Source organism: Protomyctophum parallelum (assembly GCF_964188405.1).
Source record: "Protomyctophum parallelum genome assembly, chromosome: 11".
In the NCBI taxonomy this organism is placed as follows: Eukaryota; Metazoa; Chordata; class Actinopteri; order Myctophiformes; family Myctophidae; genus Protomyctophum; species Protomyctophum parallelum.
In genome coordinates, this window is record NC_139707.1 from 17057769 (window position 1) to 17201947 (window position 144179).

Genomic DNA, 144179 nt, shown 5'->3' on the forward strand with positions numbered 1-144179 from the left:
TAGTCCCTTGTCTGAAGAAGAGTGCGAACTGACTGTGAAAAGTGGACTGTTGTAGTAATCAAATGGAAGGTGTGGGCAGGGTTGGCTCAGGTAGAACCTGGAAATCGGACAGGTGTAGTGACTAATGCAGCAGTTCACACAGGCAGCATGCAACGATACGGTCTACCATTCATAGAAGCCAGTGACATGAAGATACAATGATGCATGCCACTTTTGTAGCTGCTGCAAAAGCTACAAATTGAAGCTGAGCTATCAGCTATGGGTCCAACTTCCAGATGCAAAGCTACAACTGCAGCTGCAATGACACACGAACATCACTTTACAGATTGATGCACGCTTGATGACGTCACAGCCATGTGAGCAACAGATTTTACAAAGCGACAACGCGACAAAGTGCTGCAATCTTTGCATCTACCATACAAAAAATACAGTCTACCATTCATTTTCAATGGAAGCAGTGCCAAATCAACCCCTCTGAGGGCCCTGTCGCTATACACCAAATCAAAAGGCCCCCTACACGCATGCTTCGCGTGCGCATAACACAATCAAGAAAGACACTTTTTGTGTTTGCACGCCCAGTGAATGAACGTGTGTGTGTTCAGCGCACCGCCAGCACTATACTGCTGCTCCCATAGCATTGGGCTGCTTCCCGACTGGATCTGCTATTTTTGAGTCTCCTCCCACCGAGTGGTTAAGAAACCTTTGGACGACCAAAAACACTTGCTGGAGTTCCTTTGTAGAGTTACATTGAAATCGGTGACCTATGAATACGGTTTTGACGGAAGCAACAGCGGTACCATAAGCTCCACTAAATTCCAGTATAATCCGGGCCTGAATGGAAGCCAGCAACGCATGAAGCTTAAAGCAAATCCGACGTTTATAGCTGCTACAAAAGATACAAATTAGCTACAAATAAGTTGAATTGGCTTCAACCTCAGATACAAAGATACAAAGCGACAAATATGCTGTGAATCTTTGCATCTTTCCGCAGCCCGTGTGACCGCAGCATTAGGCTCATTAGGTCCACTGGCAGAGCCTTTTCTGACGGTTATGGACAACCGTGTATATCCAACCGACTCAAGGCCTGACACTGCACTCCGTGTGGTGGTGTGGAACGCGTGTGTCGAATTTGAAGTCGGTGGGGCGAATGGTTCTCGAGTTACGTGGATTACAGACGTACATACATATGCAAGCATCAAATTTGACCTTCAAAGGCTTCCATACAGAGAACACATTCATTTCTTTCACACAATGCTATGTATTCCAGTGCGTAAGAAGCCGAAGGCATATAGGGTCATGTGTGGTACTAATATGACCTCCATTACCCCCAATGTCCTTGTCTGTCTGCTGCTCTCTCTAATGGCACGGCTTGGTGCCACACATTACATATAGGCCTACCCATATACATATCTTTCTATGGTGCCACCTGGTGGTGGTTGGATTCCTGAAAATGTCTTCCTAATTATGTGATTTAGTTCGGAATTCACTAAGTACATTTACCTTAAGTACTGTACTTGAGTACAATTTTTAAGTAGGCCTATTTGTACTTTACTTGAGTATTTCCAATTCCCAATACTTTGACTTCTACTCCACTACCTCTCAGATTCAAATATTGTAATTTGTAATTTTACTCCACAAAATGTATTTGAAAACGTTAGTTACTATATATATTGAAAATGTATTTCCTTTAGAGGATAGCCCCTTGAGATGTATCATCTTGTTTTAGAGGGGGTCCTCGTGCACAACACAATGAATACAATACATAGACAAAACAATACATTAAACATGTCAACACAGAACAATACACTTACAACATCAACAAAACAAAGATGCTCTCCAAACCACTCAAACACTACATCAAGACCAGAAGCAACTGCACTGAAACACCTAAATACTAATAGTGATAATAATGAAAATAATAAAAATATAGTACTTACTAGTTACTTTGTAGATTTTGATTATTATTACAAAACATATAGGCTACATGAACCACTTCAGCCCTATAATTATGGCGCTTTGAAAATAGCAGATCTACAAGCTCAAATTGAATCTGCTCTTTTCAAAATATTTTTTTAATACATTTGAAAACTTTTTGACATTCTGCCTAATGAGTAGAGTATTTTGACTTTAAAGGACCACTTCACCACTTTTCAACTTATCTTCATATAATTGGTCCTCACTAATAAAATACCACGAATGGAAGCCAGCAACAAACTTAAAGCAAATCCGACGTTTGTAGCTGCTACAAAAGATACAAATGAGCTACAAATAAGTTGAACTGGCTTCAACCTCACATACAAAGACACAAAGTGACAAATGTGCTGTGAATCTTTGCATCTGCCCGCAGCCCGTGTGAACGCATGCATTAGGCTCATTAGGTCCACTGGCAGAGCCTTTTCTGGCAGTTCTGGACAACCGTGTATATCCGACCGACTCAAGGCCTGACACTGCACTCCGTGTGGTGGTGTGGAACGCGTGTGTCGAATTTGAAGTCGGTGGGGCGAATGGTTCTCGAGTTACGTGGATTACAGACATACGCATGACCGCATGTACACACATACAGTATATTAGAAGAAAGTTAAGAAACAGATTTGACCTTAAAAGGCTTCCATACAGAGTGTGACACATTCATTTCTTTCACACAATGCTATGTATTCCAGTGCGTGAGAAGCCGAAGGCATATAGGGTCATGTGTGGTAAACTTGTAGCGCTGCCACAGGAATTAACAGCTAACTAATATGACCTCCATTACCCCCACTGTCCTGTCCTTGCCTGCCTCTCTGGTGCCACACATTACATATAGGCCATACATATACATATCTATGGTGCCACCTGGTGGTGGTTGGATTCCTGAAAACGTCTTCCTAATTATGTGATTTAGAGTAGACAGCATGAGCATGTTATTTGCATTCATTGTTCATGCAGGTTCATATCATCAGTGGAGTAAAGTAACTAAGTATATTTACCTTAAGTACTGTACTTGAGTACAATTTTTAAGTATTTGTACTTTACTTGAGTATTTCCAATTCCAAATACTTTGACTTCTACTCCACTCCAGATTCAAATATTGTAATTTGTCATTTTACTCCACTAAATGTATTTGAAAACGTAGATTTTGATTATTATTACAAAACATATACGCTACATTAACCACTTCAGCCCTATAATTATGGCCCTTTGAAAATAGTAGATCTACAAGCTTTCACAATGTGTCGCGACGTGACACATTGTGAGCTTGCTCTTTTCAAAAGAACTACTTTAAAGGATCACTTCACCACTTTTCAACTTACATAATTGGTCCTCCTCACTAATGTTCATGATAAAATACCACCATTTTCTATACTCAGTCTGTGTCTCAGGCCTGTGGGCAGTTCAGAAACCTGTCCACCAATGGCATCATCGTTAAGGGCCTTGCAAACGGGGAGCGATAAAACGCGCTTATAGTTCATTTTCAATGAGACCTGCGTTTTTGCTCGGAGAAGTCGCGGTGCGACAATGCAAGCGTATTTACGTGAGCGCGGTCCCCTGAAGTTGTTGCGCTTGCATTGTTGCGCCCCTCTTCAACAGACCTGGAGGAGACCTGTGTTGATCCAGGCAACAACGCCTGCGTTCCTCGCTTCACGTTTGCAAGGCCCTATTTTTTTTAAACAAGATTTCTTGGAAAAAATATTAAGATTTTTATTATCGTGAGAACGATGGCTTCCATTATCGCATTGCAACTTTTCAGGAGTAGTAATCCTGCAGTTTCTATTAGCTTTGACTCCACATCAATGATGTCACTGGTGGACGGGTTTCTGAACTACCCACACAGCCTACTATGAGAGTAGAAAAAAATGAACATTAGTGAGGACCAATTACATGAACGTATATTGAAAAGTGGTGAAGTGGTCCTTTAAGAACTTTTACTTGTAACTGAGAAGCCTATTTCTACATTGCAATATTGATACTTTTATATAGTAAAACATGTGAGTACTTTTTCCACCACTGTGTATCATCTGGTTTCAATATAGCCTACAGATTGTTATTTAGAGGCAATTGATTCATGGTAGCCTATCCTAGTTTCTTGAGCCACTACGGTCTCTGTTTATTAAACTAACTTAAACTTCCCATAACATGGGGCAGGCAAAATAAGGAAACAGTAAACACGCTGACATGACATGACGACAAGGAACTGAACAAACTGGGGTATATAAATAGACAAAGACTAACTAGACACAGGTGAACTCAAAATACAATCAATCACAGGATAGGCTAACAGAACTAAGAGGACACAGGTGAAAACACTGACACGTCACAAGGTAGGTGAGACAAGGTAGGGAACAGTAACTAGGCAGACAGGAAACACTAGGGACCATACTACAACATAAGATACACAAAACCAACAGAGTAACAGAAAACCAGAACAGGAAGACAAGGCAAAATACTGAACATACAGAAAATAGCAGAATAAGTCTGAAGAACTGCAGTATTAGTAAACTTCCTTTCTTGACTTAAGCAAACACAGAACATAAATCAACTGCAAAGGCAGAGGAGCAAGGCGTGACAGTATGTGACTATTGGCCTTGTATTATAAGTCGCTCTGGATAAGAGTGTCTGCTAAATACCTAAATTGTAATGAAATTGTATTCTTCACAATAAAATGGTGTGGTGGTAAATTGGTAATTCCATCTTTCAGTATTCTGTCAAAAAGCCTGCCTAAAGCCTAATTAAGCTTAATTGATATAATGAAATTCAGTTAATGATAAAATTTAGGCATTGGTTTAATGACTGCAATTAACTTCAGTTAAAGATCAAATGTAGGCATGGAGTTGGTGTGGTTAAAGTTATAGGCTAAGGATCTGGGGTGGGTGTTCCTGATGCGTCTTCTAGGGTGGCCATGTAGTGACAGCAGCACAACCCCAAAGGGGTGTGGAGACATCTGTCAAATCAAGAACATAAAAAACAAACAGACCATAAAATAATTTTGAAACACTACTTTCCAACCACAATTCTGAAGTTCCCTGACAATGGATCCCACATGTGCAGAAATATTTGAAATTGCACACTGAACTGTAACTTTAAACTCTCTACCCAAACTGAGAGTTGGGGTGACTGTGTTTTGAGGCAAATTTGTTGGTATTCCGCAGCGCATACCTGCCTATTTCTCTGTACCTGGAGGGGATGGGTGTGAATGGTATCTGTAACCACAGAGTCAAATTACAGACCTGCTCAACAGGCCTCCCCATTCACTGCACTTGTGCTGGCTGAGAACCAACCAGTGGGCTATCTTGCCTCATGTTCCTCAAGGTGCATTTCAGATGAGTGTGACACTAGTGGTCACAGTCCAGTTGATAGATAACCTATGCAGCCTGATGCGCCATCCTGTGAGAGGGTTATCTAATAGTCCAATAAACAGGCTGTAACCTTAAAATCATGGATTCACAAGATCTGGCATTTATTGATTGCCCACAATTATCCCAAATTGAATGGTCATGTGATATACATATGAACAGCAAAGACATATATGAAAGCAAATACGACCTGTTACATCACAAATTCAGATTCGATCATATCAGTCCGCAGATCGGTGGGGCCCCGCGAAGCGCAGGCCAGAGGGTTAGTCTGTCCTGGAGAATTCTGACGTGTCACTCTTTTCTCAGACGCTATATAGGAATCGCTCTGTCACTCCGTGACCTTGCTTGGGCACAGCCCGGCTGGCGGCTGCACACACTTAAAAGTAATGGTAACTGCTTAAAGGGTCTACTTTCCCCCATCAAGCCAGACACCCACACCACAGAACATGTAATTTTGACTCTATTGTAAACTATGTCTGCAGGGAACGAAGATAATCAACGAGGCAATGGACACCAAACTGGACCTGTATTTTTCTCAAACTCTTTGATGAGTGGTAAGTATAACAGCTGTTATGGTGTCGTTTAGGCTATGGATGTAATATAAATGACTATACTGTACACTGACATTTCAGCGTGCTATTGTAAATTACTATTGCCTAAAGCTTCTGTGGTAGGCCTAGTTTCTATTTAATTGTCCATTGTATTGTATTTTGTATGTCCATGCCAAGATTCTGAATCCGATTGGTCTCCAATCCACAATGCTGCCTTTAATGGACATGTCATCGCTTTACAGAATCTCATTGCTCAGGTAAAAATCTATATATATTTGGATTATGGAAGAGGAAAAAAAATATGAATTCATTTAAATGATTCTAGGTGTGCTGTGGAATCTTCACAGGGATCTTGTGTGAATCTGGCTACTCTGGACCGGGTCACTCCACTCCATGGAGCATGCATACAAGGCAATGCAGTGTGCACTAAACTTCTGCTGGAAAATGGGGCCAATGTCAGTAAGCCTTTATAGTGTACTCTACTGTGTGGTTAGACACCAGATATTAAATAAACAATGCTTTAGTTTTAAGGCAGACATGATTTATTGTTTGATGTATTGGTGCATATTAGTTGGCGAATAACTGCACATACAGCACAGACAAGTCAACCGACATGCACAAGCACTCATTAACACATTAACAAATCTGCCAACACCAATACTCCTTTTGTTAAACCAACCACGACTGTAGCAATTTGCTGAAGAGTGCGCGTGTCAGGGTAAAGCATTAATTAATTTCTCTGCAGTAATTATTTTCTCTGACTATTACATTAGAATTGGGTTACTAAATTGCTTTGAATTTGAATTGTATAATTGTATGGAGAATATATCTTGAAGTGTCAACAGAACGCCGACCAATCCATTCCACACACCAGGTGAACTCTCCGACAGTGGACGGAACGACCCCTCTGTCAGAGGCTTGCACTCACGGCCATGTGACCAGTGTATCTCTGCTCCTGCAGCACGGAGCTGTCCACCTGGGGACCAGTCAGTCTGAGTCCCCCATCCACAGAGCTGCAGCTAAAGGTGACAGGTCACATTCTTCAGCCTACACCCTATAATCAACGCTGAACGGTCTAGTCTTGTTGTAAGGAACTGTTCAGAAGGGAAAAAAAGATCACACTCGTGTGAAGTGCCCACTGTGGCTGCCACATGACGTCATGGGGTGCATTCATTACATTGCAGATTCACTGCCAATATACATTACGTGACATGAATGCAGTGTGCTATTGTATAAAACGATAATTTAGTGCCAAACATTAAAAGGCTATAGACTTGGCTGCCATTTGATTCTTGTTAAAATTGCTCTAAAATGAATAAACATTAAAAGTCCATAGACTTGGCTGCCATATGACGTCATTTCAAAAGCCAGGCATTGGAGTGGCTAGCACCGCCCCAAAAACACACATTAATGTTATAGATTAAAATGTGTTTCTGTGGATTTTACAATGAAAGGAAAGCATGTTCTTCCCTTCTGTTTTTTCTGGTTATCTCTCTATAGGTCACCCAGAGTGCATTGAGGCGCTTGTTCAGCATGATGCAGATGTGCATCAGCATTTCGACCCATCAGGCTCCCCTCTCCATATTGCATGCTCCAATCAGCATCTGCACACTGCAAAGACACTACTTCAACTAGGTATATGTTATCCTTCACGCACGCATTCTCTCTCTCTCTCTCTCTCTTCTTGTCTTGTGTTTTGAATTCATCTGACTAGACCTATAGCTAGCATCTATACGAATTATGAACACAATTGCCCTGTGTTCAGGAGAGGGAAGCCAGGTGGAGAAGGTGACATTTGTTACTGAATGTAGACTCCTAGGAGCTGGGGCGTCACCTGACGGTGGGGAGTTTGTCACTGGCATCTTTTTTTTACTTAAGACAACTAGTCAACAATATTTACTCACAATTTAAATAACAAAAGCAAATGTAAAACATGTGCACTCAATGTGTCACTTCAGCCTCCGTAAGTGCCATTTCTATTGGATCAATTGTTTTCCACTTTTCTAGTCAAAAGTCAAATTCCATCCATGTGCGTATTGACAGTTCTTGTGTATTTTTTTAGTAGGCTAATTGGTGACAATTCTCCCAGTAATGTTAATTAGCTGAGAGAACAGCTGACAGAAAAAGCTGCACATTGGTCTTCTCTGAATACATTTAAAGATGGAGTGCCACCATTTTTTTTCACCCTAAAACATGATCATCAGGTATTATTACAATATAAGGGGGAAGAACTTTTTCCAAAAAGTGTACAGTATTTGTTAAAATCATGCTTTTATGTGGACACGCCCACCAGTTCATTAAGTATGCCTGGTTTGCCTGGTGGGTGGTGATGGGTGGTGATCCACCTGAACTGAAGCCGCACCCACAGCTGTAGTTGTATGATAAAGGGGGAGGGGTTAGGGGAGGGGCTGATAGTGTGGTGTCACTATATTACCGTTTACTTCATTGGCCCGTTTGACTGTCAAGGGTTCAGCCTCCAGGAAGAAACCCTAAATACAAAGTCAATACACAATTGCACATAAAAAAAACTCCAGTCTGTCTAATTAAGTACTGTCACCTCATAGACATATGAAAAACTGGAAAAATTAATTTATTAGTTTCCTATTAAAGTTATGGTGGTTCCAACTTATCCCATCCTCTCGTTTTGGAAAATGAATATTCAGATTCTATATGTCATGCACTCTAGGGCAATACATGACAAAAAGGGAGTCCACACACACAAGGCACAGCTAGGTGGGCTGTGTGAGTGTTGTAAAAGGTGTGCAACTGCTTGGAAAGAGAGCTGGCTCGTGAGCATGGAAGGAGAGGCCCTTATATACTCTCCTCTCCCAAACCACACCCCACTCAGGTGTACACAGTTGGCCTGACGGTCTGCTCCACTCTGCCCTAATCACCCAGGCTGCCAGATAGCCTACTGAAAAAGTTATGAAAGCAGCGTGCAATTTACGTGAAATCTTTCACAGACTACTAGGCTGAGGAATATATCCCACCCTTTTTACATTGGCCTGTTATAGCGCTACCAACAGGTGGATTTTTACAAAACACATTTTTGGCACAAAATGCCTCAAATCATCCAATTGCAATCCAAAAGAAGAAATGTCACCCTTTTCACATTGGCCTATTATAGTGCCACCAGGAGGCCATAACCTGACCTGCCCGAGGGGCACTTTTTAGACATACAATACAACTTTTTGGTAATGAAAGTGCTACTGCATTGTATAAATGGCTCGACTCACTTCCCGCAGATGTACTTGGGAAGGTAGATGAGGATCTAATAATGTAGGTACACTTGGGGAAAGTTTTACAGGTGCTACTGCTGTGTTGTATGGCTAAACAAGCCAAAATGAACAATGCACTTTCTCACTGTATTATTAGGGCCTTGTGTGCTGTCTGTGTTCCTTTAAAAACCTTTTACATGGGTTTTGTCTGAGTTCTTTTAAAACCTTTTAAAACCTTTTATATGGGGTTTGTATTTTTATTTATTACTGTATTTTCTTATTTGATTGTGTAGGCCTATTGTGGAGCACCCCCATCCACAATGCATGTACTTGTACATCTGTGTGACAATAAACATCTTGAATCTTGAATCAATTAGAAATCACAATATACAGTATGTATGAATATATGTGAATGTGTATGAATGGAACCTTCCTTTCCCCATCCTCTCCCCATGCTGTTGCTGCACAACATAATCTGTATTTAATCAAGCATGCCCGGTTAAATTAGGGTAAGATCAAATAAAAAGTGCATATAACAAACTTAAAGGCAATAGCACACGAACAAATAAACTCACAGCCGTTAAAGCATTATTATGTACATTACCAGTTGAGACTTACAAGTCAGGTGGAACCAAATAAATAACTGGTTGGTTGGTTGGTTGGTTGGTTGGTTGGTTTATGACCAGATAAACTGTAGATAAAGAGTTGACCATCCGCTGAGCTTTGGTTGAGCTGCATACCGAACAAAAAGATCCCAGGCTTGGATGAGCTACCCAAAGAGTTTTACTGCACATTTTGGGAAGAGACAAAAGTGACCCTTCTTGACTATACAATTGCAGTCTGTAAGGCTGCAGGCCCTGATGACAGCAGGCTGTCCTCAGAGCATGCACGGACGGACCAGCTGGCAGTCCAAGGCAACAACAGTAGACCTGTTGCCCAATGCCCTCACCTCAATCCGACCATGTGCTAACTGCCTGGCTATGTGCACAGCTCCAAAGTCATCATCAAGGATGCTGACAACACATGTTGGGCCTGGTCATCAACAATGACATGGCAGCCTGAAGCAGCAACATATTTTGATTGTCCATAGGATATACACAAGTAAGACGCGCAAACGCGGGAAGCGAACGCAGCTCGTAAATTGCAATAACAACAATTAGAATAAATTACGTACTTTTCTTCTTCTTTTTAGTTAGTATTTCTTTTAAGTTTTCTACTGTGTGTGTGTGTGTGTGGTTGTGTGTGTGTGTGTGTGTGTGTGTGTGTGTGTGTGTGTGTGTGTGTGTGTGTGTGTGTGCTACAGCTGCGCCCTCTGGTGGCGGGCGGGTGGTGTCACAGCGGGACAGACAGACACACAGACATGATCTGCAGGGTCTCATAGTTAGTGCTCACTGCATTCGCAATCACTGCGTTCGCAAAAATATCATTAGACTCAGAGCAATAACCCATCTCCCCTGTAGAATTGTGTGCAGGATACAATTTGCATACAGATATGAGGGGACTTCATTTAATTGACTACATTTTAAAAGAAAAATCCTCTCTCACAGTGTGCCAGAGATCACCCTCCCCTGTGCCACCCTCCCCTACCCCAATAGAGCCTTCCCCCATTTGGCTAAAGCTGACACTCACTCAATACATAGAACGTATTGCCACCAGCCAACCTGTATAGTGCGGCAAATGAAAGGATTGATCGAACACATAGACATACCCTTTACAGATAGGTATGATCTTGGTATTAACCTGATTTTTGTGCTGATCTGTTTTTCCACAGGTGCCAGTGTGAATAACAATGAGGCCGGCGACTCCCCTCTGCACATTGCAGCCCGTCTGTCAAACCATGAGATGGTGTCCCTCCTGTTGGAACACGGGGCAGATCATTTCCTCAGGAACTCAAGACACCAACGGCCTGTGGATCTTGCCCCTCCCAACAGCCTGGCAGAGAGGCTGCTGCAGCACACAGGAGGTATTCCTTCTAAAACAACAGACTCCAGATGTTCCAACTCCATTTAAATTAGGCTGGGGTAAATAGACTCTTTTCACGGCAGACATTTTGACGGGTCGACGCAGCTGAAGGTAACGGTGGATGTGTTTCATCTAGGCGTTACTGTACTGTCAGCATGGACAGATCCTGTGCAGTTAACACAATTAATGCTTTTTTTGTTTACCTGTCACAATAGCTACTGTGAAAAAAGCACATTAACATTATTTAATCAGGAAAATATGCCTTTGACACGATGCTTATTTCTTTTGCTGACTGATCAGGAGTGTCCCGTCTTGTGCAATTGTGCCGGCTCTACATCAGAGAAAATGTAGGCAAACAAAGACTTGGTGGTATTCATGGCCTTGACATACCCATAGAGCTGAAACAATATCTTCTCTACCAGATTCAGGAGGTGAATTGATCCATTGAACTTTCTCAGGCGCTTTTACATTATAAAGCAAAGCTGTAAAAAGTATTTTTGATTATTTCAACTCTAGGTCAATAGGGGGCATACTTGCGTCATCTTGGTGGGAGAGGAAGTCATCATGCATTGTTGATGGTGATACTGAATACATTTGTAATTTCTGGTACACATCTGGAGAAAAGAAACACATTGATATGGATCTAAAGAGTACTACTGAGTAACTATTTCATAAATTAAAAATCAGTTTGGTCTGTGGCAAACCCTAGCCTATACTATATTATACAGTAAATCAGTAAGATATCTTATTTAAAAATGTATCAAATTAATGTGAAATAGATTGGAATATTTACAGCATATTCCAACAATATTTAATCTACCTGTCAAATAATCTTGCTTAGTTTGTTGTGTTTTTGGTAACCCTTGGTATGCACCCCATGTCTACAATGTGTTATAAACATACTTATTATGATCCATTATTATCTGCTTGTAACACTGTATAATTATAAACACTCAAACATGTACAGTACTCATAATGAAATACTTACACATAATTGCTGGTTACTGTTGGACCTTTTGGTAACACTTCTTAAGCATCCCATGCAAACTTTCTGTTGTAATGCATTGTAATCACTGTTAAAATGCATTATACTGTGATTATAAGTCACTAAGTGATCAATGTTGCTTCAAGAAAAATATTAAACTATGCTAGAACAAAACAAGCAATTATTTTAATGGATCATAAAAGATAAAATTATTAGTATTACTGCTAAGTACTAAACTTAACCTTTGCTCTTTTTTTCTTTCTTTTTTCAGAACAGTGAGATTTACAGCATAACAGTCAGGAATCAGGATACCCATATTAAATGATCCTCCTCAGCAGAACACACCAAGCTGGAAATGTTGTTAAAGTAAAATACTTTGACCATTCAATTTAAAATGACCCCCAGCCCCCTCCCCGTAATATTGCTTTATAAGGTTTCTTATGTGTTATGATGACACACACGTCATGCCTGTTAAGGTTGTTCCAGGTTAGATTCCAGGCCAGGACAGCAATGGGTGTCCCTGAGGGACACACAGGACTCTTTCTTAACCCCTAATTGCTCCCCGAGGCACTGCCCCCGTAGCGCCCACTGCTTCTGGTTCTTAGGATGGGTTTAATGCTCATTTCACTGGTATGCAAATATACAGCGACAAATGCCACAAAGGAGTGTGGACATTCTGGACAATATTATTAGTATGTATGAGTGCTTATAACTATAATTATACAGTGTTATATACAGATTATAATTAATTATAAATATATGTGTAGTTATATGTTATAGACAAGGACATTTTACTATAATGCCCTTTGGAAACATTTAACATGTTTTAGGTTTTTTTTATCCACAGCATTGCAAGGATGAGTATGCACAAACATTGTACATTTATGAAAAGGTTTCAAAGGTGATTGAAATGTACAGATAGTTAGCCAATATAATAAAGCATAAAATATATGTACACAGTACATACCAGATCAACGATTACTTACTTACTAAGAAAGACTGTATGACATTAGAAAATAATATCATTGCAGGCCTCAGACACAAGACATGAAGTAATACAATGTAAAATTTATTAAAATATGATGCCCTAAAAAATTCTTCGAACAGTTCCAACAAGACAGTGATGATGATGCTGGTGCTACTCTTGGCATCTCCCATGAGTCAAGATAATTAACATAGGCCCAGGCCGTAGCGTAACGGTCTGGGCACCGGACTGGTAATCCAGTCGCAGTGTGCCGCGGGTTCGACTCCCGGACCCGACACGGCCTTTACTGCATGTCATCCCCCCATCTCTCTCCCGTTTCCTGTCAGCCTACTGTCTGTCCCTTCAAAATCAATAAAAGGCGTAAGCCGCAAAAAAAATATCTTTAAAAGATAATTAACATACTAATACGCCACTTTGACTGCCTGGGCAATTGAACATTTTCAACATTATACTTAATGGCCCTAAACACTCATACAGGTGTTTTCAGTTAATCTAGCTAGCTGAACACCTTGCTGCAGGCCTTTGTGGGCCACTGGGCCTGAGATAACTACTGGGTCATTAGCTTGAAAATCATTTCAAAAGGGCGAAGTTGTTTTAGTAAAACAATATACATAAAACTTAAACTGAGGGGCCAGAATGTGCAACTGATGCGGTGCCAGCCGCATATATCTCTCTGCCAGTTCGGTGTGTCCTAGAGAGGGTTGTGGGTAGCTTGTGGAGGGAAATAGAATTCCTGCAACATGCTTTTTAGGTGTGCTCTGCTCTATAGAGGCTCTTCATTCCTGGCAATAAATATGAATTATAGCCAGTTGATGTTATATAATAAAACAAAATGTTTATCACATGCAACTCAAGATGCAAGATAATGTGTAACGATGTCATTATGTGTGAGTAGTAGGCTAGTAGCTAGTGTTTTGAAGAAAATGGCAAATTAATCTATGTAGGGGGAAATGGAAATATTGTTGTTCCTCCTAGATTCGGCTCAAACTATGCTGTCACCTAAATGTGGAGCTCCCCAGGGCTTTTTGTGGTATGCTTTTATCAAATCTTTTTTGACTGTACTGCAGTGCTGCTAATCAAATGTTAATAAAGTATTCATTCAATCAATCAATCAATCAATCAATCAATCAATCAATCTATCTATCAATCAAAATGGGGAGTTCAAGAGTATGGTCAAGAATAGAAAAATCAGACCAGTCTGAACTGTGTGGTAGAGTGTGTGGTACTGTACTGTACTGTACTGTACTCTAGGCTGTGCAACAGTGACACTTGGTGGTCAACAAACGCTATTTCCGTGCTTGGACGGACACATGGACACGTACAAATAGGGACACACATTACTGTCTATAGGAGTGGTTAGCACCACTCAAAAACATATAGTGGTCGGGAGCACCAGAGATTTACAAAATTAGCTCTGTATTCACTCTTACACACATATGCACGCATGCACGCACGCACACACACACACACACACACACACACACACACACACACACACAGGTGGAAACACATAATCTCCATCACCAGCCTTTGGCCTGGCTGAGATAATTATAGGCCTATTGCAACCCTTGTTTTTAAAAGGTAATTAGAAGTCCTGATGAAAAAGCAACAGGAGGCAGTGTAACCCGGTATACTGTTGCTTTTTCATCTTCACTGAACAGTAAGATTCAACAGTTGTGAAACTCACCATGCGCTTCTTGTTACGTGCAATACTCATTAACTTTACATTGATCCACTGTCCTGATTTGCCAGTTGAAGTAAATCATTGTCCCCTCAAACACAACGTGAGTACCTGAGGCCAGCCACAATTGAGCTTAGTTTCGATTTACTGGCGTTTAATGTTAAATCAATATTGTGGAGGACTTCTTGACTTCTGAGGCTCTATGGAAAGACCTATCAGACCATTGTCATTAGTGACATCTGGAAAAGCAGGAGGAAAGTCAATCAGAGAGGATGACTGTCATTGAGTGAATAGTGGTGCAGCAGTGAGTAATTATTTTTTAACACATAGTATCTATCTATATATCCATCCATCCATGTGTTGTAATAGAGAGAAATATAAAGGGGGAGGGGGGGTAAGAGAGAGGGAAGGTAGGGGGATAGTGGGAGAGAGATTTCACCCACAATAACCCAGCAAATGCTGGATAAACTCAACTCATCTTTATTGTCCCATCACAGGTTTGCAGGTGTAAAAAAGTGGGTGAATTCTTTGTCATACAGTACAAGGTCCAATCATTCGCAGTTTATGAATACAAGGGGGAATCGTTATGGGGACATGGGCACATGCTGTATACCGTTTACCTACCTTGCATAGCCATTAACCACCTGTCAGACATAATTACAGCTGACGTAAGTTACTCTTGTTCCTAGAGACCAACATCGTAACAGACTTGAGACTGCTGTAGGATTACGTTACTAAATAGGTTATTAAACACATTAGTGTCATAACAATATTCTTGGACAACCTCTACTAAACCCGTTTAGTCTCACTTACTGGATCAATAACGGTCTTATCTTACAGTTATGCTTAGTGATTTCTAGTTAGTTTAGTAGGGAAAATGTGTCCATATTCAGGTTAGGGTGGATTGCCTGCAGGTTGTCTTGTCCCTGAAGGCAGGCAGCAGAAATCCTCGTTCAGACTTGTTTCTTAGCTACTTGGCGTTTCAGTATAAAGTGCGTTAGATCGTACAACTTCTATTTTCCAAAACACAGACAGCGCATTAACATCTAAATGATCCCCCCCACACCATTAAAGGCATTGGATTGAGCCTTTTAACCTTCCATGTCTGCTAAGAAAAGTGTCTATTGAAAAGTAACAGAAAATCTAATATTACACAGGAGAAAAGATACAAATATAGTACACACATACACACACAGTGGTGATGTCGTGAGGTACACAGACGCACTTAGGAGCCAACCCACCTGTGTCTAATGCCTAGGCTTTCACATTTATTCTCTAGAGACAGGCACTCACTCTGCCCCCCCATCCTGTACTTAATGCTTGGGCACTCACTGTCAGAACATTGCTCACTGCAGGTTAAAATACAACATGTAATGTAGGTTTTAAATCCAGTGCACATTTGTTTCTAAAACGACTGACTTGCACAGCCATTGAAGCAGAGAGGTTTCTCAAATGGCTTGGCAAGAAGATAGGAAATGGACAAATGTGCAAATAGCAAACCATCAGAATCCGGAGTTACCAAAAAAGAAATAGAACATGATCTCTGGGAGTATAGCTTGAGCAGAAGCCAGGCAAAGGCCAGTGGACATGAAATGCATGATTTTCTGTTTAATTCCTGGCGCTTAAATACTTCTAATTATCATTCATATGCCAGGAGGAGCAACCCACCTTCTGTGGACTAGCATTGCATGTTGTAGCCTGGCTGTGTGAGTGCATGTATCTAATAACCAATGTGTGATCTCCCCCTGTGCAGTGGCTCGTAGTGTGATTGCTCTGAGCTGGATCTTGTTACAGATATACAGTCTTCCCACCGAGCTGTGAGAGAAGGTTCTGCCTCATCCTCATACACACCAGTAATTGCCACGGTATTTATAGTATGTCAGTGTCAGGGTAATTAAAACAAATAGATGCAATACCAGAGACAGAGATCTCTCCAGGCTCTTGGGGATAAGTGTGCAGAGGTTTAGGGAGGTCACGCACTCTGCCATGTTCTCAATTAAATACCTCTGCGCTGATGAGGTTCTTATTAAAGAGATTCATTGGAAATGTGTATTTATGCAAAACATGGGGTAGAAGGAGTTACAGGCCTGTTTCTATTAAGTGGCTGAGATACCATTAAGTATCTGGAGCTTGTTCTTTATAATGTCAGAAATGTATTCTAATTCCTTTTCCATATCTGCCCAGCTTAAATGGTGTAAATATATGATACATCTGAAATATAGTAATGTTGGGATAAAACAAAACATAGAAATAACAAAAAAAAAGTTCCCATTTATTTTAGAAAATATATGTAGATTATGTAAAAGAAATATTGTACATAATGATCACAAAATGCTAACTACAATTTCTATATCCTTGGCCTTTTTGCAATAAATAGACTCTACAATTATACGGTATATTTCCATGATCAGCCATAAAAATACATTTACTGATTTCATCTCACAGGGTTAAGTCTCTGCAACTGTTAACTCTCACGTGCCTCAGAAGGGACGAGTAGAAATCTCTACAAGGCAACCGACAGACAGAGCCACACATTAGTATGTCCCTATTACACTGCTACCAGGGAACAGGGCTCCTCTCCATGACAACAGCCCTTGAGGACGGAGAGGAGGAAGGTGTGCTCTGATTTCATCAGAGGAGAGAGAGCGTTAGGACCATCCCTCAGATGGTCGACTATGGGCCCACTAGACATCTCTGCGTACTGACAGACGGATGCAGGAGGTGGAGGGCACCCAGGGCAGGTCATGAGGGCCGCTGTCCGGTGGTCAGGAAATAGACGCCCAGGAGGTTGAACGCCATCAGGACCATCACAAGGCCAACAAGAACTTTCTGGACCCACATACACATGTCCAACTTCCTCTCCATCCTGGCGTTACAGGCCATGAGTCGCATGAGCTGCAATGACAAGATGGGATCAGCTGTAATAAAATGTAATGTTTTGATCTTTTGAAAGATTTGGACCAGTGAAGCCAAATGTATGCTCCAATGCACTACGGTGTCGGACACCCAAAATAGCAGACAGGCAAGCTCATAACATGTCGCAACTGCAACGTGTTCTGAGCTTGTAGGTCGGCTATTTCCAACCGTCGTGTGACAAAGTATAAACCGGGCTCAGCCAGAACAAGACAGAACACTAAAGGTTAACAAACTAATTTATCAATTGCTTTATGACGTTCAAGTCTACAATAGGCAAACTCCCCAGGAAATCTATTTGATCAACTACTCGTTATACTTACAGAGGTATAAATGATGTCATCGTCCGTTGTCTGGGTTGAACGAAGGATGCATGTACAGAAAATAGTCACCAAATGAAGTATGCTCTGTTTAGTTACAATTTTTGATTGGCAAGAATAATGGTCACTGAAATGAGTAAAAAAGAACCATCCTAATAGCAAATATCTGTACAATGTCATTAAAATGTTGAAAATCACCCTTTGATGAAATTAACAGAGGTACTCGGAGGCTAGCCTGGAAACTGCCCTCGGCAGATTTGTTTTCAGTTGTGATTGGATTTCACTCCCTTGGAAGTAGTGAGGGACCAACCAGGGCCCAGTATGTAAATATGGGTCAGGTTTATCACCAGAGGCATTTCTTTTTAATTGGCCCCTTGGAAATGCAGGCTCCACACAGAGGTTCCAGACTAATATCTAATAGAAATGCAGGCTCCACACAGAGGTTCCAGACTAATATCTAATAGAAATGCAGGCTCCACACAGAGGTTCCAGACTAATATCTAATAGAAATGCAGGCTCCACACAGAGGTTCCAGATTAATATCTAATAGAAATGCAGGCTCCACACAGAGGTTCCAGACTAATATCTAATAGAAATGCAGGCTCCACACAGAGGTTCCAGACTAATATCTAATAGAAATGCAGGCTCCACACAGAGGTTCCAGACTAATATCTAATAGAAATGCAGGCTCCACACAGAGGTTCCAGACTAATATCTAATAGAAATGCAGGCTCCACACAGAGGTTCCAGACTAATATCTAATAGAAATGCAGGCTCCACACAGAGGTTCCAGACTAATATCTAATAGAAATGCAGGCTCCACACAGAGGTTCCAGACTAATATCTAATAGAAATGCAGGCTCCACACAGAGGTTCCAGACTAATATCTAATAGAAATGCAGGCTCCACACAGAGGTTCCAGACTAATATCTAATAGAAATGCAGGCTCCACACAGAGGTTCCAGACTAATATCTAATAGAAATGCAGGCTCCACACAGAGGTTCCAGACTAATATCTAATAGAAATGCAGGCTCCACACAGAGGTTCCAGACTAATATCTAATAGAAATGCAGGCTCCACACAGAGGTTCCAGACTAATATCTAATAGAAATGCAGGCTCCACACAGAGGTTCCAGACTAATATCTAATAGAAATGCAGGCTCCACACAGAGGTTCCAGACTAATATCTAATAGAAATGCAGGCTCCACACAGAGGTTCCAGACTAATATCTAATAGAAATGCAGGCTCCACACAGAGGTTCCAGACTAATATCTAATAGAAATGCAGGCTCCACACAGAGGTTCCAGACTAATATCTAATAGAAATGCAGGCTCCACACAGAGGTTCCAGACTAATATCTAATAGAAATGCAGGCTCCACACAGAGGTTCCAGACTAATATCTAATAGAAATGCAGGCTCCACACAGAGGTTCCAGACTAATATCTAATAGAAATGCAGGCTCCACACAGAGGTTCCAGACTAATATCTAATAGAAATGCAGGCTCCACACAGAGGTTCCAGACTAATATCTACGCTGTGATAGTAGTCTGGCCATGCATTATTGTCTCTCCGAGACAATAATGACAATTGGAGTGAAAAACATGGAACAATTTAAAGGATGGTTGGTAATCTACTGTACATCATTATTTGACAAAAATATATTTTAATTCAGAGCTAATAATATTATGATTTTAAATATAAAGCAAGAATATAATAAATGCACTCATCAATGTTTGAAATCTCAATTAACAAATACCAATGTAAAAACTAAGACCAACATGGATTGCGTTTGATGCTGCTGTTTGAAAGCCTGTAGTCCTATCAGAACTCACCATTGTATCCAGGTCCTGATTCCCATTGGTCGCTGCTTCCACATGGCTATCCCCTAGGCCTAGAAGGCTCAGATTTGGCTTAACGCTCTCCAGGACATGACAGCGTAATCTACAGGAAAGACAGTATCTTGTGAGCTGAGGAGGTCAGGCCGATTAGCAGCCATTAGGCCCGGTGCCACAACTCCAAGTGAGAAAATCTGTATTAAGAGACCTATGTCAAATGAAATGAACAAGCTGCTGTGAGGCAAGACCTCTTATGAAGTATTTAAACAGCAGTCTGGTACCTGTGTTCCATGATCTTGGTTTTTGGAACTTCTTTCCAGAATTGTGCAAGTTCTTGTGATGCGGCGGTGTCCATCTCAGCAGCCATGACCAGAAAGCGGTCCTGAAGAGAGGCTTGAAAACCTGCACAAGAACAAAAATGAACAAATAATTGCAGTGTGTCTACTCTACACTTACTCTCCTTTAATGAATTGCATTTTTATAGTTCTACTACTGTGTGTCTTTATATAGATCTTGAATAGGATTTTGATTATTCACTGTAAATCAACATCATGAGATGAAAATGAGAAAATTAAGCCATCACATACAATAATCTTGTGGAAAGAGAAAAAAAAACCCAAACATAGCTGACATAATTGGCAAAATTCTTAAACAAAGAAATCTTAGGTTCAATACTGTGTGGGGGGCCAGGGGAGAGAACATAGAAAAAGGACAACTTTATTAGGACGAAAAACAAATAATAGATAAGAATTAAAAGCAATAAAACAATACATGTAATATATATACAATAATAATCAAACAACATTAAAAGACCCCCCCTCTATAGTTGGGTACAGGCTTTAGTTCCGACATACTATTGGTCCGACTGTCATTAGAACGACAACCTACCTCAAACCCTAACCATAACCGCAAGCACGGAGCAGCGCATGTTCGCCAACCTTAATCCAATCGTTGTTTCCGCGCATGTCAGTCCTATGGTATGTCTGCCCCCCCTATAGTTTATGTCACGGTACTGGCTTCAACAGATTGATGAGGTCAGGTGTTTTACAGGAAACTATTAAGGCAGGTACGAGAGATTCTTTATTTAGACTGTGTTTAGGGTTTCTGAAGGTTTGTTACAGAATGATTATTTTATCACTCTTAAAATATGTATGTCAAGACAGGAAGCTCGCACTTTGTCAGCACTTTGGAAAATAAATAGACCAATTTGATTATTCTGACTTTCTATAGAAGCAGGAACATCCGCCGTGAGCTGAGTGCAAAGATAAGTGCCATACCTCCGTGCAAGGATACCACGATATCCACAGAAGCACCTGGTTCACAACAGCTGCTACTGGGCTTGACCCTGTACTTCTCAGGTGCTGTGGTTCGAACCTATAGAAACACAACAAGCAGCTTGAACAGAGACCACATATTACAACGACAATTTCTTAACACAATATTTGCCACACACACACAATCTCGGGATTCGTGCTCGCAACCGCCTTTGTCAAAATGATTAATCTCGAGTTTGATTAATGTCACTTAATCCAGAATTGTATTTACCGTCTGTTAGCCGTTTTTTGCATCCGTCACTAGCCTCCCATGGTAGCTCCCATGGTGTGACGTTATTGAATATCCAAAATCTCCACGTGCACGCACACGCATGCGATCTAAAGCATTTATAGGGATCAGATTGAGCTAATGGACGATGTTTATAGCTTAATAATACTTTAATCTGACCTAGCCAGTAGAAAACCATTGTTTACACTGAGAGAAGACTGTCACTCATCACACTACTACTTCCGGTTCAACCAAAGAGTTCACAGCTGTAGTTTATAGCTGGAATCTGGCACCACTGCCGAGTTTAGCCACCAGATGACGTCATGTAATCATGCAAATGTACGCAATTATCTACGCATTACACACACACACCGAGATACCTTGAAGGCCACTTGATTTTTGGTCACATTGTTCAGGATAATGAGGCATTTCTTCTCCGTCTCTTTAAAACCAAAGCTGAGCTCCTCTGCAGGGCTGGAAGGAGCGAGACAAAACACATAACAGTATTTTTGAATAAGAGCCACGTTATTCTGCTGTCTGAGTGGATGGCAGAGGCTCAGGTCTGGAGGAAAGAAAATACATGTTATGCCATTTGGCCCAAGTGTCTATTTGGGCATACTGGAAAGCCAATATAACTACTAAATTCAGACCAAACCTTCAATTTGCTTTACAACGTGCTTTGTTGTTCCTCTTGGTAGTATCTTGGCAATTTCTATCTGACTTGTAAGCTTCCTGTGCTTGGATGAAGGTCTGGCAATCTGTGTGGTATGGTTATCTGGGGACTGGTAGCAATTCCCATTACATATCAACTAAACCATCTGCTTTATGAAATCATGCCTCTAACTGCCACTGTGAATAGAGTGCTACTGCCTACCCAAGAACGGCAAGAAGTATACTATAACATCAAGACTTTCTGTTGCCAGTTTGTCAACATCAACTAAAATATGGACGAATTTTAATTAACATAAACTACAGGAATGACATACTGTAATGTTAATTAGGGCATGTTCCAAAAGGGATTGACAGAGTTGCATATGGTTGCCAACTACATTTCTTCGGTACTTTCTCCCAGTCTCTGATGTTGCTGCATTTCTTCCTGACACATATAGAGCTGTCAGGCCTCTGGGTGGTTGGACCACGTCTTAGCCCGTTTACAGGGGAATACAGGGAATTATAGCCCATTACTCCCAAGTTCATGCTGAAATCAGCTGTGATCACGCTTCAAAGCGGTGAAATCTGGAGCACAGGCAAATCCACAGCCTAAAAACTAGCCACAAGGCACTCTTTCATCAATTTACCACCCTACCTAAGCCAATCCCTCTCTCGCTCAAATAACCCCAGTCCCAAAACCTTCAAATCACTCAGGTTCAGACTACACATGTGTAACCTGACTACTTCACGCTAAGCAGACCACTTCTTATCGAATTAGGTTTCATTTTCACATATCCAAAATGGATTTATTTCTGTCAAGTATTTGCAAACTCTCTCCTTGGTGCAGACTGGGCCGCAGTCAGACCATGGGTTCAAGACAACAATGCGATTCATTTGGAAAATCATTTTGTATGAGCTTTAGGCAACATACAAATGTTCAAATATCTTAATTGCAAAAACAGCCGATCTTACAATATGTCACATTGCAAAATGATGGGAGCTTGTATTTTGGCTATTTTCACAAGGGAGCAGCATAATATGACCAAATATAAAATAGGGCTGATTAAGGACAAAGTCCCCTCTTCCTTTTCATGTCCTATCATTTCTTTTGCCAAGCAGAGTGGTTGTGGAGACTGGCATTCATTCCCTTGAGCTCAGAATGTCTCTCTGGGCTCCGGAAACCTTTAACAAACACATTCTGCACATCAAAGCCTCCGTTCCCCCTCCCCCACCTGCTGAACCCTCCTGGTCTCGCATCGGGGTTAAAACACAGCTCCCCCAAACGTAATTGCATTTAAGGCTAATATAAATCTGTTTATCACTCCAACTCATATCCTGGGGCTATCAAAAATCTAAAAATCTAAGATCAAAGACTTTGCTCTGTAAAAAAGAAAAAAAGAAAGAAAGAAAAAAACAGAACTCGAGGGGCATACATTGTGAAAAGGAGGAGTGATCTGATTATATAATATGGGGCCCTTTTGATATATTTTTAATGCTTATAATATTGAAATCACTTATTGTTACCATGCCTTATTGTGGTTTCACATTTATTTGGCATGTATCCATGTATGTATGGGGCCTATCTATGATCATTAAACTTAAGCTAAATCTCAGTGTATGGCTAAGCAGGATACATCCTAACCTATCTTCGGTTTCAGGTGACACAGTCCTTCTAATTTGTAAATGTTTTTTCTTTTTCTTTTATCTCTACTATTACTTGAAATTATTGTACATTGAATGCTGTATCCTTTTACTATTGCATATCCCCCTGATGTGTGTTATGTACCCATTGTCTCTTGTGTACACATACATACAGGCACACGCACACATACGCACTCACACAAAAAACACACACAAAATAAATTATAATAATGACATAATAATTATTATATAACACATTCCTAAAACACATGGACACGCTCACTCATACACTCATACACATTCATTGTTGTGTTTCATTTATCATTTTTAAGCCGTCGGCCTTCTTGCATTTATCCTTTTGATAGTGATGTATAACTATGTGAATTTTTCTGTATATTTCTAAACATTGTCAATAAACATATCAATCAATCAATCAATCAATCGTTTTAGTGACCACTGGTTATGTTCAAGGTCTTATGTGATGGTGGAATACCATCACCATCTAATTGCTAGCTGTTTAGCTGTTTAGAGTAGACTTTAGAGTTGATACTTGTCTGTTTTGTTACCTATGCTGAACGAATACATTCATGAAATACTTACCGGTAATTCACCTGAATAAGGAGTGGTTTTCTTTTTTGAAAGTGTTTTCCATGGTTGTCTGCACCACATTTCAAGCAAGATTTACTGGATACCATTTTGATTCTGTTGAGCATTTACCTGAAACCCAACGAAACTCAGCAACTACCTGAATCTCTATGACATAGCCAGCTTCCATGCTCAAACTTGCTTGGATTGGTGAAAGGACATATCAGACATAAGTCACTGTCAAATATAATAAAATAAACTGTCATTAACAGAGTAAACAATCTTGTGATCGGTATAATGCTTTCCATTCCACCATTGTCTCATCTGGACTTAAATATAAGCGGTTAAACTTGCGAGTGCTTATAGTCATTCATCAGTGTCAGTGTCACTCATTGATTAATACCGCTCAGTAATAATTAGCTACAACAACTCATTTCTACCCAAATAAATATCAATGGGGCCATCCTTAATTTATACTCTCATACAACAAGATCAATTGGACTGTAACAGCACAAAACACGTCGATACCTAGGTTTAGCCCATCAAAATCAATTTTCCAAATCAATTTTCTACAAAAAAAAATTTTTGCCCTGGATTTGTGAACAGAAAGGGCTTCTAGTTGCTTGGCTTAAATGTTGATGGAGAAAAGATAGAAGCTAAATAAGAGATGAAGAAGGGGTGAAACCGCTGCGAGTACCTGACATGTAGCAAAGGGCCTTTGAAGGTGGTCAGTGGCTTCCTGGCTCCTTTGGTCCGACTGGCCAAATCTACTTTGTCACTGTCCTCCGACCTTATACTGTCTTCCAGAAAGTTCACCTGAAACAATAAAGACCACTTAATTAGAAAGCTGATTGCCAGGACACTGATAATTCTTTTTGGCACTTTCTCTGAAAACGTATCATTGACCCTTTGACCTCTGGATAGAGAAAGCTATCAATTAATGAAAGCCTCGACGTCTTGTGGAATGATTAATAAATGGTCCCATATAAGATAATAGTGTGAAGTATTATCTGTTATCAACGTTAAGTCACCTTGCATCTGTGTGACAGGTCATTTACTTTAACTAAGAAAACCCCATGATAACCTCCTGACCTCTTAGTCCAAGTAGCCTCCAGCACAAACGGCATGTCCATTTGCGAACACAGACCCAAAATAACCCATAAAACACATGATCTCTGACACCACACGCTCCCCTGACAGCAACTAGTTCAACCAGTCCAAGATCATTGATGCATCACGTCAGCACTTTCAGTTCACAGTAAAACTAAAATTAAACTTTCCTCTAAAAGACAAGTTGACCACACACACAGGTCACAATTCTGAACCAGAAGACCGGACAATGTGCATAATTTGCATTAAAAAAGGGTGGGAAATAAGAGATGGTCAGCCTCCCCCCAAATGCCTACCACCATCACAAACACACACACACACACACACACACACACACACACACACACACACACACACACACACACACACACACACACACAGTATTGTTTGGACCACAGATTGTGTGAAACAGATGGGAAAGTGCATTGACTCTGCCCCATGATGAGGAAGTGAGTCTTCTGCTGCGATAAGCAACAAACGCAACCCTTGTGTCAATGTAGCAGCTGATGACCACCCTGCAGCCACAATAAACACATCAAAGATAGTTAGATTCTTCTGAAATGTCTATATTTATTTATTTAGCATTAACAGGGGTGTACATTAATACGTTAATACAGTCAGTTCTCCAAACAGGAAATAAAGTGACTTCGTTATTGAAATTGAATTAAAAAGTTGAAAATAAACAAATCTACATCCTTCATATAAAATTACAGCACTGCAGTAGGAACATAATTTTTAACACTATTGGCATGTCCATAAACCAAATCCAGCATAGATTAATAACAACCTAAACAGAGTTACTTCATTTTGAGAAATCAATGAATCATTAAAATCAATTCGTTAACAAAGCATTCTTCCACTTCTTCATAACAAGAGATACATTCAACATAGATTATACACACACGTTGTGTAAGAAATGAAATGATAAGACAATAAATATTACAATATTACAATTCATCATACAAAGTGTTTCATGACAAGGTGGAGTGTTGATAATCAACAGTGTAAAAAAAGAAAGTCGTAATAACATTATACTAAGGCACAAAGAAATGTTTTGCTGGTGTTCAACAACCTTTAGAGTCTCATAGGCATAGAGGTAAGATTCAGGGAACTATTTCCCCAATGGTAATCATTACTCATTAGTACAAACTAAACAAAAATCACAAAGATGAATAAAGTTGGCAAAAATTAAAGTATTAAAGGAATTTAGAGCAGGATTGTTAATACATGTCGCCATTATGGTATTATTTCTCAAGATATTTTCACCTGGGGCTTAAAAACCATTGAAAAACTTTGTGAAGTTGCCGGAACAAATGACTGCGCTGCAGGTCTTCTCTCATTACTTTACATGAAATGTCTTACATTGCAAACAAACAGTAATAGTTGCATGTCAGCTTAATAATTATAATAATAGTCATAATAGTAATCCTTCTATAATAGTCAAACATCCTGACATGATAAAAATTACTTAGCCTTTAAAATCCATAGTGATGATGATGATGACAGTTAACAGTGAGGCACACATACTAAAAAGAGAACAAAACAAACATAAACCAGACACAGGTACACCTGCGTTTCCAGTCTGCAGAAATCTCCAGGACTCTGAGCTCCTTGTGTGGGAGTGATCCTACATTGCTTTACCACCACCAGCCCTTGTTTCAAAACAGAGAGAAAAGCAATTAGCTTGAAGGTTCCCGGAGTGATCAGTTATCAACATGGTGCTGGAGGTACCCTGAGGTATTCAGGTGGGAGAGTGGGTGGAGTAGAAGGGGTGGGGTGTTTATATTGACCAATGGACTCCATGGCACGGCCTTGGAATACGAGTGGTTTGAAGCCACTGTGGACCACCAGCACTCTCACCAGCGTCAACATCATCATGCTCCCCAGTCTTTTCACAGTAGTGGTAAGAGACCTACGAGCTGAGCAGCGTTCTGATCAAACACGCCAGATGCAGTTCACTCCTCCAGATATAGCTGTTGTTTTGCACAGACGCCATCCGCCTGGCTTAAAAACCTCTTCCTGCGTCCTATGGGTGTTACCTCACAAATCAAACAGGATTTCACTTTCTAGACCAGTGGTTCTTAACCAGTGGTCCGGGGACCACCAGTGGTCCTTGAGGGGGTTCCAGGTGGTCCCCAGCTAAATGATGGGAGAGTTGGTAACCAAATGGACACTTATGTAACTCTTGAGAGTGTAAAATGAAACCAAATGGACCCTACAGGTCCATTCGGTTTCATTTATGCTCTCAAGAGTTACATTGCTAAAACATCTGCATTACCTAACCCATTTAGACCTGAGGCTGATTCTAAAAAGAAAGGCAGGTGCTCAAACTTTTTCATGTAACGGACCCCAAGATTATCTGTATTTGGCCGCGGACCCCCATCTGAAAGTATTTTGTTCCTGGGAGGGACCCCCAGAAGCAAAGATATGAGTTAAAAACGTAGTGGCTCAAATGCCAAATGGGCCTTGTTATGAAAAGGGTTGAAAACCACGTGTTCTAATCTAGACAGACAGCCACCCAAACTTCACACATTACGTGTGCTTGTTTTACAACATCAATAGGCTTCAGTTCATACCTCATAAATTACATTTTTATCCCACGATTTTTGTAAGACATTTTTTTCACCCAGTGTCAGAGGGATTGTCTAGTGTAATAATCCTGGGCGCCTCTGCCAACCTGGGGAGAGCAACGGACTGACCCCTCCATCAGGTGCCCCAGCTGGCCAGAGGGAGGCAGTTTTAGAGACCAGGCTTAGTGCATGTTTTTGTGAGGGTAGGCCCTAGGGGACACGGGGAGAACATGCAAACTCCACACAGAAAGACCCTTTTGCGAACCCCACCTAGGGTATGGGCACTGATGACACAGAGGACAGAACACACCCCCCCCCCCCGGCGCCCACAGCGTCCCCAGCAGGAATCTAACCCAGGACCTTCTAGCTGTGAGGCGACTGCGCTAGAGACTGCGCCACCGCCCCCTGGAATACCACTATAGTAACAGCTCTTTGTACTGTATGACCTCCTATCTCACCCCCTGGTTATGTATGGGACGTTGACCTACTGGCCTTAAAGCTCTAGGTGCTATTGTGATGTGATTCTCCAAATGAGAGATCTGTGGATAATTGTTTAGGCTCAAAAACCACTGATTTGCATATTGCCATTTTGTAAATATAAATCTCTTGTGCGGAACTAATGTTGTTTTCACTGACAAAGAGAGCTTTTGTGTTTGTGTGCTATTGCTTAGGAGGCTCATGGGAGCAGCTCTGGGTGACGCAGCGCTGCCAGAGGGGTCTCCTGGGACTGGGGAAGTTGGCTACTCAAATAGCTTAATAGTTATTTGGCTGCCTAGTGCCTACAGTACAGCGACTACTACAACGTTGTAAGTTAACGTGACAGCCTATTTCACCACTCTACTACTCCCGTCATGGATGGACACTAACTACAAGGCTGATAAGTCTTCAGGGACTGTATTCACAGAACACCTTAAAGCAAAGTAGCTTTTACCTGGTCAATTTAAGAGTAAATGTTGATAATGTCCAACAGGTCAACGGTGTCCACATGTTTTTGAGTGGTGCAACCACTCCCTTACGGAGCTATGTGTGTGGCTGGCTGGGTAGCTGGCTGGGTGCGTCCGAGCACGAAAATAGCATGGTTGTTTTTCACCGTTTCGGACGTGGGGTGGCTCGTCGGAATCTAGTACCCGGACCCCTGGGCGAGTTCCTGGGGCCCTACTGGTACTCATAGTCATATACTGGTGCTCATGGCCACATAGGTAGGTAGGTAGGTAGGTGAAAAAACACATAGGTAGGTAGGTAGGTGAAAAAACACATAGGTAGGTAGGTAGGTAGGTGAAAAAACACATAGGTAGGTAGGTAGGTGAAAAAACACATAGGTAGGTAGGTAGGTAGGTAGGTAGGTAGGTGAAAAAACACATAGGTAGGTAGGTAGGTAGGTGAAAAAACACATAGGTAGGCGAACACGGACATTGCTGTTGCACCACTCAAAAATGTTAGGTGGGCCCAGGCCGTAGCGTAACGGTCTGGGCACCGGACTGGTAATCCAGTCGCAGTGTGCCGCGGGTTCGACTCCCGGACCCGACACGGCCTTTACTGCATGTCATCCCCCCATCTCTCTCCCGTTTCCTGTCAGCCTACTGTCTGTCCCTTCAAAAATCAATAAAAGGCGTAAGCCGCAAAAAAATATCTTAAAAAAAAAAAAAAAAAAAATGTTAGGTGGAGTAGAGATCCAGTATTATGCTAGGTTGCATTCTGAAAATAGCCGATCTACAAGCTTACAAAGATCGGCTATTTTCAGAATGCAACCAGTGTAAAATCTGCCATTACGACGCCATCAAGGACAAAATGCATTTTAGTTGACAAAATCAACTGTAGACTTAAAATAAAAGACTATGACTAAACAAAAATCTAAATTTGCTGTCAAAATCAACACAAACTTGAGGTGGCGAGAGCAGAGTGCTCTGGCAGAAAACGCCTGCCGTCGAGAGCAGTGAAATGTGAGGTGCGGCGGTGAGAAGGGGAGCACTTTGTAGCACATACCAAGGTTGGCAGTTCTAAAAGTGTGGACATAAAAAGCATATAAACAAAAAACACCTCCTAAAGTAAGTCAGCGAGAAGTTACTGTATGCATAAGTCAAGAGACTCAAGACTGAGGATTGTTAAATAACCAAGAACAAATCACAAACACCACTAACAAAACCCTATTGTGCATAGTAAGTGAGTTCATGAAACATGACGTCATCCATGGCAACATGTTCAACCTTTCCCTTGGGTTAAAATGTTTCCTCGTTCCTCAGTAAATGTTGGTCTCAGCAGCTCTGTGAATATGTTTTAACAGAAAACTAGGATGTACACAAAATAACAGATGAATGTTACCAGAATAATTGCTGCAAATGGTTCATTATTGATAGATTTTATACAGTATTTGCTCACACTGCTCACAACTCACTGTTATTGATGATACAATGATACAATCCATATATACACTCAGGGTTTCCAATTTCCACTAGGCATTTTATTGGCCGTCCATCATGACCGGTAAGATTCTATTACTACGGTCAAATGTTAAATTAATCGGCCATAAATTATGTCTGATTAATAATGCAGATGCATAATGCTACAGACAGTATAACCAAGTGAAGAAGGGTTAAGTCAGAATTTTTTCTACTTAATTTTTTATTTCTATTCTTATCAATCTATCTATCTTAAACATTGTGTAGCTAGAAAGGTTTTGTGCGATTTATGGGAACTTTTAGTGGTAGTATAAAATATTTGATATGAATATGGCCCCAGATGTGTAACATGGGGGCACTTGGCCTTAGTCTTCAATGTATCAAAATCTCTTCCCGCCAGGCATCTCCAGAGATTACATCCTAATACCCTCAATCTATTCCCATGCACGGTCGGCTTGCATGCAGGCTCGTTATCTAGATATTAAGCTAAATAGATTATGAAGTTGAAGCTGAATAACCCTGTAGAGAGTGAATGTGTGTGTTGGGGGGGGGGGGGGGGGGTACAGTCTATGCAGCTAGGGTGCACCTTGGCGACATCAGGGTGAGGTTGATGGCACGTGTGTTCAAGCTGAAAGCTGTGGGACATCACAGAGTTCCACATGGGGGGCTGCCAGCCAGCCAGCCAGCCAGCATCTGATGAACTGTATCACTCTAGCCTCCAATGAGGTGGAAGACTAATGGCTCTTTTCAACTACAAGAACTAAGCAAACCCGTGAAAGTCATTTCACAGGTTTCCATACACTACGACTCCGTTTCAGATTAGGTTCTCATAACCTAATTTGAGTCCTCAGGAGGTGCTACAAAAAACCCCAACTCATAAACATGGGATGCATAGCAAGTGTTACCGAAGCTTTTTTTAAACAAGTTTTGTTTTCACGACGTACCATAAAATACCATAAATAAAAAACAAAAAAACATCACAGTTTCTGGAAAGTTTCAGGTTATGGAAGGCTCTGGCTTATCATTTAGAGTCGAAAAGAGCTATAAGCCGTTAGTCCGAAATATGATGTGAATATGGTCAATTGTGTGTGGCGTTTGAATCCAGCTACAGCAGGGAGTGGTGTGGCTAACAGCCTTGAAACACTCTTCGTACACTAATAGGAGCTTAGAACATGAAGAGAAGCAATACACTGAGGCGAGGGTGACTAAGATGCATCGCTATTGTCTGTAAGATTAAACCACAGCCGAAGACTTTAGGAGTCACCTTGACAGAGACAATGAGCAGGAGCTTAACAGCCGCCAAATCAGGGAATTACTGCCACTTAATTCACACTTGTCTCAGCGGACGGGCCTGATTACATGCTGTAATCACAGACCCAACTGAAAGAAATAGATATTACACAAGTGAGGCGCAATGTTTAAGTAAAGCAGATTTTCTTTAGACCGTAAATCTAATATAACACGTCTAGAATGAGAACAACTTAATTTGTTTTTCATGCTCCAGAAAAAAACAGGGAATATCAGAGATGGACTCTATTGCTAAAACAATTTATAAAACAAACACACATTTATCTACAAACACACAATGCCTTGTAGGTTGCAACGCGTTATTGCTATTTTCACATTTTTGTACAAAAGTAGGGCATTAAAATAACCAAAAAACCATGTTGAAACTTGAAATACCGTAGAGATAGAAGAGATTTCTGCCCGTCAGCGACAAAATGCTCATTATACCTTGTCCTTCATAGCTTTCCCAAACACTGAGGGGTATTGAAATAAACTTCAAAGGAGGATTTAGTACCTTTTTGGGCTTTACAGCAACCTCAGAGTTGAAGCTGGACTCCAGAGCATCCTTCACCTCAGATTCCCCGTCTTTACTCTCTGTTTCATCTTCACTAACAATGGGTCCGTTCTCGCAGATAGGCGTTTGGAAGTCGTCATCGGGAAGGGGAGGATAGCTGTATTTGAAGGAGTCCTACAATGTAACCAAATATGAATGAGTGTCATCTGTCATGGTCATCACAAATTCTCATAAGGGTTTTGTTTTCTGAAAGGTGTGACAAACACTAATAAAGACTCAATACTAAGAGGCAAAGTAGACCAATTTGGAAAGTAGCACATATCATTAGCACCAATCAATCAATCAATCAAATCGAGAGTTTGAATGACCTACCGTTCCACCCATGTGAGGTGGCAGGTATTCAGGGTCAATGAATGTCTGAACCTCAGTTTTGGATGCAAACTTCAGCTTGCTGATGGCTTCTGGGCCTAACCAAGTCTTCACAATCCTCCATGCAGCTGCAAAAGTACAGTATGTCAGTACAGTTAGATTAGACAGATATAGGCACACTGATACATTAATTGAGGGGCGCTAGTCCCTCCTATGCCCAGCTTTCTGAGTTTGTGTGAACACAAACATTGGCTTGTGATTGGCTGATCACCTCATAGCGATGATTTGCCTGGCTGAGCAAAGTACATATTGAAGATAAAAGTGAGAGCAGAAAAGTGAAGATGGAAAAGTGGACGCAAATTGTGATTGGCCAAAATGAGATTATGTATGATGATAAGAGCGCCCCTCACTTCACACTGGTGTGATTGTATTACATATGATCAATGTGTATAATACATGGTGGTTTGTGTGCATAGGCAGAAGAAGATCTCACCATTCATGATCCAAGGCATGTCCACAATGATCATTTTGGCTGAAATGGTAAGAGAAAACATTTGACCAGAAATGAAATACCACCCACCCAGGTCTGCATATGAAACATACTTGTGAATAAGTAAAGTAAACCAATGGATATCAGGATGACAAGTTGACAACAGGTACAGTATTGTGTCTGTGTTCTTTTCCCCAGTACTTACACAGAAACTTTGGGTAATATATTTTGAAGCAGTTAATGATGTACCTCACAAAATCCATGTCCTGAAAATACAAAGTCAAAGAGAGTGACTTACAGAACAGAATACAGTGGAGGGCTTTGACTAAGAGATTTCTTATGAACTTTCAACAGAGAATCTGTTTGCGCAGCTTGAGGTATTAATGCATCTAGATGAGCAATGACCCAGTTCACAGCAAACTGAAAACGTTGTCACAAGTGTATACATGTAGAGTTGCTTTGATTCTCAACCACAAGCTTCTTCATACAACATTTTCCTCAGCATGGTACCGGCTCAAATCAACTCGACTCACTTTTAGCACCAGATACACATTTTTCCATGTACTTCGTTTTCCACTGCAGATAGTATCCTCAATGTGGCTGGTCATCATAGTGATGTTCCTCTGGGTAGCAGCAGTTTCTCAAGATTGATTCATTTCACATAGTTTAAAAGTTTGTTAACAGTATTCAGTATACTGTATTCTGCATTCAGCTTCCATGCAGTTATAGATACAGGTAGTCTGTTGTGAAGCAATGACGCTAGTTATTCTTTGGCCAATCAGTAGTTTGCAGCATTTTCATGCGAGCTTTTGGCATCACCTCAGATCATTTGGTTGGAACCTTGCTGGATACCAGAGAGTATCCACAAGTTGTTTTGACTAAGTCCATCCAGTAAAATGCATTGGAAAAGCACCACTAGTTATGTAGGTTAAATGCTATGCAACTCTTGACAGTTAAGCCTGCCTCATCTACTTGTCTGTGCTCTGTGTGACTGAGGGTCAGTCATTTACACTCTGCATTTACACAGAACACATAATTGCATAACCTGGTGTTGTTTACCTTTTGAACAACCTCACTTCAATAACCTTTATCTCTTCAAGGAGATACTCTCAATCAATCTCCATAAAAAACAGGTTGTGAAACTACAATAAATGCATACAACCACATTTTTATCTGCCTTTTGGCTAACAAAATAAATTGTAATCATAATTAGCCAATACAACACAAGCTACGAATTACATATAAAAGAGCTCAAAATTCAGGTGAATGATTCTTGTAAACCTTAGAAATGTGTTCTTTAGAATAAAACAATTCAGATAAAATCACTGGAAGCAGGTCCTATAGTCCGGCTCAGCTCTGTGGGCTGCAAGCCTCATTGCTATGCAGCAGGCTCACTCAACAAGCCTTAATGAGATCACACTGGCTATGCCTTCTCCAGCTCGCACTGTGGTTCAACAAACTTCAATAAGACCGGTTTCCAAAATGGTCTTCTAATCCACTAATTTCATATTTGGGTGTCTGTGTTATTTATTCTCCATAATGTGTATGCACGAGTACATGTGACTAATTAAGACATCTCTCCAGGAGAGTTTGGCCTGTGAAATGAGCTCCCTGGCAGAGCGCTCCAATGTAAGGATTAAGCAGTCCACTTGGATTGACCAATCGGATTTAAAGGTCACTTTAATCTCCCAAGTGTTAAACCATGAGGAGCATCAATCCCTCTACCACTGTGGTGGCTCAAACAGCAAGAAATATGATGAGCTGGGGCTTCAATAACACCCATAGCAATCTACCTTTTTTTAAGGGATGCGTGAATCATGTAATACTGTCCTACTCTAGGTCCTATAATCTAATAGAAATAAATATATACAGTATGCATGATCAGTGCAAAGCAAATTAGAATATAAAAACCAATGTGTTGCCAAACTGAAAATAAAAATAAATGTGTTGTTAAATGAAGAGTTGAATACAGGAAGTATATGATTGTGGACTTACAATATTACTGAGGCCAGATTCTGTCATGTCGAACACAACGGTGAGTGGCATCCCTGGTTCTCTTTTTGCATAACGCTCAAGCCAGAAAGCAATGTACTTCTTCTTGTCCATGACCGTTTTTGCATCTTTGACGTGTAGCTTCACTCTGAACCAGACTAAATCCAATAAACACAAAATAGAATACATATTTATTGACAATGGGAAACAACATCACGTTCAAATCATTTATGGGAACAGATTACGAGTTAAAAGAAAATATTTGGGTTATGCTAATGAATTTTGCAGATTTAAATCTAGTATAGGGTTGATTGAACAGAATCACAATATGAACAACTGCAAAGTAGTCCCCCCAGCAGTAGTCAGACAACTGCGTCAGTTATATGGGACAATAGTGGGGCAGCTATACTTTGAAATAAATATTTAATATCCGCAAAATTTGGTTTCAGTTCAGCAATGCAATCATATAATATATTTCTCAATGATAAATATGTTAATGTAATTTCAATTAGGCAACTTGTACTACTGGATCATAATAATAGTTCAACTACTGGTTGAAACACACAGTAAGGCATTTTCAATCTGGCACGCTGGGGGCGTGCCACTGAAGATCTCCATATTGATCTCCCATGATGCACTTGGGCATCAGGAAGGGTGTTTGTGTTGCTTATGTCATTTAACTATGGGAATGGGTTTGAGGATTATGTTGTGGAACTTTATGGTATGTGTAGTGTTGTTCATTTGGCAATTTATGTTCCTATATAGTTTGGTGCAACACTATGAGTGTGTTGTGTATAGTGTATGTTCACTCAAGTTGATGTGAAGTAATTACAAATAGTTATTTGACATAAAAAAGATCCAAGCCTCATTTATGCTTTGTCCTATGACAGTATTGCATGGGGAAGAGAGATAATCTATAAACTACAGTCAGACAACTGCGTCAGATAACACATCTGAAATGCAAGCCGATCCGCCAGATCGTCCATTTCCATTATTTTTCTTTATCGTCCGAGGCTGTGGGCAGTGCCGACAAAGTTTGCCGGTTTTACGGATGTGTAGTTCGTTTAACTAGTGCTATTTTAAGAAGTGAGGACAGAGGAATGCACGCACGCAACATGGAAACATACTGTACATGCAGAAAAACATTATGCATGCACACACTATAAAAACATTGTGATGGCACACCTTGACAAATATGAAAACATTGCATTACATCTATATGAATAGAATTAAGATATGAATTGCATCAATAAATGACAAATTCATGCACACAAGACCGCAAGGACTTTTTTCTGTGATATCTTTTTGGTGTTTGACTATACTCTGTACTGTTTACTTTTCTGCCTTTATTTGCACAGTAGTAGTGGTGGGTGACAGAAAACAGGGAGTGACACGCAGCAATGGTCGTCGACTCGTCGGGCTCTGGAATCAAACCTGTGACACGCTGTGAGGCTACATCTAGAGCCCCCGTAGCCTAAGTTTATGTGAAATTTGAACTAATACAAACTGTTTGTTCAACTGCTTCTCATTAATTTGGGATACTTTAGACTGCTATTCTTTATTAGACTTCTCACCTCAGCTCTTCAGATGGGGTTAAACTCTAAAAGTATTCAGGCCATTCATCAAAAACAAAGACGCTTACATTCATTGAAATACAAGCACATGTGCTTGTTAGTTTAGACTTTGAACCATTGTCTCACTGAAAGAAAGCTACAGCCAATATGTGTCAACGCACAGCAACACATTTGTCTCATTCGTTGTTGCCGGCTACTGCCAGATCACGGTTCAATGATGTTGAACCCAATGTGTTGGACTTCACGCACTTCAGCAATAACGCCATCTGACATGGTCCTTTAAATATTAGTTTATGCTGATAGTAGATAATATTGTGCCACTGTATAGTTAAAATAATTTTTGACATTATCACAATTAGATATTTGTCCTTACTTGAAACTTAACATAAGATAAGACAGAATAATATGAGAACATACAGAGCTTGTTGCCCTCTTTGTCGTAGCCATGGAGATAAACAGCACCAGTCTCAAACATCCACTTAGGAATGCTGGCCTCGCTCAAATCTGAAAAGCACAAAGAACACACAAACACCGTTATAGATCACTTATACTGTATATCCAAAGCTACAATTGAACTAGGACCTCTGTGTAGAATACCATGGCACTAGGGCATACTGTATGATAGGAAACCTGGTATTGTTGGAAAGTGCATATCTCTTGATTCAACACAATTCCATTATAACAAGTTATGAACACCAACATATCTTTCTACTGTATATTATCTACTTGTAATATCTGCATGTTTATCAAAAGATAACAGAACTTGTCACAAATAATTCTCACTGATCACAAGGAATATATACAGTACATTTATGTAACAAGTGGTATTGTAGAGGTAACAGGTACGGTCACCCCTTTTCCATCTCGCCCCACTACTCTACCTAGCTGTAAATAACAAACATAATTCATGTTGGTGATTATATAAAAGGCATAATAGCATGATGATGCCATTACAAAACATTCGTTTACAATAAAACGAAATTAACTGCTAGAAGGTCCTAAATTAACTTAATTAAGCAGTCACCGTCTCATATTCTTTCTTAATTCTACAGAGTATAGAGATCGACTTCTATACTGTAGAATCAAATTAATCTGTATACAAGATAATTTCAGAGAGGGAGGGAAATACTAAATTAACTGTTAACTATATTAACACATTTTGCGGGGGCGAGTTGGTAAAGGGGCGAGTCGTCTGGTATTCATTGTGGATTGTGTGAAAATGATATACCAATAACATTAATACATCTAATTTGAGGAAAAACAAAACAAAGTTATTAGACAAACTGAATTCCCTAGTTTAAAGGGCCAGCAATTACTTTAGTAAAACACAGTAATTCTACTAGAAGTTCTTCAGAAACCAATGACACAGGCAATTGTCCGCAGAGGTCAATAGACAATGGGATTCTTTCTGGATGCAGACCTTGTGCACATCCCAGAGGAGCACAAAGACACCCACTGATCTGTGCCTACACATCTAGACAGAATGTAAATATTGGGATATAGCTGTAGTAGAGCAGTGGTTCTCAACCTGTGGGTCAGGAGTCAGGACCTCCAAGGAGTCACTCAATGATTTTGAGGGGTTTCAAGACCGTTTTAATACCTAAAAAAAAGACCATTGCTGCATCAAAAGTAATCAACAAACTATAATATAAAAACTGGTCAAACATTGGCCAAATTGTCAAATAGTTTAAAGGGCCAATAGCCAATCTATAAGGCAATTTGCGAGGGGCTGTGAGCTTGTAGATCGGCTATTTTCACAATATTTATCTGTGGGACTGAGTCAAACTAAATGTAACGCCTACATTCCAAGTGCTTGTCAGGGTGGGGACTGCGGCATGTCCCCAGTCCAAATACCGGAATGATTATTTTGTGGAGTCACAGCCTGAAAAGGTTGAGAACCACTGTAGTAGAGAACATTATTACTGTGGCTGGCCTAAACAAGTCTTCCTACCATTCACACCATATTCTTTTCTCCACTGAAAGCTTTCGTCAATCATTTTCAGGGCATCATCAATGACATACTGTCTCCATGACAGGTACCAATCCACAAGCGTATCATCTTTCTGTAGTCTGTCCACATCTCTGGAGTCATATTTATCTGACGATTCTGCAGGAAGACAACAGGGAACAAGTTATCACATAAGTAGTTAAAATGTCAGTTTCATTAAATTCCTACCATGACAGGATTGACAGCAAGCCAAAAAATATGGAACTACTGAAAAATAAACAAAAGCTTGCTAAGAGAACAGCCTTTGTTAACTTACATGGAAAATGTAACTCTTTCCAAACATAATGGTGGTTACTGACAGATAGTTGATTAAATAGCAAGATACCTTGCCAAGATTGAAATTGGGTCATTCACAAATGACATACTTTTCTTTTTTGCACCTTTATTTTATATAGAAGATTCAAACCATGCCAATAACCACTTCTTAGCTAATTATTACGTTAATGCCATTCTATACCGTTACACAATAAATACCTTACCTTGCAATAACTCATTGTTGAATCTCTGCCTCGTCTCCTCAATCCTTTTCTCATTCTGTGTAAAAGAGACATCATGTCTTTTCATTAAACAGAGACAGACATTGTCTTTAGAGTAAAGATCAGTTCACATGGCGACAAAGAAAAACGGTGGACGCAGCCTTTGTTCTAGTTAACGTTACCTGCTCCGATTCGTTCTGTTCAACTTCAGCCATGTTCAAGTGTCACGCCACACACTTGTCCTACTTGTTGTTGGCAGTTCCTTGTTGACTAGCCGCTATCTGTAGCGCTAGCATGCTAGGCGGCTAACGATGATGAATCAGTGCTGGGTGTGAAACTGCTGCTCTGCAGCGCTCCATGTTGGCTCCGCCGCCACGGCAACGCCTCCAGCTGACGTCAGTTCACTGACAGCTTCAGTGATCACCAAGAATAATCATTATCATGAAGATTGTTTTATTTGTATTTATGTTATTGCTATTTTTTATTTAGCTGCATAAATCATGGATTATCTTATTTCGGCTATTAAACAGTCGCGTGCTAAATATTTACCATAATGCACTTCGACTGACTCAGTGACATCATAGCAGGAAATGTTGAACTTCTGTTTTCGCGCGCTGGAAACTTCAGTGGAGAGTAGAGAAAGATATGAGTCTCCTAACCTATTATATATTTTTTTTTTAAGAACAGCTGCTTTGTCTGTTTTCACAAGCAAAGCTAGCGTTACATGCCGTCTAGATCGACTTCTTCTGTCAACGTTATACTTCATGAGCTATGTGTTCACTGTTTGCGCTGCATGTTGTTTTAGTCTGTCTCCTGTTTACATTTATTAGCATCTACTCACACTATTCTCAAAGACACAGAGCTGTTGTTACAAGTAGACGTGGTCAGCCCTCCCCTGCCCCTGATGCAAACGCCTCGCATTTAGGCAGCAGCCAGCAGGTATACTGTTACTGTACAGCTTTATATATTAGGATTAATAATGTTGCTATCATTTTTATCTGCATGTTGTGTATTCTCCATTACTCTCCATTATGTGTTTAGCATAAACCAAATGAGATATCTGCACAACCCTATAGATTTGTCATACAACAATATTGTACATTCATATTTCTTAAAGCTTATTTTTGAATACTGTACATTTTAATAGCTTCTAAAACAAATTACTTATTGACTCTATTAACCAACTCTACATTGTGCAGGGGGGTGTCACACCCTATTTCTCTTACCTGGATGCATGATGGAGACAATACACCTGAAAGATTCGGAGCGTAAACGGCATTGGGTGTCCCACTGCGGAAAGATCATCTTCTTTGAATGCAAAGCATCTTCAGAACACAATGTAAAAGCTTCTGAGATCCTATTCGGCAGCCTTTCCTTCGATCAAGGTGGCAACTCCTTCCTAAGAGCAAATGATGGCGCAGCCGTCATCAACAGAACAAGGTCATTTGACATAGTGACTTGCAAAAGTGTCTTTGATGATCAAAAAAGAGTCACTACGCCATGTATTTTATTGGTACATAGAAGTAAAAGGGAGAGCTTCAAGTACAGTGTCCTCACTCTGAGCTGTTCAAACACACTGGAGCCTCACATGGAATTTCAGCTCCCTTATGAAATGCAACAGGACGTTGGTATTCTGCCAGGCCCCATAGTGATATGGAGACATGCTGCTGCTGTCTTTTACACATGTCTGCAGGCACCTGAAGTGAGACAAATACCCACCCAACTCTCCCAAATCATCATTGGAGTTCTCCCGCTTCACAAAGAACAGGTGTTTTTTCTAGGTCTGCAAAGTTCCTCAGAAGAATGCATGACGGACGCAAGCGGCAGCCATGCTCTTGGGTACCTTCCAGACAATGGACAGATGTTTGACGGAAGTTTGATTTTACCTCGGGCATATTGTTCCATTACAAAGTCCATGCTGGTACTCTCAGCTGAAAAGAACAATGGTGTGTTGAAAACCATAGTTGTTGCAGCAACCTGTAAGAAGCAGCTAGTTTATTTCGAGAGTGGAATTCCAAAAGAAGTGTGCCAGCTCCCTTTTGAGGAACCTGAGGATATTCAGGTGGTCAACACGGGAAGGAATGGCTCCCTGTTTGTTATCTACTTCGAACAGGGCCATGTCTGTGCTGTATGGAAGGAAACGTTCCAGGTATATTCTAAATGGGTTCATTTTGGGTGGGTTTATTAAGTGTCATCTTGACAAAAGATAATGTATTATTTAGCAATTTATTGTTTTAATGTCCCACTTTACACATGCAGGTAGCCTCTTGTTGGTCAGGTGTAAGTTCTGTTCATGTGGATGACTTCCTGGGCCGTGGAACAGACCAGATGCTGCTGGTGTTTGCAAAGCAGGTGGGCCCTGGACACCCACTGGAGAATTTCCTCATCACGGATCTATGTGGCACCACGTACTCTGTAAGATATTTGTCATCCTTACAGGATAATACTGCAGTTGTTAAAAAGCATCTTCTCAGCATTTGCCAGGATAAGCCATGATTATTGAATGACTATTGGCGAACATATTTTTCTTTCTAGCGCAGTCAGGACAGTGGAGATGTTCCGAAGACCTCTCATCCAGCCCAGGAGAACTATCTTCTCACTCTTCAAGCTTTAGAGTCTCGGCTGCAGGTACATTGTTAGAGTGAGCATCATTATTAACATTGATTTATTTATTATGCATAATTCATTATTTTTATGTATTCATTTAATTCATTATAATCAGTTAATGTTATTCTTGTGAGGTGGATATCCTTGCGAATTAATGAATTAATCTTTAGGCTATGAATTAATCTTTAGGCTATTAATTAATCATTTAGTCTATGAATCTGTCATTTAGTTATAATTCAGTTCATGCCAATGAGATCTCATTCAGTAAGTACATTTTATTTATAAAACACGTTTCGAACGTTCCAATAGTGGACCGTCTCGTTAAAATAATGTCTTTTATATCTAGAGTGGCTTGAACTTGCTTCAGGATCTCCAGAGAGATGTGAGAGTGAAGGAGAGGGTTATTCACCAGTCAGTCCAATCACTTACAGACGTGGTCTCGGGAAGAAGGCCTGTACTCTCTCAGTACGAGGAGGTAACTGTATACTGTGTCCTGAAGTGTTGATATTTATTCATAAAAGAAAATCACAGTCCGAGAGAGTGGGAGCTCCTTCATTTCTAAAATGAAACTTTATTTTTTTATAACTTAAAATTTTATTGGTTTTTAAGACAAGACAGAAAAAACGAACTTACAATACATATAACACCACAAACGTACAAAAAATAAAAAACAGAAAATAAAAAATAAAACAGGCATCGACATTGCGTTTCAAATTTGTTACATACATTTTTCTAGGCATTTACAATTGTCTCTCATTCCCCTATACCCTTAAATATTGTCCATTTATACCATTTGTCCTCCATTTTTTCTTCTTGTAGCCTCAGTCAGTTTCTCCATAAAATGTTTCTCCATAAAATGTATCGCCTGAATCAAGTCCTCCCATTGTCCCTGTGTTGGAGGTTCCATCTGTCCCCATTTTCTTGTGACAGCTTTCTTTGCTGCCGCCAGTAAAATGTTTACCAAATATCTATCCTCTCCTCGAATCTTACCCCCATCAAGTTTCCTAAATACAAAACATCACACTTCATAGGCACCTCATATCCCAATATCTTTTGTATCTGCTCATGTATCATTTTCCAAAACTAAAATGAAACTTTAATTAGGTGTGTGTGTGTGTGTGTGTGTGTGTGTGTGTGACCACCTAACTGCAACATTTTTCAGAAAATGGAAAATATACATTCTTTTTAATTTATATTTTTTGTCCCACGATTTTGTAACTCATTTTTCACCCCTGTGTCAATCATCCTGTGATGTGATCCTGGGCTCTACACACCCTCCGCCAACCTAGGGAGAGCAACGGACTTAACTCATGCTTCCTTCATGCTTGAGTGTCCAAGTTGCTCCTTTACACCTGACAGGGGGGAGTTTCCCTGGTTGGACGTAGCGCGTGGAAGGAGCACGTTATTCCAATCAGTTCCTTTCCCCTCCATCAGGCGTCCCGGCTGGCCAGGGGGAGGCAGTTTAGAAACCAGGATTACTGCATGTTTTTGTGAGGGTACCTACCCTAGGGGACACGGGGAGAACATGCAAACTCCACACAGAAGGGCCCTTTCGCCAACCCCGCCTTCGGGTATGGGCACTGATGACGCAGAGGAGGAAACACGCCGCCAGCACCCACAGCGCCCCGAGCGGGAATCGAACCCAGGACCTTCTAGCTGTGAGGCGACAGCACTACCAACTGTGCCACCGTGCCCCCCCCTATTTTCAATAGCACTGATTATGCAAAAAAAAAATCTAAAGGTGGTTTCTTCCCGACAGCAATGATAATGGCCTTAGGTGTAGACAAATGTGGGTGTGCTGTTGCAGGAAATGACAGAGAGATAAGTGTCATTGCTGTCACAGATTTTGTCAGGGTTGATTATAGTCTTTGCACATCCTGTACAGGAGGGTCTTACTTCGCTATGGGACGGCAGTGATGAGCCTGAGATTGAAGCCTTTGATAACGAGAGGCGAGATGTGCCAGCAGTGTCCTCCAAACCTCAAGTTGACAAGCTCTGGCATCGCATTATTGAAGACCGATTGGTTGTGGGCGTCATCCTAACTACAGACAGCTCTAGGTAAACGTGTGCTGATGTTTTCTTCTATGACTGTAAGATTGCCCCTTTAGCAAGGTAAACTAGTTGGTGTGATTTATAGAATTATCTATGTGCGTCTCTATATCTTCCCTAAATGGCTCATTGAACATCACATTAACCCAGCACTTGTTAGTAATGTTTCTTGAAAATTCTTGCTGTCATGCCAGGCCATCCTCATCTTGCAGAAAGTGTATGATAATAATGGTAAATGGTGCATTTATATAGCGCCTTTATCCAAGGCGCTTTACATAGATTGTGCATTACATTCACCCATTCACACGCACATTCATACACTGATGGTGGCGGAAACCATGCAAGGCACCAACCAGCACATCAGGAGCAATTAGGGGTTCAGTATCTTGCTCAAGGACACTTCGACACTAACTCTGGGGGAGCCCGGGTTCGAACTGGCAACCTTGCGGTTACCATCCAGCCACTCTACCCCTGAGCCACCGCTAATATATATAATGAATGCTACAGACAGTGTTAATGTGCTTTATGTGTTAATGAAGTCCAGTCAAGCATTTTGTTTCCTAGTGAGAGGCACTTTACAGTTGTCTGCTCGTGCCACTGTTGTCTGATTACATTTTAACTACTAAAACATGAAAGAGCGTGGCTATTAATACTCAAATGTTATTGCGATTTAATATGCTATTATACAGCTATTTTGAGCTAAACATGTTTTCTTTCATAGATGAACAAGGCATTATTTTAAACAAATAGTTTGTTTACAAAATAGGCATTGACTAATGTTCATGCCTTGAAGTGCCTTTGTTTCACTGTCTCACTATCTCCTGACTTAGTATGAAACTATGAATTTGCACCACTGTAGCTTTAGCTTAGCTGTCAGGTGGTAGCCATGGCAACACATTGTCAAATAACCCTCCAAGCTCTTTCTTTTTTTTTTCTTTTTTCATGGAAGCGACAGAGCAATCAGTTCCTTCTTTACACCATCCACCTGTTCTGATTTCAATTTGGTCACATTGTAACTACCGAAATCCATGGCAGAATTGCTTCAAGAGCCTCTGTACTACTGTGGGGTTTATATTACAACACCGGTAGAGTTTCAGTAATAAATTGGTCAACAGTGCATCTCAATTGTTTACCAGTCCACCTACCTGCTCGCTCAGTCACTGATAGATTTATATGAATCTTCCTAATACATTACCTGTGTGATCGATCGGCTGTCGTCCATGTGAAACATAACTGTTAGGGATGTGTGTTATTTTTGTTCCAGACCAGTAGGCAGTGTGAGCTTATCCGTCTCGACAGAGACAGGCCAGAGATCAGTGCCTGCAGTCATCCAGACCCACAGCCAAGTGTTCCGGCTCCCCACACTTGGTCCCTTATCCCCCACTTCTCCTAGCCCTCGTCTGGAGCCGGCGGCCAAGAAAAGCAGACGGGACAATGCCAACACACCCAGTGACAGCAATGCGTGCAGACTGGCCGTGACCGCCGTGACTGACCTGACGCCTCTGCTGAACTCTGGCTGTGTCAAGTGCCGTGTCGTGCTCCATTACCTCCACACACAGGAATCTTCCCTTGTACACGACCCAACACAGTTTGTTCTCCTTTGTGGTCATGTCCCTTTGGATACTCAGAGGAATACCCAAACCCCGCTGCTGAATGACTCCAAACTCACAGCGGGTACATTGTCATCCATTTTAAAAATCAAGAACATTTAGGATAGGACTTCCTTGGTTTTGTATCTACACAGCAAAATCCAGAGTGTTAATTTAACCCTGAAAGTGTAACAATGGACCCGTAATGATGTTAAAATGGAACACTGAATTTGTATGTGTACTGTACAGTATGAGGTGATATTTAGTTTTTTATTAGTTATTGGATTGTGTGTCTACATCTACTTCTGCTATGTTCTCTCTTTGTCCAGATGAGGCCAGGGAGGATTTACTGTGCCTGTTGGCTGTGCTAAATCGCTGGATCCTCCACATCGATTCTCCTGACCACAGCTTAAGAGATATGGATGGCTGGATCCAGAGAACAATGGGGTGCGAGAGGCTAGAGGTGGAACCCCAGTATCTTCTGTCCAACCCTACAGGACCAGCTGCGCCCATGCTGTTCCACTGGCAACAGACGACTCCCTTCCAGGGGCAACTGGTTGTCCACTGCAGGTAATTTGGTTTTATTCACAGCATTAAAGCAGTGTGCAGAACCGAGCCATTATATCTACAGTAGGGCTGTACCTTTTAATTTGACAATTCAAATAATTGGGGCTGAGAGCCCCCAGTCAACAGAAGTTCTATGACTAAAATTGCCTTTCAAATTTCCTCTGTTTTTCACTTGTTCATTGGCCACAGCATTAAGTAGAATAAAAGCTTTGGCTACAAAGATTTACAAGTTTCTAAAATAGCCTAGATTTTGTAGGCGTTTTGTACAGGTGGTCAAGCATGTATTTTTTGTTAACCTTTTGTTTACCCATCCCTGTTCGTCATGATTGGAATACGAATTATAATTTAACTGATCACTGTGACCGACCGAGAAAATGTAATCTCTTTCCTGGCATTGCGTGTGGAAGTAGGTTGGTTGACTTTGTTAGTTTGTTCATTGATTAAAAGTTAGACAAATCATTATGCTCTACGTTCCACTGTACAGGATGTAATTTTCTACAGGTTATGAAGTCCTGGTTATGAATGTATGAGCACGTAATGCGCTCAGCTGATTGGCTGAGCATGGAATGTGATGTATGCACCGGATTAGAGCCCCTCTCACTTTTCTTTTCTTTTCTTGGTCTTCTTGAAACAACGCCTGCAGTCCCCGATGGTTGGATCTATACGTAGCGCACTGTGTGTGTGTGTGTGTGTGTGTGTGTGTGTGTGTGTGTGTGTGTGTGTGTGTGTGCACAGAGAGAATATTTTAGAAGAATCGATAGAGTCCCGTCTCAAGCTTGGCATCATGCTGGTTTAGTGATGCACTATATAATTGGTAGCATATCGAAATCGGCCATAAAATGCCATATCGGTATCTGATCGGTCTCAAAATCTAATTATTTCCACAGATATTGATGACGCAATAATAGTGTGACCGTCAATGGCTTTGTACTCACAGAGCAGCCTGTCTGTCACTTTTGTTTTGTGTATTCCTAATGTTTGAACTTTAAAGGCAGCAAAGGATTTCTTTTTCAAAAGTGTCTAGTACCTCTTGTCTAGAAAAAAAAGCCAAATCAAATAGTATGTAAAATCTTAAGTAAAAATAAACTTGAGACAATAAGCAATTGTACAAAAGAATGATATTGTCACCGATCAATCATGCAGGTTAGAAACCACAGACGATTTCAAGTGTTGTGTAGTTATTTCTAGTATTTATTTCATAATTGGAAGAATATGCTATATGCCTTGTTTGGAAGGTAATGTCCGAGATGAACTGCCTTGTTGAGCAGTAGCCTATTCCAGGGGTTCTCAACCTTTTTGGCTGGGGACCCTTGGAAATGCTCTTGTGACCCCCGCCCCGACCCCCTCCACCCCCAAAACAAACTAACTGCAAAAATAACCTTAATAATAGAGAAAATATATCATATATGAATACTGAAACCAGATATAATCATTAAGGGAAGTTTATGCATGTACTATGTGTACTATGTCAACTCTTCATTTTCATTTTCCAGCCATTCAGTTTCTATTATTATTATTATTTTCTTTTAATTATTTGGGGACCCCCCAAATAATGTGGCGGTCGTGACCCACGGGTTGAGAACCCCTGGCCTATTCCATTTAATCACAATGTTGTCTTACTCCATAGTTGGCTAGTGAGCTAGTTTAGTAGATGCAACTATCTGACAGAAAAGGGAAGCCCTTTGTGAAAATCACATCAATTCTGGCTTTGAAATTGATAACTCGGATTTGTGTCAGTCATGTAGAAGAAATCTTATGGAATTTCAAAGTGATGGGGATCCTTTGAGGATCTACAACACTGAAGTACCAATCTCGTATATATACATGCTTCATGAATTTTAACAACTGTCGAGCTGGATCTGAGGTAGCTCAGAAATGATAGTGAGAAAAACTCAACATATACGGTACTACACTGTAAAATCCTCATTGTTAAGTTGTACCCAGTTACAAATGGGGGAAAATAACAGAGGATTTTACTGTGTATGAAAACAAAATGTCCTTCTTTACAGTCACTTACGGATGCTCCAGTTCTTGGATTCATTTTTGGGGTTCCTTCCTGCATCCTGCTCTGTCAAGTCCCTGAAAGACCTGGGGACATGTAGGACAACTCGGGTGCTTCCTCTGGCCTTGGAGGAGGAGGTGCTGTCACTCAAAGATGGCGTGTCGTCCCTGCTGTGTTGCAAGCACGAGGAGAGGGAGAGGACCTTTGGAACGAGGCACCAAGAGACCCCCGAGCCACATTCTGTGGAAGGTCTCCAAAGATGCAGAGAGGACTGGGACATGGACCTGAAGAGGAGCAAGACCAGACTGAGCCCCCTGGTGGATATAGAGAGCTATCGCAGGTTGACCCAGAAACTATTCAAGGTTAAGCTAGAGGGGGATTTGGCGGTACTCTTGGAGTCCCAGAGAACCTAGTTAATTTCTGGAACGCACTAAGAGGCAGTGGCACTCACATTTTAAAGATTAAAGATAAAAGATTTTATGTTATCGATAGATATGGGTATGGTAGCGCTTTCATTATAAGAGATAATGGAGAACAGGAGGTAAATATTGAGAAGTATACCATGACAGGGTTTAATCACCCCGCAGGGGCTTATTTCTCAATTGACCTGCTCCCCATTGATTATCCCACTTATTACATGGCTACAAATAATGTAATGTAATTGATTTTAAAAGGATTTCATTGCTTATGTGTGCTGTTAGCTGCAAGTTACATTTTGTTTGTTTACAATTTACATGGCTGCAATGTTGGAAATGCAGGTATGAGCCAGGAGTCTTTGTTTAAACGGCGGCATGTCATTAAGTTCAGCAATCATTATTCAACAGATCAATACATTCAGTGATTGACCAATCAGAATAAAGCATTCAACCAAGCCTTTTAATAAACAAACACAATATATCTATGAGTGTACATAATTATATGCCATTTATACATTGCTGTATTGTGTTGCTATTATATGATGGCTATATAATGTATATATTTAACGTAAACCCTATCATTCACTAGACAAAATCTGTGTCAGACTCAAGTCAACATTCCCCAATATAGTCTGTGCGTGTGCAGAGAGCTCACAATGGAAAATCAGTAATATGTCTTGAGATCTTTCCAGTGCAGGCTCTACTTGGCACATGAAACGCATTGGGAAGTGCCTTCCTCTTAGTCTTAATAGAGCAACAATATGATTTAAGTTAAACATCGGTTTAAATGGTTTTCGCCAACAACTTTATTCACATTGGTAGCATGTGTAAAGAAATTTCATCCCCAATGCCAATATTGCACTGTGGATTAATTCCTTTGTCCAATGTCCCATAGCCTAAATTAAAGAATAGCTGTGTTTTTGGTAAATGAAATGTGTCGTGTAGTGATTTAATTTACCTTAATTAAAGTATACAATGTATTTCCTCAACCATACTGAAATATGTCCACATATTGGCTAGATTTCTCTGCTGAGGTTATACAGTAAAGACTACTCTTTCAGACATCTCTTGGGGTTTGCATTTCATGTCAGTGCGTAAAGCTTCAATGTCTGTCCTGTAGACAACTTCCTGGTTTTCATTGCCCTAAATCTGTCTGTGATGTTCGGCTCCAATCAGATCAACAGTGTTTCTGTTAAGACAGCCTCTTTAATGTCTGACTTTGCTGTGTGCTCACCAGTGGGAGACAGAATCTGGCTTCTTTCATCTTGAAGTGTTCAATATTTAAGACAAAGAAGGCAAAACTGTACTATGCTGCTATGCAGGCTACCGAAGTTGGCTGTGAAAGCATTTAGAGGCACTTTCCCTCTTACGGTTCAGTTATTATTTTTGTTATTTTCTGCTGTACAATCTTTCAGCACTGTTATGAAAGTGCCAAGTGCTGTAAGCATCAAGCATGTCTCCAAACAGGACCTTGTTTGTTTTAGTTGAAAGCTAGAGATCTGTGGTGGGTTGACCAACAGCATCTGTTGAGATGGAGATTGCTGGCCTCTGCTTGGTGATGTCAGCCCATGGGAACTAGAGCTTGGTGATGTGTAGTGGTGTCAGAGATCCAGGACCTGCTACGTCTCCCATCTGTTTGTAGTACTCAATTTGAGGAGAAACGCTCCCTCTCTTCCTACACCAAGTTTTTCTTGGATGATAAAACTGATAATTCTCTCACTGTCAACTGTCAAGACTATTAAACACTTGAACAGAATTGCTTTGGTCTTAGTTAATTTTAAGGACATTTGAACAGAATTTCTTGGGTCTTAGTAATCTATATATGGACATAACAGAGATATAGACAGATGGACACACAAACAGTCCCACTCGGTATATCCCTCCTGCTCCTCTCAGGTGATACACATGGCAAATTTGAAGTTGATTGGTCTGACTGTTCTAGATACGTGGTGGGGGAAATGCAGAGATTTTGTGCATAATGTACACCAGTGGTCCTCAACAGGTGGACCGCGGTCCACGACCGGACCGCGGCACACCTCTGCGGACCCTGGAGAAATGATAGAATAAAGAGAAAAGGCCTGGGCCGTGGCTCAGCGGGAGTGACCCCCCATCTCTCTCCCCATTTCCTGTCAGCCTACTGTCTGTCCCTCCATAAAACATATCAAATAAAGGCGAAAGCCACAAAAAAACATAAAAAAAAAAGAGTTGAATTCTCCGTTGTATTCGATCAATGCCGAGAAACGCAATTAACACTCTGAATGTGTGTATTATGGGCCGGCATGTCATGATGACAATGTTGCGCTGACTGGCTCACTAGCAGTGACACATTCACACATTCAGTTGAATGAACAAAATTGGATTTTTGGAGGTGTGAATAATGAATATTTGTCAAAGTGAAAAAATATATTTTCATACTCTGCCACCCCAGTGTTGGTTGGGATGGGACCCGGTTTGTATAGCTTGGTTTGACTGTACTAAACAGGCATAGTTGTTTCTAGGGGCATTGAAGACAAAAGTGAGGATGCAAATTGTGATGATGATGAAATTAATCCAAGTTAATCCACCGTTTCCATCCATATATGCAATATTACATAAATTACACAGAACTTTGTTCCCTCAGAAAAATGTTTGGCCTATAATAACCCAACTCATAATTGTATTTATTTTGTTTTATTTTGTTTTATTTTTTGTTATTTATATTGTTTTTGTTATCTGTGCTTTGTTTCCTACTGTTCATATTATATGTCAAATATACATGGTTGTTTTTGTATGTCTGTACTCAAATGGTATGTTCAAACTGTACTACATTGTTGAAACCTACTACCAATAAACATATATTAAAAAAGAAAAAAAAGTTTGGCTTTGTGTTCTGTCTGTGAGTGTGTGGCCAAGTCTATGGACTTTTTATGATGAAATTTCTTCCGTACATCAAAGTCAATGGCAAATGGCATAAGTCATCGTGACAAAAGGCGCCCCTCACTTCACACAAGTTGCCTTTTTTTGAGGGGCTCCAACGCCTGGCTTTTGGACAGGACATTACACCAAGTCTATGGAGTTTTAATGACAGCACCCCACGTGACATCATATGGCAGCCAAGTCTATGAACTTTTAATGTTGGTTTAAAGAAGTGAGGTGCAAGTGTGATTTTTTTTAATAGTTTCTCTGTCTCAAATTAATCATTAATTTCTCATACGAATAATCTGTTCCGCATAAATTCATATGTAATTGGTGTTTGTACAATCCAATTCTCAGCATATGGATTAACGGTAGCATAAAGCCATAAAGGATGTTATTGCAAGATAAGGACAGTGTCTCAACCTCAGATCAAATGCTTAGTTACGCTACGTCGTGCCCCCAATAAAATCTGAGGCTGGAAAAAAAAGCCTTGCTTATTTCGGACCCTGGTCTTGGAATGACCTACAGACCAGACTCAAACTGGCTGCTGTGATTCCCCTAGTGAGCTTTAAAAGGATTGCCATGGGCACACTTCCCATACACTGCTCCTGCTTTGATGTATAGCAACTGTTCGCTTGCTTTTTAGTTTACTAGCACATTTCGTTGCTTAGTTTTTATTTATTAGTCCTTATTGGTCGCGTTATTAAACGTTCTTGTTCTCCCTCTGAGCTTCTTCGGTAGTGGGTACTGTATTTATGAGCATTGTATGTCTGTCCTGTTTTTGGTAGTGTATTTTTTGTTACTGGCAGAGCTGTGTCAATTATTTTGACTCTTCTCTTGGCCAGTTCACACGAGAGATAAATATAGTGTTTAGTAGTGTGTTAAAGCCATATTGATGCTGAGTTTCATGGTCAGTATTCAATCTGAACTGGTCCTCTGGTCTCTGGCTTTACTCTCGTCTCCAGATATTGAGGGGCAGAGCAGAGGTTTCCATCTCCTCTTGACTTGATCTCACTAGGTCAACCAAACATCCTGGCAGATTATTGAATATACTATGCCTCCAGTGTATCCTTAGTAGCTATGATTCCACATATAACTGTAATCAGCCTATATATTCTAGCATTTGTGTATAAGTTAGGCAAGTTTGCAAGAACATTCAAATCTATCATTAGGCTTGAGACTACTTATGCATTCTAAACTCAGGGGAGAGGTAGGTTGATGGCTTTTGGACCTCTACATTTGTAACTTGACAAATCTTCGTAATCCTCAGTGTGAATTGAAGCATTAACAAACACTTAGTTCCTATTGATTAGGCATGAGGCAACATTAAACCATTACAAAAGAAGATCAATACTACCAGCACCAGACCACACATGACTCCACGTGGACCAGCAGTAACTGCTTAGCAGGAGTCCCCAATGTACCACTGTTTTATTTTTACTTCATTTCAACATATTAATGAATAATAGTCAACGTCCCTTTGAACATTTTCCTCTTCTGCCCTATTGGCTGTTTCACTGAACCTTCTTGGCTTGGGTGCTCGATCCTGTGTAGATTAATAGATGATAGATCTGAGCATATGCTCCTATTAAATGTTATAATATAGGAGGCATTTCCATTTACCCTCATATTCATCTTGAGATTGATGTAAGGCGTACTCAGTAAATTATCTACCAATTTTCTTAACTCGATCAATTCCCCACTTTTCTCACATGCTGGCCTTTTCCATTTCTGTGCAGTTGCTATGGAAACCCTCATTACTTACCTCTCTCAGACCTTGCAGAGCTGCCTCCTGAACTCTTAATGAATGATGGGGAGTTGTTTCCCCACTCAAACACAATTAAAACAGCCTATTCTTACGCAGAGGCCTGCCCTGGACATAATTTTCTTTTCACAAGCCGTCAAACTAAGCTTGATTGGGTGTTGCAAAGGTGATTCTATACTCCCTTGTTCACGTGAATTATAAGAAATAATATAAAACTGTGTCAGCGCAATTGACGGTATTTCCACCTCTGGATTAGCATTATTGATTGGTTTGTATAATCTATCTGTTTTGAGTTCCAAGCAGCAGTAAAATGAATCATGCCGTGTCCTTAATCACCCACCATAAACAATGTATCAGTATCAATTACGGATGTCCCGATCACTTTGGTTTCTTTGCTCCCGTTCCGATTCTGATTTGATTTTGAGTATCTACCGATAACGATTTTTCCCAATCCGATATTTATATTTTATAGAACACATCTGTGCCATATAGTATATATATATAATAGTACAATATCCAAAATTACAGACAATATCGGCCCCAATTTCCGATCACGTGATCGGATCGGGACAACCCTAGTATCAATTTCTGAACACACAAATATGAGGGGTCGCGTCCTAATATGACGCCTTAAATTATTACCCTACAACATGATAACGAATTCTATTATTAGAAAGATGAACGATACCGAATTCTCACTTTTTCAGATACCTCCAAGTTCGAAGTTTTGCTAAGGAACACTTTCCATTTCCAGTTATGCCAGATAAGAGTATAGTAGACAGCATACTAGACTGGGACCCATACACCAAAGGTAGCATATCTAATATATAAGGCTTTACAGGAGATTGGCCCTCCTCTCTTGGATAGAACAAAATCAAAATTTAGAGCTGGAGGAAGAGATGTGGGAACTCTCTTTGAGGCGTATTCATACTACCTCTTTATGTCTTAGACATTGCCTAATTCAATTCAAAATAGTACATCGTACGTCTAAAATGTATCCTATTTGGAGTTCCCAATGACGATGCACCAATTACCTCTCCCCAAGCCAATTTCATAGCTTTTGCTTCACTCATAGCGAGGAGACTTATTCTCCGAAATTGGAAATCTGATAAACCTCCAACATTTACAAGTTGGGTCAAGGATGTTCTATCCTTTATACCATTGGAGAACAGGTACAAATCTCGCCAGAAATTTGTAAAGGCTTGGTCCCCTTTCCTTGAATTCACCCTTTCACTGTCTTCTGATTCACTGTCTTTTTATGATGTGTCCTAAGTGTTTCTTAATCTAGTAAAAGGCAAATTTTATTGTATGTATTTCATTCATTTATTATTTATATCCTTTACTACCTGTTTATTTTATTTTATTGTTGCTTTTTTTGTTTAAAAAAAAAGAAAGATGAACGATGCTCATTGGAAATGATGCCCGTTGGGTACGCTTGGCATTCTGCTTATGCAGTACCCATTGGTATAGTAGCCATTATCATAGTTTGGAGTCAGTACTATGATGCCTTATTGGTGACATCAGGAATCCAGTCTCCATACATGGACATAAAAGGAACAGATATTACTTGCAAGTCTCTGGTACTTGGTACTTGGAGGCCAGCCTATGACTGACATTGGCATAAAAGGGACAGAGGCAGATGGTACAGATACAGAGATCTCTGTATTTGGGCATTACTGTAATTGGGACAAGACAGACAGACAGATTCTGACATTTTTGGTTCGGGACAACCGCTTGTCCGACCGAATTCCCACTCGGCACAACACAGGTCCACACCGATACACATGCCAAGTTTTGAAGTAAATTGGTCAGATGGTGCTTGGGTTTAGCCTGGCTAATAAGCCAGACTCATATCACACTGTCGCAGGCATTGTTTTTTGCCAGCGGCAGATTCGCGTCTGGCCAGGTTAGCTTGGGTTATGTGCGAGTCAGACAAACACACACAGATTCATTCATGTATTTTAGGATGGAGTCAATCTTTCCACAGCATCTTTTCCTGCCTTTACAACATGTTATGTTTGCCTGTCCTTGTCAATAATAATATGTAATTATTATAATAAGTTTGCTCTACATGCTCAGAACATGTCATGATGCAACACAATTTCAGCTTGTGCCTTGTAGCTGCTTATTTTTGAACTGCAGAAATGCATCGCCTTGTTTCGTGTGTGTGTGTGTGTGTGTGTGTGTGTGTGGGTGCGTGTGTGTGTCTAACAGAGTTGTCCTCTGTCTCCTGTGAAGGCACTCTGACATCTCCCATTCAGCTGGTTTCCACTCAGGTGAACACTACCTGCTGTGATGTCCATGCTACAGAGCGTGTGAAGTCCATTCTCCTGCATCAATGGAAAACCCAACGTCGGCTCATATCTGTGTCTCTCCAGGCGGTCCAGAGATCTGAGGCAATGTGCCGTCACCTTGACTTACTAGCCAGGTGAAAGGAACACTTGTGTGCCCAGTGTTTCATCGCCTTTGATTTGCAGGTGTGTATACTATTTGTACACTAATTTGTCCCCTTTGTTAACTATTATTAGTTGTTTCCACTCATATTATACGGCATAGCCTATATTATATATACTGTATGTATGTGTGTGTGTGTGTGTGTGTGTGTGTGTGTGTGTGTGTGTGTGTGTGTGTGTGTGTGTGTTACAGTATGATTGACAAACCAGTCAGATTGAAAAAGTAGTGCTTGTCTTCTTCGAGTTCACCTCCCGCTCTCCCCCGCAGCGCTAAGTCAACTGAAGGTGACTTTGCAACGCTCGGCATGGCGACTCAGCGGGGCCTCATGTGCCCCAAGTCACCTTCAGGCGATGCGCCTCCATCGGTGAAACCTTAGTGCACCTTTTTCAATCTATAATAATATATACTCATTTAGTAAATATAGTGTGTATACATACACACCCCACATACTGTATATAAGGTTGTTTGATCCCCTGAACCGGTAGGAGAAATCTGACTAGGGAAGCAACCATAATTAACCAACACTCACGCCTCCCTGAACACCCACCGCTCAAGTGCTCTTGAGCAAAGCACACCAACTGCTCCAGTGGAGCGTATAGGTGTGTACAGTACATGTACAGTATGAGCATGATGCAGGGCTTTGCTGAAAAGGCCCACTTTTAAAAGAGATTTTGATCTCAATGTCATTTACCCGGTTTATCACTTGTCCCTATTTTGGCGAAAATGGTGAAAAATCATGGAAACAATGATCAAACATTTTTAAAAATAGCAGAAAATGTCATATCTGCAAGCTTACAACACATTGCAATGCACCACATTGGTCACAAAGATCAGCTATTTCCGCTATTTGTCATACGACTAAGTACAGTATATAGGGCAGTATATAAATACATTATTTAAAAAAGAGATGAGGACACAAATTGCACATGTGGAGCACACTCAACTTTAATGATGTACAGTAGAGTAGATTACCTTTTCCAGGAACAGTAAAGAAAGGTGTAGCACAGTATATCAGGAGTGCAAAGACCAATAGCTGCTCTATACTGTGAGTAACGTGAGAATCTCCCCCTTGCAGTTTCATCACTCTACAAATGTGTCACTACACACTGTCTGTACACAGTAAGTTCCTGTGTTTAACTCTCTGAGAGTGTACACATGTGTGTGTTACATTTGTACACTCTGAGTTCAAATGCATACATTAACAGGATTGTAATGTGTACACAGCAAAGAACACAAAGTGTGGGGATGCGTTGAACAGTCCATTGAGGAGTTATAAGTACTGTATACGGAAAGTGATTTTCTATAAACATATTGTGTTCCCTGTTTCAATAAATATTCATTAGACTAAATCTACAAAAACATACACTCCAACTCTAAATCCATGTTGATTATACCTGGAATATTTACCTGTGATATAAACAAATTCATTGGTATGTGGGAATATTAACTTATGGTATAACATCAGATTGTATGTAGTTGGTTTGCATCTCAGCTTACCAATACACTGGCCATTATTAGAACTGATAAACTTCATTCATGAAATGTATGCCAAGATATTTCAGAGATTATCTTCAGGATGAAAGTGATATTTAAATTAGTTACAGTACACTAAGATGAGTGGGTGAGCCATTACGCAAATTTTAGGTGACATCAATTATGCACAGATATTTATAATAGCAAAACAAATGGAAATAGTACCTTCAGATATCTGGTCTTAGGTAGAAAAGCATAGGATAAACAGTGCATTCATTTGTGACAGACCACTGAATAGGAGATGCTTGGAAAAATAGGGAAGCGTAGTTCTTTATCTCACTAAATCCATGATATCTAAGGCCTCGGGTTGTTAATAAAAATGCAGTATCCGTGAGCCAATTCTGGATTTTCATCTGCTTATTCATACACATGCCGGGGACATGTGCTGCTGTTTAATGTATGTAGGATAATACAGTATCTATGTGCTTGCATCGCAGCCTGTACATTGCAGAGTCTTGCTGCTTTATGTTGTATAAACAGTGAGGAGGTGTGTGACAATAGTACAATATAAAACAGTTCTAAACACCCTTAATATGAAATACCCCCTTTTTTATTCCTGCAACCACAAAAAGTCTCAAAGTAAGGTTCTGACTGTGCTACCGTTCATATACAAATTCACGGAATGTGTTTCCATTGCTTGGCTGTACAGACGCCAAGGCAGTGATATTTTTCTTTTGAAAATTTGGTCCATCTTTTCCAGCATTTTACTGTGCCTTTAGAGAGTTAAGACATTATTTTTTCCAGGCAATATTGTGCAACAGTAGTACAGCAAGATACATCTGAGTCTCAACCATTTTTCACTTGATAATCAGAACATGTGCATTTATCTTGTGATTATGCATGAGCATTATACATGATCCCTGCAAGAACACTGGCATTATCACCAGATTTCATCTCAATGTACAGTCTCACAATGTCACCTCACCACAGCATTTCTCAATCTCAGAAATGAGAAATAACTGAGAAATGTTATTTATGGAAGGTTCATAACTCACAGGACCCGTTAAATGCCTTCATGTCTGATGATCTTGTAGGTGATCCAGTAGAATATGTTGAACAAGAGGAATGCCATGGGAAAAGCCGCTCTGGAGATCGTGTCTATCCTCTTGGCTCTGTCCACAAACCTCTTCTTTATGGTTTCGATGTCTTTTGGGGTTGGTTGAGGATTAGGAGCTAGGGAGGCATTCTTAACAGCTGTGCCATCTTTCGTCGGCAGACACTGGCTCATGCTGTTGCTAGAGAAGTTAAATCGGCCTTCCTGCATATCGTCATCCTGGACAAAGACACATGCGTGTACAGTGTTCACAAGACATACTGTATGTGACTCAGGGGCTTAATTCTGTAACTTGATGATATGACATTCGTCATGGCGTATGATGAAGCACATTGGGCTGTGTCATAACTATAAGTGAACACAAATTAATATCTCCACAACAACATGCCCAAACTGAAATGATAAAATATTTATACATTTGTTCAGTCAAATGATCAGCACTTACAGCTACATTGAGTCTGTCCAAAAAATAAACCGGTCACCACCAGGCAGCCACCTTGTAGGGATTTGAACGCTGACTTACCTTGTGATTCCTTCTCTGCCTTCGCCTCAAACGAAGGAACTCCTTCTGTTGCCTGGAGACAAAATTAACTCCAGCATATTCCAGCAACGCAGCAAACACAAAGAGCAGACACACAGCCATCCAGATGTCAATGGCTTTCACGTAAGAGACCTGTGAACAAAATGGTTTCCTTTTATTAAATATTCCATACTGACAGAAACGATACATGACTCTTATGCGGTATGAATTCTATTTTCTTTCATTTTCTCTGGGGAGTTGTTAACCCATCTAGGCTTTCAATATCAATGTGTCCATATGTATATTGTTTTTGTATTTTATTTTATGATTCGATCCTAGGTAATAGGTATGTAATAGGTATGTGTATAACTATGTCCTTTGTTCCACAACGTGTCTGAGCTGAGCTCTCTGTGTATTTTTCTGTTTTGTCTTTGTCATAAAATGTAAGAATCAATAAAAAGTTTAAAAAAAAACATACTAAACGTGCCTAACCTTGTTAGCAGTACAATACAAAATACCATACGAAACATACAAACATATATAAGTTCGTTCCCCCCCCCCATCCCTTAGGCTCTAAAAACTAAACAAAGTGGTGGAACAAAGCAGTGGGACAATTACAGGTCAAAACAAGTTAAAACATTTTCATATGGAACAGTTTAATGAAAGGAAAAGTCTTCAGCACTATGTAACTTTTTAACAACTATATAGCACACTATGTCCTGCAAAATTATAGTTACATGTTTAAGAAATAACAATCATCCTTTTATTTTCGATTAATTGCGTACATGGATCCCAATGGAAACAAGCCCTAGCCTTTCAGCACCTCAAAGGCCCTTAAAACTATTATATAGTAGATGGCAGGGGGGAATGCTTTGAGGAATATGAGCTACTTTCTGTCAAGAACTTCCTTGCAGGTGATTATTTTGTGTCAGTGTCAGACTTTGCAAGCGCTCGCTTTCAGCAAAGTAACGTCCTGCTGCCTCCTGCAAATTCAAAACAGGTGGTACGCAGTGTTGAGTGATATCCAACGAGCACTTCCAAACTCCAACACTTCCAATCACTGCAAGGAATTTCTTGACTTGATTTTTAAGGGGCACTAGCCCCTTCTATAAACAAAACAGCTTTTGTCCCCACACGTCTCAAGATTTGCCATTGATAATGAAAGGGGAATTCAGGTCAAATGTCTGCTAAATCTTGTCCCCACACGTCTCAATATTTGCCATTGACAATGAACGGAGAAATGACGTCAGAATTCCGCTAAATATGACGTAAATTAAACATCAAAACATTACACGCCATTGACATTGAAAGGAACATTTACGTCATATGTAAACGAGCAAATCAGCTAACCAATCAAAGGCAACAGGCATTCTGTTTGGCCAGTATGAGATGATCCATGATGATGTACGATGAGCGCCCCTCACTTCACACGGGTGTGATTTTTATGAAACAAACACTTTGCAGGATAATTCAAGCTTTTTGTACAGCTGCAATAGAGCACCGAAGTCTGACGTCACTTTCAGTAGAGGGCGTCAGTCCCCAGGTTCATGTATTTGTTTAGTTGCATTGAAATCACCATAGGAGGAGTTTTAGATTTATTCATATAAGAACTGTGTTTGAAAAATAAACATGTCATCCCGGCCGCTTCACTCACATGGATATGAAGAATCAACTGACTGAGAGAAAACGCTAATGTTACTGCTGCTGAATTAGTTAGATTTTCGCTAGAAGCAGACTGTATCATATATGAGTGACTGACTGTTGCAAACGATACAGAGACACCTCCCTGACAATAACGCCGAGACAGCTTGTTTATTTTTGGACCACAACGCTTATAGTAGACGATATTAAGATCACCCCATGTTATTCTCCATAGAGAAACTACTTCCGTGAACCAGGGGAATCGTCGGGATGAGCGAGTTACGTCAGGACTTCGGTGCTCTATGTTGGTGGGTTTGACGTCATTTAATACAATCAGATAGAACTTTTCTGTTTGGATGTTTGGGCTGTCAATGGCAAATTGTGGCAAAAAAAATAGATGCCTCATTGGCCGCTGCAGTTCATTGGAGCGACGTGTCTCCATTGAAGGCAGGAAGTCAAGTGGAAGTGCTGAAGGCATTTGCTGAAGGCACGCTGCTACCCAAGTGAAGTCACTCATGCGACTCCTCCATGTCTTGCATGACTCTCGCTGCCACTCAAGTGACTACTGGCCAATCACAACGCGTATTTTCCGGGACTTCTGTTACGCACGTGGAAGCTTGACAAGCTTCCGTTCATGCTTCCACTACGCTTCACAAGGAATTTCGGGAATAATGTGCCTTCAATTTTGACACGCTCCCCAGAGCCGGAAAAGGCGTCTACCTTTTTATGTCTATGGGCAGAACTGCCAATCAAAGCGAAGACTGGCCAATCACAGCTCGTCCTTGCCGGACATGCTTGCAGAGACTCTTGGGTAATGAAGTCATGATGTTGGCTGTGATGTTATTTGTGTCCAAAGTGGCCACTGATACTGATACCCCAAACTACTGTATGTAGTGCTGCTTTAACTCAAATTAATTAGGCCTGGTTAAACCACCAAACCCATGTCATTGCCTACACTTAAAGTTACTAAGCCTTACTATTAATGAATTAAACCACACCAAACCCATGCATACACACACATACTATTATTATCAAGTGCATAACCTTAACTAAATCAATTGATAATAATGGGTCTCCGGGCTTGACCCCTAATTAATTAAACCAACACCAAACTCATGCCTAAAGTTAACCAGCTGTAGCCATTAAATTTGATTATCCCCTGCCCTGACCAATCACATGACCAGTATCTATGAAGTCACTGCTCTACTGCTACATATTTCCTCAATATATCAGACATCTAAAACCAAATAACCTCTACAGTTATATAACTGCTTAGGCTTTTTAATCTGCCTTTAGTGTATATATAAATGAACTTGCTGTGATTTCTAAATTACTATAATTAGGAGTGGTGTTTTCTAACAAGTATGTTTGTTGAAGCTGACAGTAATATCCATGATTGCAGACATATAGGGCACAGCTGGAAATAATTGGTGCCTTATTTGTTGATGTAATAGACTGGAAACCATAGCTCTAATTTGGACCTTTAGCATTGATTTACATCTCAGTCTCCACTCCACAGTGGTGGAGTTGAAGATGAAGTTGAAAGGAGCACACATGACATTCCTATTCATCAATGGATGACCTGGGCGTCGTCTTCCCTCATGACAGCTGATTTGCATTGGAAGGAAACAACTTAAAGTCAGCTTTTTGAGAACATGCAAGGCATATTGAGCTTTTGTTTACTTGGGAGGCTTTCAAAGCCAGCTGTTTAAATATTTATTATGTCTTTCATGTGGGACTCTGACATGGCAAAGCCCTTGAGTGGTCATATTATGTAGGCCGTTGTGTGGGAGAAGTGATTGATCTGCTATAGCTGATGCACAGTGCCTGTAGTGTACAGGCCAATTTATTATGTGTGAAAATAAGGTACTATAGTAGTGTAAACTATGCACATAAACCGTCAGCATACAAAATGGAGTGTGCTGTGACTAATTACTACATTTAAAAAAAATATATATTTTGTTATGCTCCTCATTTATGCTTTTGTGAGCTGAGGAATTAAATCAACATGGATAGAGGGGGTGCATTTCATGTCTGTGTTGTATCTCTTTCCTTTATACCTGTCACACAATATAACATCATCCTCTGAGAAAAGGCTTTAAATCCATCAATGGCCTGCCACTTTAGCTCCTTTAGCTCCTTAACTACACTAGACCGGTGCCCGGCTGTAGAGGACTGAGTCGGTAACGATGGAAGTTGGAGATCCATGCCCCACCTGGCTATGCAATACCCTTGGTACCCGTGACAGAGTACCTGTCATCTGTCTGTGTCCCTTTTATGCCCACATATGAAGATTTCTGCATCTGTCTCTGTCTCCCTGTGTCCCTTTATTCCTACATATGGAGTTCTATATCAGGCATGTCCAAATATGGAGTTCAGTGTTGTGATGTCAGAACAGACCAGCTCCATATATGGAGCATGGGCATTGGGCAGGGGCCCTGTCTAGAGCCAGGGCAGAGGCCGGGCACCGGGCACCGCACTCCCTGTGGAGGTGTGGAACGCATGTGTCGAATTTGAAGTCGGTGGGGCTAACAGTCCTCGAGATTTGTGCATTTCAGCCGTACGTATACGTACAGACAGACGCACAGAGACATGGTGCATTTATAGATGGTGCATTTATAGATAAGATTTCACCCCAGTGTTTAAATTCTGTGCAGCATGTCCTCATATAGGTCTATTTACCATATCCATTCCATCAGTGTAATAGCGACAGATTATCCATGTCTTGTGACACGGGGGAGAGATCGAGGAGCATTTGATCCGAGAGCCCAGCCTATTAGCCTCACTTTGGCACTGACCCTTCAGGCTGTTGACATGAAGACAGAGAGGTTTACCTTTGGAAGGGAAGATCTGGAGCCGGAGCTCTGGGTTGTCATGGTGAGCACGGTAGTGATGCCCAGTGCCACTCTGGCGGGCGCGGCGTCCATGTTAATCCAGAAGGAGACCCAGGAGAGGATGACGATCAGGAGAGAGGGGATGTACATCTGGATCAGGTAGTAGCCCATTTGACGCTCCAGGCGGAATTTCACCTCAATACAGGTGAATTTACCTGGTGAGTGATTTCAAACAGTGCAATTTTAGCAAGACAATTTGTATTTGTGAAAGGCAAGGACGTATACAAGGATATATAGTATGTGTGTTCTCTGACCAGTGTTGTAATGTTTGGTACAGTAGCCCAGCTCCTTCTCATCCCTCATGAGGAACTGAGGTAATGTGAGTCCGTCTGACACCTGCACAGCATCCTTCTCCATCCACTCGAAGATCAAGTCATTCATGGTGTAACCAACTAAAGACGGCAATGGAGAAATCAAAAACAATTATATCAAAGACATACAGTATATACAATACATTTCAATTTAGCTAAGAACGGTAAGAAAGGCAGCTTACAGCTTTCCAGTTGCATTGTGCATGTTTGGGTATCCATTGGAAAGTTCTTCAGATCCATTGGACAGGACAGAATGAGAGTCAACCTATGACATAACACAGAAATTGAATTGATGTTGATTTTTATTTATTTTATTCAGCACATTTAGATAAACTTGTTTAATGGATTAGGAAATACAGAGTGCTATAGACACCTCGTCATGGCATTTGCATTCTATATCTGCCTCTCATTTCTCCTTTCAGACAGCTTCTGTCACAGCATGTGGGATTCCCTTCAGCAGGTTCCTATCACACTTTCATTACTGGGACTTATTGTTTCTGAGATGCATTGTGGTCTACTGTCTGCTCTACTCGGTCATCATGTGTCACGTGGATGGGGAAAGTGGCTAACCACCTTTCATTTCTTTGCACCGTTGTCTGTGTCTACACCTGGGCCCCGCTCAGCCAGAAACTGATCTTTAAGTGGACTACAAATTGATCTGCTTTATACTGGGGCACAGAAATCGAATGCTGTGTGTGACTGAAATTGCATTGAAATGAAATGAAACATATTTTCATATCTTGTTGCACAGATTTGTCATCAAATGTAGGGGCGATTTCGCTAGATGGGCCCATTGCATCTTTCTGAAGTGAGTATTTTCAATTTTCAATTTACAATTTACAATTTAGGCATTTAGCAGACGCTCTTAATCCAGAACGACTTACATTTAAGCAAGAACAAAAGCATGGGAATACATCACATAAAAGCATTTATCATGAAACATGCGTAAGCTAAGAAAGTAACAGTGGAATATCTCTATAATGAAACTATACATATAAACTATACAATTTACAATTTACAATTTAGGCATTTAGCAGACGCTCTTAATCCAGAGCGACTTACATTTAAGCAAGAACAAAAAGCATGGGAATACATCACATAAAAGCATTTATCATGAAACATGCGTAAGCTAAGAAGGTAACAGTGGAATATCTATATAATGAAACTATACATACACTATACATATAAACTATACATATTTACTACTATGCTATACATATGTACTATGGCGTGCTATGACTATATACAATACAAGTATAGTGCTGTCTACATAACATGCTATAAGTCTGTGTCAAATGCTATCTAAGCCAACAGAAATGCTATCTAAGGGGTTAGGGTAAGTGCTATGGGCCATGATGGAGTCTGAAAAGGTGGGTTTTCAGGCTACGGCGGAAGATTGGGAGTGATGCTGCAGTTCTGACTGCAATGGGAAGTGCATTCCACAGTTTTGGAGCCAGAAGGGAGAAGAGTTTGGGACGTGTGGAGTGTTGTCCCGGCGTTTTTAGTGAGGGTACTTCCAGCTTCCCTGCGTTGGCTGATCTGAGTGCGCGGGAGGGTTTGTAGGGTTCAATCATACTTGCAAGATATGGGGGAGCCATACCTTTGGTTGCTTTGAATGCCAGCATCAGAGTTTTGTATTCTGTGCGGGCAGCGACCGGGAGCCAGTGGAGGGAGCGGAGCAGGGGGGAGACATGTGAGAATTTTGGCTGGTTGAAGACCAGGCGAGCTGCTGCATTTTGGATCAGCTGGAGAGGCTTAAGTGCACATGCTGGTAGGCCAGTAAGGAGGGAGTTACAATAGTCGAGTTTTGACAAGACTGTTGTCTTACTGATACTGTGCAAATACGCTGGTATGGATCATGCTGTATGCCGGCACAGATAGATTTAATAAATTATAGTATAGATTATTATTATTAATCTTTTAAGAATTTTTACATTATTATTATACTATTTAGCTCATATCTCTAGTCACAAACCCCATCTCCCAGAATGCCATTGATCTCTAAGAGCCCTGCAAACATACCGACTATATCGAAGCATGTGGGAGAAAGGAGATTAATTAATGTATCACATGCTTTCACCAAACCCTGTGTTAAGTTAATTCTAAACAACAACAACAACAACAACAACAACAACCACATACCCTCAGGATTAGTTTACCATCTTGCAGTCCTTTGTAAAATCTTTACCACGCATGGGAACTGTATTTGGGAGATATAAATGTGCTCATTCGAGGGACTAGAATCTAGGGACTAGATCAATATTGAATTACATTCACTCAAAGCTGCTTGCTTACTCTGGGTAGATAGTCTTTGATGTCTGCAATGAGTAAGAGCAGTGAGCCAATAGCCTGCTGGGTAAGCAGGCATGGAATCAGAGCTCATAATTATCTATTATCTGCTTCAGCTTTTCTTTTCTCAGATATTTTCTTCTTGAGATTTCAGCCTCAAACTCATGCTGTAACAGTTACGGCATGAGTTGGATGCATGTGGAATTACATCTCCATTACTCTACTCTCCTTTCTGTTAAAGCTGCAATGTGGAAATTATTTTACTGAATAAATTAATATAGTTAATAGAATAGAACTAGCACATTGCAGTTGGGTGGTCTCCCATCTGTTCCATTGAAAAATATAAACCCTGGTGTCAGGTAGGACACCTACTGGTTGACAGGCAGCACTGCCTGAAGCTCATATATTGTGAAATATCTCTCCTTGCTAAGCAGGGATTCCACCTTGAAGAGCTAAGTTTGGTCTCCCATGTGGTTCGAATCCCAGGCAAGGAACATTACAGAAGGAAGAGACATCGCTGACGTCATGGATATGCCATGACACTTTCAAGGGGGGGAAATCTCGCACCGGAAGTTCCATGAATACATGGCAGTGGATGGAGTCAGCTGGACCAGCTCGTTGTCAGTTTTCACTGAAATTTGTTTTGCGTCCATGACGTCACCGTTCAAGATACAGACAAGACATACACAATACACAATACATTACACAAATCACAGAAGCAGACAGGAACAAGAACAATAGAACATATCCTCTTGGTTTACCGATTTTGGTTTAAAAGCAGAACAGACTAGCCGGTGTACAAAAGAGCGACCTGCCATATAATCGGTTCAGGAATATAAAAGAAGACCAACACAAGTTGTTTTCTAATAACTTGCTTTTTGATGTGCACAGTACATCATTTTATTGGCGGATCTAAACAGTGGCAGGTATCGTTTCTGTCTCGGGGGTATCGCAAGATTTGGCTGCCAGACAGGAAGCAGTGGACAGTCTCGGGATACTTGGTACGTTCAGAAACATACTTTTAGATACCTCTATAAAATTACACAGCAGCATCGACAAGCAACACGGTAGACAATAATGTGTTATATGTCTTCTGTTATTTTCCAGAAGCAATTACTTTACAAAGGTAATGTAATGTAATATTATTACTTTTTCTAAGGAGTAATAAGTAAAGTAAACATATTACTCTCCTAAGTAATATTGCCCAACACTGTTCAGAAATAGTGTTTGTTCATGAGCTGGTCACTGGGCTCTCATTGACTCCAATGCATTCCACCGAACTTCCGGGTGTAGTTTGGAATTGCGTGATAGTGAAAATGACAGTGTCTTTACCTTCTTTTTCATATACCTTGATCCCGAGGGCGGGCAAGGACATAAAACTAATGGATTGCGGCTTTAATCTGCAATCCTGTAAAGTCTGTCACGTTTATTATTACCATATCAGCACATTTTTTTTACCTGATACTGTACAGCACAGTCCCGTCCTTGAAGATCCTTAGTAGCTTGTTGTCTGTGGTTACGTCATGGAAGTTGGCGCCCTTCTCATTGGCGAAGAAGAGGTCAGGTTTCCAGATGGAGTCTAACATGGAAGGGTCCAGGTCCAGGGAGAGTTCTGGGTATTTACTGTATGCCAGCCGAGGGTCGTTCCACCCCTGTCGCAGGAATATGTTCACTCTGTAGTCCTACGGAGGTGACAAGTATACATTTACATACTTACACACTTGACTACACTGTAAAAATCTCACTTTTAAGTTAACTCTGAGTGTATAAATGGAACCAAATGGTCCATTTGTATACTCAGAGTTAAATTAGCACTGAGGACTTTGCCTGTGCCCATGGGCTTTGATGTATGAAACATGAATGTCATTATGGTAGGTGAACTACTGTAGTTATCATTGCTATTCTTAGATAATTCTTTATAATTGCAAAACTGCCTTGTGCATTTTCATTTGTATGCGTTACACACTGTATCAGTACATGCCAATGATGCCATAAGCATCATTGTACAATTATTAAGATCAAACATCTCATTACATTACCAGTGCGTGCGTGCGTGCGTGCGTGCGTGCGTGCGTGCGTGCGTGCGTGCGTGCGTGCATGCGTGTTCCAATAAATGTTTGCACATTATCAAAAATAAAAGTATGGGTGATGAGCCGTATATGGGTTTGAAGCAATTCATAGCAAACGAGACCATCATCTAAATCCCCCAAAGTACCTATACAGGCATAATTTATAGTGTTGAAAGGAGGAGGAAAGTTTGAAATACACTGAATGTACAAAAACTTTCTCAGTAGCCAATAATCATTAAGAGCCATGATGGTAGATAGATGATGTGTCCAGTAAGCAATGGTTTACAAAGAAAATCCATTGAAGTTAGTTGCATTATTCAGAAGCCGATTGATTGACTTGACATGATTATGAGATGTCTTCGTATTAGTAGTATTAGTAATATTAGTAGTTCCAAATGTTACAAAGTACAAACCTAAAAGGGGTGTTTTGTCTAAAAGCTGTGGCAGTGCTATGAAAAAGAAGTCTTGTGCAACCAGATTCCATCCCATCGTGATCCAAGCATATTTTATCATCAGAACAACTCATTATGGATTCTTCAGTGGCTTCTGAACAAGCTCAAGTGAAGAATGCCAGGTTTGATGTTGTTTACCCCTTGAGCAGATAGTTGGGTGTCATCGGACATGACACTGATCAATCTGTTTGACACTCAAGACGTACAGACGTAATTGAGTGCTGGCAGTGTTTGTGTGGATTATTAAATCTGCTTTAGGTATCACAGGAGTCATGATTCTCAGTTGTAATACAAGGTTCAGGTATAGCGCCACAAAATGTGGCTATTGGAGCCGCCAATAGACTTCTGGATGATCAAAATCATATAAGTACAATTTGAAATTGGACATGAAACATTTGATTGTGGAAAATGAACTGCATGATTCAGCCTTAACTCTGGATGATCAAAATCATATGAGTACAATTTGAAATTGGACATGAAACATCTGATTGTGTAAAATGAACTGCATGATTCAGCCTTAACTCCAGAGCAGAGAGCAAGGGTGGAAGACATGGATGGCCGAGCTCAGTGGATGCTCAACTCACCATGGTAGTTTCTGCTATAGAACCAAAGCTGTTGATAAATATGTTGCAGGTAACATTAACGGGTGGACCTGCAAGTTGAGGGACAGATAACATAACAAATGATCAAGGGCAAGAATCGATCAGAAAAGACTGGATGACTCACCATAGTTGTCTCTGTGACAGAGCCGAAACTGTTGATAAAAATATTGCATGTAACGTTTACTGGGGGACCTGCAAAATGGAATAAAATGACATGACACGGGGAAAAAGCCAAGCATTCTTACTTCCATATCTCTAGTACGAACTGTGTCTGGGTAGGTGGTGAAAGGAATAATGTTCTGCTGGGTTCAACTTGCTGCTTCATACTGCATAGTGTTTTTCCTGAAAATACTGCTTTAAGAAGCAGTATCTTTCATGAAGGCACCAAACATGCATGGTAATACTTAGTTTTATTTCACCAGGTGCAGAGTGATATGACCACACCCATGTCCCTGTCTTTGAACAGAAAAACAAAGTCAGATGTTATCTGGATGCAATTATTAAATGGTATCGTTAATAAAGCATATAGTGTAACAGACTTTTTCTGGTTATAGTTAAGACCGTTGAATCCAGATAAAATGTAAAAAATAATCTTTCTGACAGACGTCAATGATATACATTTTCATGGCTTCATCTAGTTAATTTAAAGAAAACTTTCTGCAATTTTAAATATCATATTGCTCCCTCCGAGGCACACAAAGATGAGTGTGCACATAAAGCATGAATGGCAATGTTAAACAAATTGTACCCATATCAAATCGTAAAACTTGAGTCTTGAGTTTAAAAAATAAAGCTTTCTCTCGAATCTCTCATACCGCAGTGTCATTTTTACTCCAGACAATCCAGTCCTCTGAAGTGAAATCTTGTGCTAAGACATGACAGTTTATACCATTTAAAGCCACAGCAAAAAAATCTCTATTTGTAAAGTGACGTAAGCATACAGCCCTCCCCTGCACTTATCAATATTGCATGAAACTTCATGGTATTAACATTTGCTTCGGTTTTGTCGCCAGGCCATTTAACAGTAGTAGCATAAAATGCTGGTTTCTCCTCACAACAAACTCAGCAAGTAAATCTAGGTCAGGCTTACAGTTCAACACTTCAAGTGCGACTAATGACTTCTGAACCAAAATATATATATACAGTATACATATATGTGGCTGTGTGTGTGTGTGTGTGTGTGTGTGTGTGTGTGTGTGTGTGTGTGTGTGTGTGTCCGTCTGTCTGTCTGTCTGTCTGTCTGTCTGTCTGTCTGTCTGTCTGTCTGTCTGTCTGTCTGTCTGTCTGTCTGTCTGTCTGTCTGTCTGTCTGTCTGTCTGTCTGTCTATCCGTCCGTCTGTTTGTCTGTCTGTCTGTGTCGAGTGAGCAAGCAAGCATGTGTATAACGAAGATAAAGCAGAGAGAGATAGTGAAACAGGATTATAGGAGCTCTTAACTCTTGGAGAATAGCTATTAAAACAGCAACACTACTAAAATCGTGTATTGTGCCTGTTTTTATAATCCACATCTTCTCCTCTTTGCTGGCTAGAAACATTTGTTGCTGTAACATCTTTTGCTGAAAATAACAGCTAGCTTATAAAACATGCCTTCCTCTCACAGAAATTCAGTCACTATAAGATTGTGTTTTATAGCCTATAAGAATATCTGGAATGTCTGTTTTTGTTTCACAGCCGAGTTCTGCTGATCAATCACTGTATCTGTCCCCCACAATCCTTCTCCCTGTTATGTCCCAGTACTCTTACATCCACAATCCCAGCCCATCTGACCTATATAGTGTCAGATGGTGGGCTTGTAGAGTAGGTGGGCTTGAGCCGGGCCTGGGTCCCCATTCTACTCCCCCTCCTTACTCAGCTCCATTCCAATGACAGATGTTGTGTCTTTCCTCAGCATCACAACACAGGAAGCCAGGAGCCTACAGCTTAGCCGGGGGGACCCCATCCATCATTTTGCCTGTCATTTGGAAGCCTTGTCTGCTGCTAGTGCTAATCTGCACATGTAGTTCATTGTGTTGTTTTGATGTCTTCTTTCACGGTTTCAAAATTGATTTATTTTTTGGGGGGGTGGTGGAGGGTGTCTATCTGACATTGAAAGGGAAAACCCTATATATATGTGGATGTGTTAAATGTCATAATAACCTGTTGTTGCCAGTTGCCACACTATTTTTGACGGTTTAGATTGTGTAGATTGTCCATACATTCTGAGAATGGTTGGGATGATTATGTTATTACCTTCTATGCTGATTAGCAACGATTTTATAATCATATGACTGGGAGCCTTCTGCCATTTACTAGTCAAAAAACAATTATTTTGAAGATGTATTGACAACTCGAGTCCATAATTATTTTTGCTTATAGAAAATAATTATTTGAAAAACAAACCTTTGAAAAACGGTCTTATTCGTGCGTCATAACCAGATGTTCGACCCATTAGTGAATCCAGAAAGTCTGATGGAGACTGGTTTACGGGTCTGGAGGACTCGTTGGCATCCACAACCCTGAAATAAAATGAACCGATCAGGCACGATCAATAGTAATGGCGTAATATGACAATGTCGCCCTCGCGCGATGTAGCCCACCTACACCCACAGTTCAAACGAGTAAAGGCTCAGGCTCAGTATAGGATAGCTGTCACGATGTTTACAGCTATACTGAGAGCATTAGCCTACACACTTGCTTACTACTCTGGGTAATGGACACATATACTTTGGAAAACTACAACACGCGTTAAACGCATGTACTCTCCAAAGTCTCCATTTTATTATCCATAAGAAAACACCAGACAAAATGATTAGGTATGCATATAGGCTACATATTGCATACTGTAGGTCTACTACAAGATGCTATACTTTAGTCAAATTCGTGCAATTTAGCCTATGGCGTAGTAAGATATTTTCAAACTTGGAACAGTTTTTTTATTTTAGGTTATAAGAAATCTGAATGTAAAGTGGTATAAAAAACCCACCTGAAGTTGTTGGTCTCCATAAAACATACAAATAAAGCTGTCAAGACTCCTATAAAGGACCGATTCATTCCTCTTGGTTTTCTCATGTGTTCACTTTTTTATTTCTTCCTTATATTTACGTTGGTCAAACACATAATCCAAACAGGAATGTCGCTTTCTTCCTCACCAAATGAGTGTTTGGGTATCCTCGTGTCATACAAAATCCACATTCCAGTATGTAGCAAAGGATCATAGTTTAGTTTCATGAAACTCTGATTCCTAAACGCAGCTTTCTTGAGAAAATGTGAAGAAACATCAATTGTGCGGGTCGAAATGCTCAATCTTCAAAATGCATCATTGATGGAGCTTCTGCTTGGCGTTCGATGTAAAGGTTGGTTCTGTTAAGAGACAGTTGTTGAGCTGTGTCATTGGTCACGAAGTGAAGACTTGCTCAGGTAAGCGAACCATCCTCTGTTGAGGAATGGGAGTGGAATGCTCTTTTTTCCATTTCAGCACTTGGACAGCTCCTGGTTCTTTTACGCGCAAGCGCAACGCTTAAAACTGGAGGACGTGAGTCGATTTTCAATAAGTCCGATACACGAGGAGGACAATCCGTTCCAAACACTTCAAACTTTGTTTCCTAATAATGTGAACTAAAATGTCTATATAGCATACGCTTTATGTGGCCGAGCTTTGCACTGACTAGTCTACTATGTGCTGATTCGGAAACTCCCAGTGCGCGCAGCTGCGCGTCATGGAATAATCATCTGTTTCGAGGGTTGTTCGAGGCTTCAAAAATGCCTTTTCACACTTCACAAGTTAATGTATGTTGTAAGCGATGTACCATAATCGAAGCATGTGCCTTGCATTGAAGAGAATGCAAGCTTGTATTGCAACCCCACACACATGTGAATTGTGAACTCCAATTGCATGCCTTTATAATAATGGGCAATTGTGAAGTTTGGTCTATAGTGCAATTTATGTGGATGAAAAAGAATATATATATATTTTTTGCAAACAACTGTATAGCAAAGATTATAAGGTTGGTTTTCAAATGAGTTATTCCACTTATTCTGAGTCAGTTTAGCTGCATATGTCCAGCTTTGAGGGTTTGTTCAAACATTGAATGCCATTGACAATGAATGGCCAGCTTTGAGTGTTTGTGTAAACACAAACATTGTGTAAACGCTAGACATTGAAGGCAATGAAAGGTGAGGACGCAATTTGTGATTGGCCGGAATGAGATGATTTATGATGATAAAAGCGCCCCTCACTTCACATGGGTGTGATTTTTATTCACACCCTTTGTTTGGAACAAGCTCATCCTCCCTCAGATATGAATAGTGTAAACAAATGACAACACCAGCAAGAAGCTGCCGGGAATGTATTTGGTACCCTGGTTGCCCTGGAAACAGATTTCGAGGCACATCATTGGAGATGCTAAAAGGTTGGACTCCCAGAGTGAGACGGTGGAGACTGACAGACACAAACACAGACAGTGAGACATTAGGGAGGAGGGGGGCTTTTACAGGGGCCCTCTTTGTCAAAGGAGGGCAACTGGGTAACAATAGAGAAGTTCAGCATGCTGCCACACATATTTGGCAGTCGTCGAAAAATATTCGGTTGTGAAATATATTTGTGAAACGTATTTGTTTTAGGTTGTGAAATTCTGGACAATATAGGCTAACTGACCTGGCTGTGTAAAGCCTGTGTGTGGGCTGAAAGTGTCTCATCGACCAGAGGCGTGAATGACTCATTCCACATGAACACACATGCAGGCATGTGTTGCGGAGGGAACAGCAAGTCTTTCATTCACACCAAGCCAACCATAGGCATTATGTTGTGAGATTACTCCCAGCGCATCATATGGCTGAATACTGTGACACGCTCTGGGCTATGTTACACTTCAGTCTGACAGGTTCTCCAGACCAGCTGACATAATTAAGACATGGGCTGTCCCCGTCTAAGGAGGACATAATCTAAGAGTACTGATCCGGCCACCCCCACGCCTCACCCCCGTTATGATATTACTGGAATTATAACCTGTCACATTTGATCTCATGGTAGATGTTTGGCTTGATCTGGTGTGGGCCTTAGAACATGATGTGAGACCTCTGGGGTCATGGGTTGCCTGCGTTGTTCCCTAAATGCTGAATGCATTATGCTACATACATCATCACCAATATGCAAATATTTGGCAGTATTTCTTGTATTTTTATTTTTCATTAATTTTTATGGAGACCCATTAATTACCTTTATGTCACAATTCATCATATAATAATATATTCAGACTCTGTTTTGGGCACAATATGAACTTAAACTATATGTGTGTCTTTTATCCCTGCAGAGGGTTGATCCAAGACAAAAGATTATAATTCTGCATATTTTATGGAGTATGGAGTTCAATCAAATCTGTTTTGGCAAGGATGAAGATTCTACTCAGCCCTCGAGTGATTTACTTTTCATCTCAAAAGACAGCTGCAGTTGTCTGGTCTTTGGACGCCTGGGCGGTACGACAACCAACCTAGGTTTCAACTGGCCATTAGTCTCCATAAGAAAAGACCTCGTGGCCAGGTGGGTCACATAATTAGAGAAGGAAAGTCAATTCTCGATGTCACCAAGAGACGTGTAGCTTATCCCTCTTTGAGAAAGGAAGAATAAAACGGAATAATCCCTTTGACAAGAGCTGTCTGTTTCATTCATCGAGCAGTTTCCACTGCCATTAAAAGTAGAAGCTCAAGACAAGGCAAGGCGCTGTTTTAGAGCTGCCCACATACAGCTAAGACTGGCTGCTATTGCCTGCGAGTCTTCAGGGAATTAAGGGTTTTATATCATCTGGTTTATAGTGCGATCCACAAAGAGCCTCTGTTGTCTAAATGGATCAATTTATAACCTTCAAACACAAACAAAAGGTTTCAAGTTTTTTAATCAGTTCAATGGAATATTTTCCTATATGATATGATCACTAATAATGATATGATATATCATTGATAATGATATTATATTGATGTTGTTTTATAGTTAAGTTGTTATTTGATTGGGTCTACTGTATGTACGTATCAAGTGGGGAAAGAGGCAGTAGAAGGCATGTCCATGGTGTCCATGCAGAGAAGACTTATTGAAGAGAATGTGTTTTAAAGCCATAGCCATGCTGAAAGCCTCTCATCGACCCCTTTCGATAACCAGAGAGGTCTGCATGCGCTTGGTGGAGAGGACACTTCACCTGGAAACAACAAGCAGGCTTCAGCTATACCCTGATGTTCGTGTGCACTGGACTGGAGAGAATCAAACATGGAGCAGGATCCATTGCAGCATTGATTCCTTGTATCTTTATCCCACTTAATGACTTTTCCACTCTATAATTCACCTCATGGATAACATCCAATTCCAATGCATACTATCAGAATGGGGGAAGGAAAGTGACTTGTGAGTGCAGTGAAGTTGAGATGTCGTAACCCTGCAGGTGCAACATAGAGAAAATAATGTAAAGGATGTAATCTGATGACTGAACCCCTGTGTAGAGAGGAAGGATTTGTGAATTCTTAAACACACAACAATCCATGCAATTATCATAATCCTCCCCCTCCACACAACAAAATCACGCTATTTTGAGAGTCCTATAGACTAGAGGGTATGCGCATGCTTAAAGTGAACGGCACATTGAGTGTCAAATCGAGTGGCAAAGCAACATGCAAAGTGAGTTTAACATTGTTTAACGTTGTTTAATGCAATCAGTTAGGACTTTTCTGTTTGGATGCATGGGCTGTCAAGGCGAGAAAGTATTTTTTTTCCACTCAGTAGACATTCCTGTGTAACTTCCGGGTTTGATGATGATGTCACGCGCATACCCTCTATCCCAGAAGGCCACAGGAGAATGATAAATGCAAATACATAAGCACACATACAGTTTCGTGGGCTGAGCATGGACATAAGGCCAGGGAAAGACGGTACTGGATGAATATGACATAGTCAAAGGCTTTGGTGCCATGGGTTATTCACCAGCCTCGAAGCCTGGGAGGTCGCTGCTCCTCGGGTCATCTCATCCCTAAAGGACAGGTGAAGAGGAGAGCGGTGGTCTTCACTGGAACTTGCCTGTCAATCATAGCTCTCTTCCATCAGTGGGAACAGCCGGATAGTCACTGAGCCTTTCTCCACCAGTGAGCACTGAGACCTCATTGATTCCCCCCTACTCCCCAAGTCTGGAGTCTCATACATGCTCCATACAGTCTCTCTGTCTTTATAGGCCACTACTGTCTTATGATGAAGTATAAATCATAGTTTCAATCTGTGCACAGTGAAATGGCTGCATTTGATGATATCAGATATGGCGCTTGTTCAGACTGTTCAATATATTCATGTTGAATAACAAGTGAATAACAAATAACACCTCTTTATATGAATCAGTTGCCACAGCTTACTGTTGTAGTGACTAGTGACGCCATCACATCTTCTGATAGGGCTGCATGTCCTGTTGCTTCTTCGGCCGCGTATCGCGCAATTTCTGTGCAGTCACCCAGACCTAAACAATACACATACTCTTTTCCCTGGCCGGTTTCTGCTCAACATTGACACTGACTCACAATTTATCTATTTCTGGCTGGCAGGCTTGTCTCACTGAGCAATGGCACTGGAGCTGCAGCTGTCAAAGAGATGAAAGAATAGATTGAAGATTGAACACAATTCCAATTGCTTAACTTGTTTACATCAGTTTTCCCCTCAGTGGAGCTTAGCCGTATGTTATAGGACCAATTACCCATAAGAAGGACAGTGACAGAGAGGCGACATTTTATTCCCCTGCTTTTTAAGATATTTATAGCAAAACTAATCCTTCATAATGCAGCATCTTGTGTTGAATATTAATGTGTGTTGATATTCCAACCTAATGCAACCTCATAATTCTCAACTCTGGTTGGAAAATCACTATATGAACGTTGCTAGCTGATGCAGCCGAACAGGTCTGTGAGAAGGTAACAGGGAAACTTCCTCCCTTCATAACAGGTCTGTGAGAAGGTAACAGGGAAACTTCCTCCCTTCATAACAGGTCTGTGAGAAGGTAACAGGGAAACTTCCTCCCTTTATAACAGGTCTGTGAGAAGGTAACAGGGAAACTTCCTCCCTTTATAACAGGTCTGTGAGAAGGTAACAGGGAAACTTCCTCCCTTTATAACAGGTCTGTGAGAAGGTAACAGGGAAACTTCCTCCCTTCATAACGGCTGTCATTTTTATACAGGAGAAGTGGGTCATAAAAACGACTGAGTATGTATCCTAAGTAGGCTATACTGATTAAGGCACACCGTAAACAGAGAAAATAGAACATGATGCGCTTGCACAAAACACGCTTTCATAAAAGTGATTAGCATGCACACTGTCAAATATGTGAACATATCTAAAGATGACTGACTGTCACCCGCTGAACATGACCGCATACAGATATTCCGATTATGCATTGTGCATATAGACCCATGTGCATCAATTTATCTACAAATATATGAATAGATGTTATAAAACATGCTGTTGTTGTAATGTTATAATAATACATGAACAGTTGACATTTAAACAAAATGAAATGAAATGTCGTTATTGCCGTCATTTTGTCCGTGCCTCTGTGTGGTGTTGTTGTTATAAACAATAATGTATGTTTTGTAATTAACTGTTACCGCCACCTCCTCCTTTGAAACATGATAATTAATTTAAGGTGGATGTGAAAAGCTTAGTCTGGCTGCTGTGTAATGAATTTTGCTCGCTTTTGCATGCTGCGTTTTCCTCTTTCGCTCTAGGGACACATTGCACAATGTGATGTGTTTTTCTTACTGGTTTATTGACGATCAAAGGTCAAGGCTTGGACATGGACGAAACTGTGAAATTGCCTAATACTTAGGAAAAAAAGGAAAAAAAAAGAATAGGCCTGCTAATATGAGAAATTGTTTAATGTGTTTTGGAATGGACAAGACTATCGTCTGGTAGCATTGGAACCAATAAACACACAGAAAAGGTTGTTGTTTTAACCCCCTTTTAACCCTTGCACTATGTGTATGAAAGGAAATGCAATTAATCAATGCACCATTGTATTTACCTGTATGGAAGTAGATAACATAGAATGTTGGAAACTAGGCGCAACTGGGTGCTACATTTTAGGTGCTGCTTAAAATAGGTGAGCTTGCGAGCCTCCCGCAACGTCAATTAATGAAAATAAGATTGAAGAAGAAAAAAAAACGCCATCTAACCTTAACCCTTATGAATAGATCTTTTCAATCCAGAGGCGGTGTCAGAATGTTACAGTAGCTGACCCGTGGATATACGGCTTACATGTGTGTGGGTGTGTAAGATGACCCAGTGATGTGGTTTGGTCAGTGATTTTTGACAGCTCATTGGCAACCTCGGTCCCTGTGGAGCCGTCCGTCCTTATTAAAGCAGAGTTTCCCCGCATCCCCTTCACAGGCCCGTGACCAGCCTGTGGTCAGTGCATATGAATAATGGAATAACATCTATTTATTACACACTTTTCTTTCATTTGGCTACTATGGTATCTTATACTACAACTAAAAATGTACCTCACATGACCTTGTGAAGGCATATTCCTTCAGCTATATGACATGTGTCTGACGAATGTTTCAGTGTGGTGCGCATTCTTACTGTAAGTTCCACATAATGTTTTGCATTCTTATATTTCCCTAACATGACAAGAAAATGTCCAATTTAAAATTTACAATGATGAATGCTATCTAATCAGTGAGTACTGTCACATCCCTCTTAAAGACACATTTTATAATTGCCTCTTTCGTAGTTTGCATGCACACTTGCACAGCATGAAATGTACACAATGATTAATTAAAAGGGTTATTATAATGCTCACAAATTTAGATGAGGACTATAGAAAAGAGGAATGACGCCACAGTCAAAATGCATCACTTTAGTGCCTTAAAATCAGAAACTGTTCATATTATCTTATACCTTTGAGTCAAAACTACAATCCTGTCCTACATAACTTGAGCTTAAAGAGGTCATTAATGGACATCAAAACCAAACTGCCAGGTTGAAAAAAGATGTGCATTTGGGAAGGAATCACAACAATTATAATGATAATGGGTCATATGGTAGAATTACTGGCAAAAGGAACCTATATGTACTATGTAGGCCAGTCAATCTAAGCTAAAAAGGGGGGTAAATTCAGCCATATACAGTAGCCACTTGCCACATTTGTGAAGACTATGGCTGTTTTTTTTGTGTTTTTCGTGCAAAATTAATGCTTGCAATCAGAATCATGAATGACCCCTAGTTTGACATGTCACATGCTACTTAAAGCATCTAACTATAAATGCACCAAGTCTCTGTGTGTACGTCTGGAATAATCCAGGAACCTCAAAAACAGTTCGCCCCACCGACTTCAAATTCGACACACGCGTTCCACCACCCCACCACAGGGGGTGCAATGCCCGGTGTCGAGTCGGCCCCTGCCCATGGTTCATGTATGGAGCTGGTCTGACCTCACAACACTCCATGTTTGGGCATGCCTGACACAAGTCTCTGTCTGTGTGTGTGTGTGTGTGTGCGTGTACTGTTGTAATCCACGTAACTCGTAACCTTTCGCCCCATCAACTTCAAATTCGACACACGCGGTCCACACCACCACAGGGAGTGCAGTGCCCGGTGTCGATTCGGTCGGATACACGGTTGTCCAGAACCGCCCCAAAAAGAGCCCAGGCTCTGGACCGAGTCCCTGCGACCAGGCATGCCTGACACAGAACTCATTAGGAATAAAGGTACACAGAGTGACAGATACAGAAATCTCCTGTTCTGACATCACAATGTCTGACAAAGAACTCCAGAACTCCATTTATGGGCATGAAAAGAAATTTGACACACATGTTCCACATTCGACACAGTGCTGTGCCCGCGGGCACAGTGCCCACGGGCACTGTCCCCTATAGTAATTCAAATTTGAAATGTTTGCCTTATATAGGTTTTCAATGTTCAACCTCTGAATTTACCATGATCCACAATTTATATAATAATCAATTTTTAATATGTTATTTGTTTCCATGTTTTGCCATTGTGCCAATTAAATCCACATTATTAGAGAAGAATGAGAAGTAATGAATAGTTAGTTAGCCTTTCTAATTATACAATTTGAGCTTCATACTGGAAGTATTAAAACAATTAAAAAATGTATTAGCTTTCTAAATTGTACTCACCAGCTCACATGCGCACACATTCAACAGCTCTCTGACAAAATCATGGGCAGAGAATGAAAAGAACACACACACACACACACACACACACACACACACACACACACACACACACAGACAGCAGACAAAGAAAATGAAAAAATACATTATTTTTGCAACACCACATTTGGTATGTTTATAGTGTAATTGAGAAAAATATGGGGGCAACCATGTTGATATCTATGAATATATGAAAAAATAAGCTTACCTCGTTATTTTTTAACGAGGTAAGAAATACAATGCTTTTTTTGCCTGCTTTAATTTTGATTCCACCTGTTACAATGTCCCATGGTTGCACGACACTCACCAAGTCTACCGTTATCACTTTGGAAGCATTTTTAGAACACCACAGGGCAGTAAACACAGTTTCCATGGAAACATCACCGAGACACACACATTGATAAGCGGATTGGTGCAGCTGCACTTCTCCGATGACGAATGAAACCTCAAAAGCTGAGAGGGTTTCAGCCGGCGAACGCAATTAAAAACTGCCAATGAATTCTGGGAGCACCATCCACCCATATAGAGGAATCTGTTTGATTTTTCATTATGAAGCAGATAATAAACAGCTATTATGTGGCCGGTTTTGCCCAAAAGCCCTCTTGCTCGTTCACCCACCTGCTTGCCTCCCAGCTAGTGTACATTTATTTGAGGAACTTACTCTGTACTTAAGTACCTTTTTGGAGTATCTGTACTCTATGTGAGTATTTGTATTTTTGGATACTTTCACTCCGTGAAAATAGCTGATCTAATTTAAGTATACTCCAGTACTTTACCTCAAGTACAAATTTGACAGAGCAACTGTCAGTTGAGTAATATTTGACCATTTGCAGTTGAGTAATATTTGACCAAGAGTATATACGACTCAAGTACTGGCGTTGAGTTCTTTGTCCACCCAGTCGAGTGCCTGCCTGTCGGTCTCACAGCAGTCTGAGCACCAAATTCCAATTAGTTTTTACTTTAGAAATTGATGTATTGACTTGCCGCAGCTGCTCTCGTCAATTAGGGGAAGAATAATCAGATACAGTTTAATTTGGCAAAAATCAATAGTAGCAGGTGAAAGAGAGACAAACCTTAGATGTTTTGCTCTGCCTTACAGAACCACATACATTACATTACACTAGCCTGGGCACCATTTCATTTAGGGTATATGATCCTGTCGGGAGCGGATGATATCGTTACGTCATGTTGTAGTATTGTTTTGTAGTCGACAGGCAGGAACAACAGGCGGCAACTTCCTTTTCCCTCAAACCAATTTTTCTCAATAAAAGCTACAGGCTACGAGAGCTTTTATTGAGGGAAAAGGAAGGAACCTTCCTTTTCCCTCAATAAAGTTGTCGCCTGTTGTTCCTGCCTGTCGACTACAAAACAATACTACAACATGACGTAACGATATCATCCGCTCCCGACAGGATCATAGGCCTACGGACTTTTGAAACAGAGACCAGGCTTTCCTCCGAGGTGGTGGAAAGCCTGGTGAGGCGAGGTTACATACATACATAGAGTATTAAAAGGATAGAGACTGATCTGTCACGAAGCTCCGCCCCCTACGCTATTCATGTCAGTGGAAGTTGCTCAGTGGCGTACCCGGAAGGACCGTCTACTTCCGCCTTTTTTTGATTTAGGCACCAGATTTTGGTGCCCAAATCTAGGCCCAAATGCGGAAGTGCAACCGAGCGCTCAATGTTAAAGCCCAGCTGCACAGGGTTTCCCGGCCATGAATCCACGGGTCCGCCTGCAATCCTTCCTCTTACCACTAGGGCCCAGTGCTTCAACGTTGGAGCGCCTCACTGGCCCCTTGCATACCATGTCATTGAAGCGTTTGCAGTCTACTCTCTAGTCATGATGCTGTGGGGGGAAGGAGAGCGGGCTTAGTATACCATTGGCCGTGGGGCTTAGTGTCCCATTGGCCGTATAGGGATAATGTACCATTGGCTTAGAGGCCAGCCAATCATGAAAATCTCACCACAAGACCACGTGACTAGACTAGAAAGTCAGATCATTGATCAGCTCTGCAAGCTGATAAAAATGTACTAATTGAAAAATAAATAAGTAAGGGGGCACGGTGGCACAGTCGGTAGTACTGTCGCCTCACAGCTAGAAGGTCCTGGGTTGGATTCCCACTGGGGGCACTGTGGGCACTGGGGGCGTGTTCTCTCCTCCGCGTCATCAGTGCCCATACCCGAGGCGGGGTTGGCGAAAGGGCCTTTCTGTGTGGAGTTTGCATGTTCTCCCCGTGTCCCCTAGGGTAGGTACCCTCACAAAAAACATGCAGTAATCCTGGTCTATAAACTGCCTCCCCCTGGCCAGCCGGGACGCCTGATGGAGGGGAAAGGAACTGGTTGGAATAACGTGTTCCTTCCACGCGCTACGTCCAACCAGGGAAACTCCCCCCTGTCAGGTGTAAAGGAGCAACTTGGACACTCATGCATGAAGGAGGCATGAGTTCAAGTGGAGGGTGTGTAGAGCCCAGGATCACATTAGATAATTGACACAGGGGTGAAAAATGAGTTACAAAATCGTGTGATAAAAATTATAGAAGAAAAATAAATATCATCATGAATATGATATTTACGTGTGTGTGTGTGTGTGTGTGTGTGTGTGTGTGTGTGTGTGTGTGTGTGTGTGTGTGTGTGTGTGTGTGTGTGTGTGTGTGTGTGTGTGTGCGTGTGTGTGTGTGTGTGTGTGTGTGCGTGCGTGTATTTATATATGTATGTTAAGATACAATTCTCCATATTCTTTGTTGAGTATGCATGTACGATAGCAGATTTATTTTAATGATGTGAAAGAGAGAACTGAACCACACTCAGATCTCTTTTAATGTTGCAAGCTTTGAAAGGTTCATACTACACACATTACACACTACACACAGTATAAGTGGGTCACATTTGGATTGTATTTTGAGTATTCTAAGTTGAGACAGCAGCACCTCAGTGATTTCAGAACTTCACAATGAGTATTTGTAGAAAGTATGAGAGCAGTGACCCAAAAAACAGGCTTACTTATCAATAGTGCTTAAGTTGAAATCCTAACTGAGAGAATGTGCTACACAAACAATAGGCTTTACTTTAATAACAATAGCTGGCTTATTTTTGGAATAGTAGGTGCTGGGAAATATTATAGTAAAAAATGTCATAAAGTATTGCTCTTAAATGTCGGTATGAGGAGAGCTGTGAAGATAGGGACATGTCACATTGGTCTGTATGCTGGCAAAAACTACCAGAGACAACCTGATGTTGTTTACAAGGTTCTTACTCATACGCAAGCACACACTTGTGTATGCATGTGGCTCACATACACACAAACACACATGCTTATGCACAAATGCACATTCACACGCACGCACGCACGCACGCACGCACGCACGCACGCACGCACGCACACACACACACACACACACACACACACACACACACACACACACACACACACACACACACACACACACACACACAGATACTTTATTCATGTCCACATGAATACAAGCTATAAAAGGACATAAACAGTAGTGGTGCAGTTAGATAATGTGACAGTCAATTACAGTCCATACATATGTCTGAGTATCAACATTGTTTGCATCCATACAAGATGGTAACAGTGTCAGTGACATCACAAATAATAAAGGCTACATTTAATGGGTGTAATAAACAACACCTCCACATATTGAGAGGCTACCGATGATATAGCAGATACTGAACAATATCTTATACTCTTTAGAGAGGACCACTAATCTGTGCACACAACCTACAGTAGCCTATAAATTGACACCTGTAGACTATAGCTGCCTGTGAAATGGTCTGACCATCCAGGGCTGGACTGGGACAAAAATTCGGCCCGGTCATTTTCACGTGAATTTGGCCCAGACCGGCCCACCACAACCAGCGTGCAGATAGCAGAAACTCTACCCTCCGTCGAGGCACACACAAACAAACAAGCCCTAATACCACCACTTTCACAGAACAACATAAATGATACAAACCAACAGACAACTAACTACACAACCCTTTGTAGAGGGTTTATTTGTCACTCACTGATACAGGTACAGTGAAATTATCATGATGGCACTGGCAGAATGGCAGCACGCCCGGACCTTTCCTGGTGGCCTGCCGCCTATTGGCCTGCCTGTCAAAAAAAAAGAAAAGAAGAAAAAAAAAGAAAACATATGCCCGGTATGACCTGTGGCCAGTCCAGCCCTGTGACCATCTGATGATATTTGACCAATTTGGTTTGAAAGGATTCATCTATGTTGGAGTCAATTAATTGACAAGAACATGGTGTTAGCTGTTATATTTTAGAGAACACTTCTGAGTCGACACTATACACAGGTTAAACATGCTCGGCTTTACAGTGGAATTCTTATAAAGCCTATTGGAAGACCTGAAAGCGCATGTGATGATATCTTTTGATATCAGAACCACGATTCTGTAATGCCTACATGTGTAAAGCCCACTGTTTTCATGGCAACCATTTAACATGTGAGACATATTCAACTATCTGTGTGTGTACTGTAGGCACACTTGCACGCACGCACGCGCATACACACACACACGCACGCACGCACGCACGCACGTGCGCACAAACACACACACACACACACACACACACACACACACACACACACACACACACACACACACACACACACACACACACACACACACACACGTGAATGTCAATCATTGTTGGAAAGATTTACTTATTTCTCATTGGCAGGTTAAAGGATCTCTCTATTTTTAATGAAGCAAGTGATGCAAAGTGATGACACACTATACTGCCACCTGGCACAGAGTGCAGGTAATTTTTAATTTCCCTACTTTCAGCGTGTGACACTGGGGGGTGACATATAAATCAGGCTTTAACCAAGCACACCGTTCATCTGCAAACCTCCCTTTGCACTGTACGTACTGGGACTCGGAGTAGAAAATATGACCATAACATTCAAAGACATGAAGGTATTATCATGGTGAAAGGGCCATTTTACACAGCCAAAGGAGTGGGACAGAGAACAAATATGTAAAATATGTTTGAGATAATTTCCTCTTTTGGAAATCTTTCATTCTTAAATTGCTATATCAAAAGCAAATAAATCTAGGTCAGAGTTGTACTATGTCCCAGTCCACAGATAGAAATCACAGCAACATTTAAATGCCTCAGTCAGCGCTTTGTAAAAAATAATTGAAAATGGCAATGAGTGCCTGCGTCAGCCAGGTCAGCAGAAGACCAACTATTTTTGTTCACAACATCAAAGAGACATGTTTCCATCCTTGCCTCCATCACACACACTAGCATTAATGTATGCATACACTGTAAGTCCTGTGTTCATTTAACTGAGTGTACAAATGAAACATCTATGTTTAATGTGTACACTCTCTGCGATTAAAATGGACAAATTAACACTGAGGATTATATGCATCATAAATAATGTACGGAAAAACGTGGACTATGCTGACGACTTCACGAAGACATGCTTTTGCAAATCGATTTGAAATGTGCATAACGAAGACTCAAATTAGTTTCCAATTGCCAACAGTTCTTGTATATTGATATTAATTGTGAGTGACTAAACCCACACATGCCTGCATTAGTGGCTCTTTCCCTGCAAACAGCACATACTTTTATTTAATATCTTTGGTGAAGCAGTACTCACTTGACACAATGTGCACCATAATGGTTTGTGGCTTACTGATGATCTCCATTTCTCTGAAATATCCCCAGTTCCAGTAAGTACACATACTCAGAACGCAGGAAACACCATTTGGAAGAGAGTTCAACAAACCGTAAAATTAATAAAATATGAGAGGCGTGCATTTGTCTCTAATTACTATTGACATTAAAAGTTTCAGAAAGATTACCAACACTCTGTTGGGAAATTATGTTCAGGAGTGACATATTATAATCACATTGAAAATGGATGCTATGATGTATTACTTTAATATAAAAATTGAATTATTGCTACTATTCAATTTGACACTGACAGAATTGCAATTGGGCAGTAGATTCAATGATAAGAAAATGTTTACAGAGGAACTATTGATGGCTACCATTATACAACTGTTCAATAAATGTAATCTTCAACAAATATCTACATTCATTTTTACTTACAGAACATTGATTACATACCAACATAATAAATCTACAGGTGAATTGAAACAATGATGTTAACCCAAGGTCAACCTCATATATTCAGAGGTGATATAGAGAAGATATAGAAAAACTGTGAAATTGGATTCATAATTCATAATACAGGACACCAAACCAAAGTGGAGTTGCCTGACCTCTTGGGATGCTTGAGGAGGTGCTATGTACATGTTATGTTGTAAGGCTGGGGGGCAGATTGCATCTCATTGTAAATGATAAATATGGTGCATTTATATAGCGCCTTTATCCAAGGCACGTTACGTAGATTGTGGATTACATTCCTCCCATTCACACACACATTCATACAGCGATTGACGGAGGAAACCATGCAAGGCATCAACCTGAACATTGGGAGTTCAGAGTCTATGCTCAAGGACACTTCGACACTGTAACTCTGATCGAACTAGTAGGTACCTCTGCTTGTAGTTCCCATCCGGCTGTTCTACCGGCCACTCCATTTTATTTAACTTTGATGTGTCAAAGTATGTATGTGACAATTCACCACTTAAACTCTGTTGTCTTGGCCTCTTTTCCATCAGATGGGAACCGGTTCAGTTCTTTCTGGTTTTTAGTCCATGAGCCAGAGCTCTAAAATTGGAACATTAATTATATGTATTGAGTGTGCAAAACCATACCTAATTTTCACCTACAGTAGGCCTATACGTGATAGGTGGATAGGTAAAAATGTAATTAATAGTTATGACCATGAAACGTCCCCAGTTGATTACTTACACGAAGACAATGATTTATTGTAGGCCTATTCAATTTCTTCTGAAATTGTACATTTAAATATGCAAATTATTCATTATATAGGAAAATATGCAGAAAATAGAAAATATGAAAAAGCTACTGTGGAAAGGTTATCATATATAAATTTACTTATATTTATCCTATAAATAATTTAATATAGGTATGGTTTTGCCCACTCAATTCATAATTAACATTACATTTTTGGAGGTCTGGGGCATGGACTAAGAACCAAAAAAAAATGAACACCAAATCATGGAACGAATCTTCCCATGCTGGGGTTCGAGGGCTTAATAACATATACTATTTTTTTAGAATTGGAAGGGGGTTGTGAGATGAGATCGAGAGCCAGAGTGACATCTGAAGTCTAAGCTAATTGCCATCCATGTGACAACCTGGCACAGAAACACTCGTGAGGCCTAGAATGGTTCTAATCTTCTTAAACATTGTAAATTCTGTATGGGGACATTTATATTTGTCTGGTTCGGTTCAGTAGTACATTTCCTGTCTGAATACTATAGGCAGTCAGATCTTCAAAAGTGGGCTAAATTTTCACTGTGTTGTTGACCTCACCCCTGCCCACTTTGACAGGCTGGAATGGCTTAGGGTCGACGACAGAGTACAGCATCTTGCAATGGGTCTGGTCCACAAGATTCGAAACACCACCAAGATACCCATGTACCTGTCTAAATACTTCCTTAATGTTAACAAAGTCCACACCCACAACACCAGAGGGAGTGCAACAAACCATGTACAACCCAGATTCGGCACAGACAAGGGACTACATTATTTTCGCTCCTATGCCACCAAAATGTGGAACGCCCTACCAACAGTCATTAAGACATGTGAATCCCTTGACTCCTTCAAAACCGCTCTCAAAGGGCACCTACGGACGGCTGCAATTCGAAACTGGCCCCCGTAAAATCTGAATCCCCCCCCCCTTTTCCCTCACTGTATATGTTTATTTTCCCTTTTTACCTCCATTATGATGAATTCCTGTTCTGTTCTTTGACTATATTGAAGTGTCTATTTGTACGTCTCTAAATGTTTTGATGAATTGAACATGGTGGACCCTCTTGTAAACAAGTGTAATGTTTAATTGGGTCGTCACTCACAGTTAACAGTCTTTGTATTGAGTTTGTGCTTGAAATGTACTGTAATTCTGCAAACTGTTAAATATTTCAATCAATCAATCAATCAATCAATCAATCAATCAATCAAAAACCTGTATCAAAAATATTCCTTGCACTATACTGTACAGTATACGTACCTCATTGACTGATTGAAATGGTGACTCTACTGATATGAAAATACAACGCTTTGTGAACGTGTGGATCAGGTAGACATTTGATGTAGTAGAGGCAGAGTATTAGACGCCTGAAGGACCTCGGTCAATGAGGTACGTATACAGTATAGTGCAAGGAATATTTTTGATACACGTTTTTGATTGATTGATTGATTGAAATATTTATTAACAGTTTGCAGAATTACAGTACATTTCAAGCACAAACTCAATACAAAGGTCCTTCAGGCGTCTAATACTTAAAGATCTCTACTATATCAAATGTCTTTGGCGAAAATACCTGATCCACACGTTCACAAAGCGTTGTATTTTCATATCAGTAGAGTCACCATTTCCACAGAACGTTTGCCTAGTATCTTGGTCAAAATGTTAGTCTGATATCGGGGGTTCTTAAATCAAAGCCCCCGTCAATATAGGTAGCTACTCAGCATGGCCAGAGGGGTCTGTCTCCAGCTGTCAGCTGACAGTCTGATGCACAATGCCATCAGACATCCATCCTGAATGTCGTCGTCCCCCCCCCCCCACACACACACACACACACACACACACACACACACACAACCGCCACCTGGATTCTTCAGGGCGACAATAAACATTCAAAAGCAAATTAATCTACCATATAAGTAAATATTTAAGTAAAGTATGTGTTTAAATTATAAACATAAAACCAGTTAAACCATTCTGATAATACAATTTTGAATGCAAAAGCCAACAGTAGCCTATAATGTTATGATTGATAAAATCACTTAATATTGTTTTGTTCTTTGTGCTATGTCAAATGTGTGTATTTGTGTTCTGCATACATGGCTGCTGGGTTGCAAACAACACACACACACACACACACACACACACACACACACACACACACACACACACACACACACACACACACACACACACACACACACACACACACACACACACACACACACACACACACACACACACACACACACACACACACACACACACACACACACACACACAGGATGCAGGAGAGCGGCTGCCAGGAGGTGATACCATTCAAGTAACATAAGTCTCCTTTCTGCCAATAAATTGATAATTTCCCTGAGGTAAACACTAGTGTGCTATAGTTTATTAATCAATCTAATAACAGTAGATACATTTTGACTCTTTAGGTGGGAAGAGAAAAAAATATCTTTGGTACAGTTAAGTACACCTGCTAACACCACTAATGAGGCGAGTTGTTGCAAAGGTTCAATATTATATAGACAGATTTATTTCACATTCATAATACATAATGTTCATATTTCATACTTTTCAGCTTTTATTCTAGAATATCTGGGTGAAAAAAACTGTATTCATATTTAGTAGCTGTAAAGTGCTTCCCTGGATCCAAAGAGAATGGTAGTTGTACTTGCCGATATACAATATAACCACAAGATGGCACTATGGACTAATGATGAATATCTCCCTTCCAACACACGCACGCACGCAAGCAAGCAAGCACGCACAAACGTCGCATGCACGCACGCACGCACACTCACGCACGCACGCACGCACGCACGCACACACACACACACACACACACACACACACACACGCGCACACACACACACACACACACACACACACACACACACACACACACACACACACACTAGTGAGTTAATAGCATAACAACAAGGCATATCAAAAAGAAAAAAGTACAGAGTAGAGTCAGTAGACTGTCCCAGTGTCCCAGTGTCTCCCACAAGCACGCGAGACCAACTTACATGTTGATTTGCTGCCAGCTGGAAGTGAACTTCTGTAATGTGTACTAATTTGGCTATATTTGCCAAACAACAAATAAAAGCAGAGGTCGGGACTCAATTCAGCATGGTTCAGAACTAGGCTAATCCTAATTGTCCTGACAGCTAGGCATTTGAAGTTTTTAAATTACACCTCTATCCAGCTGAGATTCCCATCAGATTCCACCATCCACCACCAGCGTGTTAACTCACGCTTATGCTCCAGCATAGCTCAACCTTGTGTGAAAAAACTGAAATGACTGGACAGTCAGCCGTAAACATTCAAAACTGTTTTTGTTGTGCTCGATGCTGACTGGGAGAGCAGTGACCTGATTATCTTTAGGAAGAACATGGTCACAAGGCTCTGCATAGATAGCCTACTCTTTGTTTTGGTGTCCTCAGAGCAAGGCTGTCTGTTCATTGCCACTCTGAGCCCCCTTTTTGTCCCCTCTCCTTGCTGGCAACATGCAACAGGATTTGTAAGTGCTGTTACATTGCCTACAGCTGGTAATGTTTTCTCATCATTCTATCGTTGGACTAGACTCTTATTCTATGCACGCACGCACGCGCACACACACACACACACACACACACACACACACACACACACACACACACACACACACACACACACACACACACACACACACACACACGCACACGCACATGCACGCACACGCACACTCCTATCTTTACTTCAACTTTGTGTATTTCCACCAGGAGGGCTCATAGTAACTTTACAAACAGGGTCTTAAGGATGCTGCCTAGATATGACTTCCTCTCCAGCCCCCAACTGTGGAGCTCCCTGGGGCTATGGGTGCAATAAATTACATGAGCTCAGCTCAGCTCAGCATATATGAACACCACTTCCCCCTGACCTCTTGGAGTGGGTCACCGCCCCCTTACTAGTTACTACTGTCTCTTTTGACATTCAAACAAACCACCCCTCAATGGTGCTGCTCTGTGCTGGCAGAATGTGTTCCAAACCGCTTTCAGATATTCAGGGAATTTTCTTTTTTCTCCTCCAAGGGCTAATATCCTACCAGGAAAAACAAAGTTTTTGGAATGCCACATGAGCAATAGCTGTTACTCGCAGTTAAAATAGGATTATATGGTCCCATATGACAAAGGCTGTCATATGTGTCACTCATTCCAGAGTGTCAGCCTTGACCAATACATCAGTTTTGTTGTTTTTATCTAGCACCTCAATTACTAACTTTCATCAGCAACTAGCAGCAAGCTCCAATGCATCATGTTCATTTTCAACAAGCAACTTCAATATTTAGTAAAAAATTGGGGTTAACCCAGGGAAGTTTGTCAGAAAAGGTTTAAAGGACAATTGGACAAAACATTCTGTAACATAATACTTCTCGTAGCAGCAGATGTTTTAAATGTAATATGTCTTTTTATAGGCAATTAGCATGTATTCGTTTGATAGGCTATTGTGGTAACTAGTAAACAATATAATTTCTCTCCAGTATCTGGTTTCAGCGGCCAATGACACAATCTTTTCCACTTCATAATGCTAAACCAGATGTTGGTTCCAGTGTTCCACGCTATACTTCAGATGTGGTTTACTTCAAAAACTAGGTCAAATCTTAGAATAGTTATATATTCTCTGTCATACGTTAGTTTTCTTCATTCAGAACCATTCAAACGGATGGACGGACGGACGGACGGAAGGACGGACGACAGACAGACAGACAGACAGACAGACAGACAGACAGACAGACAGACAGACAGACAGACAGACAGACAGACAGACAGACAGACAGATAGATAGATAGATAATGTTGCCTTCCCAAGCGTTTCTGAATATCTAGCAGGTTTGATATTTGGCTCTCTCGCCGACTGGACATCATCCTGTTACAGTATGAACTGGGTTGCGACCACGTCCCGAGAAGGCCTACAGCCAGAGGAAGTCTTACAGACAGACAGCTTTTCTAGAAGTTAGATGTTTGGAAAACCGCTAACCTGTCTGACTTCACACTGGGCACTGGGCTCCCTTGGGTCCTCTGAAAATCATACGCCATGTTTGAAGTTGATTGGTCAAACAGTACAGACTGACAGACAGATACTGTGCACACATGCAATTGCAGAGATTGTGTGAATTTATTGAGGATTGGTAGATTGTCCTTTTTGTAATTTATGTTCAGATAAACATAGTATTTGGAACATATGACATGACATTTTATGTGAAGAATATAAAATGTCATGTCATATGTTCCATGGAGTCAGGCTGATGTAATGACAAAAGTGATCTGTTCAATAAGGAAAATAAAGTGACTCAATGAGTCATGATATGCTATAAACCTGACACTGTAATACAACACTTTTCATGTCTTATTGGAAGAAAGTATGTTTGATACCATTGTTGCAGGATCTTTCTTGTTTTTGACTCTTTATGGAGTTTGGAAACCAGTCTCACACAATTCCAGCCCATATTGGCTACATACCAAAATATTTGACTTTTGTCCACACTTAAATCATTATAAGTCTTACCTCATTCAAGGGTGTTGAGTAAATTAGCAGTTGATGCGTCATGTAGTCCGTGTTGTAACTCTAACCTCTGGGGTCATCGAGAATAATTTGGAAAAAACTAACCATGGGAAACTTCCAAGGCACTTATATCTCATTAGCCTTTTGTGCTTGTAACAATCAATAATACAAAGCACACCCAATCATTACACCAAATAGTAGTGACGTTCTTTGTTTGCGTGACACCCATGTGTGTATAATTAGATACGGGACAACACACATTAAAAGAGTGTATGCCCCTCCATTTTGTACACATGCTGAGTTAAATTAACACAATATTTTTCTTTGCAGACGTAACTGCTGAACAGACAGACAGACAGACATTTTGAAGCACAAGGCTTTTCCATTCTCCCCGTTCAGGCCCATAAATTGTTCAACAAAGTATAGTTTATAGTCTGAAATATTCTATAGTCCAAGTTCAGCTCAACAAGTGTGCATGAAGTCACCTCTTGCCTCTCTGCCATTCACCATGTCTGTGGCCTGTCATTTTCTTACAGGCTTTGTAACCATGTGTATGTTGTGTTTGGTTCAGCACTGCAATAGTATATTTTTCTTCCTAATTATAAGTACAGCAGCATTACTTCATTTTGCCCTACTGCCTTCCACCCTCCATGTTTCACTGAACTCACTTTTAATCTAAAATATATCTACAGTATATTATCGAAAGAATAGAGGAAACATTTGTTAACCACTTAATAAACCCTGGCATCATAGGTGAACATTGTCTTAAAAATAGTAGATACTGATGAGTTGAAGTTTTAACTGTTTTAAATGAACAAATTAAGTAGGTAATATAAGAGTAATTATAAAGTATTTTCTACTTCTGGAATTATAACCACTAGACCTTACCCATTCTGAATATATGAACACCAAATGATGTACAGTGTGGGTAATGCGATGTAATAGATAGACCTGATGTGAGTTTTCGCATTTTCCCATGGTGGATGGGTAATTTTAATGCACTAATAAATTCATTATTAATCAATCATTTGTTAAAGTGGAAAAAGGGCTTCGTTACGCCCTCCGTAATATTATGGTCAATGCCTGTGTGAAAAGTCAGAGCGGTTGGTGCACCCAGTGAGGAGCTACGACAGTGTTTCAGACATTCAGACATTGAGTGAATTATAGTATGATGACGATGATATTGTTTCTGTCGGGTGGAAACCTTGTATGTCCAAAACAAAACCAAAGATTTTCAGGAAATGATGAAAAAAAAACAAGAATAATGACATCAATTAATTACCATGCAGCTGCTGCCTTATATCCCATGGCTGAGAGGTCGGCTAGAGGCAAAAAGTGTGTGGTTGCCTAGAGACGAGGCAGCCAATCAGGATGATAGGTTGTCAGTACAGCCAATGAGAAACATAGGTCTCATCTACAGCATCTACAGAGAGAACATTAACCAGCGACTCACTGGCCTTGTAACGTCTCGGGATCCCCCAGGAGGAAGTCAATAATGTTGCTCTGGAGAGGGAAGTCTGGAATAACTCTGTTGCCCCTGCGACCCGACTATGGATAAGCGGTTGAAGATAGATGGATGGATGGTACCCAGATTGCAGTCAGCCTGACCTGGATGGAAGAAAACAGATCTAGAAGGAAGACTGCCTATGCTCCTTGCTACTTTGGACCCCCATGTAATCTTGTGTGGTGAAATCCTAAAGTATTACTCAGCTCTTAATTGGAGCCTGTACCCAAGTTCTTTATGGAATAAAGACACTTTTGTTTACTCTCTATACATCTCCTTAGTCTGGGTTCTGCATCTGGGTTCACTGCAATGTCAAAGTTCAAGGTTGGACTTTATTGTTACAGGTAACAGTAAAACTTATTTTTGTTTGGCTTCCTTACAGACAATGCAATGTGGCATAGGCATATAGTGGCATAACATTCAAAACAACTAAAACACAGCAAGCACAGCAAACAAAGGGACAAAATAAAGAGAAATAAAGAAAAGAGCAATCAAGGAGTAGAGAAATAGATGTGCATGTTTTCCCTGTGGTAGCAAAGTTAGGTAAACTGTTTTGTGAACAGCTTCACAGTAGGTTATGTTCGATATAGTATAACACAGTTTAAGAAGGTGCAATTTGAGGCTAAGTTCCATACAATAAAATGTGTTTAGAAAGGTGCAATTTGAGCATGATAGTGCGAGAAGAGGGGGGCTAACATTTTCCTTTGCCTAGTTTATTGTCTCCACCAGGCCGAAGGCATGTGGGGAGAGTATGTTTTGCACTCCGTCCGTCCGCGTGTCCGTCCGTCCGTGTGTCCGTGAACAGCTAATCTCGGCCACCGTTAACCCGGTCGATGCCATATTTTGCACACACACTCCCTGGATGCCAACCATGAACCTCTGCCCCAAACTTTCCAGAACGGCCTGTTATAGCGCCACCAGGAGGCCGCTTTGTGCAAAACAAGTTTTTGCACAGTACACCTACAGATTTTGTCCAAACATCACGCAAATTGGTACACAGTCTCTCTAGAGCCATTCAACGAAACGGGTCTTTCAGATTTATCAGACTCCATCCTGATTGGTTAAGATTGGCTTCCAAAGTTCACAGGAGTGCTCAGTTTCAAACAAAATGCTGCAAATCATGAACACATCGCGTGATTTCCCTGAAATTGTGCACCCACATTCCCACTAGGCCGAGGACGAAATGCCACATGAACAATTTCAACTCAGCCTCAAGGTGGCGCTATAACTGGCCGAAAAGTGTTTTTACCTCTAACTGCACGGATCTGTGGATAACCTGGTGGAGACCTGTGCCCGGAAGGGCACTTTTTTTAGTTCACTCTGGTTCTTATCTGCATTGACAGAACCTGTGTTCCAATGGATCCTATGTTATTTATTCACAAGCTCTTCTGCTAATTTCGCTACTTTTTGTGAGAAACTATTGAGTGACAAAGTAGGGCATTAATTTAAACTGTAAAAATATGGAGGTAATAGTTTTCTCCTTGTTGAATTGACATATGTACAGTATTTGCTGCACCACTGCCTGTCCTATTAACAGTTGCATGACTGCTGTCTCACAGCTGTTGGGTCCTACTGTAACAGGCTGCAGCATAGTACTGGAATGTTCCCATGCAGATCCCCTATTCACACACACACACACACACACACACACACACACACACACACACACACACACACACACACACACACACACACACACACACACACACACACACACACACACACACACACACACACACACACACACACACACACACAGTACATGCAATATACAGGGTGGAAGCCCTAAAGCACACCCAGACATTACATGGAAATTCCAGTATTCCAGAATCTTTTCTGACATTGTTATATCAAATCCATTGAATGGAACTGTACTGAAAATACCCCCTCTTCCGTTTTCCCTGAGCACATACTGGAAATTAATTTGTTGATGAAGCCGAGTAGTCCAGAATCATGCCCAATATTTCTTTTCTCACTTTATGTGCAGATATCTGCATTTCTATTTCCATCTGTAATTCTAAGTTGAACAGTCAAATATTTGCCGTCTAGAGGCTGTTTTCGTTGCCATGTTGGGCAGATGCCCTGCTTGACAATGAAACAGCCCATTGAGAGTTGCCCATTTGGCTACTACTGAAAAGACCTGGATTGGAGACCTCCTTGGATACCGGATACCAGCGCACTGGACTGGTGGTGATTGCCATTGTTCCTGTCCCTACACTGGCCCCATCTTTATGAAAAGCAGAAAGACTGGAAGTTATCCCAGAAACTAGAAATAACATCAAACAAGAAGAGATATATACTGTACATGTACAAAATATGGAGCGCTCTTATAATGTGACATTTCTACAAAAAAAAACTAAACGCATGTGGTCTCCGAGGCTTCAAGATAAATAAATAATGCAAACTTTTTCTGGAAGTTAAAATCAGGGACAGGACAAAGCACATTTTCCTGACTCTGCAGATTCAAGGCTGACCCCTGATCTGGGTGATCTGTCATCTGTTTCTTGTTGACAACTTGACAGTATTCCAGAGCAGACCACAAATGTCCTGATAACACCTTATCCGGAATAGAGGTTTACTAGGGGGCTTCCCACAGCGTTCCTGTTTGTTTGACAAACATTGTCCAAGCAAGCCCATGCAATGTCTCTTGAATCTGATGTTTAACATCTTTCTGACTTTCTCTAAAGGAAAAGGAAGTGTTTGGATCTCTGCTTATTATCTACTAGCTGGAAAATGGAATTTGTGCATGCTGTCATACTGAGTATTATTCCAACTTCCAAGATAAGGAGTTCATGAGCCGGATAGCCGGCAGAACTTTCTCAACGTCCTAGTTGAGGTAACGGGCCAAAGCAAGCAAAGCACTAGTGTCCTGTCCTCTCATCAGTAATCTCCTCACGCGTGACGTCACGCAGCCTGTCTCCGAAGCGCGTCTCCGAAGGGGCGCAGCGCCGCGCACACAGTCTGTGGACTAGCTGGCGTTCGCAGTGCATCCCCGGACGCAACATCCCTGTCTGTCGCTGTGGCTCAACTTTCCTTAATACATCCACTATAACTTCGGGACCACTGGGAAACTGAAACAATGGGTAAGTCTTTCAATATTCGAACGGTTTGATTTGGAAAAACACGCGACAATCAGTGTGCATGTTCCCATCCTACTTTAGCCTACTTTATATTTTTGTGACAGCAGTCCCCATGTCCCTGTATAATGACAACTAACGGCTTCCTAAATTATCGTCGGCTATACACCACTCAGGTTAGCTCGGCAACAACAATGATAGTACATTTACCTGACCCGGTTTCACGTGAATCAGCATTAGGCGTGTGGGCTAGTGGGGCAACTTGTGGAAAAGCGATTAGAGAGATAAGTCTGTAAGGATTGCCGTACAGACAGTTCGCCGTAACTCTGCATAGATAGAGCTCTGTGGGAGAGGAGAGCCAAGTACCTCACTGACTCACTCTCTCCCAAAGCGCTTTTAGAATGTAGGCTGTTGTTGTCATGAGTTGGCCCACATTTATTATCAACATGAATTAGACATTTAATCAGAGGATGATTTAATTAAATCTCTCTTTGACACTGATGATGTCTGTGTTTTGTATCAATTGTCAAAATATTCCATTGAAAAAGTTCGACTGGTTTATTTTTGGGGGAAATTATCAAGAAAATGAACTGCACCAGAATTAAATGTAGTCTGATGCTCCACCATAGCATAGCATTATGGCCAAGTTTTGTCACAGAGAAGAGGCTGGCCATCTGTGTTCCCACCCTGGGGATGCTGCTTGGGAGGAGTGTAAGTTGTTCATGCCATGGATGTTTAGTAACTTCTTGAAGGCAGGCTCCTACTGATGTGAGGCTTTGAGACATTAACAGGCTGTGTAGACCAGATGGACTAGTGAGCATTCAGCTTTCACTCCCCAATGTTCTCATTTAGGCTACTCTTCTGTGGATATGTAATTGTCAACGTGTTTAGGGAACATTGTTCGCTGTGCAAACTAATTTCACACGTTGAGTCTCTTGTCTCTCTTGAGTAGCTTTGCTTATTTGTGTGTAAGCGTGTTTACTTTATTTACAATGGTGCAGCAGCTAAGTCTTATGCTTAATTTATACCCCATTACAGGATGGTGTACTTTCGGCAAGCACTGTTGTACTATTAGTCCGGAGGCTTAGTGAAAGGATGGTGCAATTGCGGATAAAAGCGTAATTTTTTGCATGATGGTTCGTTAGGGTCAGTTATTTAATTTTAGCCTAGGAGCCCTTTTCAAATATTTATTTTAAATAGGAAATTTCAAGACTATCAATATCAATGAAATATGTGAAATATGTGAAAATCCGCCTAGTATTTTTCAAACTATATGCATCATAAAATTATCAGATTACTTCCAAATGTGATAAAGTTGACTTATTTTGACTTTATTAAAGTCACAGAACATAAAATATCATCAATAACACATGTATTGCAATGAAGAATACACATTAATATGCATCATAGTGCGAAACATGTTATAGAGCTGTTCATTCTGTCTAGCTGTCACAATTGCATTTGTAAAGTGGGGAACAGTCCAAATTTGCATTGCTGCATTTGCAGGTACTACAGTCACCTTTACAGGTGCATCTGATCAGCTCTCTGCAAGCTCTGGAAACCTCTAGAATGGTCAGCCAAACTGGCACCCATGACCCTTCTTTCTTGGCCCATCCATAGTTCTGTGGAGAAGGAATAACTTGGTGGCTTTGTGTGCTGGTGGCCCAGATGCCCGCTTGGTAGACTGCCCGTTTCACATGCTGGAGGAGTGCATCCTGGGTGGGAGGTAATTTCTCCATCATTCGATTTTGTTCACAGAAGATTTTCTTTCTTTCTTCGTTGATGGAGCTCAAAGGACTGGATTTGTCGTACAAGATGACCGTCAGTCTTTCAAGCTCCCGGAAACTGCTGGCAGTCAACATCTAGTTGCTGGAAGGGATGCTTTTCCAGATTGACAAATGTTTCTGTCGCAGCATCATAGGCTTGCCAGGCCCGCCAAGCTGACTTCTTACCCTTTCCATTAAAGGCGGATGTTGTGTCGCATCCGGAAAATGCGTGAAACATAGGCAGGGCTCGGGATTTGTGTTCCCTTAGGCTTTTGCACATACTGTTGATGTGATAAAATCTGTATTTTCTGCCCATTCCAAAAGCCACCCAGATGTGAGTGATAAAATCTGTATTTTCTGCCCATTCCAAAAGCCACCCAGATGTGAGTCAAAGGTTGAAGTACCACTAAATCATGGAACATGCCAGCAAGGATGACTATGACATCAGTGTCCACAGTGCGCACATGGACAGTTTTTGCTCCATGCTCCAGTGCATGTTGTACATGAACCACAATCCTAGTGTCTGCCTCCTCATGATTGCAACAGTCCATGCTACTGGAACCGAAAGATGAGCTTGCCCTGATGCGACATGCAAAGATTTGGTGGGTGGCCAGCAGAACTGTTCAATTCTGGATGTCAAAAAGTCAAACAGCTCCTTCTTATTGATTGGGTCACGAAGAAAATCCATCCAATTTCCTGGCAGCTTTGTCTGTCCAGACACTTTCCTGCGAACACCTTGTCCTCTCTTTTCGCGGGTGGACTCCTTCAAACTGTCTGGGATGTATGAGTCCCATACAATATCCAACCGCTTGGTATCCTGTAGCTGCTTCTCCAAGTAAGGGATGAAAACCTCATCTGCATAGGCATCAAAGGTGCTCACCCTCACAGTGGGTAGGCAGTGGACAATGACTGCCCCATCAAGGACTTTGGAGTCATAGGTTGAAGGTGGCTCTGATTGCCCTGGCTGCTCAAGACATTGCAGAAAGTCTGATTTGGTGCCTGTCAGGTGAAGTTTCCCAAAGTCGGAGAGGGAAGGAGGGAAGGACTCTACCTCATGTGCACTACTTCCAAGTTACTCTCACGGCTCTGCATAGCTATAAATAACTGGCCAAAGAGTGCCACGTTGTTCTGAAGTACTCTGATCTTCTTTCCATGTTTAGGCATTGTCTTCCGTCGAGGTTGCCTGAAGAGTGCCATGGAATTCATCTTCATTGGATCATGGATGAAGTGGGTGCGTTCATCAAGCACCTTCTTGACAAATTCCTGATATTGTCTCTTCCCTGTCTCCTCCAAGATGAGCACTGTATTTACGACTGATTCATCTGCACAGTTGCTATCATCCAAGAATGGATTTCCCATCCTTCTCATGGTTTCAGATAGACTGAGGACCTGTCTCTGAAAGGTCTTCTGTGTTTCAAGACCCTGCTCATGGTGCTGGAAGCTCTCTTTGTCATCTTGGAGGTATTCTTTTTCAAATTATTTTAGCAATCTTGCCATCTGTGGGCCTGAGAGCATCCATCTTCGGAAAGCATCTGGGTTTTCTGTGAAGCCAACTGCACCACCCGAACCTTTCACATTCTTGTTCTCCTGTTCATGCGCTTGATCGAATGGGATTGCAGAGAACTTGTTGTATGTCTTTGAAAGAACCCAGTGTGAAACTGTGAATTATTCTCAAACTCATCCTTGACAGTGATGGGCAAAGACTTCATGTCCCTGATATGGACAGGCAACCATCTTGAATAGTTCACATGGTCCAAGGCAAAGAATAAAGGGGCCAGCGCTTCAAGCACTTCTACATATAGTAGAAAATTCCGCTGTCTGTGTGCCCTGATGAAGATGAGAATGAGGGTTTCATATCTTATGATCAGATCCCAAAACATTAAAGTAGGACTCTTCTTCAACATGTCATTTTCTCCAAGCCAGGAAAGACTCATCATCTTTGGGGCCTGCACTAAGCCTGAAAGCCTCCTGCTGTAGATTGTGCAGTGTCAAGACAGTTACCTGGTGGGCATGCCTGGTTCGAGTTAGATGCGATGCTTTCAGATATGATGCAGCCATGCCACTTCCTGCCACATCTGCTTCTGTAAGTGCTGTTGTCCAACCAGAGCCTTCCAGCAGATCACCCAGTGTATTCCAGAGGGCCATTTCTGTGTGTAATGACTACATGAACTCTTTCACCGTGTGTATCTGGCCATTTCCATTGTACTAGCTTTGCCAGAGCAAACAGAGGCTGGTCAAACGTTGTGACAGGGATCTGTCCCGGATTCAGATACTCAATAGCCTGTCTCTGAACATCCATGCCATGCTTAATCATGGATGGTGTGGCTGATTTCTCGTAGAGGAAGGAGTGCACTTCGTGCTGGGGGGTCTTCCACTGAAGGTTGTTTAGAGGCATGATGGGCTGCCCATGCAATTGCATCATTAGGATCAGGTGTACAGTGTAAACTCAGTCTAGAGCTATTTGTTTAAATCTTAAACACAAATGGAGAGAGAGAGCTCTTTACATAAACATAACACCTATTTTTTTTAATTTTCGCCTATATTGTGCAATACTTTATTGTGTGTACAGGTACCAGGTGTCTTGGTACTCTATTTTACTCATACTTTTGGAGGTTTAATACTCAGTGGACAAATTTAAATCAGAATCATCTTCTTAAGTGGACAAAAAAAAACAATCTATCACCAATGTTCTTCTTATGACTCAAGAATGTATTTATTTCCTAATGAAAAAACTATAACTATGTTCTATATGGCTATTTCCAATATTTGCGTTGGGCTCCTAGGCTAAAATCCTTTAGTATGTCCTAAGGAAGCCTCATAAAACAATTGGCGCTTTTATCCGCAAGTGCACTATCCTCCTAAAAAAGTGCACTAAGCCTCCGGACTATATAGAGTATAAATGAAGGTGGAACACTGGCAGAGTGAGAATGTGAATCAGTGCTCATTAATTCATTTCTGGAGCGTTCACAGTGGTGTCTTTGTGCTTCTAATTTGGAGCCGCTCCTTTGTATGACTCCAGTGCCTCTTAATGTAGGGAGAACTTCACTGAATTGCAAGTTTCAGAGTTTTAGACACAATGTGAACTAATTCCCGCAGCCCCTCATTCACAATCTCATGGCGGATATTGCCCTGCATGGCAAATGACCATTGTGTATTGTTCACTAGCTAAGACTCCCTTCATATTCAAATACTTTCTGTAAGATTTTTGAAACAACAGCTTACCTTGGTCTGGGTGGAATGACTTGTCTTAGACACTTTATCCTTTTAGGTCTGCCTTTGAGATTAATTATGAGTTGTAAGCCCCTTGCAAAGAATGTTCCTCACCTCTGTTTAATTAACCACTTACCCTCTCTACTCAGTAAAACGGACCTGAGTTGCACTCTTTTTTCCCTCTACACCAAATATGGCCGACCTACAACCTCTTTGCGATGCGTTGGGTGCTTGTAGATCTGCTATTTTCTGCGAATGTTCCTCCCAGAAATAGGGATGCTGGGGCTCAACAAGTGGTTAATATCATCATGTATTGCAGTTGCCTGCATTGAAAGTCAAAGATTTGGCTCATTTATATTTTGTCACACACGGTTATTGACAGAAAATGCAGGCCTAGCTATTATGTGAAGCTGCGTGGGTGGAATGGTTCTGCCCACCAAAATAAACAGGATGTCAAAGCTGCTTGAATTTGTGGAATTGGAACTGGAAAATTGAAGATGTCCCTTGGAGGTTATAACTTTATCAAGTGCCTGACTTGGCTTCATGGTGACTTTCAACTTGGAGAAGAGGTCACACATTTTGTCCTCTATTCTTTTGGTTAATAGTTCAACAGTGATTTGGCTTGTGCCTGGGATGTGGGAGGATAACTGGGCTGCAGACTGCTGCACTCAAGGTGGTTCTTAACTCAGAGATACAGCATAGGGTGTCATTTTACCCCCATATCCTGTTAAGTTTTTAGTCTTTCTACTCTGGCAATAATTTACACACGTAAACAGTCTGTGGTCACTATAGACTTCTGTGATAGCTAGAGCAGTGGGCTTGTGGGTCTAGACAAGTAGGCATCTTGTCTTTTGTCCAGATCTGTCTCTTGGTACATTTCAGCAATATCACCACCATACTCACTTGGGTGAAAAGAAACTAGACTAAATTCTGCATAGTACAGATGAGTGCCAGCTGCTACAGTATAGCATATTGGTCCATAGAGAATTAGAATTTAAGAAGGCTATTTATCATTTAGAAGTTCTGCGAAGGGCAGGAGTTAGGAGGTTTAGCAGCCTGTCAAATTATGTTTTCTTTTTTAAATGGAGCCTACAATTTAATTATGCTAATTAACATTAAGGACTGTCTTGTGACTGGAGGTGAATACTAATCAAATACAGCAAATTATGGACTTGACTGAACAGTGCCTCTGTTCCTCTTAGAATCAGTTGCTTGGTAGCCAAAAGAAAGGGAAAGGAATTACTTTTCCTCATGGAAACTCTTGAACCCTCTCCTTGAAAATACTTTCACCAATGTTTATAGCCAGTTTTCTACTAAGCAAGTTCTCTATTTACTGCGGTCATTCTCTGGAAAGGGTGATCACCAGGCAGCCTGTCACCACAAGTAAAGGCAGGCGAGATCTATTATACATACATATTATATGTACATATATTGTACCTTGTTTTGCACTTTTGACTTGTATTAATTAATAATGAATCACTTCCCTGACAGACTGACATTGCTAGCATGTAGGCTGTGTTGTCATGGCCAAGCACTAATGATTGTCTTGATTGTGTGAAGCTGAAAACCTGTTAATTGGAAACTAAAAAGGGCCTGCTTATGGAATGCAGCTAAACTTCCTTCCATCATTCGTCACAGACATACACAGAGGAGTCAGCCAGTCCATTTGTTAAAGTAATGCACATTAGAGTGATTATGACAAAAGCATCTGGAAAACACTGTGGCGTGTGTGTGGAGCAGCTTGTTCTTCTTCTTACCTAACTGTGCAGTATATGCCACCGTCAGAACAAGTATGTCTGGAAAGTGTCTGATTATAATGTCACTGGTGACACGCAGCGGGTAGAATGCACATAACGTGACCTTGCATCCTGAGTCTGTGCAGAGAGAGGAAAGACCTAAAGTTGTGAGCGTCATGCCAAATAGAGGGATGTTTTCGCTCTCTCCGAAACAGCTTGTCAGGCGATGCCTGAACAATAACACAGTGAGATAATGTTTCGCCGGCTTTGAGTTGACTCAAGGTGATCTCAGTTAAGGCCATGTGGCAGAGCAGTGCAGCTGTTCCCCAGAGATGTGCATGCGTGCGGTGGAGGAGGGACAGAGGGAGGCAGTATGAATTAATCTGGAGAGGTACTCTAGTCTGGAAGATGTAAACACAGAACGATTGCAGTTTTGTTTTGATTGTTGCTTTCCGTCCTGTTCAAAGTATTTTGTCTGTCATATCCAAATAAATCCCTTTAACTCAGTATTTAATTGGACCTATTCTGTCCAAATGTCTGGACTAGGCCGGGGATCACCACAGAGTTCAGGTCCTGGTCATGACGTCATTGGCGGCCAAAGTATAGGTTTTCCTAGTACACCTGACCTGATGTTTTGTGAAATGGCAAGCAAGCATTCTAATGGACTATTTTCCATGGGTTTTGCAATCATTAGATATACTAAACATCAACACTAATGAGGTAGTTGCTGTCATAATTTCATGATTTCTGGGCTTTTTTCCATATGGCAGAGGATCTGACTGAGCATCTTTGTCAAATACTGTGCTGGAAGAGGCCCATGTCAGAGAAAAATCTTTGTTGCACCAAAATCAGACCACTCAACCCACCTGCGTCACCTCACTGCCGCACTTTATCTCTTTCTCTCTCCCTCAGTTTATATCTGATAACAAAGATGGCGATTGTGCATTGTGATATGAAATGATGAAAGATGTTTCTCCAGAGGGGAGGCCTGCTCGAGCATGCTCCCAGGCCATGCCTTTTATTAACCACATTAATTCATTAACCCATTTTTGTTTGCTATTCGTTGTAGATCAATTATAGCGCTTAAGTGGTTAAGAGCCTGTTCATTGTAGCAGTGTGGAGGGAGGAGGAGCGGGAATGGAGGGTTGGGGGTGGGGCAGTGGGGGGTGAGGTTCAACAGCCTTAACCCCTAGATCTCACCCTTGTTAGAGCGATGTCGCTCGGCTATATGGCGGAAACAGGATGACATTTAATAAACTAAAAATTCAAATGCAAATGAGTGCAGGGCTTCCGATATGCTGGGAGCTGAATACATATCCTGTATAATATATGCTAATTATACAATCTGGCCATTTATTTATATTCAAGCCTACAGAAAAGGCATTGTCTAAGTAGATTAAAAGTGGCGGACCAATGTTGGACCAACTTTTAGTCATCATTTCCATGATACTGTGTTTGCAGTGTCTTTTTTTCTTCTGCTCTTACAGGACGTGTTGGTATATTCTGCTCTTACAGGACGTGTTGGTATATTCTTCTGCTCTTACAGGACGTGTTGGTATATTCTGCTCTTACAGGACGTGTTGGTATATTCTGCTCTTACAGGACGTGTTGGTATATTCTGCTCTTACAGGACGTGTTGGTATATTCCTGCTCTTACAGGACGTGTTGGTATATTCTGCTCTTACAGGACATGTTGGTATATTCCTGGCTGTCGACTGAATAGGTGATATTTGTCAGTGGAACAACAATGTGTATCAGAGGTTTTGTTCAGAAAAGAATGATTGTTCCAGAAGGTCTGCTAGCAGAGAGACACAGACCTGCTGCTGATGCCCATTCACTCACCCACTGACCAGGCATTATACCATAGAGTATATATGAATAGAGAAGGCACCCAGAGGAAACCCTGAGGCGAAATGGACATAGTGGCCGAAAGAAGGTATTGCAGCCTGGCCTCAAACACATGAACGCGCTGGTCCGTTGACTATCATTGTGCACGTTCACGATGGCAGCACGCTCGTTCGCGTTTGTGTGCGTGTGCGTTCGCGCACGTTCAACGGCAGCGCGTTCATGTGTTTGGGGCCAATCCATCCCAGAATGCACTCTGTTCCTACCAGGAAGGAGGAGTGAAATCGCCTCATGCGCTTTTGAGCAACTTAATGCAAGTGGATGGGAGGAGAACTCGGGTGTCTTGTCTATTCATATATACTCTAAGCATTATACCCCTATTGCATGAACTGCCACTGCCTAAATCCAATTATACCAACCTGAAAAGACACATTTTCCATAGACAGAAACACAATATACATGTTATATACGCTGGTCATATCACATGAGGGAGCACATTGATGAAATGTTAATCAATAACCTTTTGTCCCATATTGGCCTACTTGCTGTATGTGCTTACCCAAGCCAGCCTTGGGTAAGGCATAATTACACATAATAAAGCAAAGAAATAGATTGCAGCATGGATGTGGAAGTGACTGTGTTTCAAGGTCAGACGTAGTAGGTTGATGTGATTGGTCCATTTGAATCCAGAGAGAGACAGGCAGGCAGGCAGGCAGGCAGGCAGGCAGGCAGGCAGGCAGGCAGGCATGTGCAGGTGATGCCACACCTCTACTCTACTCTCTAGGCTAGGATCTGGGCCAGGGTTGGAGCAGGTCACTGGGTGAGAGCATGGAACAACTGGTGATTGATAAATTAATGAGAAATGCACTAGAAATTGACATTGGGTGATTCATTATTTCTGTGGCAGCAGAGTGATAAACCCTGTTTTGCCTATATTTGGTCATTTACTCATTTTGATTTCCGGTTTCCCAGCCTGGAGGCCGCCATTGTACCGATCGGCTTGCATTAGCATTAGCTCACACTGTTTACACTTCCCGTTAACATGTCGGGAGCGATGCAAGACAAAATCACAAATTACATCTGAACCTCGGATGGATCAGAAAAACCATGCACAGTGCACGTAGTTTCAGAGGTATGAGGCATTAATGGGGGCCAAGATCCTGGTGCTGGGGGTGACGGAGGTAAAGCTGGATGGGACTTGAGACTTTGACTGCGGTGGTGGGGGCGTGTGCACTGTGCACATGGGTTGATCACATGCCTGCCTCCTGTGAATCGTTTTATTTTAATTTAATTTATTTTTATTTGATATAAAGCTTTAGGTACGAACATGTACGTAGCTGGCAATAAAATAGTTAACCCATTCTGGACGGGAACCCCTTTTGGTGTTTTAAACATTATGTTGTAATTTAGCTATTTAAAAATAGCAGATCTACAAGCTCATAGCGTGCCACCGAGTGGCGTGCTATGAGCTTGTATGTCAGCTATTTTAGAAAAATCATGAAAATAGGTGTAATTCATAATAAAGGTGTAATTTTCCATGATTTTTGACTTAGGGTATTTCAAATTGTTCACCATGTGGCAAGGTTCCCCCTGTTATGAGGACAAGTATTTATGAACTGAAGGAATCTGACCGCATTTTCGGTGTTGTGGCATAGGAGAGGAGATAACCTTCACTAAGTGAGATGAGAAATTGTTGTGTTTGCCAGCTAATCTGCTGCAAGGTCATCTTTAGGGAGTGCGAGAGCACTCTCTCAGAATACACTGCTTTTGAACTGTGGGAGTGCAGTGGTGGAGGACTGTTAAAAGGGGAGACTGTAGGATTGAGTTGTTGGCGGTGTGCCCATGGAGCACATTCAACCCTCCACAGATAGCTCTTTGTCCTCGTCTCTTTTGCGCAGCTGCTAAACAACCGTAAGACAAAAGCATCTGGGGCGCCCCGTCACACTAATAAGAAGTGTTCACCATATGAAGAGCTGAGCTGAGCCCAACAGCTTCGGTCCATTTGCACGCAGCCAAGGACTACGTGTCGAGATGTATTGCAGACTTTTAAAACGTGAACCCATGTAACCCTCTTACTTCCCCCTTGCCTCCTCGGGGCTCTGTGAAAAGAATCCTTTTACTGATTTGGTGTACAGCCTTAGCAGCTGTAGTAGTAATGTTTAAAAGAGAGAGAGAGAGCTCATAAGAAAGAAGTAGAAATAAGCTAAAACAGAGCTGTTAGTGTCAAGTAAACCGGACCACCATCAACAACACTATGAATTCCTGCTCCACAATGGCCTACATTCTTCAGAAGGAACAGCTGTAAAAATGAAAGACACTACTCACATCTCGGAAATCCTAATATACACCTACAGTAAATGGTGCATTTATATAGCGCCTTTATCCAAGGCACTTTACATAGATTGTGCATTACATTCACCCATACACATTCATACACGGATGGCAGCGGAAACCATGCAAGGCACCAACCAGCACATCAGGTGCAATTAGGGGTTCAGTGTCTTGCTCAAGGACACTTCGACTCTCGCCCTCTCTCTAACTCGGGTTCGTACTGGCAACCTTGTGGTTACCATCCAGCCACTCTACCCCTGAGCCACCGCCGCCCATACAGTAAGATACAGTAAGATATTTAAAGACTTTTTGTGGCAACGGGGTCACAAAGGCCCATTTTATGTGCTTACAATGAACATTTGTTCCTTTAGTGCATCTGACAACAGTGCAGCTCGCCTTGGGTGTTGCGTAACATGCACATGATGCTTCCTTACTCATATTGTGGGGACAGTGCTGCATCTGACATCCTGGAACTTGTTTTGAGAGGGCAATGACCTTGTTGCACTCACTGTCCAGGAATCATCTTTTCTGTTCAGCGAGGCTTCCAGGCGAGACTCAAATTCTCTACTTATCATGCTCCAGAGAATGCATTGATAGGCATGAAAAGGCGCTTCTGTCAAGCAGATGAAAATCTGGAATGGCCGATTATTTTTCCCAGATAAAAGTGACAGCTGCAGGAAAGCCAATAGCCGGGGGAGGGTGTCAGTGGGGAGCGTTCGGTTCACAGACGTAACAGGGTGAAAATGTGTGCTCCTAATTTGCTTGTTCATTAAATATGTTATTAAATGAGCATTGAGCACTTCAAGGCCAAATAAAGGTCTGTCTTCTCAGGGCAATAATTGTGTTAAATGAATGTCACCGCCACACCTGTTGTTTCAGCATTACAGGCTCTCGTGTCACTTACGATTGCATTACAGAGGAAATGAGGAGTGAAAATATTGCAGGGCAAGAGGGAGGTGGGGGGGGGGGGTCGTATCTAGACCAAGAGCTCTGAACCAAGAGTAAATTAACCAAATTAGGTATGCTTTAACGCACAGGAACCCACCAAAAAAGTGTATGGTCAGTGAGAACGGCTACTTTCATTAACATCATGGAACCAGATGTTTGAAATGTTCTGAAATGCAGCTTGATCCCATTATTACTATACGCAAACACCAGGGGAGAGCGGTTAGCGATGTACAAAATCATATCTGCACCACCACGTAGAGGTCTCGTAAGTCATCTTAACTTTTGACCTCCACGCTATGAGAAAATAATGCTGTAATACACAATAGAGGGGCCACCGCTGAGGATGGGAAAGAAGGACGTTGGTGAAGGAGGTTGAACATCTGGAGGAATACGGAGCTTCGCTCTCACAGGGGTGGGAACAATATAAAAGCTTTGTAGGACTATAGACTGTCAACGGTGCACCTTAGTAACCAGATACACATGAAATGTACGAGTAAGTGTTTCCTTACCAAATGCCATGCTCAAGCTGTGGTGTGTGTGTGTGTGTGTGTGTGTGTGTGTGTGTGTGTGTGTGTGTGTGTGCGTGTGCGTGTGCGTGTGTGCATGCGTGCGTGTTCGCACACTGTACAGTGTACACAGTAAAATCCAGAATGCTAATTTAACTGAAAGTGTGCACATGGACCTGTAAGGGTGAATGTATTGGACTAATACTATACAGTAGTGACTCATGACTGTGTACTTAGTTTTTACAGTATATCCTTATAACAATGAAGTAACGATGACCCTGCCTCTCATAGTTCAGCCATGGACTGTCCTCTTTTGCCGTCTACCAATTAGGTCCCATCTCTTTCTGTTTTGAATAATAATATTAAGAAGAAGAGTCACCAATCAGCCAAAAAGGCTATAAAATAAAGCAGCGATCTCTCTTGACCTTTTAAATGAAATGTTTTCAAACTGTAGCCAACAAAGTATTAAAGTAATATGTGCTCTTCTTTACAAAGTAATATGGTATAATATTACTGTTTTGGCAGAGTAATACCTTACTTTACCCGTTACTGGGTAAAGTAATAATATTACAGTAATATTACTAGTAACTACTAACTATAGTTACTGTCCAACACTGCTCACAAGGGTCCGTCACACAGTCGGTTCCTACAACAACATGGCTCCCACTCCCACCGTGACCTTCTGGACTGTGCCGGGGTGGAAACGTCAGGTTCAGGATCCAGCCGTGTTCTTCTCTGGACCCGCCGGGCACCGGAGGAGTGGCCCTCGGCAGGACAATGGCATTAAAGCCATCCATGTTGTCGGCTGTTGTCATATTGTTGATGGTGAATCCTGACGTGGCTGGTGGTGGCGGTGGTGGTGGGAGGGGCACCAGGCGTGTGGGGAACCCTGGCTAAGCTGAATGAAGAAGGACCCCCCCCCACACACACACACACACACACACACACACACACACACACACACACACACACACACACACACACACACACACACACACACACACACACACACACACACACACACACACACACACACACACACACACACACACACACACACACACAGACACCCCTTGTCCCTCTCTCCAAGGGTAGAATATGGTAAATGTAGGGGTCACTGGGGTGAGAGGTTGGCTGTGTGACGTGGAAGACAATGGGGCTGGCTGGGGCTGGAAGAGAGACGGAGAAAAAGACCCCAGCAGCTGGGAGAAAAAGTGGAGTGAGGGGTGGGGGGCTTATGGGAAGCCCCCAAGATTAGTCGAGTCTCTGCTGTCTTCATGCCTCTGTGCTTCATTACGTCTCTATTGTGTGTGTGTGTGTGTGTGTGTGTATGTGTGTGTGTGTGTGTGTGTGTGTGTGTGTGTGTGTGTGTGTGTGTGTGTGTGCGTGGGTGCGTGCGTGCGTGCGTGCGTGCGTGCGTGTTTGCGTATCGGCATGTGTTTGCATGTGTGTTTGAAATGACCATGTGTCCTAGCTGCCTGTTTGACAAGTGGGAGAATGAAAGAGATCCTTCCCCAACGTAATGTTATTCACCGTCGCAGCAGCTGGAGCGTGAGAACCAAGTGGTTCTGAAGTCATGAGAAACACCAAGAAGCACATATGGAATCTGGAACGTCGACAACCATATAAGAAATGTCACGCAGTTGACAATATATCCAGAGATGGAACGGCTGCACTGTTATATAACCTGTCACTATCACATATACGGCATGGGATAATCTGCCACTTTCACATGTAAACCAGCATGTTCTATTGTTTGTCTTTCTTTATTTTGCATGGTACCATACAACAAATTTTATATGTCATACATCTTCAACACATTCATGGCTCTTTAGTATTCCACAGAAGTAGCTGTCTCTCTTGCAAGCCAATAAATATGCATTTATTTTCGAGCCTTTATTTGACAGTGACAGGAAATAGAGACGGAGTAGGGTAATGACATGCAGCAAATGATCCAGTCTGACAGGAATCGAACCAGGGACTCTTTGATCAGGATATTTTGCAGTGCACACATGTGGTATGTGCCCTAGCCACTAGGCTGTCAGCCTGTCAGGACACCCAAGCCTTAGTTTGTGATTTTTTCGACTAGTTGCCAGAAGGCTATTTTGTTGTAAGAATGCAAAGACCACATGAACTGTATTCAAAAGCCTGCTTACACACTATTTACCCCCGTCCTGCTATTATCTCTCTAATTCGAGTGATTTTATTTGCTAGTCTCGCAAGACATACTGTAAAGGCCGCTCAATGAACGGTTGCTCTATCAGCTAAATATAACACAGCTAAGGATGATAGGCTATGTATTTAAAGGATTTAATTTTCCTTTGGTGAGATTTATTCCTGCCCCTAATTATGTCCAGCGCCATTGTTTCAGATAGTTAGGTGGGGGTGCATGTGGATGTGCTTTGCTCCCTTGAGAGATAAACCTGATTTGATACTTTATGTTTTTCTTTGATCTGTGAGCTGACGACGCGTTGCGAGTCTTGCAACCGTATAGATTGGCTCTTTTCAGCAACACCATTGTACAATGTCCATGGAGTATAACTTAATGAGTGTGCATGGAAGGGACAGTCTTGAGTCAGATTAGAAGAACAGAGAGAGAGATTACAGCATGTAATGATCACAGCATGGGGGGTGTGATGATAGTATGTTTCATGCCTCTACATAAGGAGAGCTTGGAGGACAGTGTGGGGTTCTTAATCTGAAATGTATGTTGGCAAGAATACATATGAATGTACAGTATACTGTATGTCTTTTGGAGAATTATTGAGGTTTCTACACTCTAAATGGTTCACATTGCTATATGATAAGGTACTGAGGCCATTCCTGTCAGTAAAATGGAAAATCTCCAAATGTTTTTCAGTGGGTTATTTGATTCCAGTGGAATTATTGAAAGACACACATTTAGCCAATGCGCCTAAATTGTAAATTACAGGCCTTATTTATTCTGATATCCTTATGTTCTTTGGGGTAAATGAAAAAAGGAGGTTCATTTTCTTGGCAAACTAGTGTGACAATAACTTTTAAGTATTGTCTGTTTTTGCTGTTGGAGAGGTACTTGGTTGATCTATTGTGTTGGTAAAGTCTAATTTGTATTTATATGACACAGCAATGTGATCTGTTGGTACAACATACATCATGCCTTAAACGTGGCACAGCATAATGAGACTGGTGCCCCTTCAGAAGAGAGGCAGCATTTAAAGATGCCGTGTGGCTTGCTCTCCCATGGAACAATAGAGAAGTCTTAGTCTTGCCACAAAATGATGACATTAGAAAAACAAAATAGCAAAAAATACTCCAACAACAATAAGAAATGGAATTGACTGCTTTTCATTATTACTAAGTTCTATTAAAAACAACCACCCCTCCCACCCTCTCTCTCTCATATTTCTGCTATCCCCAGCCCATAAGTGTTGTCATGACTCCAGCATGAAAGTTTTGTTGCACTGGGTTTTTCCACCCGTGCCAATGTTCCCCAAGTCATGGTGGCAGTTTCCAAAACTAGAGAAGGAAGTCTGAGTAATATGAAGCATCTGTGCCTCGCTGAAGCAAACAATGTGACCCGTCCAAAACCACAGTGGCGGTGAAGGTGCCAGCTAGGGAACCAGAATCTTCCAAGTAATTTCTTAGAGGAAAAATATGGCCGCTAAGCATCTCTTGAGTGTTGCTTCCTTTCCAGACCTAGCACGATAGCACCAAAAACATGCAATTATAGAAGTGCTGAGTCAGACGTCCTGGGGATTATTTGGTCTAACACTAGCAATTACTCTGAAGGGAGAATTCCAACCAGAGAATAATACAACGGGAGGTATTTACATGCCAAACCATATCCATAGCATGTCTTACAAGTGGTTACTTGTGCTTTTTATTTAGCAACATTGCATTAAGCTGGGTGGCATACAGTATGATGATGTTATATCATGGCCTTACTAGTCCAATTGGCTTAGGCAAAAAAGATTTCTTCCCCTGCCTGTTTAGTTGCCCCATAGGCTACGTTCCTTCAAATAAATCTCTGCTTACTGATAAGTCTGGGGAAATCTAAATTAATTGAAAGGATGGACGGTGGATAAAACCAGCTCTAACAAACCTACACCCACTGCTTTGAAAACCAATCCTGATAGGCTACCGTGCGTTCCAATATGGACCGCCCTCAATTATTGTCAATTATTTTCTAAATTGTTTAAATAGCAGATCTACAAGCTCACAAAGCATCATGATGCGACACAACGTTGTGAGCTTGTACATCAGCTATTTTTGCTATATGTCCTACGACGAAGTATATAGGGCTTAAGTGGTTAATGCCCTTCAGTTGAGCTACTAAAGCTCCCTTGTGTGGATGTGTGCATGCTGAACAAATATTGGATGAGAAACAGTCATGGTGAAATCTTACCGCTTTAGGAATTAAAACAACAGCAACACGCACTATTTTTAGCCAGCACTTTAGAAATCCCTCAAACATAACAATTGCACCCCTCAGATTAAGTTATTCTTTCCATTGTTTTAAGAATAGTGTATGCGGCAATTAAGGCTTAACAGTTTGCAATAGTTAAGGCATTTTAAATGCCGACCCCTCCTGAGATGAAAGATGTTTAAACCACAAGTTTCAAATGAACTATTGTTCATGGCATAAATCAACAGGACTCGCATTCAAAGTCTTTCCTGAGCTTATTGCCTCTTGTCTGTCTAACATTGCAAACAGGAAGTAATGGCCTCATTACGAGGATGCCCATTGCAGGTTCACCTCTTGTTCTCCAGGCGTCTTGCTGTAATGAATGAGGACAGCTACTCTTTAATGGCCAAGCCATCTATCAACAATACATGAAGAGGAATTATCTCTTGGGGGCTTCAGACATTTAGTCATTATAGGGCAGTATTAGCTGGACTCCTGGCTCCTGGGATGTGCTTGGAGCATAAGGCCTGATCTAGTATTACTCACATGGCAGACTTTCATCTTTGTGTCTACTTGGAACAGCTTTGGGTGCATTTTTCGCAGACGAGTCTGCATGTGCTAGTTGAAATTAAACGTACTGTATCATGCAGTAGACTTTCACTTGTCTCTGTTCTTGTTCAGGCCCCCATGGTGTAAATAGGTCATCAAACAAGTGAATGGGTCTGTATAATGGGTTTGTGGACTAGCCTTTTTGTGGACAAATCAATGGCTTGGATGCCAAACATGAAGTCATAAATATAGAATGCATTGACCTATGAATGGGACCTACATACCAAACTAGGTCAGTGATGCAGTTAGTTTCAGGCCAGGGAGGCCCTCAGCAAGTAATTCAGCAATTCATAACATGCAAACGTGTAATACACAGTAATGATTTCCCAGTTTGTCAAACACTTTCAAGTATAGGCCTACATTGTTTAGATTTGACATTTACATCTAATATATTAAGTAAAGTCTGGGTGCATTCGAAAATGCGCACCGGGAGCACACTCGCCCACCTCACATTGCCTCGTGTGTGGCGTCTGCTGACGGGTCACGCACAAATGTGTGCGTGTGCAGGACACCTGCGTGTGCGTGCATGTGTGTGTGTGAGAGAGAGAGAGAGAGAGAGAGAGAGAGAGAGAGAGAAAGAGACATCTGTGAGTCCAACGGCATATTAAATCACATTACCCACACTGTATACTTTGATGCTCATATATTCGAACGGGTAAGGACTAGTATATTCAATTGTTCAGACCTGCCACCTCGACATGATCATTACATTCTGCTCAGTATGGGGTTGTTGGCATTGCGAGTATAGATTTTCTTTCTTTTTTTGTTTGTTTTGCAGACTGTTTATGGGTGTGTAGTGATGAATGGCGTTGGGCCTGGCTCCATGAGAACTCCTTTCCTCTTTATGGGCCAAGCAGGGCGCAGATGCCTCACGGGTGACCGAGCACAGAGGAGCATTCAACCCGCGGTCTCTCACCGCATACAGACTGACCCACAATGAGCCCTCCGTCTTTTGACTATAGGCTTCATCCTTATTCAGACCGTGGCCTTGACAATGGGGGTGGCACTGCAGTGTCTTAAGGCAGTGGCTCCAAACCTTTTTAGCCCGTGACCCAAAAGAGAAATTATACATACATTCCCCCGGGACCCAACTTTATTTTCATTTATTCAAGAAATTACTTTTTGAAAACTTTTTTAGGAATGTTTTTTGAAAATGTTATTATGAAATTATAATGATTAAAAACAAAATGTAGGAAACAAAAAAGTAAAGGGACCCATAAAAATGTGCCCGCGACCCACAAATGGGTCCCGACCCAGTGTTTGGGAACCTGTGTCTTAAGGGACTGAGCATGACGTGCTCATGCTTTGCTTCTGCCACCTGTATGATTATTCTCACGGCCATTCATCCAATCACAGCTGTTCCTCAGCCCTGCAAACTTTCTTTTCTGAGTCAATGCATGGGTGACCCTTTGTTTGGCGAGACATTGGAGAAAGAAATGTATGTTTTGGTTAAGGAATGACTGCTTTTCGCTATTAATCCGTTGTTGATGTGATGGCAATCAGTGACGTGACGTCTGACTGTCGGCTGTCTTAAGAGGAAGATTTGACTCACTGGCTCATGCATTTCATAAGATAATTAATTATCAGGCACATCAGAACATATAATGCTGAAGCTTCTTGGCTAACTCTGCTTTTGCAACGGGCCACCATGGTACCCCCCCCCCCTTCTCTCTCCACAAAGATAATGTCAACTCTCTGGTTTTACATGCAGGGCTGACAGCGAAGACGCCGGCAGATTAGAGTGTTGCCGTTTGTTGGGGTGGGATCCCTGCTAAGTTCACTTCCCTGACCCCGGAGGCACTCCTCCCCTGCTGCTTACACCCCCCCGCCCTCTCCCCCGCCCCGCCGTCCTGAGCTCTGGCATCCGTGAGAAGACCCCACTGCATCGAGGCGCTCCGGCCAGCCCTCTCCCTCATTAGCATGCCTCAGGGGTCTCCTCCTGCCTGCAAACACAGCCTCTCCTCCTCCGATGTCTCCCTCCCTCCCTCCCTCCCTCCCTCTGTCTATCTTTCCGCCCTGTCTGTGCAGGGCTACTCGCCATCTCGGGTTGCTGTTTCTCACCATATCCTCGTTTGCTCCGATTGTTATTTTGGCCTCCTCGTCTCACGTTGTCCCCCCTTCTGTCACGCTTTTTTTGGCCCTCTTCAGTTCCTTCTCCGTGCCTCTGCCTGCCCTCCACGGTTCCCCTTGTTCTCTGGCTTTCAGACACCTCTTTCCTCATCTGTTTGCACTAACCCCCCCCCCCCCCCCCTCTCTCTCCTCACGAGGCGGAGAGGTGGTCAGCCTTCCTTTCCTGTGTCCTTTCATGTGAGTTGGTAAAGTCACCAGATGGAGGGGAGACAGCAGTCAGAGGTTGCTAATGAATGCTGCAGGAGCAGGGGGCATATGGTGCCAATCAGAGGATGAAGGGGTCAGGCTCTGCATCCCCACCACAGCCCCGCACCCCTCGGCTCCCACACACACAGCCCCCACATTCAGCCCCCTCCATCCCTTGTGCTGCTGTAGTCAGATGGGAAATAGAGGAAGGTGATTGTGGTCTGACGTGCATTCTGCCCCTACACATACACACACACACACACACACACAGCAAAACAGCACAGAGTGGGGCTTTCATCCACAGAGCAAAAGGGGAGGGCGATTCTCCCACACACATCCCTTCCTGTGATGTAACAAACCCCATTCTCACTGGGCATGCAGCCCCTGATTGCCATTCATGGTGCCACTCTGAGACTCCGACAGGGACGCCTCAGAAGAGGGGTGTCGTCAGAGGGGTGGTAAAGGGTTTGTGTGTGTTTGTGCATCGGCCTGTGTGTGTGTGTGTGTGTGTGTACATGCGTGCATATGTGCCTGTGTGCGTGCGTGCATGTATACAGTATGAGTCTGTACCCAAACTGAGACCCCAAAATACCAAGTGCGAATAGGACAGACAGATTCCCTGTGCAAGTGGATTGCATGTGACGTATGGCCGGAGCAATAGGTTAACGGGCGGCGTGCACAGAGCTCAGCCGGAAGACCTCTGCCTCTATGATGTATTATGTGACATACAGCCAGGGGAGCCCTGCCTTGAGTCAATCAGTCAGGATAGTGTGACATACAGGGGAGCCCTGCCTTGAGTCAGTCATTCAGGACAGCGCGACAGGGAGGACGACAGAGAGAGAGAGAGAGAGAGAGAGAGAGAGTTGTTAACGTGCGAGGGAGGACAAGAGCAAGTGAAGGAGGGAGTGTGTGTGTGCGTGTGTCGTGTGTGTGTGTGTGTGTGTGTGTGTGTGTGTGTGTGTGTGTGTGTGTGCGCGCAGTGTGTGTGTGTGTGTGTAGGAGAGAGAGAGAGCAAGGAGAGATATAGGAGGTGGAGAGAATATTGCTGAAAGGAGGCATTTTTGTAGGATTGGATCAAAACAACCATGGAAACTACATCAGAGGAGAACCAAGAGCAGAGCCCGGACAAAAGAGGTACCAATGAGCACCGACAAAGAGACAGTTTGGTTCTTTTCACTGCTTTGTTTATTGGGGCTTTAACCTACTTGAGCAGGCATGGTTTCACGTCACACAATAGAAGGGTAGCAGGGGACTCATTCACAGCCATTGTCTCAGAGTATCTCTCACTTGCCTATATAGCTTTACTGCACCAGCGATGTGATGTGAGTGGAACTGTTGATATATTTCTCTTGCACCTTGTGCACCATGCAGCGTTGCAGTTGAAGGCATGCTTCAAGCGCTTTCTGGTAACTGCTGTCCGTATGCTTGTTTGTTGTGATACTTTCTGCCTCTTTGTAGTTGTCACATCTGCCCATGTCTGCAGGATGAGGAGGGACGTCTGAGGTTCTCACTGTCACTACCACTATTAAGGACAAAAACTGCCGCCGCATCAATAGTAAATCAATGAATCGATCAGTCCTCGGGGCATGTTTCTGTGCGTGAGTGTGTGTGTGTGTGTGTGTGGGGGGGGGGTCGATGATTAATGAGGTGCATGAGAGACTGGCAAGGACAAAGACAGACAGACACATTAGGGAGTAGGCATCCTGATCCCACACACTGACAGTAATGATGATGATACTCACAACAGCACAGAGAAAAGGAGAGAGGTTCCACTATTGGGGAACAAAATGCACTAAGTGGTTACAAACATGCAACCCCCATTGTTGGAATCAACAGGATTCATAGATTTTTCCTATGCTCTTTGAGGGGACTACATCCAGGTCAGGATAATGGTCACACTGTTACACGCACACATTCCCAAGTAATGATGCCAGAGCGTCAGTTTGTCCATGATTTATTTAAAAAAAATTACCTATAATTTTTACCCAGTGTCAATTATCTAATGTAATCCTGGGCGCTACACTTCCTCTGCCAACCTGGGGGGGGGCTTCTTTTCACCTGATGGGGGAGTTTCCCACAGCGAGACGCAGTACCTTCTAGCTGTGAGGCGACAGCACTACCGACTGTGCCACCGTGCCCCTTGTCTGACTTTTATTAATGATGTGGATGTTGTTGTTCAGAATGTTGCTCAGAACATCACATTGCCTTTATTGTGTTGTGTTTTGAGCTGTCTGATGGACTTCAGAAGTTTTGAAATTCCATTTGAAAGGAGTGTTGCTCTGGATCAGCTCCACTGTTGGCAAGGCTACAGAGGAAAGGAGGAGGTTTATTGCAATTTGTTTAGCATTGTGCCTTTGTTTACCACATGCATACACTCATAAAGACAGGCACACACACACACACACACACACACACACACACACACACACACACACACACACACACACACACACACACACACACACACACACACACACACACACACACACACACACACACACACACACACACACACACACACACACACACACACACACACACACCCTCTCTCTCTCCCACTCTGTCTATCTCTATCACTACATGTGGAGCTATTGTGGCCATTATTACCCCCTTACCGGTGATGATTAACCACTTAAGCTCTGTATACTGTATACTCTGTTGTACGACAAAAATAGCAGATCTACGAACTCACGACATGTTGCAATGTGACATATTGTGAGCTTGTGGGTCTCCCATATTTGCTGTTTTTTTTTTAATATATATTTTTTATCCCACAATTTTGTAACCCATTTTTCACCCCTGTGTCAATCATCTAATGTGATCCTGGGCTCTACACACCCTCCGCCAACCTGGGGAGAGCAACGGACTTAACTCATGCTTCCTTCATGCTTGAGTGTCCAAGTTGCTCCTTTACACCTGACAGGGGGGAGTTTCCCTGGTTGGACGTAGCGCGTGGAAGGAACACGTTATTCCAACCAGTTCCTTTCCCCTCCATCAGGCTCCCCGGCTGGCCAGGGGGAGGCAGTTTAGAGACCAGGATTACTGCATGTTTTTGTGAGGGTATCTACCCTAGGGGACACGGGGAGAACATGCAAACTCCACACAGAAAGGCCCTTTCGCCAACCCCGCCTTCGGGTATGGGCACTGATGACGCGGAGGAGGAAACACGCCGCCAGCACCCACAGCGCCCCGAGCGGGAATCGAACCCAGGACCTTCTAGCTGTGAGGCGACAGCACTACCAACTGTGCCACCATGCCCCTCATATTTGCTGTTTTTGAAAATAAAAAAAATTTTGGAGGGGGGGGGGGGGGGGATATTTGCCCAAAACAGGGACGCAAAGGTTAATGTGGTTAAACATAATGTGCATCATGCCACCATCTCTCATGCAGCCATGGGTGAGCTGCAGTCACAAGCCATTAGCTAACAGAGTATATGTTTCCCTTGTAAGACAAGTAAACAGCAGGATCGCTTCAGATGAGTTCGGACTGGAGGGTAAAGGCCCCCACCACACTCCCCCTGAGAATGGTTATAGCCATTAGGGTGTTTTAAGTGGCGTTCCTCTGCATGAGGAGTGTGTGGAAAATCAGAGTACTTCTCATAAATGGTGTTTTGGCGACTCTCCCCAGCAGAGCAACAAACAACAACACATCTGCTAGTAATGGCTGGATGTCTGATTTAGGACTTGATGTTGGTGTTAGCTGGTCAGAGCTCGCCTTGAAGCCTTTTTTAATGCTTAAGAACTCAGTGTGTGAGACAGAAGCAGGAGACACAGGTTGTCCTCCTCATAAAGAGAACTGTGTGCTCGTGTGTGTGTGTGTGTGTGTGTGTGTGTGTGTGTGTGTGTGTGTGTGTGCGTGCGCGTGCGCGAGCGTGCGTGCATGCGTGTGTGTGTGTGTGTGTTCACGCACACAGGTACTGTAAATAGTGAGACTATGTGGAATATTATAGGCTCTGTTTACTTGCCTCGTTCCAGTGACGGTCCCAGCTGTTGCAAAGATTGCAGCGGTCTGGCACTTTGTAACGCTGTCAGGCTGCGTTCACGTGAGGGGTTCGGTTGCCGAGGGGATGGAGGGGGTTTTGATTAATCTGGGCCAGCTGTGTGTGTGTGTGTGTGTGTGTGTGTGTGTGTGTGTGTACGTGCGTGCTGGGGGAAGCTTGTGTGTGTGATGGAGTGGTCTGAGGAGCATGGGAGTCATGGTGATGAGACATAGCAGTGCAGGTTTGGGGTCCAAACCCTCCTCCTCTCTGCCTCTTTGTGTGTCTCTCCACGTTTGCCTACAATGTAAAAAGTCCTGGCTGTTCATTTAAATCAGAGAGTGTCCAAATATAACCAAAGATCGCCGAGATAACCTTTGTTTAATTGTCAATAGAATGCTATCCAATTTGTATGCTAGAGTTAATAATAATAATAATAGAACTTACATACAATTGTATTGTGGTTGAATGTTGGTCTTCTATATGGAGTGCCCACCCATCGTCACCCACTGTAGCGCCCCATTGTGGCCGTGCTGTGTGTGGTGGGTCACAGAACACTCGTCTGCAGCGCCGGTGACTCTGTGTTTCTAATGTGTGTGTGTGTGTGTGTGTGTGTGTGTGTGTGTGTGTGTGTGTGTGTGTGTGTGTGTGTTGTGTTTGGAGGGGGGGGGTCCTGTACTCCAGCCACGCGGGCCGGAAGAGCAGGGCAGTGGATCAGTGGCGCTCTGAACGGCCCCTGAGAGACCAATGTGATGAACAGCACTTACCACTTCACACACTGGCTCTTTGTATCACAGCCTTCCTCTCTGGGTGTCCCTGAGGGAGAGTCTGCCCTTCTGCATGTCTAGTTTATCACTCTCTCTCTCTCTCTCTCTCTCTCTGTCATAGAGTCGTTCTCTCAGCATCACCCTCCCTCCCTCTGCTCTCTCTTCCCCTCTCAGCACTTGTGATCCGAGGCCACCACCACAACAACTGAAAAGCCTCGAGACCGTCATTAAAACCTCAGCCACAGATTGTCCCCGTCTCTTTCTCTGTTTGCTTCAGCCTTTGTTTATGTCTCTGTTTGTTTCTGTCTCTCTCTCTCTCTCTCTCTCCCGCCCGCCGCCCTGATTTCATTCATGTGGCGATGATGAGATGTTGAGCGGAGAGTCTTGTAGTGGCCCTTAAAGGTCTAAGCGCCGGCAAATCAGCCGGGGCCTGGCTAGGAGCATGTGAAAGTCATCAAAGAGGAGGATTCAAAGAAAGAGCCAATGTGATTCTCATTTGCAGCGCTCCGTTCATGTAAGAGCGTGCCGCGCAGGCCGGCTCCATTTTGTGCGCCTGCATGCCGTGGCGTGCACGTGTCATCCAGCGAGTAAACAACTCCTGCTGACCTGACCACCTGCTGCGGGGGAGGACCGCCGTATGGGACTGTAATATCCTGTACGCCGTAAAGTGAAGATGCAGAGCATTTTCTGGTTCCTGGGGGAGCGGAAATGTCTTTCACAGCTTCACCCAGCTGATTGCTGCTCAGATGGCTTTGATGAGCACACCAAGGAGGGGGGGGGGGGGGTATCTAGGGACAGGAGTTGTGTACCGTAAGTGTGATTGTACACAGTAACATCCTCAGTGTCCATGTATCCATTTGTAACTATGGGAGTGTACACAATGTGTAACCAAATCCATTTTGTCCTACTAATGAATGATAGTCCTATATCACGTGTGACATACTAGGCTGCCTGACGACAGCACTATTTCTATCTATACCAATCCTAAGATTGCAGAAAGCCCAGGTTCTCTGAAAATCTATTCACTGGGATAACTAACATTAGTCCAATCCTCCATCTGTAGTTCTTTGTGCAGACTTTGTGTGGAGCTTTGATGTTTTTCTTTTTTTTTTGTCTTGCTCCACATTAAGTAACAAGAAAATTTCCTGTACAGTGGTGCTGTGTGAACAGAGGATCATTCGTGAGGTCACTTAATCGTAAAAATCCACGTCAGTGGGTCTCTCTCCTTGTGCCAGTGTTGGTTCAGTTAGCCAAAACAGTATTATTACCAACGAGCCAACATGTCCACACCAGCTGCAAAAATACCACCTCAGATTTATAGAGTTATTAAACATAACACCCAGTCAGAGGCACAAGGCTTCTCCATTGAGAGAAAAAGATCTTTGTTCATGACAGCGACGTCTGTGTGTGTGTGTGTGTGTGTGTGTGTGTGTGTGTGTGTGTGTGTGTGTGTGTGTGTGTGTGTGTGTGTGCGTGTGTATGTGTGTGTGTGTGTGTGTGTGTGTGTGTGTGTGTGTGTGTGTGTGTGTGTGTTTTGCTGACATCATGTGCAGCGTTATCATGTGTATTTAAACCACATTCCTACTATACGTGCTTGGAAAGCAGGCCACCGTGGTGGATGGAAATCAAATGGATTGTCCATTGATTGGATCGTTAGCTTTTAGTGATATACACGTTCCATCTCTTGCTGGACCATGTTGGAAACTAATGGCAAACATCGATGTGTCGTTCTGACCTTCTGTGTGACAGGGACCCTGATCCAAAGTGGGGCATAGGGTCAAGGCGTTGCTTCATACTAGCATCAAATCATTCAAGCACACAGCCGCTTTGTCCCCAAGGTAGAGATTCACTGTTTATACAGTGCTACAGTTTGTGATGTATTTACTTGTAGTCAAATTGTGGCAGGCAGCGACACATTTTCACAGTCAGATCCATTTGGATGGAGGTTGTCACACGATGCTGACTGTCTGTTGTGATAATGTCACAGCAAACAGGCCACACGGCGAGTGTTATTGTAATCAAAGTTATGATACGTTTCAAGGCAGCGCTGAAAACAGACACATAATGAGTCAGACAGCCTTGCTGCTTTCTAAATGAAGCTTGTCAGAACTGTCAACTTGTACTCCAGACCACGGGATGCATCATAATATCAGTGTGACTGGTGGTGTTATTGCATCTGTCACTCATGAACCATTTTAGCACGGCAGTAATTTGGCTGCAGAATCTGCAGATAAATCATTATCACGCTTCACATAAAAAAACAAGGATTCAAATCTCTTTTGAGAGCGATTTGTTACATCCCTCTCAAAGAGATGAAAACCTACAAGCAACACAATACACAGTAGTGAGTGCAAATATAACCCAACCTAACCCAACCATTACAAGAGCAGAGTGTTTCACCAGACTATTTTTTATTTCATGTTAAATCAGTGGTTTTCAAAGTGGGGTCCAGGGACCCTCAGGGTTGGTTCCTTGAAGGGGTTCCAAATGGACCCTTTACAGGTCTGTAACACAGGCCCGTGCAGAGAGCACTGGGGGGGCAGGGGCTCAAACTCCAGAAAAGGGCACATGTGTCTGCGCGCGCGTACAGCGCCCTTTATTACAAAAAGTAATGAAGGGCTGTTTGGACCACTCACTGTCTGCACACATACTGTACAGGCCAGGACTTCATTGCAAAGAGATTTTCTAAATATTAAATTGTGAAATAATATAAATTAAAAATATATATATGTCTGAGCCATGGCAGGAATTGGAAACAAAGATTTTATCCGCCCACATAGGAGAATAAAACTTTGCAGGAGAATGCTGGAAACACCAGCATTCACACATATATAATTAAAATATATACATGTCTGAGCCACGGCAGGAATTGGAAACAAAGATGTTATCCCCCCACATAGGAGAATAAAACTTTGCAGGAGAATGCTGTAAAGTGGAAACACCAGCATTCACATATATATAATTAAAAAATATATATGTCTGAGCCACGGCAGGAATTGGAAACAAAGATTTTATCCCCCCACATAGGAGAATAAACCTTATCCCCCCACATAGGAGAATAAACCTTATCCCCCCACATAGGAGAATAAACCTTATCCCCCCACATAGGAGAATAACATTTTGCAGGAGAATGCTGGAAAACACCAGGAGAACAGAGAGCTGCAGCAGGACATTAGAGAAGTGGCAAACACAGAGAACACAAAGAACTGGGGTTATATAGACACGGGGATAACCAGACACAGGTGAACACAGCCGTCAATCAACACAGGGATTGGCTCTAGGGACGACACAGGTGAACACAGCTGCCAATCAACACAGGGATTGGCTCTAGGGACAACGACACAGGTGGAGATAACTGATCATAATTACAGGTAGGCGAGACAACACAGGTAACAGTAACTATAGGGCAGACACCAGGAACCTGCTAGGAACAATACTAATTAACCGTATAGCTACTACAGGGCGTGAATATCACTACAAAATAAAACACATCCTGACGTTTGGTCTCTATGATGTAACTCTAAGCGTTGTGGGGGTAAAAACGCTTGGTTTAGATCAGAATCACCTGATACAAGAGCAGAGCGTTTTACCAGACTGTTTTTATATAATGTTTAGGCTCATATCCTGTGGAGCTCTGCTCCTCCTGCCTGCTCACCCTATAGCTCCCCAACATGTTCATAAGAGAGAAATGTGGGCCTTGTTAGAACGTAGTTAGCCACTCTGCTGTGGGCACACTCATTGGGTTGTAGTTAACCTGCTGCCATGGCAACTCCTATTCACCAAGCGTGGGACAAAAATGTGTTCGTCCCTCTTGTACCACACAGAGAGCCAAAATGAGCATTCTGACTGGGAAACTATGACAGCAGTATATCTTTAAATTTACTTTGTTGTGGCAAACACAGACAAACCTTTAAGTATTCTCACTTCATGCAAGAGTCAGGCAAATTACACAAATATGTATTTCTGTGCTTATTGCCACAGCGCTGTTTTAAATCAATAGAGGCTCAAATTATTTTAAACTCGTTAGTATAAATGGATCTTTTGAATGTTTCAATTTCTCTCAGTGTAGTGTTGTTGTGACCTTGCTTAACCCATTTTGAGCGGGGTGGTTACATTATGTTATAATTTATTCATACTGTAATCGTACTGTACTCGTTGTACGCTGTACTCGCACTGTAATCGTACTGTACTCGTTATACACTGTACTCGTACTGTAATCATACTGTACTCTGTACTGGTGATACACAAAAAACTCAGCTTCCCATCTGTACTGTACTGTACGCTGTACTTGTACTGTACTCGTACTCATACTCTACTCTTACTGTAATCGTACTGTACTCGTTGTACGCTATACTCGTACTGTACACCACTTCAAGGTAGGCTGTACTGTACTTGTAGTGTTATGTAGTGTAGCGGCACTTTGTGTACAGCACTGTACTTTGTAGTTTGTGATACACAAAAAAACTGAAGCTCACTTCATTCAGATATCCTCTGATATCATGCATCGCCATTGATTACCATTAGGCCTACAGCTTGGCTGACAACGATTGCACTGACCTGTTAGCCAGCCATTATAGTGTACTTACATTCCTGCGATTAAATGTTAGATCAAATTGCGATAGATCTGTACTGTACTGAGAACAGGAAGTGACCACAGACAAACGTTATGCCACCTGGCATGCATGCTTCAAAAGAGTAGCCAAATTGATACTTAGTAGAAGTCTAAATGACTGATGAATGATGAAGATGTAACAATCAAAACGTTGTTGGTTTCCACTTGCAATAAAAGGGCTTTAACTGCCGGTGTGCTCCAGGACATGTTTTCTTTTCCTTTTTCATCTTTTTGCTACATGTCCTGCTCCTGAGATGCACCCTGGCCTGCCTGTTATAGCAGTTATAGCGGAGGCGCAGAGAAATAGCCTTTTATGTACATGACCATGTCTGTAAATGATCAGCAAAGAGGCTGTTGTGTGATTTTGTTGAATCAACAGTTCGATTATGATGCCATTCTTCTTACTGTCAGTATCATTCCATTCTCAGTTTCCCTGAGCGTATGCTGTTACTTCTTCCTATACGTGAGCGAAGGGTTGAGAGAACTACAATCCCTTATATGGACTTCTTTGTGCTTGTCTTAACACGTGAGACTGATAAATGCAAAGGCAGCTGGTGGTATGCTGTAAATTGTGACTAATTCATAACAGATAAGTCATGTTATCGTTGACTGAAGCGTGATTAACAACATGCCGTATTTTGGGCCTGTCCTTATAGGTGAAATATAGGTGTTAAAAGATTGTCAATTAAAAACAACTCATCGCATCACAATGCAACACGCTGTGAGCTTGTAGATCGGCTATTTGGGCCACGTGGTATAAAATATGGCGAGTTACGTAACAGTCATCTGACAATTCTTTCCTATACGTTTTTTTTCTTCTTTTTCCATCCAGGTTGCTTCGAGTGCTGCATCAAATGTCTAGGGGGGGTTCCGTATGCGTCGCTGGTGGCCACCATCCTGTGTTTCTCCGGGGTGGCCCTGTTCTGCGGCTGTGGCCACGTGGCCCTCACAGGCACACTGGCCATCCTGGAAACCCACTTCTCTCAGGTCACCAGTGACCACGCCATGCTGACCGACATGTGAGTGACCACTCCTCTGTTAAACCTCCCACGGAATACTCCGCTGGTCAAGGGAGATAATAAGCATCTTGGCATCAGACAGGGATGTCGGGGTGCAATAGTTAATCAAGCTACTCGGTTTCATTGATTATAAACAAACAAAAGTAAAAGCTCACACCACATCACAATTTGACCTATTGCGAGCTTATAGATTGGCTATTTCTATGACAGTGTTGTCTATGACAAAATGGTGTACTACTGTTCTAATCGTGTTCAGTTATGCGCAATCAGAGGAGAATTTGTCCTGGTCTTCCTTTTCCACTACAGTCAACAAAGTGACCGCAACACGCAGATACTTTTAATTAGGTTGAGTTCATGTGAGTTATTTTTAGATGATAAAATGTCGCACTGCTTCACCTTACCCTTCAGAACAGACCTAATATGGAGTTTTGAAAGTAGCACCCATTAATCTAGACAATTAATCTGGAGAGAGAGAGAAGAGAAGAGACAGGGCCTTGGCTGCATATGTTTTATGTTGGGGTTTAAAAGTACTCTTGGAGTGCACTGTTTAATTTAAGCTGTCTAGTGTCTACACTAGGCTTTCCATCTCTCAGACAGATGATTTCACCAGACGTGCATCACCTGTTATCTCTCTCTGTCTCTGTCTCTCTCTCGGTTTTTGTTGTTGTTGAGTGAGGGGTTTAGTGTCACTTTGCTCTTCATTTTGGAATCTGAGCCCGTCTATTTTAGCTATGGCCATCTGCTTACAATTCATCAGCATCAAACTGTTAATGAGTTCAAGATTCCACTCGATCGGAAAAAAAAACAACGGCATGCAGCACTTTTCCATCCCAAGCTGTGCCATGTCAAACGCAATAACTCCACCTGACACTTTTACCATGTCTTTCCAGCACTTGCATTGGAGGCATGCAAAATTGCCACCAATGTTTAAACAAGAGTGTTGTGGAGAACAACCCGAACGTTTTCTACATAAACGACCGTGTTGTGGTGTATCTTGTAGATTAGATCAACTAATATTTATATTACTAGTACTAATGGTGCTACAATGTCGGAGCCGAACAAAAATAGACTCTAAAGTTTTGAGGAGAAAAGCTAATAAAATAAGTTATAGTAAAGAATAGTGACAATTACATAACTGGGCTCTTCTCCCCAAGAGATGGAGCCCACTAATTAATGTGCGGTGTCGTCTGTCCTTTATAGAGTACAGCTGATGCAGTATGTCATCTATGGCATTGCCTCCTTCTTCTTCCTGTACGGCATCATCCTGCTGGCCGAGGGCTTCTACACCACCAGTGCAGTCAAGGAGCTGCACAGTGAGTTCAAGACCACCATCTGTGGACGCTGCATCAGCGGAATGGTACGTTACCATGCAACCACCTCCATAGGGCTACGATACCATGCAACCACCTCCCTAGAGCTACGATAGCACAGTGGCTCTCAAAACTTTTCATTTCAAGGGCCCCCAAATTAATATGTGCTGTATACGGCCGTGGCGGATCAACAGTTCATCATGGTGCTGCTATAGAATAAATGTTATATCTTTGCTGTCGGGAAGAAACCACCTAACTCCAAAATGTTCATTTTTCAGGAAATGTATTGTTTTCAGGAAATGAAGAAAACCGTATATTTTGAAAACAAAGCATGAGAGGGGGAGAGTTGATGGAGTTAGTTGCTTTAGCAGACAGTTTGAGGGTCCAATGGAGTTAAGAGGTTTTGGCCGAAGCGCTTTTTACTGCTTTTCATTGGTTCAATATTGTCAAAACAACACTCAGACGTAAAGGGTGTTCAACAGCATTGATTTATGAAACTGTACCTTATTATGCTAATAATGTCCCCTCTCTGTTCTATGGCGGTCAGTTTGTGTTCCTGACGTACATCCTGGGCATTGCATGGCTGGGCGTGTTCGGGTTCTCCGCTGTGCCCGTCTTCCTCTTCTACAACATGTGGTCTACCTGCGCCGCCATGAAGGCGCCCATGGCAAACCTCACCATCAACATAAACACCATCTGTGTCGATGTCCGTCAGTACGGTGAGAGAATGACACTCTGTGTCCGTCAACACAACACATTCCACCAGCATTCATTCTACCCTATAAGCCATTCTTCCACCTTCCATGTTGCATTGTTACGTGCTAGTTCTAGTGTCTTGCTTTGTTTTCTTCGGTGAGTCAAGCTCAGGTCAGGTTGAGGTGCTGCAGAGTTGAATAATGAGTGGAATAGAAAAGCACTGTTGTTATTTCTTTCCCCTTGCTCAGCACCATCTTGAGCGCCACGAGGCAAGACCATAATAGTAGCAGTAAACCATAACAGATGAAAATGCTCGTTGTGCAATGAAATAGTGCTCTGATTATGGTTATTGTCATGTGACAGTGTAAATTAAAACCATCTTTTGTGTATATAAATAAAGATAATGAATAAAAAGCGACCACATGTTGATTCAGTAGACTTTTGGCAAACCTTAGTGTCTCATTCTTGGTTTTACGAAGACAATGCAGAGATTTCACTGTAAATATAAAACCTTTAATTGCACGACTGCAGGAATTATCCCATGGAACGCTACACCAGGCAAGGCTTGCGGCGAGACGCTAGGTGACATCTGTAACACCAGTGAGGTAAGAGACCCTCTCCCACCCAGACAAATACAAGAAAAAGGCCATGCGATGGAAGCAGAGAGCGAGAGTCCTATCAGCAGCGGACAATTCCTTGTTAACTACTTAACACAAGGCAATGTCATTCCTGAAATGTTATATAATATAGACGTTTTCTTGCTTTTATTTCCCCTCTTCAGTTCTACCTGTCCTACCACCTGTACATCGTAGCGTGTGCTGGGGCAGGAGCCACTGTCATTGCCCTGGTAAGCATTTCTCAGCCTCTCCACTCATCCTCTCCTTTTAGCCTATCCTTGCATGGTTGGTTTGTATTGGTAGATCATGAGTGCAATGCACCCTCTCCTCATTTCTCACATGGTGTATGCAATCACGCTAAAGGAGATTACACATAGTCTTTCTTTCCTCGGCTCAAATTCCATTCGCTGTTCACCATCTGCTTGGAAGCCTCCGGTCCCCTTTTATTTTGCCTGATTTATACTTGCTTGTGGATCGTTTCGCGCTACGAAAATTACAGATCTGTGAGCTTGTTAATCAACTATTCTTGATGTGCGTCACCGCACGCAACAAAGTATATTAACCCATTCTGAACGGGCACCCATTTTGGTGTCAGCATCATGTTATGCTTTAGCTATTTAAAAATAGCAGATCTACAAGCTCATATCGCGCCACCGAGTGGCGCGATACGAGCTTGTAGGTCTGCTATTTTTGAAAAAAATCGAAGAACGACTGACATTTTTAGAATCTGATCTCAGGTCAGAATGGGTTCATCAGACCAGTGTGTGTCCGGCGGAAACCTTGTATGAATCTGATCTCAGGTCAGAATGGGTTAAAGGAGTAGTTCAGCCCAAACAATTACTTATTATCTATCAATTACATACCCCATCAAGGCTTGAATTCATGGAGATTTCTTTTTCACATTCCTAGGCCAATAATTTGATGACCTCTCTGGTAGAAAATAACTTATCTTTGAGTGAACTACTACTTTAAATTAAATTTCGGAATTGACATGGAATGGAATCAGAGAAGTAGGACCCGATCAGGTCAAGATTATTCACGTATACAATTAGCATTTGCCCAAAACACAAAGAAATAAATAGAAACCCAAATCTAAAATCTATATAAATAATAATAAAGTACAACAAATGGAAGTTAGTACAGTATGTACTTCAACTAAAGTCTCTGTCTGGCACTGGCAGTCAGATATGTTGAAGTATATAAATTATACAGTAAATGATATATCAAGAGCATAGCTCTAAATTGTTATAAATCTTGCTTCTGGGAGATTAAAAGGTTAGTGTTTGGATAGACGGGTGTAACGGCGGGGCTCCACTGAAGCCATCGGCGTCCCACCACCGTCGTGTTACCGTCAGGGAATGTTCCCTTTTTAATCACGAAGGGTGCTCCACTGCCGCGTTGCATTTCACTGCGTTCGGTCACTGCGTCCAGACAGTCCAGTCATGTATAAAATATATACAATATGATTAAATGTAATTGCATTGTATAATTAAATGTATTTCTGGCTTGGTTGAATCATGCTTGATTCTGATTGGAATCACACACTTTTTTGAGTGGTGCAACCACTCCTACAACCAGCTTGCAATGTCCTCGCACGTGTTTGTGTGTCTGTGTGTCTGTGTGTGTGAGCATGAGTATGTGACTTAATAATAGCAGTAGGGGGCGCCAGAAACAGTGAGAGGGGTAGTGACTCTAATGAGAGAGAGTGAGAGAGAGAGAGAGAGAGAGAGAGAGAGAGAGAGGGGGGGGGGGGGGGGGGGGGGAATTGCACCACTCAGTTCACACGTGTGTGATTTTTTTTAATTTAGTGATGCCTTTTCTACATAGCAGAAATTGTAAATACAACTGTAGTGTCATACAAACCTTTTAGCAAAACCACATACAATGTAGATAGGTCTACTTTTACCCATAATAAATCCATAAATGTTGCTGTCGCGCCGCTGTCCGCCCGCGGTGGATCAGGTCGGACGTCGTCGCAGACGCCGTCCGAACGCAACGCGACGCAACGTGCTCAGTGGAGCTACGGCGTAAGTAGTGCAGTTGCTAGGAGTGTGGTTTATCCTGGACAGGGCTGATGTAATCGAGTATTTATTTTGGTTCTAACCAAACTCAGAATTAGGGTTTGATTTCATAGATCATGAAAACATACAGTATATGAAGGAATGTGCTCACGTACTACTGTACTAAAGCCTGATTGGTACATCGTTGCGTGCTCGACCGGTTTCGTGCGCTCAACAAGCTCACATCATGTCACGTAGCGAAGCGTCGTGAACTATTTGGGGCATGGGACACCATTGTACAACAAACCATATGCTAAGCATTGCATGGTATTGGAGACTAGTTACTGGAGTGTTCTCTTACCCTGCACCTTTATTCTGTTCTCTTTCACCAGCTGATCTACATGATGGCTACCACTTATAACTTTGCTGTTTTGAAGTTTAAGAGTCGAGAAGACTGCTGCACAAAATTTTAAATTACTTTAAGAGCCCAGTTATTTTTTTCTTTTTGAGGGGGGGGGGGGGGGGACATCATACTGAGTAGAGTCAGTGGCCACTGACAGACAAAAAAAAGAAGAAAAAAAAAAGAAAAACTAAAAACCTGAGAATAGAAACCCAACATCTCTGCATTAGTATTCACATGAAGTGTAAATAGATGACCATACAGTATGCATACTTTGATATCCAGGGATATGCCTGTCAGGGGGTCCACTGTAAAATCCTGAGTGTTCATTTAACTCAAATGTGTAAATTAACACTGAAGGTTTTACTGTGTACCTGATGCATCTTCAGAATGAGCTGATATGGTATAATTGACTGGATTGTACTACTCTCTTGGGGCCTTATTTTAGATAAATATGTTACTAAAATTCACAGAAACATGCACAGCAGGAAAATCACATCAGTGTTGTTATTTATAATCCTTGAACCTAAAGTTAAAAAGTTCTGCGTCAGCGCGTGACAGTATTTTGCACACATTACACAGAAAATGAATCGATCACTTGCAATCAAAATGAGTTACAGTAAAGGCATTGTATACTTGTAAAAGCTTTTGCTGATTTATTTGGTGATAGTTTTTTTTATGAATCTGCTCTTAAGAGGAGAAAAGCAAAATTATCTCATACAATGACAGTGTTCTCAGGCATTATATTTTTGATAGTGGAGGTTAGTGTTTTGGGTGAAAATACAATTGTACACTGGCTAAGTGCCCTTGTCCTTACATTTCTTTCGTTTCTTCACCGATAACTTAACATTTCATTTTTGGTGCCAAGCAGCAAAACCGCAAAGTATTACACAGAACATATTCAGTATTGATTATTGTCTTTGTCTCAAGCCATGTCCTAAACGGAATGAATAATGTATCTACAGATTTACGACGATGTTGACAAGCTGAACAGTTGTGTATAGTAAAGTAACTGCACATATCTAGCACACCACTATGAAGGGTTAGGCCAGTACCAGGGGTAAACCTTTGCGTGAGGCCATTAGCCTCGGCTCATTTCTTCATATATTTTATAAAAGGACATTTTCCTATTTTAGAGAAGAAGGCTATAAAATGTATTTTTTTTCCATATGAGATCTGATGCTGTTATAGTTTCAGTTATGAAGTTGATGTTTTGTTTGATATTATTTCCTTTATTCATTCAGAAAGTGCCATTAAAGAGCCATTTGGTTATTTTTTAACACTGAGCCTGCATGCTTACAGTTGTTCTTTCTTTGATTTGTTTATGATTACTTATACTTCATATTTCATATATTTAATTCTCTCCTACATTTTTGAAGACTGTAGTTGTTTCCTCTCTTTCTATACAAAATAAACAATCTTTGATTACAAAATATCCCCAAACTGTCTATTTCTTATCACTTTAAGAGACAAGAGAGTATAAGGTAATAATAAATCATAATATTTACTGTGGTCTACAATAAATAGGCTCAGACTCACAACACTCGTGGAATTTAATTAGCTTTCTATTAACCGCCTGCATGTGTCAACATCCAGCACCATCCCTATCCTATTCTAATCTCTTCCCCTTCAAAGTGCCTTAATTTCTCTGTAGCACTGTCAGTAGCATACTAGTGACAGTAATAGTGATTTCAATAATAATCTTAACAGTCAGTAATTTCGCTTGACATGCTTGTGTGTTATGTCCTTTGTCAAGCTTAACTTTTGTTTGTGATGTAGCTCTGACTTCCTTTTAGCTCGCTTTGCGTCTTGACATGCTCACGGGCCATCAACCCCCACCCTTCTCTTACAGATACACTTCCTCATGATTCTGTCAGCAAACTGGGCCTACCTAAAGGACGCCAGTCACTTGCATGCCTACCAAGACATCAAAATCAAGGAGGAACGGGAGCTGCAGGATATGACATCACGCTCAAAGGAATGCCTCCATTCCTACACATAAGGACACCAGAGTTCCACATGCAGCACACATGCAGACACTCGGACACTAAAGGGCTTGTTTGCCTTGCTTAAACTTATGCTCCATCGTATGATGACGTCGCATACTGAAAATAGCACAACTTCAAGCTCACAGCGTGTCGTGACTCGTGATCAAGCGCGTTGTGAGCTTGTAGATCTTCTATTTTCACTGTGCGAATACGTTGTACGACAAAGTGCAAGTTAGGCTTAAATGAGTCTTAGAGGTGCCCCTCTCTGGACCAAGAACACATTCAGCCACAATAACCTGCCAGTTGCACTCACTACACTGCAGTACAGTACTAACCAGGCTCCTAACAAACTAATGCATCACTGTTGCTTTCTGCACTAACTTACCAGGAAGTGTGTTGGAACCTCTGCTTTGTGTTGCATATGTAAATATGCAATGAATGCTATTGTTTGCTTTTGTTTTTCCTGGAGGAAATAGTAGCCTTGAAATATGATGATTTGTCCTTTTTTATTTCTGTATCCCGCCCCCCAACTCCCCCCCCCCCCCCCCAAAAAAAAACCATGCACGCACGCACGCACGCACGGACGCACGCACACTACAGTCTTGGCTGGTGGAGCTTGAAACATTGCACTATCCTTTTATATAGTCAAAATTACATTTAGTTTTACAGTGTTGTTGGCAGTATTGGTGTGTGGACATGACACGATACTTTCTTCCTTTTTCAAATCAGAGACGCATTCCTCATTTAATTTCCCAGCACAACATGAAACGCCTTACTTAACAATGAAGAATCACGTTAGACATTTTGGATAGACATTAGATGCAATCCAAGGCCTACACATTGGGTACAGCATTCCATTGTAACATAGTGCCTAGATGTGGTGTTACTGTTGCTTTCTGTAAGCTATCGTTCTTCTATTAAGTATTAGGATCAAGCAAACAATACAGTTAGATATTTTGACTGGTCATTGGGCTGGTCAATTGACAGTTTGAATTACCTACTACATCATTTAAATCTTTACATTTATGCAATCCGATTCCGGTTTATTTGCAGGGTCATATCGGCTGATACCGATTCCGATTCCGATACCGATATTATTAACACTACCTCAAGTACAATAGATCCTGTAGTACACATTGCAAACCACAACTTATCCATTTTTGTTTGAATGTTACCCATAAGCCAAATTTGCACTTTGTCGTATGGTGGTGTCGCTCACCCATAACAACTGATTTTGGCCGATCAACACTGTCGTACGGCAAAATATGAATTAGGCTGCCGCTTCAAGGAAAGAACTGCGCACTTGGCCCTTTACTGCATGGCAGTTTGATTGTGGCTGTGACATCACAACTTCTGCGAAAGTCATCATTACAGAATATCAAGCATGACATCATGAGAATAACTTGCTTTTGTAAGTGTGGATTGTTGCCAATCTTGGGATGAAATGAGCTTTATCAAGAGCTTTTTTGGACCTCTTTGTATTAATTTATATATTAGAACACACACCACTTCTCACAAGGCTGATTGTTTGGGCAGGGGGGAGCATGTGTGCACCAAGCGCAAAAGACAGCATCTAAGAGCTGTTATCACCCTCGATAAGAGGGAGACATCCTCACCTCCGTTATGTTTTGGAATAACAACTCATATATTTTTTTAAATAGCCTACTGCCAGCCTAAAGCCTCATTGATTTCTACTTTGTTGTATGACCTTAGTTGTATGACCATGTCTCTCGTCGAAATGAACTGATTTCAAACTGAAAGACGGGACCCATCACATCACGTTTCAGTTGGTGAACGACATGGTCTTACAATAAAGCATAAATCAGGCTTAATTGGCAATTCAGACTGGGACGGCCTGGTGAGAGTTGAATCACACCCTCTCTCTTCAACCGCCAGCTTTCCTCAAACCATAACCATTTTGCAACCACTCGTCTGGTACATTGAAATATTATGCCTAATTTTAGCCTACATAGTTGTACGACAGTGTCCTGTGCCGAAGTTATATCAATCTACAAGCTCATAACATGCTGCATTGTGAACTTGTAGAACTCGTCTATTTGCCGCAAGGGACACCGTTGCACGAGAAACTATAAATCAGGCTGTATGGTGCTTTAAAGTTTAAAGTACCCCTAGAATATGCAAGTGAAATAGCTGCATAGAATGCTTGCTAATTGTTCTATTCTTCTGATTGTTCTAAATTCCCATTTGTGGCAATTACATATAAATGGGGTTATGTAACAAAGTTGAAAATGTACTTGTTTTTACCATGGCAAATGTTTAGAGACTGTTTGTATTTACTATTTAGTCACGTTGAATATTAAGTCCACATCTGGAAGACCTGCAAAACTGTTTAGATATAAATTTGAGGTGGTACAAATCAGGAATTGTAGTGTGATATATACAGTTATATATATTCTTTTGTTATTATTGAAGATAAATACCACTTTTTTTTTAAACTTTGGTATTGCATGTGTTTTTGATGTGCAATTGTTATAATACTGACATAATTACTTACGTAATCTTTGATTCTGTTAGATAGGAGAATTACAGGGATATCTTGTTTTTTTCTATATTTGATGAAGAAAACCTTTCTCCAGTGATATAAATGATGTACCATCATTTATACTTACTTAAATAGTAGGCAGTGTTTGCCTGTTTTCTATCTTTTCCTTTTTCCCCTAACCAAATACAAATTAATCTACTGTAGTGTATGTCTTTAGCATAATTAATTATAGATGTTCTGTAGTTTATGTTTTACCAAGTTAAAGGTATGCATCTTCTATGTTGTTATAGTCATAGTATACCCATGTTTTCTGAGTGTCAATTCTTTGTGAATTAATTTAAGGTAGACCATTGTGATCCTTTTTTTGGCCAACGCACGGCAAATGCTCAGTATTACTTTGTCCATTGTAACTCAGACTCCGAGAGTGTACAGATGTGGACCGTTACAATTGTAACCAACATTTGTAAACTCAGAGTTTAAGGACTTTACTGTGGGTGTTGTAAGACAATATTGAGCTATTCAGTAGCAAGCCTGTGATAAGCAGAGTAGCAGACTAGTCAAAGGTATAATGTGATTTATACTTTAATTTGCACATCGTGTTGTTAACCTAAAATAGCCAATCACAGCAGCAACATGACAGATGCATGTACACCAATGCAGCAATGCTATGTATGTTTGGACATAGTCTTGCATTGCCAGACTGTTGCCTCTCGCAATTTTCTAATTCTTCTATATAGCATTCGGAGATTGTGGAATAGTTGTCTGGCTACACGAGACTAGTTTGTAGATAACATATTGCCTCATGCTGTTTCCTGTGTAATGAACCAAAAACAATAGAATCAAGGCTACCTATCAATCACCAGGACAACGATGTAGTGTCTGAATGGAACACGCTGTATGATGATGTCCCCCCCACCAGTTGGTCAACCATTTTTATGAAAAAGGCAAATAAAATATGAATGCCACTCTGTAATGTTATGTTGTTGTTTTTCATATACAGTAGAGATGATGGCTAAATCTGTCTACGTGTGTATCATCACTAATAGATAAAATATAGACTTTGACCTGTGGACCAAATGTGGATGTCATATCTAAGCTACTAAACAAAACCACTGGAATTTAGTTGTGAAATTGATTTGATAAGAAAAACAACCCCCGAATAATAGATTGTGTACAAATTGATTCTTGCTTCCAACAATGTCTTCCAAGTTATTTGTATCTGGCTTTAATCTTTAAAGGTATATTCAGTGATTTCACTCAAAAAACCTTAGGTTTCGTTTTTGGCTGGGACCTAAGCCTTTCGTCCAATCAGGATAGAGAGTCAAAAACGAAACCTAAGGTTTTTTGACCCCCAGGGGTTAACTGGGGACAGGGAGGAACTCCTTATATGGTCAGCACACTCTATAGTAGGGAGGATTATCACAACAAAACAAAAAAATAAGTGATATTTGAATTAAGTGAAATCACTGAATATACCTTTAACTGAAGAGTGTGCATAAGAACTGACTAAGTGTGAACCACGGTGGTAAAGTGCATGGTATTTATTGCACTAGTAGATATATCTAAATCTAAAGCTAACAACATGTGTTGTGATTTCCTAGTTATCTAAATCCTATGGCGCTAAGTATATAATTGTCACAGTATGCTTTAATGTGGTGCAGGGGATGAATCACTGTTTCATGAACTCACGGCTGGCTCAAATCCTGATTTGGGAACTTTTCACCCTACATCTAGATACTATCAGGCTATGTATTAAATTATAAACAGTTAGGAACATGATATGCATGTTTTCATTGACCAATTTTCATCATGCAGACCCTCAACCTGCACACACGCACACGCACACACACACACACACACACACACACACACACACACACACACACACACACACACACACACACACACACACACACACACACACACACACACACACACGCAGTATTTGCTAGTGAAGAAACATTACACATCCTTCTTTTATATAGTCAAAATTACAATTAGTTTTACAGTGTTGTTGGCAGTATTCTGGTGTGTGGTCGCCAGTTTCGAATAGGGGAACGCAGAACATTTTGGACATGACACGAATGTCAAATCAGAGGCCACTCTGATTTGACATTCGTGTCATGTCCTCATTTAATTTACCAGCTCAACATGAAACACCTTACTTAACAATGAAGAATAAATTGTGCACGTCAGACATTTTGGATAGACTGCATGGATTAGATGCAATCCATGGCCATTGGCTACAGCATTCCATTCTAACACAGTGTCTAGATGTGGTGTTAGCCTAAGATTTAGACTCTCGTAGTCGTAGATGTATTTATCAATTCTGACATTTTCAATCTACGAGAGTCTAAGCGAACTCGCCCCATGGTACAAATGCAAAATCTAAGGTGCTTACCCAGATGCCCCACCTGTCCGGTTTATCTGCTAGCCTAGCCTTTGAAACCCGTAGGCCCGTAGTTTTCAATAAAAGTGTTTTAATCCTGTCTTTAATCTGTCTCGGAATCTTTCCGCCATCTTGGATCTTTCCTCGATTGAAACTGCACAACAGTGCCCCTGGCGGACAGTATTAAGGAGCCAGTTGCACTCATTTGGGGAGACGAGGACAGATCCAAGATGGGGGAAAGATTCCGTGGCGGCGCACTCATGTCTAACGCCAAGCAGTCCGTTGTGATTGGCCAGTAGTCGCAGACCCCACAACGCTGGGTTGAAGACGCAGAGGTCAATACAGTGACGTATCACGGCGACAAAGCAACGGCACTTCCGCATACTCCACATACGTCACGGTGTCTGACTTGGTCAACTGAACTGACGCACAAAGATGTGTGCTCCATGGACACAAATATGTGGGCGTGGAACTCTCCCAAATGTAATAGATGAGACTGTGGTATGTATGGGCATATTGCATGAGACTGTGGTGAGTATGTATTGCATTTATGGCCGTATTGCATGAGCTACTGTGGTGTTCATGTATATGTACAGTACATCGAGGAAACTGATGGCCATGCTTTTGAAGGGTCAACTAAAGAGAACTTAAGTGACTCACCTCCTCCATGTGGATCTGGGTGTCTGGGAGGTCCCGTGGAGCCTGCAGAGGGGCGACAGCGGGGCCATCGGGGGGCTCCTCTGAGAGAGGGATGGCCGTGTCCAGGAGCGGCTCTGGAATGCGGCTGGGCTCTGGAGGGAGACAAACACAATGAGATCTTTTATGCTCCACCATAATGCGGCTTGGCCAAGAGGACCAGCACAGAATACATAATCAGTTGCCCTTCATCTCCACCATTGTGCAGGGGCCACTGAGAGGACACTTTGGAGGCCAGTCACACATTCATTAAAAAAACAAAAAAACAAACAAAAAAACAGCCGTGTTGAAATCCAAACCACCATTCCAGATTGATAGTTAATAATTAATTCTGAACTGAGGGAATTCAGGGAAATTAAGTGTCCAGGCAAGTTTGTGTGTTTGTTTTGTTTTGTCCAGGGCTTTGCTAGGTTCCCCGGGTGCCTAGCTCTCATTCATTGGGCTAATGTAAAATATAGAATAGGTTTTCATATCATCCCAGACTATGGATTCAGACACAACAGGAAACCCGTAGGCGGTGCACAGCAGGATGGAGATCTTTATCATCATCTCTGTACCACATCCAACAAAACACAATTATCACTGGTGCTACTTATTAGTAGTGCTTTTAACGGAGGGACTGCAGATTAAGCACCTTCAGTCACAATTCTGAATGTTTTACAATTTAAATAAAATGTGAGGGAATTCGTAGAACTGTTCTTAAAATATCAGCAATGAGAGAAAACAAAATGCAATCTTTTTGAGAACACAACAATGTGAGGTGTTGTAGTTCAAATAGTATGGACAACTCAAGAATGGGCTACATAGCCTACTACTGTACAGTAGCCTATAATCCAACAGCAGTGTGGGCTACCTGGCAGGGCCTCTGTTGAGAGGCTTATCTTCTCAGGCTGTGGTGAGGACTGAACCTGTGCTGGACAACGAGGCACAGGCAAGCCGGCAAGGGTATTTACTATAGAGTATAATTACTAATACTGTCCTGTCCTCATTAAAACCATGCCAGTCATGTCATGCCAGGTCAGGTGTTACCTGCGCTGGTCTTTAGCTGCGGGGTGGAGAGGATGTATCTTAGGCAACAAGTCAGGGAATGGCACTGAGAAATGGGGGGTGGGGAATTTAGTTTCTAGAATATGAACAGGATTCAAACACCTGACGTGATAGGACATGGGTTAACTGTGTCAAATGTGTAAAACGTTCTTAAGCTGTATTAAATATAGAGACAGACAGGCACCAGTATAGGGGCGTTGACAGAGTTAAACACATTTACAGTTTTAAAGTGGATCTGTCATATCTATTCGCTTTGAGTGATTTAACAGGATAAAATGAAACCACTTCAGTGCTTTCTATGAGTTCCCTTTGAAGCTGCTTAGTGGAAAGCGAGTGCGGGGTGGATGACAGGCACTGCTGCGACGGGAGAGGAGCTGTCCTCCCTGGCTTCTGTCGGCAGATGATGGCATACGGTACCTCAGATCTGCTGCTCTGCTGATAAGGTTGCTTTCTGCTGGGGGTGGGGGGCTGGGCAGGAGGTTACAGTGTGCAGGTGTTGGGTAGAGACTCAGCGGCCATGGAGAAATCGGAGGTTTCTGGAGGACGTGATGGGAGAATGGTAGTATGGGATGCACTTGCTGTGGGTCTCATGGAGCACACTGCCCTCTGCTGGTAGTTCCTGTACACCTCCAGTCAGAGTCCAAAGAGTCACTCCAAGCTCACATGTTGCTTTGCTGCTGGACACACCATCACCAGCATCATCTGATTCATCATCATGAGCGGGGACGAACCACACTGCAGTGGCGCAACACAAAATCCGTCCCCCCGTCCCCCCCACCACCCTAGGGGAGGGGGGGATGGGGGGGTCTAACCACCAAAACGTGGGGTTATGGTTAGGGTTTGGGGTCGGACTACAGAGAGGTTGTTCCAGTGACTCAATGCACATACAAAACTGCGTTTTGGCACAGTTATTATTATTAATTACCTGGCTGTGATTCCTCCTCCTCCCATGTGTGATGTGTCTCAAAACGTAAAAGTTTAACCACATTATCAGCAGCAGGTCAAAACTCACTGACCATCTGTAATTAAGTTAGCCTATTCTATATAAAATGTACAACACCTGGGCAGACACCATGGATGGATATACACGGCTTGGGAAGCCGTGGATATACACGGCTTGGCAAGTAGGCCTATAGGCTCCAGACCTCCCAAAACAAACTGGTCAGGCTCCTACTTGGCCTCACCCCCCGAACCCACCTCACCCCTGCCCACTTTGACAGGCTGGGATGGCTTAGGGTCGACGACAGAGTACAGCATCTTGCAATGGGTCTGGTCCACAAGATTCGATACACCACCAAGATACCCATGTACCTGTCTAAATACTTCCTTAGTGTAAACGAAGTCCACACCCACAACACCAGAGGGAGTACAACAAACCATGTACAACCCAGATTCGGCACAAACAAGGGACTAAATTCTTTTCGCTCCTATGCCACCAAAATGTGGAACGCCCTACCAACAGTCATTAAGACATGTGAATCCCTTGACTCCTTCAAAACCGCTCTCAAAGGGCACCTACGGATGGCTGCAATTCGAAACTGGCCTCTGTAAAATCTGAATCCCCCCCCCCCACCCCATTTCCCCTCACTGTATATGTATCTTTTCCCTTTTTGCTTCCTATATGATGAATTCCTGTTCTGTTCTTTAGCTACATAGAAGTGTCTATTTGTATGTCTCTAAATGTTTTGATGAATTGAACAATGTGGACCCTGTTGTAAACAAGTGTAATGCTTAATTGGGTCGTCCACTCACAGTTAACAGTCTTTGTATTGAGTTTGTGCTTAAAATGTACTGTAAATTCTACAAACTGTTAATAAATATTTCAATCAATCAATCAATCAGGTAAAACACTGCCACTGCCAGTGCTGCTGCCAATGGCCCGTTGCAAAGAAGTTGAGATTTTATTTGTGCAATATTCAGATAATCTTCAACCGATTGTTATAATTCGAAGTGGTATATATTCTGTGAAGTTTATATTTTCATTGGGTGTACAAGTCATGTTTTTAATATGCCATTATCAAATGATATAGGCCTAGAGAGATGGTAGGGTTCTTGATCGGGTAGAATGAATCCAATCAGGAAATCAGGGCTCTTATATCAGGCGCCATGCAATGAACATAAACAAAACTTTGCACAAATGTCCAGTATTAGGCCCACGCCCAACTAACTCAACTGGCAAAGTGTGGGATAATAGTCTTAATGGTGGCACTATAAACTTAAACCGTCAAAAGTTTTTGAAAATTCATAATAAACTAGAAAAGTGTGCTCCTTGGAGCGCAAAACTCCACCAGGAGTTATTTGTGGACGTGGTAAAGGTTGGCTTACTGGGGTAATGCGTGCGTAAAGTTTCACGCAGATTGGTCCAGCTGTGTCCAACAGACAGACAGACAGACAGACAGACAGACAGACAGACACATTCAGGCCTGGTAGAAAATAAGCTTTGCTTTGCAGAGAATAGTGGAACGTATTGTTTCCCACACTCTATGGGTGTCACTGACCTCACTCTGTAGCTGCGCTTGCAGCACCTGTCCCTGGTTGTCAAACTCCTCCTCGTCCAGCAACCGAGCATTCTGCAGCCTTTGGATCTCTAACACCAGCTGCTATACAGACAGCTTGCCCAAATCTGAGAGGGACAATATGAGAGTGAGACAGAATCTCATGGTAGCCTACTATGTTCAAATAATACTCTACTTCTATTGCAAGTAGCCTATTCTGTAAAACATAATTTCTGGCTGCATGTATTTGACTGACACTGTCTGGCAGCATGTCTTGTGTCGAGATCAGAGCAAATGGCACAGAGTTATTATTACAGAAAAGAGGCCCCATGATCTTCCTTAACAGGAAGAAGATTGTACGCCTCAGTGAGAACGAGTTAAAAACATTGGTACTCTGCCAGGGGTATAGAGAGCTCTCTCCTTACTGTGCTCCTTTCTCTCTGCCATGCTATTCTTAACCCCAAACCCCCGTTTTCTCTTCAGAGAGCTGTTTGCAAAGCTACAAACAGCATGGAGCTGTCTCATTGACAGGCGGGTCACGTCTAAAAAGAGTCAACTGCTGAGCCAGAAGCAGTTGGAGAGAGAACAAGATTTAAGTTCACACTACTGTGCATCTCCAGTCTAGATAGTTTAGAGTTTAGACTGTCTCAGTCAGCACATATACCCACTGAAGGCATCAAAGAAAGTTGACTTCACTCGACCACATAATAGAAAAAACTAAAAGGCTGAAATTGCATTTGTGTTGATTTGTGTTAACTTTCAAAAATAGAATAAATATACGTGATTTTTTTATAACTGCATCATCACCAAGCCAACCAGGCTCCTGGTCAATCATGGCCATAAAACATTTGATTCCGTTCATAAAAATAATTGAGGAATTGAAAAAAAGCAAAGGTAAATTAAAGACTACTTAACTACTTAATGGCTTGAGACAAGCTTTCAAATGCTGTCACATCTGATGAATAGTTCACATGTTGACATGTCTTTATAATTGTACTTCATGGCCATATTGCAATATGTGACACATATTAAGTTATGAATTAATAGTTTTAGTATTGAGTTTCATGGCTTTGTGTGTTGATGGTAAGCGAATCATTGGAGACTGAGTGACACCTACTGTACA

At 41.7% G+C, this 144179-nt stretch overlaps 5 protein-coding genes across 6 annotated transcripts; 3 read left to right on the forward strand and 2 right to left on the reverse strand.

Moving 5' to 3' along the window:
• Nucleotides 1–5805: 5805 nt before the first annotated feature.
• Nucleotides 5806–16536, forward strand: LOC310866908 (ankyrin repeat and SOCS box protein 9-like; the record flags this gene model as incomplete). The annotated part of the gene is made up of 7 exons (XM_083776704.1): nucleotides 5806–5887; nucleotides 6062–6141; nucleotides 6232–6339; nucleotides 6759–6909; nucleotides 7385–7519; nucleotides 10874–11065; nucleotides 16469–16536. The coding sequence occupies 7 exons, from the start codon at nucleotides 5806–5808 to the stop codon at nucleotides 16534–16536; spliced, it is 816 nt and encodes a 271-aa protein (XP_083632830.1).
• mospd2 (motile sperm domain containing 2) lies at nucleotides 15225–39302 on the reverse strand. Its single transcript, XM_083776147.1, has 15 exons — nucleotides 39174–39302; nucleotides 38995–39049; nucleotides 38459–38614; nucleotides 36925–37011; nucleotides 34937–35091; nucleotides 33147–33207; nucleotides 32945–32983; nucleotides 32455–32579; nucleotides 32083–32256; nucleotides 24903–25021; nucleotides 21709–21802; nucleotides 21064–21160; nucleotides 20068–20188; nucleotides 19784–19892; nucleotides 15225–17610 (listed from the first exon to the last, which is right to left on the reverse strand). The coding sequence occupies exons 1-15, from the start codon at nucleotides 39204–39206 to the stop codon at nucleotides 17458–17460; spliced, it is 1578 nt and encodes a 525-aa protein (XP_083632273.1). The 5' UTR covers nucleotides 39207–39302; the 3' UTR covers nucleotides 15225–17457.
• Nucleotides 39303–39789: 487 nt separating this feature from the next.
• fancb (FA complementation group B) lies at nucleotides 39790–49047 on the forward strand. Its single transcript, XM_083776311.1, has 9 exons — nucleotides 39790–39930; nucleotides 40191–41140; nucleotides 41251–41406; nucleotides 41527–41619; nucleotides 41945–42073; nucleotides 43484–43656; nucleotides 44912–45321; nucleotides 45566–45806; nucleotides 47813–49047. Exons 2-9 carry the CDS (start codon nucleotides 40226–40228, stop codon nucleotides 48216–48218), a joined length of 2523 nt encoding a protein of 840 aa, XP_083632437.1. The 5' UTR covers nucleotides 39790–39930; nucleotides 40191–40225; the 3' UTR covers nucleotides 48219–49047.
• An 8824-nt stretch (nucleotides 49048–57871) lies between these two features.
• glra2 (glycine receptor, alpha 2) lies at nucleotides 57872–71747 on the reverse strand (the record flags this gene model as incomplete). Its single annotated transcript, XM_083776705.1, has 9 exons — nucleotides 57872–58141; nucleotides 58446–58595; nucleotides 62918–63132; nucleotides 63232–63369; nucleotides 63471–63553; nucleotides 67036–67259; nucleotides 68683–68750; nucleotides 71079–71194; nucleotides 71662–71747. 9 exons carry the CDS (start codon nucleotides 71745–71747, stop codon nucleotides 57872–57874), a joined length of 1350 nt encoding a protein of 449 aa, XP_083632831.1.
• Nucleotides 71748–96736: 24989 nt separating this feature from the next.
• Nucleotides 96737–135539, forward strand: gpm6bb (glycoprotein M6Bb). Of its 2 annotated transcripts, none has more exons than XM_083776273.1 (7): nucleotides 96737–96893; nucleotides 126729–126915; nucleotides 128116–128272; nucleotides 128773–128944; nucleotides 129453–129526; nucleotides 129703–129768; nucleotides 133791–135539. In XM_083776273.1, exons 1-7 carry the CDS (start codon nucleotides 96890–96892, stop codon nucleotides 133938–133940), a joined length of 810 nt encoding a protein of 269 aa, XP_083632399.1. In that variant the 5' UTR covers nucleotides 96737–96889; the 3' UTR covers nucleotides 133941–135539. The 2 variants fall into 2 exon arrangements, with proteins under 2 accessions (XP_083632399.1, XP_083632400.1); XM_083776274.1 differs by lacking the exon at nucleotides 133791–135539 and adding an exon at nucleotides 131931–133374.
• The last annotated feature ends 8640 nt before the right edge of the window (nucleotides 135540–144179 follow it).

Coding starts and splice junctions, on each gene's coding strand:
- mospd2 (XM_083776147.1), bottom strand. CDS start 39,206: ATGGCTGAAGTTGAACAGAACGAATCGGAGCAG. Junction 39,050..39,173: donor AACAGAACGAATCGGAGCAG/GTAACGTTAACT, acceptor TCTTTTACACAG/AATGAGAAAAGGATTGAGGA. Junction 20,189..21,063: donor CGTGGTATCCTTGCACGGAG/GTATGGCACTTA, acceptor GTTCTTGTGCAG/GTTTTCAAGCCTCTCTTCAG.
- fancb (XM_083776311.1), top strand. CDS start 40,226: ATGATGGAGACAATACACCTGAAAGATTCGGAGCGTAAACGGCATTGG. Junction 41,620..41,944: donor CTTTAGAGTCTCGGCTGCAG/GTACATTGTTAG, acceptor TTTTATATCTAG/AGTGGCTTGAACTTGCTTCA. Junction 42,074..43,483: donor TACTCTCTCAGTACGAGGAG/GTAACTGTATAC, acceptor CATCCTGTACAG/GAGGGTCTTACTTCGCTATG.
- gpm6bb (XM_083776273.1), top strand. Junction 128,273..128,772: donor GACGCTGCATCAGCGGAATG/GTACGTTACCAT, acceptor TATGGCGGTCAG/TTTGTGTTCCTGACGTACAT. Junction 128,945..129,452: donor TGTCGATGTCCGTCAGTACG/GTGAGAGAATGA, acceptor GCACGACTGCAG/GAATTATCCCATGGAACGCT.